General features: G+C 44.7%; 1 long non-coding RNA gene across 1 annotated transcript; it reads left to right on the forward strand.

Moving 5' to 3' along the window:
- Positions 1–3,624: 3,624 nt before the first annotated feature.
- Positions 3,625–84,041, forward strand: LOC137371718 (uncharacterized). Its single transcript, XR_010975278.1, has 5 exons — positions 3,625–3,795; positions 16,154–16,241; positions 63,903–64,027; positions 73,710–73,887; positions 83,481–84,041. It is a non-coding gene; the product is annotated as an uncharacterized lncRNA (long non-coding RNA).
- The last annotated feature ends 60,138 nt before the right edge of the window (positions 84,042–144,179 follow it).

Raw genomic sequence — 144,179 nt, forward strand, 5'->3', positions numbered from 1 at the left:
CTCCCAACCTTCCTTCAATCCTTCCATTCCTTGTTTCCTTCCTTCCCTTCCTCCATTCCGCCCTCCCTTCTGTTCCTCCCTTCCTTCCCTTCCTCCTACCCTTCATTCCTTCCCTTCCTCCTTCTCTGCATTCCATCCTTCCTCTCTTCCTTCCTTTCTCAGTTGCTCCTCCTTCCCTCCTTTCTTTCCTTCATTTCTTACTTTGTTCTCCTCCTTCCCTTCCTTCTCTTCCTTCCCTTCCTCCCTTCCTCTCTTCCTTCCCTTCCTCCTTCCTTCCTTCCATCCTTCCTTCCTCTCCTCCTTCTTTCCTTCCTTCCCCCTTCCTCCCTTCTTTCCGTCCTCCTTTCCTTCTTTCCTTCTTTTCTCCCCTCCTTCCTTCCTCCCCTTCCTCCCTCACTCCCATCCTTAACACTTCCCTTCCTTCCATCCTTCCTTTCCTCCTCCCTTCCTCCCCTCCTTTTTTCCTCTCTTCCTTCCCTCCTCCGTTGCTTCTTCATCTCCTCCCTTCCTTCTTTTCCTACTGTCCTTCCCTTCCTTCCTTCCTTCCTTCCCTTCCTCCTTCCTTCCATCCTCCCTTCCTTCGTTTCCTTCTGTCCTTCCTTCCTTCCTTCCTTCCCTCCCTCTCTTCCCTCCCTCTCTCTCTTCCTGTCTCCCCACCTCCCTCCCTCTCGTCCTTCCTTGCTTCCCTCCTCACTTCCTTCCCTTCTTCCTTCTGTCCTTCCCTCCTACCTCCCACCCTTCCTCCCTTTCTTCTTTCCTTCCTTCCTTCCCTCCTCCCTTTCTTCCCTCCTCCCTTTCTTCCTCTCCTCCTTCTCTCCTTCCTCCCTTTCTTCTTTCCCTCCTCCCTTTCTTCCTTCCTTTCCTCCCTCTTTTCCTGCCTTCCATCCTCCCTTATTTCCCTACTCCCTCCCCTTCTTCCTCTCCTCCCTTTTGTCCTTCCTACCGCCCTTCCTTTTTTCCTTCCCTCCTCCCTTCCTCTCTTCCTTCCTCCATTTCTTCCTCTCCTCCTTTTCTCCCTTCTTCTTTGCTTCCTCCATTCGTTCCCTTCCTCCCTCCTTCCTGTCCTTACCTCCTCCCTTCCTTCCTTCCTCACCTCCTCCCTTCCTCACCGCCTCCCTTTCTTCCTCCCTTCCTTTCCTTCCTTCCTTCCCTCCCTCTCTTCCTGCCTTCCCTCCTCCCTTCCTTCCCTTTGTAATGAGGTTTTTATGTCGTCTGATGCAACATAAATGTGATGCGTGGAGTTCATTTATTGAAGATCTCAAACAGGTTTATTAACAGCTAACTATTATGTACAAGAGCTAAATTTTTATAGGACCTGCCTCTTGCTGTTACAGTAGCTGAGTGTGACTGGCAAGTAGTCACATGACTGCATCCTGGTACTCAGCTCATTAGCATACTAAGATCTTAGAGGGACATCACTCTTAAAGGCAATCACACAACACCCTTCTCCCTTGCTTCCTTCCTTCTCTCCTCCCTCCCTCCCTTCTTCTTTACTTCCTTCCTTCCTCCTCCCTTCATTACTTCCTTCCTTCCTCCTCCCTTCCTTCCTCCCTCCTTTTCTTGCTTCCTTCCTTCCTCCCTTCCTTCCTTGTTTCAATCTGTTCCTTCCCTTGCTTCTCTTCCTTCATCCCTTTCCTTCCTCCCTCCCTTCCTTCCATCACTTCCCTTCTTTTCCTTCCTTTCCTCCCTCACTGCCTTCTGTTCCTCCCTCCCTTCTTTCTTTCCTGCCCTTCTCTTCCTTCCTCCCAGAGCAAGGTCCCATCTGATGGCCTCATCTAGTCTGCAAGAATGCCATGAAAGGGCTAAGGCAGTTGAAGAGGTTGATGAGGGGCCACCCCTCAGGGAGCACTGGCATCATCCCTTGCCTCCTTGGCCCCCCCAACTGAGGAACCATCCATGCTACAAGGCCCAATGTCAAGGACACAGGCGCAGCAGCCTGTGGAGGAGCCCCCATGGGCACAGTGAGGCCTGAGACTGCCTTGACATTCTTCCTCCAATACCTGGACACCAGGCTCCTCTGCAGCGCGCCCTTTGTCCTCTTCCTCTTCTTCCTCCTCCCCATCCTCTTCCGAGGAAGAGTGGCATTTCAGGTCCTCCTTGTCATTCAGGTCCAGTCTTCTTTGTATTGTCATGTTGTGCAGCATGCAGCAAGCAACCACAATACAAGATACAGCAGTTCTGGCAGCATTTGTGGAGAGAGAAACAGACTCAATGCTTCAGGCCTGTGACCTTTCATCAGAACTGGCAAAGGTTAGAAATGTAATAGGCTTTGATCATGTGAAAAGCGGGTGGGGGAGAGGAGAAGAACAAAAGGCAAGACCTGTGATAGTGGAGAGGGCAGGAGAAATTAAATGACAAAGATGGTCATGAAATAAAAGGAAAAGGGAGAAGTAATAGCCATAGTAAAAGACAAAGCATTTGTCCAGAGAGAATAATGCTCTCTCCGAAAGCAAAACAAGTGAAAAACAAGTTTAAGCCTGGCACATGATAAAAAGAAACAATCAGAATTGCAGTCATGGTCTGAAGTTGTTGAACTCAATGTTGGGTCCAGAGGGCTGTAGAGTGCCTAATCAGAAGATGAGGTGCTGTTCCTCGTTGTGCTGAGCTTGTGTGATGAGCTGCCAATTGCAAGATGCTACTCAGGTCTGCACTTGATCCTTGGAACAAAATTTCAGGGCAACGGTGACCTTGATGGCTGCAAGTAGGGGACTGCCATAGGGTCCGCTAGGCCTCAGGTCATTGTACACAACAGCACAAGTGTCTGAGACCAACTGCCTAGATAGGCGCAGTCTCCCACGGCACTGGCGCTCTGTCATTTCCAGGTAGCTAACTCTTGTGTAGTAGACCTGAAATCTTGGGTAGCATCTTCTTCCCCTTGCAGCCATTGTGCCAGGAGGAAAACTCTCAGAATCAGCCCTTTCCTGAGTTTAACCAATATGTTGTACATAGATAAATATGAGGTTTGTTATGTTGAGTAAAAACAATGGGTCAGAATTTACTGTAAAACAAATGGTATGGCTAGCAGTGCTCACCATTTATGTGAAGATCAGCCAGAAACTTCAGATGACCGCAGATGTATGGTTAAATGCATTAGATCTGCAAAAGTGGCATCTCACGGTCTGGCTCCCCATTCAAATGTATCAAATGCCATGAAGTTCTTGTACTTGCGTTATAGATGTGAACTTAACTCATCATGGAAAGTCAAGGCTTATCCTTCCAGTGTAAGTACCTTTATAGCAATGTGATCAGTCTTGATTACTACCAGACAACTTCTCTGGCACTAAAAATATACTTTTACAGGTGTGGAGTCTCATTTCTTCAGCTTTTAATTGTTGGAGATTTTAAACAAAATTAAAAATATTTCTTTCTACCTTTGAATCCAATCTTTCTTTCCTTACTTTGTTTCACTTTATTGTCCCTACTTGACATTGAATTAAATATTTAATTTACACCTACTGGTTAAGACTGCGCTGTTCATTAACAATTCTTCAATCTGATTGATTAAGGAGATCCACACCTGCTTCCCTGTTCTCACAGGTCTCAGATCCCCTGCAGAGGGTGCTGTGCCATTTTGATGTAACTCTTTCAACAACTTGCTGTGCAAAAGCTCATATAAATGAAATGGGCAAGGACTTATTCAATCATGGTGGGCCACTGTCATCCACAAGGGAGCTTCAGCAGGTTCAGCAATCCACAGCTGCTCTGTCTGATGTTCCCAGAGGACTTCAGGCTTTACAGAAAATAAGGAACAACATTTTTCAACTCGAAGGGGAGACTTCCTGCCTCTTGGAAAAGGTAACTGATTTCTTTCAACGCCACTTACTTAGTCTGGGTAAGGCCTTGGGCCTTTCTGAAGGCCTCAAAGGTTCTCATGCCAGCTCTCAGCTGTGAAGCATTATAAGGGTATAATGAGTGGAATTCACAAGTCAATCTGAAAATATCCCCTGACATGTTCCCTTGATGTAAGGGGCAAGTAGAAGATTTACCGTCTTCCTCAGAACTGGAAATTGCGGAACTTAAAGAAATTGGGGAAACGCGTTCTACACCGATTTGTGCCAATGGCAGGTGATCTCCCTGCTTTCTGCCCTTGACCCCGACCACAATTTTGGACCCCAGCGATGTTGAGGGAAGAGTCTTTGTTTTTCATAATATTCAGCTGTTGCATACTAGCCTTTGGAATCATGATTAGATTTATGACCTGAAAAATAGTAAACATGTTACAGACTGAAGCTAACGCTGGAATTCAGAAAACTCCACTGGCATGCAGATTATATAAATCAATACCAATCTAGCATCCTTGCTCAGAGTCAGTGGCAGCACAATAATGATCCGATACATAGCAAATCACCCTTTCAAGTTTACATATATTTATACTGTAAAATTTGGGACTGGTTGCTGTCTATCCTTTTCTCATGTTTGTCTTGTTCCACAGAGTTGACTTTTCTGTGGCACTTAGGTGACCACTAAATCTGATTACCTGTGGTTACTATTTGCTGATTAGCAGCAACCGATGAGTATAAGATACAGTATCTCAGCAGATCTGGCAGCATCTGTGGAGAGAGAAGCAGAGTTAACGTTTCAGGTCAATGACCCTTCTTCAGAACTAGCAAATATTAGAAATGTAAAAGGTTATAAGCAAGTAAAGTGGGGGTGAGGCAAGAGATAACAAAGGAGAAGGTGTAAATAGGACAAGGTCACAGAATAGCTGACCAGAGGTCGTGGAGCAAAGGCAAACAATATGTTAATGGTGTATTGAAAGACAAAGCATTAGTACAGATAGGATGTTAATGGACTGAAAATTGAACAACCGCAAGTACAAACATGAAAAAAACCAGTGGGTAAGCAAACTGAACAAACTAAGACAAAATAAAATAAAACAAACACAAAAAAAAAGGAAAAAGAAAAAATAACTAAAAATAAAAGTAAAATGGGGGACCCGTCATGCTCTGAAATTATTGAACTTAATGTTCAGTCCGGCAGGCTGTAGTGTGCCGAATTGGTAAATGAGATGCTGTTCCTCGAGCTTGTGTTGATGTTCACTGAAACACTGCAGCAATCCCAGGACAGAGATGTGAGCATGACAGCAAGGGGGAGTGTTGAAATGGCAAGCAACCAAAAGCTCGGGGTCCTGCTTGCGGACTGAGTGGAGGTGTTCCGCAAAGCAGTCACCCAGTCTGTGTTTGGTAACCCCAATGTAGAGGAGACCACATTGTGAGCAGTGAATACAGTATACTACATTAAAAGAAGTACAAGTAAATCGCTGCTTCACCTGAAAGGAGTGTTTGGGGCCTGGAATAGTGAGGAGAAAGGAGGTAAGTGGGCAGATATTACACCTCCTGCGATTGCAGGGGAAGGTGCCATGGGAAAGGGACGAGGTGGTGGTGGTAATGGAGGAGTGGACCAGGGTGTCACGGAGGGAACGATCCCTTCGGAATGCTGACAGGGGAAGGGAGGGGAAGATGCATTTGGCAGTGGCATCGCACTGGAGGTGGCGAAATGGTGGAGGAGGATCCTTTGGATATGGAGGCTGATGGGGTGCAAAGTGAGGACAAGGGGAACCCTGTCGCGGTTCTGGGAGGGAGGATAAGGGGTGAGGGTAGAGGTGCGGGAAATGGGCCGGACACGGTTGAGGGCCCTGTCAACCACAGTGGTGGGGAATCCTCGGTTGAGGAAAAAGGAAGACATATCAGAAGCGCTGTCATGGAAGGTAGCATCATCAGAGCAGATGTGTCGGAGATGGAGAAACGAGGAGAATGGAACGGAGTCCTTATGAGAGGCAGGGTGTGAAGAAGTGAAGTCGAGGTAGTTGTGGGAGTCAGTGGGCTTATAATGGATGTTAGTAGACAGCCTATCACCAGAGATGGAGATAGAGAAGTCGAGGAAGGGAAGGGATGTATCAGAGATGGACCATGTAAAGGTGAGAGAAGGGTGGAAATTAGAAGCAAAGTTGATAAAGTTTTCCAGTTCAGGGCAGGAGCAGGAAACGGCACCAATACAGTCATCAATGTACCGGAAAAAGAGTTGGGGGAGGGCGCCTGAGTAAGACTGGAACAAGGAATATTCGACATATCCCACAAAAAGACAGGCATAACTAGGACCCATGTGGGTACCCGCAGCAACACCTTTTACTTGAAGGAAGTGAGTGAAGTTGAAGGAGAAGTTGTTCAATGTGAGAACATGTTCAGCCAGACAGAGGAGGGTGGTGGTGGATGGGGACTGATTGGGCCTCTGTTCAAGGAAGAAGCGAAGCGCCCTCAAACCATCCTGGTGGGGGATGGAGGTGAGGAGAGATTGGACGTCCATAGTCACGAGGAGGCGGTTGGGGCCAGGAAAGTAGAAATTGTCAAAATGACGTAGGGCGTCAGAAGAGCCACGGATGTAGATGGGAAGAGACTGGACCAGCGGAGAAAAGATAGAGTCAAGATAGGAAGAAATAAGTTCAGTGGGGCAGGAGCAGGCTGACACAATGGGTCTGCTGGGACAGTCCTGTTTGTGGATTTTGGGAAGGAAGTAGAAGCGGGCTGTCCGGGGTTGTGGGACTATGAGGTTGGAAGCTGGAGAGGGAAGATCTCCAGAGGAGATGAGGTCAGTGACAGTCCTGTGGATAGGAGCTTGATGTTCGGTGGTGGGGGACATGGTCCAGAGAGAGGTAGGAAGAAGTGTCTGAGAGTTGGCGCTGAGCCTCTGCAAGGTTGAGGTCGGCACGCCATACAACAACAGCACCACCCTTGTCTGCAGGTTTGATGATCATGTCGGGGTTAGACCTGAGAGAATGGAGTGCCTCAAGTTCAGAGGGGGACAGGTTAGAGTGAGTGAGGGGGGCAGAGAAATTGAGATGACCAATGTCGTGCCAACAGTTTTCAATGAAATGATCAAGAGCGGGTAAGAGACCAGGGGGTGGGGTCCAGGTAGAAGGAAAATGCTGGAGGCAGATGAATGGGTCTACTGGTCGGGGGAAGGACTCCTGATCAAAGAAGTGAGCCTGGAGGCGGAGGCGATGGAAGAAGAGCTCAACGTCATGCTGAGTGCAAAATTCATTGAGGTGGGGGCGTAAGGGGATAAAACTGAGACCTTTGCTGAGTACAGAACGTTCAGCGTCAGAGAGGGGGAGGTTAGAGGGTATAGTGAATACACGGCAAGGGATCAGATCAGAAGGGGTGGGGTCAGAGGGAAGTGAAGAGGAAGAAGGATCTGGAGGGGCATTAGTCCCCATCAGCTGCTGGAGCTTGCGTTCCTTGACACCTGAAAGGAAGAAAAAAAGTTTTTTGTTAATGCGTTGGATGAGACGAAAGATGAAACTACAGAGTAGAACAGCTCTGAGATAAGGTGAGGCAGTGCTGCTGGAGAGAGAGGTTCAGTGTGTGCATGTGGCGGTGCATAGCACTGAGTGTGGATCCCAAGATGCGGCGAGAATAGCAGTCCGAGGAACGTTGTATTTCTCGGAGATACCTGTAATCCTGGGTGGATTCAAAATATGATGGGTGAAACTGCAGTTGGAATCCACATGGAATAAGTTGGAGCCGGAGACAGTCACTGAGGAAGGAGATGTGGCTGTGAAAACGAGTTTTGGTAGACACTTTATCAAACACCAGGAGGGAAATAGAAAGCAATGAAGGTGATCTCCTCTGGAGATCTTCCCTCTACAGCTTCACACCTCGTAGTCCCACAACCCTGGACAGCCCGCTTCACACCTCATAGTCCCACAACCCCGGACAGCCCGCTTCACACCTCATAGTCCCACAACCCCGGACAGCCCACTTCCAGCTCCTTCCCAAAATCCACAAACAGGACTGTCCCGGCAGACCCATTGTGTCAGCCTGCTCCTGCCCCACTGAACTTATTTCTTCCTATCTTGACTCTATCTTTTCTCCGCTGGTCCAGTCTCTTCCCACCTACATCTGTGACTCTTCTGATGCCCGACATCATTTTGACAATTTCCAGTTTCCTGGCCCCAACTGCCTCCTCTTCACTATGGATGTCCAATTTCTCTACACCTCCATCCCCCACCAGGATGGTTTGAGGGCTCTTCGCTTCTTCCTTGAACAGAGGCCCAACCAGTCCCCATCCACCACCACCCTCCTCTGCCTAGCTGAACTTGTTCTCACATTGAAAAACTTCTTCTTCAACTTCACTCACTTCCTTCAAGTAAAAGGTGTTGCAATGGGTATCCACATGGGTGCTAGTTATGCTAGTTATGTCTTTTTGTGGGATATGTCGAACATTCCTTGTTCGAGTCCTACTCAGGCCACCTCCCCCAACTCTTTTTCCGGTACATTGATGACTGTAACGGTGCCGTTTCCTGCTCCTGCCCTGAACTGGAAAACTTTATCAACTTTGCATCTAATTTCCACCCTTCACACAGTCCATCTCCGACACATCCCTTCCCTTCCTCGACTTCTCAATCTCTGGTGATAGGCTGCCTACTAATATCCATTACAAGTCCACTGACTCCCACAGCTACCTCGACTACACTTCTTCACCCTGCCTCTTGTAAGGACTCCATTCCATTCTCCTCGTTTCTCCATCTCTGACACATCTGCTCTGATGATGCTACCTTCCATGACAGCGCTTCTGATATGTCTTCCTTTTTCCTCAACCGAGGATTCCCCACCACTGTTGTTTACAGGGCCCTCAACCGTGTCCGGCCCATTTCCTGCACCTCTACCCTCACCCCTTCCCCTCCCTCCCAGAACTGGGACAGGGCTCCCCTTGTCTTCACTTTCCACCCCATCAGCCTCCATATCCAAAGGATCATCCTCCGCCATTTCCGCCATCTCCAGTGTGATGCCACTACCAAACGCATCTTCCCCTCTCTTCCCCTGTCAGCATTCCGAAAGGATCGTTCCCTCCGTGACACCGTGGTCCACTCCTTCTTTACCCCCACTACCTCGTCCCCTTCCCATGGCACCTTCCCCTGCAATCGCAGGAGGTGTAATATCTGCCCATTTACGTCCTCTCTCCTCACTATCCCAGGCCCCAAACACTCCTTTCAGGTGAAGCAGCGATTTACTTGTACTTCTTTCAATGTAGTATACTGTATTCGCTGCTCACAATGTGGTTTCCTCTACATTGGGGAGACCAAACGCAGACTGGGTGACTGCTTTACGGAACACCTCCACTCAGTCCGCAAGCAGGACCCCGAGCTTCCGGTTGCTTGCCATTTCAACACTCCCCCCTGCTGTCACGCTCACATCTCTGTCCTGGGATTGCTGCAGCGTTCCAGTGAACATCAACGCAAGCTCGAGGAACAGCATCTCATTTACCGATTAGGCACACTACAGCCTGCTGGACTGAACATTGAGTTCAATAATTTCAGAGCATGACGGGCCCCCCATTTTACTTTTATTTTTAGTTTTTTTTTTCTTTTTCCTTTTTAAAATTTTTTTTGGTGTTTATTTTATTTTATTTCATTTTAGTTTGTTCAGTTTGCTTACCCACTGTTTTTTTTCATGTTTGTACTTGCGGCTGTTCAATTTCAGTCCATTAACTCCCTATCTGTACGAATGCTTTGCCTTTCAATGCACCATTAACATATTGTTTGCCTTTGCTCCACAACCTTCTGGTCAGCTATTCTGTGACCTTGTCCTATTTACACCTTCTCCTTTGTTATCTCTTGCCCCACCCCCGCTTTACTTGCTTATAACCTTTTACATTTCTAATATTTGCTCGTTCTGAAGAAGGGTCACTGACCTGAAACGTTAACTCTGCTTCTCTCTCCACAGATGCTGCCAGACCTGCTGAGTATTTCCAGCATTTCTTGTTTTTATTTCAGATTTCCAGCATCCGCAGTATTTTGCTTTTATTAAGATACAGTATCTGTTGTCCATTTTACTTGCTGCTGTTCCACTCCTGGTTACATAGTTCTATCTGTCCCACTTTGCCCCTACTCAGGGCCCCAAGCTCCTGCTCACTCTCAGCGTTGGTGCCAGACCTCCCGCTCACTCCTGGGGCTTGATGCCAGAATTCCTGCTAACTTCTGGGTCTTCATGCCAAGCGTCTTGCTGTTCCAACCTTGGCACGAGGCTTGCCACTCATTCAGGCCTTGCCACTGGGCCTCCTGCTTGCACCGGGTCTCAGCACCAGACCTCCTGTTAGCTACAATGCTTCAGTGATAACTCCTGAGTCTTGGAACCAGGCCTCCCATTTGCCTTCCGGGGTTCTATACAACAACAGGCCTCCTGCTGTCAGCGTCACTGTGCCAAATCTTTACTCTACCAGCCTCGATCTGGATCTTCCATTTGTTGCCAGGTTTCCCACTCCCCCAGCCTCACTACTGAATCTGCCGCTCTCCAGGATCTAATACAGACTTAATATGGTAGACTGAAGGGAAAAGCAGGTCATGAACTGTTGAGTGAATCAATTTGTTTTAGTAAGCATAAATGTGGTTCACAAATAAATCACTGAACTGCAGATGCAGCTGAATGTAACTGAATTAACAGAATCTATGCTGTGTTTTTCTTTAAACAAATCTTGCTTTACATCCTCTGAGCTTTCATCTTTATATCCTCTGTATATCCGTGCAGGTAATTTAAAAATTAAAAAAATATTTTTCCATACTTCAAAATGAAAAATTTGTGTTATACATGTTTGATCACATTGGGTGACTGGCCCCCATTGTGTTCCTCCGGGATTTCCAGGTTTTCCACAGACGGATCGGTACAATAGGTATAGGCCCACCTCAAAATTAGGTGTGAAGGGCATTCAAATTCCTCCTCCTGTTTCCAAAAGGGCAGCCATTTCCAGCAGTAGTCAAGAAGCTGACAGTAGGCCTTACACTTGGTACTCCTCAGTCTGAAGGGCCTGATGTGGGCTAGGTCGCAAGGCAAAGCACTAGCAACAGGGTAATGACATTCCCTTTCTTGCATGCTTCTGAGGATTTCAGAACCTGTGTCTGGTAGCCAATGCTGCAGATGCAGCCTCTCAGGCCTGTAGCAGAGCTTTCTGGTGCAATGCCCTGCTGGGGTTACTGTAATAATGAGCCCATTAATGGTCCATTTGGATCGATCTTGTCCTGAACAGACAGAGTGCACTTCCAGTTCACTCCAGCCTTGAGACAAAGAGGGGACTTAGGAATTTTTCCTGGGATCTTATCAAGATTCATGATTGCTCATGAGGTGTCTGTCATGGCTCAGTGGGTAGCTCTCTCAACTCTAAGTCACAAGATTATGCATTTGAGACTCAACCCAGAGGCTTGAGCACAGAATCTAGGCTGACTCTTCAGTGCAGTAGTGAGGGAGTGCTGCACTGTTGGAGGTGCCATCTGTCAGACGAGACGTGAAACTCAGGCCCATCTGCCCTTTCAGGCAATGTAAAAGATTCCGTGGCACTATTTTGAAAAAGAACCCAGGAGTTCTCCCTGGTGGCCTGGCCAATATTTATTCCTCGACCAACATCAGTAAAAAAAATGATTATCTGGTCATCATCACATTGCTGTTTGTGGGATCTTGCGGTGTGCATATTGGCTGCCATGGTTCCTACAGCACAATAGAGAAGTTCTGTATGGTACCAAAAATACCTAATTGGCTGTAAAGTGCTTTGGGATATCCTGAGGCTGTGAAGAACACTATATAATTGCAAGTCTTTATTTGATGACTGCTCTCAAGCAATTAAAGTTCCATTGAGAACATACATAGGTGGGATTGCTGAGGTAGCCTGGAAACTGCTCCTTATCATGGTGGGAACAGGCAGCAGAATCACCTTCTCCACCCCTCACTCTGCAATTTAAAGGAGCAGTGTAAACAAGGCAGAATTCTGATGGAGTCAGGTTCCTGATCAGATTCCAGTGTTTTTCCGCCCCTCTGGCTGATTGTTTTTTCTTGGTTTAACAGTAATTACAATAGTTACAGCACAGAAACAGGCCATTCAGGCCAACAGGTTTATGATCCTATGAGCCTTCTCCCACCCCTCTTCATCCAACCTCATCAACTTATCTTTCTATTCCTTCACAAAAGCAAAATACTGCAGATCAGGAACACAGGAACATAGGAAATAGAAGCAGGAGTAGGCCATTTCGCCTCGCAAGCCTGCTCTGCCGTTCAAGTAGATCATGGCTGATCTTCTACCTCAATGCCATTTTCCTGCACTATCCCCATATCCCTTGATATCTTTAATCTCTAGAAATCTATCGTTCTCTGTCTTGAATATGCTCAATGACTGAGCTACCACAGCCCTCTGGGGTAGAGAATCCTAAAGATTCACCACCCTCTAAGTGAAGAAATTCCTCCTCATCTCAGTCCTAAATGGCCTGCCCCTTATACTGAGACTGTGTCCCCTGGATCTAGACCTCCAGCCAGGGAAACATCCTTCCTGCATCTACCCTGTCTAGTTCTGTAAGAATTTTGTATGCCTCAATGAGATCACCTCTCATTTTTCGAAACTCTAGAGAATATAGGCTCAGTCTCCTCAATCTCTCCTCAGAGGACAATCCTGCCATCCCAAGGATCAGTCTGGTGAATCTTCATTGCACTCCCTCTATGGCAACAATATCCTTCCTTAGGCAAGGAGACCAAAACTGTACACAATAATCCAGGTGCAGTCTCACCAAGGCCCTATGGAACTGCAGCAAGACTTCTTTACTCCTGTACTCAAATCCACTTGCAATAAAGGCCAACATACCACTTGACTTCCTAATTGCTTGCTGCACCTGCATGTTAGCTTTCAGTGACTTATGAACAAGCACACCCAGGTTCCTTTGTACATCTACACTTCCCAATCTCTCATCATTTAAGAAATACTCTGCATTTCTGTTTTTCCTACCAAAGTAGATAACATCACATTTTTCTCCATTATATTCCATCTGCCATGTTCCTGCACACTCATTTAGCCTGCCTAAATCCCCTTGAAGTCTTTTACTTCCTCCTTACAACTCCCACTCCCACCTAGTATTGTGTCATGAGAAAGCTTGGAAATATTACATTTGGTCCTCACATCCAAATCATTCATATAGATTGTGAATAGCTAGGGCCCAAGCACTGATCCTCCCGGTATGCCACTAGCCACAACCTGCCAACGTGAGAATGACCTGTTTATTCCTACTCACTGTTTTCTGTCCATTAACCAATTCTCAATCCATGCCAGTATATTACCTCCAATCTCATGTGCTCTAATTTGTTTCCTAACCTCCTGTGTGGGACCTTATCGAAAGGGTTCTGAAAATCCAAATACACCACATTCACTTCTTCCGCCTTATCAATTCTGCTAGTTACATCCTCAGAAAACACCAACAGGTTTGTCAAACACGATTTCACTTTCATAAATCCATGTTGACTCTGTCCAATCATACCATTATTTTCTAAGTGTCTAGTTATGACATCCTTTATAATAGAGTCTAGCATTTTCCCTACTGATGTCAGGTTAACAGGCCTGAAGTCCCCTGTTTTCTCTCTGGGGTTACATTTGGATTCTAGAAATCTAAAATCAAAATAGAAAATGCTGGAAATGCTGAGCAGGTCAGGCAGCATCTGTGGAAAGAGAAACAGATGTAATATGCAGAATTTTAATTGGCAAGGGTAGGTGGGTTCGGGTGCAGGCAGGGTTTTAAATCCCCCCAAAAAATGCTGGCATGTTGGAAACCTGACTTGATTTCACTCACTTCTGATTTTTACTGGGCCATGTTTGAAGGCATGCTGGAAATCCCCGTGAACAGTCAGATCTGTAATTTGCATATGTAAAGAGCCAATGAATGACGGGCAGGCATTACCAGTAGCCATCAACATCACCACAGCCCTGAATTTCTTTGTCCCCGGCTCCTTCCGGGGATCTGCTGATGACATCTGCAGGATTTCGTAATCAGCTGCCCAGAAGTGTATCTGCCAGGTGACCAATGTCCACTTTGCTACTGATGAGGATAGTCAGCACCAGAGGGCTCTCACATTTGTTGCAGTGGCTGGATACGAACGGATATAGTCATAAACTTAACACATGAGTTGACCAAGGTGCCCTCAAATTGTTCAACAAGTTTGAGGTTCTTTCAGCTTGTATGGATACAAGCGAGGCTGCAGGGTGGATGAGCAAACTGACCAGGGCACCGTGGTTCAGGAAGCCATTCAAGCAGGGGGAGTGAACAGAAATGTAGTGGTAGAAGGAGATAGTATAGTCAGAGGGATAGACACAATTCTCTACAGCCAAGAGTGAGAGTCCAGAAGGCTTTGTTGCCTGCCCAGTACCAGGGTTCGGGACATCTGATCAGGGCTGGAGAGGAACTTTCAGTGGGAGGGGGATGATCCAGTTGTTGTGATCCATGTGGGTACCAACGACATAGATAAGACTAGGAAAGAGGTTCTGCATTGGGAGTATGAACAGCTAGGGGCTAAATTAAAAAGCAGAACCTCAAAGGTAATAATCTTTATTATTACATGAGCCACGTGCAAATTGGTCTAGGGTAAATAAGATTGGAAAGTTAAACAAGTAGCTCAAAGATTGGTGTGGGAGAAATGGGTTTCGATTCATGGGGTACTGACACCAGTAATGGGGAAAGTGGGAGCTGTAACAGTGGGATAGTCTTCATCTGAATCATGCTGGGACCAGTGTTCTGGCAAGTCATATAACTAGGGCTACCTAGGACTTTAAACTAAATAGTGGGGGTGAGAGAAGATTTGTTAAAGAGAGAGGACAAGGCAAGAGAGCGAGGTAGCAATAAGGGAAATAATAATCAGAGAATGGCAGGATGGGACAGAAGGTACAAAATTAAAAGTGTGCAAGCAGCTAAAGCTAGAGGTTGCCTAAGTAGTAAAAAGACAGAACTGAAGGCTCTGTATTTGAACGCGCGTAGCATTCATAACAAAACAAATGAATTGGTAGTTCAAATATAAATAAATATGTATGATCTGATAGCCATTACAGAGACATAGCTGCAAGATGGCAAAGGCTGGGACCTGAATATTGAAGGGTACATGACATTTCGGAAGGACAGGAAACTAGGAGAAGGTGGAGGGGTAGCTCTGTTAATTAAGGATGACATTAGTATACTAGACAGAGGTTACCTGAGTTCTAAAAATCAAGATGTAAAATCAATTTGGGTAGAGATAAGTAATAGTAAAGGCAGGAAGTCACTTGTGGAAGTAGTTTATAAGCCCCCAGTAGTAACCATACTGTAGGATGGGGTATACAGGAAGAAATAATGGGGGCTTGTGAGAAAGGTACGGTGATAATCAAGGGTGATTTTAATCTACATATAGATTTGACAAATTAGATTGGCAAAGGTAGCCTGGATGATGAGTTCATAGAGTGTTTTCAGGACAGTTTCTTAGAGCAGCACGTTCTAGAGCCAACTAGAGAGCAGGCTATTCTAGATCTGGCAATGTGTAACGGGACAGGATTAATTAATGACTGCATAGTAAAGGTGCCCTTATGTAGCAGTGATCATAACATGATTGAATTTCGCATTCAGTTTGAGGGTGAGAAGAGTGAATCTATGACTAGTGTGTTAAAACTTAAATAAGGATAATTATGAGGGTTTGAAGACAGAGCTGGCGAAAGTAAACTGGGAAATTAGGTTAAGGAATAGGTTAGTAGAGATGCAATGTCAGACATTTAAGGAGATATTTCATAACACTCATCAAATCTACATTCCAGCGAGAAAGAAAGATTCCAAGGGAAGCACCATCTGTGGCTAACTAAGGAAGTTAAAGATTGTATCAAATTGAAAGAAAAAGCATACAATTCAGCAAAGATTAGTGGCAGGTCAGAAGATTGGACAGAATATAAAAAACAGCAAAGAATGACTAAAAGAATAATGAGAGAGAAATTACAGTACGAGAGAAAGCTAGCTAGAAATATAAAACTGGATAGTAAGGGTTTCCACAGGTATTTAAAAAGGAAAAGAGTAAATAAAGTAAGTGTTGGTCCTCTAGAGAGTGATCTGGGGAGTTAATAATGGAAAATAAGGAAATGGTGGAGGAATTGAACAGAGTTTTTGCATCTGTCTTCACTGCAGAGGATACAAATAACATCCCATAAATAATTGTGATTCAAGAGTTGGAAGGGAGGGAGAAAATTAAAACCATTACCATTACCAGGGAAAGGGTACTGAGAAAATTATTAGAACTAAAAGCTGACAAGTCCCCAGGTCCTGATGGACTTCACCCGAGGGTCTTAAAAGAAGTGGCTGCTGAGATAGTGGATACATTGTTTTTAATTTTCCAAAATTCCCTAGATTCTGGAAAGGTCTCATCAGATTGGAATATAGCAAATGTAACTCTGCTATTCAAGAAAGGAGGAAGACAGAAAGCAGGAAACTACAGGTCAGTTTTTTAAATTCCAGATTTATTAATTGAATTCATATTCCACCTTCTGCCATGGTGGGATTCAAACTCATGTCTCCAGAGCAATAGCCTGGGCTTCTGCATTATTAGTCTGGTGCTAATACCACTATGCCACTGCCTTTCCAATCAACCAACAGTCTTTCACAATCGGATGGGATTCTACTCCCTCAATGTTCACCTGTTGTGTGACCACTGAAGGTTTTCATGCGTGTCTATGCAAGATAGTGATTATTGCTGTTGATCAAAAAATTCACCAATTATAGAGAACGACATCAGGCATGTTTGGCATTGTAGGATACATGCCGCCTAACCCACACAAGTTTTTGTTCTCTCATGCAAGTCGGCGTTGCAGGTGACTCAGTCACATAGGGACATCTATTAACCTCTGAGGAGGAGGACCACTCAGGGGATTCACCATCCCATGACTCTCCTGCACCTTCTACCAGTGCAGATACTTTCACCTCGATGGGTAATCAATTGGCATTCGAATTATGGTCATGCATCAAGGCTCCTTAAACAGCACCTTCCAAACCCATGATCTCTCCCACCTAGAAGGACAAGGGCAGCAGTTGCATGGGAACACCACCACCTGCAAGTTCCCCTCCAAGCCACACACCATCCTGACTTGGAACTATATCGCCATTCCTTTAGTGTCGCTGTCCAAAATCCTGGAACTCCCTTCATATCAGCACTGTGGGTGTACCTACCCCACATGGACTGCAATGGTTCAAGAAGGCGGTTCACCACCACCTTCTCAAGGGCAATTAGGGATGGGCAATAAATGCTAGCCTAGCCAGCGATGCCCACATCCCATGAATGAATAAATACAAATTAGCTGGTGAGAGCATTGCACTTGCACCCGAGCAACTGGCTGAGGCTGAGACAGCCAAGGCCTGCAACAGTCGGAGGACTGTGGGTGGCCAGTCCTATGCTGCGCCCCAAGCTGATGACGAGCCTCTGTTGTCGCTAGCACAGGGATGCTTAAGCTGCAGGGAGAGGTAAGGCAACATCTGGCGGAGATGCCAGAGGCCATGCGCAACCATGAGCGGATGATGGAGGAGTCCATCCATGCCATGACTGCTGCTCTGTCCCAAGCATTCGAGTGCATGGCTTCCTCCTTTGAGAGGTTGGCAACCCTCTTGTAGTTCCAGATTCCACAGATATGCCAGGACCTGCAAACCCTCACCTTGGCCATGAGCTCAACTCAGCAGTGGCAAGGTGAGAGAAGCCTGGAGACCTCTCCTGCTCCTTTTCTTTCTCTGGTGAGGATGGAGGTTCCAGCAAGACTGGAACGGGAGGAGGAGAGGCTGCCATCCACATATGGGGGATCACCTCAGGGCGTTTTTACTGCAGACACCGGCTCCTCAACCCCTCTGTTAGTTAGCCTACCTCCAGCAACCATGCAGCCTGAGGAGAGTCCTGCTCCAATGCAGGAAACCCTCAGATAGCCAGGACCCTCCAGGCCTCAGGAACCCAGAGGACGGCTACCGTTTCATCACAGGGCAAGGGACGTCCTGATCAGCAGCCTACCTCCAGCACAGCTGCTAGCACAGTGGTCACACCATGTAGGAGCACCTGCAAACATATTAAGAAAATCCCTAGCCACACATGGGTATTCATTGTTGTTCCAAATATGTTCTTTGGAATTTAATTAAAAGTTCTTTTGTGCCAATCATTAGCCATCATTGTGTGAAACTCATGTTCCATTATGCCTTCATTGTGAGCTTCTGACTTCCACCCTACCCCTTAGTGCAGTGCCAATGTGACCATGGCCCTCAATATCATGACAATGTGACTGCATATCTCATTACCATATGTTCTCCCATGGGCACTAGCACACATTGCAGCTGGGTGGCATTCAGGGAACACAGAAGGGAAGGAGGTGGAAGACTACATGCATGATGGTGAGCCTTTATTGGATTCTCATTGAGTGGACATCAGGGTGGCTGAAAGCAGGTCATTATGAGGTTGTCTTTTGCCTCTTTTGCACTTCGCTCAACACGTCTGGCCTCCATCGCCGTGTTACAATCATTCATTCCTGGTTGCACCTGTCTCTCCTCTGCATCCTCCTCATTGGAGGATGGTTGTTACTTATGCATATCTTACTCCTGTAGGCCCCCCTCCGTTGAGTGTTTTAAGAGCAAATAAAAAATTAAAAAGAAACTTTTAAAAAAAAAAATGCTAGAAATACTCAGCAGGTCTCTCAGCATCTGTAGGGAGAGAGAGAAGCAGAGTTAATGTTTCAGGTCAGTGACCCTTCATCAGAACTCCAATACCAATTAGCAAATGAAGCATCACTAAAAATTACTTCATGTTCTTTGGGTCACCTAAGGATGGAAACTTCAGTACACCAGTTCTGATGAAGGATCACTGACCTGAAATGTTAACTTTCTTTCTACACAGATGCTGCCAGACTTGCTGAGTATTTCCAGCATTTCTTGTTATTTCAGATTTCCAGCATTTGCAGTACTTTTGCTTTCTTTTTAAAAAAAAAACTAAATCTGGAGAAATGTGTACTGAAGTTCCTGTCCTTCGGTAACCTAAAGAACATGAAGCTAATAATTTTGTGATGCTTCATATGCTAATCTTGCTGATGGGTATTTAAGTGTAGTTGGTTTCATAATATTTATGATGGGTGAAAATGGGAATTGCTTCCCTTTTAGCTTGGGAAGCTCAGAAAATACAATGGTTGTTGAAAGCATTCTAGCTGTGGAAAATGGGTCTTGTGGAGGCAGTGGATATGGGATTCTCTGTCAAGTATTTTAGGTGAAATTCTGAATAAGGGATATACTGAAGATAGGATACCCAATGAACGTTATGTGGATAATTGTTCTTTGTGGGACAATGTACATGCTCCAAAAAGTAAGTTAGAAAAGATTACGTATTGACCTCGCTGGATTGAAACATACGCTGGAGAGAAAGGAAATCTTCAAACTTAAATGGGTAGATGCAAATAATCAACCATCCGATTGTTTCACTAAAAGAAATGCTAGTGCAAATAAATTGTTAGGGGTGCTAGAGGGGTGTCTCAATGTAATACTTTGTATCCAATCTGGAATTTATTTTGAAGTGTTCTTTGAGCATATTAAGCCATGTTGGACTATAAAAGGAAGGGAATCTGTTAACTGTGTATCAGTTGTTTGATTATGTGCAGGTGGAGGGTGTTAATTGGGGAGTACTTATAAGCAGACAGTTACTGAGACTGGTGAAGGGTTTGAGTGAGGAGCTATATGTTTGTAATCCTTTTACACTGTACAATAAATGTGAAACTGAGTAAAAATAGGCTCCAGCATTATCCTTCCATAACGAGCTTTCTGGAGTTTAACAGACTCTCCACTGCTACCCCTGTTCACTTGCTATGTGACAATCTAGCTAACTCCCATGGAGTCTCCACTGAGGTGTCTATCTGAGCTGGTGAAGGTGTGCATGAGTCATGTGAACGTGTTTCATCAATGCATGACCCCCTGTGAGGACATCTTGGCCGCCCCCTGCTCCTGTGTCACGCTTGACGCACCAGTGAGTGATGAAAGACATGAAATAGAACTGATATGAGGTAAGGGTAAAGTATCGCCATTGTGGAGATTTCAGTTAGTGCTGACAGCAAAGTGACATTATGTGCCAAGTAGCAGTGTGATTCTAATTGTCACGAAGTAGCTGGGAGACCCCTATCTTTCCATTGCCACTGGCCATACAATTTGCCACTCTGCCAATCTCCAAGGCCTCCTCTGCAGCTGTCAGTGGCTGTCACTGGTGGACCACTCCCTGTTCTCTGCCTCTCCCTGGAGTTCTGTACTCACTTCTGCAAGGAGAGAAAGTTGAGAGTGAGAAATCGATTGTGTGGAGAGCAGGTAATGAAAACATTTATGGAGGGTGACAATGAGGCATAGGTGTGCAATGGCACTACAATGAGGGAGAGAGTCAGTGATGGCTGTTCAGATGGTGAGGTGAGGAGGTGCTTTTGAGAGAGGAATGAATGTAGCTTGAAAGTGTGTTGGTCTGAGGTGTGCTGTGCAGGAGAAAGTTGGGAAAGTTAGAGTCTGGGGGTTGGCACCTGAAAATGGGATGCCACTCACCCTTCTTGCCCTTATGAGGTCATGGAACCTCTTGGTGCACTGTATCCAGGTTTGGAAAACCATACTCCTGCTGCGCATTTCCTCGGCCAGTGTAATGATTCTTCATAACTTCCTTGCTTTTGTATTCCATACCTCTATTTATGAAGCTCAGGAACCCATATGCCTTTTTAACCACTTTATCAATCTGCCTGCCACCTTCAACAATTTGTGTACATATACCCCAGGTCTCTATGTTCCTGCACCTCCTTTTGAATTGTGCCCTTTTATTTTATATTACCTTTCCTCATTCTTCCTACTAAATGCATCACTTCAAGCTTCTCTGCACTAAATTGCATCTGTCATGTGTTCACCCATTGCACCAGCCTGCCTATGTCCTCTTGAAGTCTTATCACTTGTTCTCCTCATTGTTTGCTACTCTTCCAAATTTTGTCATCTGCAAATTTTGAAATTGTGCCTTGTACACCTAAATCTAGGTCATTAACATATAGGAAGAAAACCAGTGGTCCTTGCACCAAACCCTGGGGAACCCCAGTGTACACCTTCCTCCAGTCCGAAAACAACCGTTCACCACTACTTCCTGTAACTCGGAAGGCTCGGGTCATGTTTTTGGACTGAGTGAAGGTGTTCCATAAAGCGGTCACCCAATCTGCATTTGATCTCCCCAATGTGAGCAATGAGTACAGTATATTAAATTGAAAGAAGTAAATCGCTGTTTAACCTGAAAGGAGTATTTGGGGCCTTGGATGGTGAGGAAAGAGGAGGTAAAAAGATAGGTATTACACCACCTGCGATTGCACGGGAAGATCCCATAGGAAGGGGAAGAGGTGTCGGGGGTAATGGAGGAGTAGACCAGGGTGTCGCGGAGGGAGCGATCCCTATAGTATTCACTATACCCTGTGACCTTCCCTTCTCTGATGCTGAACGTTCTGTACTCAGCAAAGGACTCGGTTTTATCCCCTTACACCCCCACCTCAATAAATTTCGTGCATGGCATGATGTTGAGCTCTTCCATTGCCTTTGCCTCTGGGCTCCCTTCTTTCACCAGGAGTCCTCTCCCTGACCAGCCGACCCATTCACCCGCCTCCAGCATTCTCCCTCCAGCTGGACCCCTTCCTCTGGCCTCTTACCCGCTCTTGATCTTTTCATTGAAAACTGTCGGCGAGATATCGGCGATCTCAATTTGTCTGCTCCCCTCACTCACTCCAAACTGTCTCCCTCTGAACTTGTTGCACTCCGTTCTCTCAGGTCTAACCCCGACATTGTGATCAAACCTGCAGACAAGGGTGGTGCTGTTGTTGCCTGGCGTACCGACCTCTATCTTGCAGAGGCTCAGCGCCAACTCTCAGACACTTTTTCCTACCTCCCCCTGGACCATGACCCCACCACTGAACATCAAGCTACTGTCCACAGGACTGTCACTGACCTCATTTCCTCCGGAGATCTTCCCTCTACAGCTTCCAACCTCACAGTCCCGCAGCCTCGGACAGTCCGCTCCTATCTCCTTCCTAAAATCCGCAAACAGGATTGTCCTGGCAGACCCATTGTGTCAGCCTGCTCCTGCCCCACTGAACTTATTTCTTCCTATCTTGACTCCATCGTTTCTCTGCTGGTCCAGTCTCTTCCTAGCTAGATCCATGACTCTTCTGATGGTCTATGTCATTTTAACAATTTCCAGTTTCCTGGTCCTAACCGCCTCCTCTTCACTATGGGCGTCCAATCTCTCTACACCTCCATCCCCCACTACGATGATTTGAGGGCTCTCCGCTTCTTCCTTGAACAGAGGCCCAACCAGTCCCCATCCACTACCACCCTCCTCCGCCTGGCTGAATTTGTTCTCACATTGAACAACAACACTTCAACTCTACTCCTTTCAAGTAAAAGGTGTTGCTACGGGTATCGGCATGGGTCCTAGTTATGCTTGTCTTTTTGTGGGTTATGTCGAACATTCCTTGTTCCAGTCCTACTCAGGCCGCCTCCCCCAACTCTTTTTCCAATACATTGATGACTGTATCAGTGTCGTTTCTTGCTCCTGCCCCGAACTGGAAAACTTTATTAACTTTGCTTCCAATTTCCACCCTTCTCTCACCTTTACATGGTTCATCTCTGACACTTTCCTTCCCTTCCTTGACTTCTCTGTCTCCATCTCTGGGGATTCCTGAATTAATCCACACTTGTCCAAGTGACTGCTTATTATGTCTCAGATTATTGTTTCTAAAAGTTTTTTCACCACCTTTTGAATAAGGGGATAGACTGTCTACTATTATAAGCCCACCAACTCCCACAGCTACCTCGACTATATTTCTTCATATCCTGCCTCCTATAAGGACCCCATTCCATTCTCCCAGTTTCTCCGTCTCCGATGCATCTGCTTTGATGATGCAACCTTCCACAACAGCGCTTCTGATATGTCTTCCTTTTCCCTCAACCGAGGATTCCCCCCCCTTTGTGATTGACAGGGCCCTCAACCGTGTCCAGCCCATTTCCCACACCACTACCCTCACCCCTTCCCCTTCCAGAACCACAACAGAGTTCCCCTTGTCCTCACTTTCCACCCCACCAGACTCCACATCCAAAGGATCATCCTCCGCCATTTCGGCCACGTCCAGCGTGATGCCACTACCAAACGCATATTCCCCTCCCCTCCCCTGTCAGCATTCTGAAAGGATCGTTCCCTTCGCGGCTCCCTGGTCCACTCCTCCATTACTCCCGATACCTCGTCCCCTTCCCATGGCACCTTCCCATGCAATCGCAGGAGGTGTAATACCTGCCCTTTTACCTCCTCTTTCCTCACTATCCAGGGCCCGAAATACTCCTTTAAGGTGAAGCAGTGATTTACTTGTACTTCTTTCAATTTAGGATATTCTATTCGCTGCTCACAATGCGGTCTCCTTTACATTGGAGAGATCAGACGCAGATTGGGTGACCGCTTTGCGGAACACCTTCGCTCAGTCCGCAAGCAGGACCCTGAGCTTCCGGTTGCTTGCCATTTCAACACCCCCGCCTGCTTTCATGCCCACATTTCTATCCTGGGCTTACTGCACTGTTTCAGTGAACAACGCAAGCTCGAGGAACAGCATCTTATCTTACACGCCACAGCCTACCGGACTGAACATTGAGTTCAATAATTTCACAGCATGATTGGCCCCCCTTATTTTTAGTTTTAATTTTAATTTTTCATTTTTATTTTATTTTTTATCATTTCTTTACCAAATACCACTTTTTTTTTAATGTTTGTGCTTTTGGCCAGGGCTGTTCATTATTCTGTCATTTAACACCCTCTCTGCACTAACGCTTTGTCTTTCATCACACCGTTAACACACTCTTTGCCTTAGCTCCATTACCTTATGGTCAGTTATTCTCTGTGGCCTTCTGTCCTAGAACAAAGAACAGTACAGCACAGGAACAGGCCATTCGGCCCTTCAAGCCTGCGCCGATCTTGATGCCTGCCAAAACTAAAACCTTCTGCACTTCTGGGGTCTGTATCCCTCTATTCCCATCCTATTCATGTATTTGTCAAGATGCCTCTTAAACTTCTCTATGGTACCTGCTTCCACCACCTCCCCCGGCAACAAGTTCCAGGCACTCACCATCCTCTGTGTAAAGAACTTGCCTCGCACATCCCCTCTAAACTTTGCCTCTCTCACCTTAAACCTATGTCCCCTAGTAACTGACTCTTCCACCCTGGGAAAAAGCTTCTGACTATCCACTCTGTCCATGCCGCTCATAACTTTGTAAACCTCTATCATGTTGCCCCTCCACCTCCGTCGTTCCAGTGAAAACAATCCGAGTTTATCCAACCTCTCCTCATAGCTAATGCCCTCCAGACCAGGCAACATCCTGGTAAACCTCTTCTGTACCCTCTCCAAATACTGCACGTCCTTCTGGTAGTGTGGCGACCAGAATTGCACACAATATTCTAAGTGTGGCCTAACTAAAGTTCTGTCCGATCAACACCTTCCCTTTTTTTTATTCTTTGGCCCACCTCCACTTTATTTGCTTAAGACCTATTACATTTCTAACCTTTTGCCAGTTCCAATGAAAGGTTACTGACCTGAAACGTTAACTCTGCTTCTCTCTCCACAGATGCTGCCAGACCTGCTGAGTATTTCCAGCATTTTTGTTTTTATTTCAGATTTCCAGCATCTGCAGTATTTTGCTTTTATTTTTGTAATCATGCTGCCACTGCCCCTTTTATGCCATGGGCCTGAACTTTGCTGCCAAGCCTATTCTTTATTAAACTCCTTTTGGAAGTCCATGTACGCCCATAAACTGAATTACACTCATCAACCTTCTCTGTTACCTCAAAACTCAATCAAATTAGTTAAGCATGATTTGTCTTTAGCAAATCCATGCTGTCTTTCCTTAATTAATCCACACTTGTCCAAGTGACTGCTTATTATGTCTCAGATTATTGTTTATAAAAGTTTTTCCACCACCTTTTCAAATAAGGGTGTAACATTTGCAATTCTCTAGTCCTCTGGCATCACCCCCATATCTTAGGAGGATTGGAAGGTTATGGCTGGTGCTTCTGCAATTTCCACTCTTATTTCCTTCAGTCTCCTCAGATGCATCCTATCTGGTACTGGCGACTTATCAACTTTAAGTACAGCCAGCCTATCTAATGCCTCCCCTTTATCAATTTTCAGCCCATCCAGTATCCGACATACCTCCTCTTGCACTAGCTTTTTGGCTGCATTTTCTTCCTTGGTAAAGGCAGATTCAAAGTACTCATTTAGTACCTCAGCCATACCTTCTGCCTCCATGCATAAATTCCTTTTTGGTCCTTAATTAGCCCCACCCCTCCTCTTACTACCTTTTTACTATTTATATGCTTATCAAAGACTTTTGGATTCTCTTACATTAACTGCCAGTCTTTTGTCATACTCTTCCTATGCCTTACTTATTTCCTTTTTCACTTCCCCTCTGAACCTTCTATATTCAGCCTGGCTCTTACTTGTATTATCAACCTGACATCTGTCATATGCACCCTTTTTCTGCTTCATCTTATTCTCTATATCTATCATCAGCCGGGGAGTTCTGGCTTTGCTTGCCTTACCTTTCCCTCTCGTGGGATTGTACTTTGACTCTACCCAAGCCATCTCCTCTTTAAAGGCAGCCCATTATTCTCTTAAAGTTTTGCCTGCCATTCTTTGATTCCAGTTTGCCTGGGACAGATCTGTTCTTGCCCCACTGAAATTGGCCCGCCTCCAATTAAATATTTTTACTCTGATTTGCTCCTTGTCCTTTTACATAGCTATCCTAAACAATATGATACTATGATCACTGTCCCCTAAATGTTCCCCTGCTGACATTTGATCCACTTGACCTACCGCATTCCCCAGAACCAGATTCAGCAATGTTTCCTTCCTTGTCGGTCCAGAAACATAGCGCTCAAGAAAATATTACTTAAGGCACTTGAGAAACTTTTCTCCCTCTCTGTCCTTTACAGTATTACTATCCCAATCTATATAAGGATAATTAAAATACCTCCCCCCCCCGCCCCGATTATTAGTACTCTATAGTTTTTGTGCCTTTCTGTAATTTTCATGCCCATGTGTTTCTCTATATCTTCCCTATTAGTTGGTGGCCTACAAAATACACCTAATAGTGTAATGGTGCCTCTATTGTTTCTTAACTCTTCCCAAATAGATTCTGTTCTTGAACCCTCCAGGACAACCTCTCTCTCCAGCACTGTAATCTTCTTAATCAATACTGCCACCCTTGCTCTTTCTTTCCTTCCCTATCTTTCCTGAAACTTGTATCCAACTTAATTTTGATCTTACTGCACTCCTCCTCAGTCTGACCCCACCTAATACCTTACTATTTCTAACTCTAGTTCTGTCTGTTTCTCCGAATCCTTTGTGCACCTTGCTACTCCTTTCTAATGCTACATCCCAGTTCCCATCCCCCTACAAAGTTAGTTAAAATCCTCCACAACAGCACTAGCAAACTGTCCCATGAGGACATTGGTCTCAGCTCTGTTGAGGTGCAACCTGTCAAGCCTGTCTGCTGACTATTTCCAGCATTTTCTGTTTTTATTCCTTCTATTCGTTTTCCCTCATGTGCTTATCTGGTTTCCCCTTGAATGCATCTATGTTATTCATCTCAACTATTACCTGTGGTAGCGAGTTCCACATTCTAAACACTATCTGGGTAAAGACGTGTCTCCTGAATTCCCTATTGGATTTGTTCGTGACTTTCTTATATCTATGGTCCCTAGTACTGGTCTCGCCCACAAGCAGAAACAATTTCTCTCCATCTAACCTATCAAACCTTTCATCATCTTGAAGGCCTCTATCAGGTCATCCTGCAGGCCTCTCTTTTCAAGAGAAAAGAGCCTCACTCTATTCAATCTCTCCTGATGGGTATAACCTCTCAGTTCTTGTATTATTCTACACAATCCTTATGGCACCTTCTCCTTTATATGATATGGAAACCAGACTATTTACAGTACTTCAAATGTGGTCTAGCCAAGCTTCCATATTAATATAACTTCTCTGTTTTTCAATTTTATCCCTCTAGAAATGAAACCCAGTACTGTGTTTGCTTTTATTATTGCCTTGTTAACCTGTATTTCCATTTTGGTGAACTGTGTATCTGTAACCCCATTATGCATTTCATGTTCCAAATTATTTCAAAACAAGCTGCAACATAAACTTTAGAACTTTGCTGAATTAAATTTCACTGACAAACTATTTTCAGGTGGCAGTCTTTATTTAAAAGAGAGAAGCTCCAAGAGAGAAAGAGAGGAGAGAGAGATGGTCAGATAGAAGGGGTGATTAAAGCACCTGCCCTTTCTAATAATACTGTGAACACATTTGATTATCCAACTAGGCTATCCATTTTTTTTCTCCAGCCGCAGTTGATAAAGAAATTATTATTCATTATTTTCCAAGAATTAATCACTCATCTTTCCAAACTACACTTCAAATACTTTCACTGTTTGTGGTGTTTTCTCAGTTTGAAAGGGCACTTGGACAGTTGCATTTCTGTTAGTGACATTGGATCAACCCAGCGTTGCCCCTATTGGTTTCTATAAAATATGCACTTGAATTTTAAAACCAGTGTGCACCTGTACCAACATGGTAAATTAAAAATATTTACCTGGAATTTGCATAGATTGGTGGAACCCCCAGCAAAAAGCAGCCATTTACACTATTTATGTAGGCTTGCAGTGATTTTTCATTGAAGTTATAGTAGGAAATTGGGCAGTTCCCATGGAAATTCGGGCGAATAATATTCCAAATTTGTAATCAGGGGAACTGTGTGACAAAGAGATACCCACACGAGCCTTTCACCTGTGGGAACTGAGTTTGAATTCATCTGAGACTATTGGGACAATGACATCTTCTCTTTTGGCTGCAATAGTCGAATCTGAAATTCTACTCCCTTGCACATCTCAAATTTCCTTCACATCACCATTGGCAGCCGTGTCTTCAGCTGCCTAGGTTCCTTAGCTCTGGAATTCCCTCCCCTACACCTTTCCTCACTGCTACCTCTCTCTTGTCCTCTAATCCACTTCCTAAAACCTACATCTTTGACCAACCTGTTGGTCAGCTGTCCTAATATCTCTTTATGTGGCTTGGTGTTAAATTTTGGCTGATCATGCTTCTGTGAAGTACCTCAGGGCATTTTACTACGTTACAGGCACTCTATAAATGAAAGCTTTTGTTGCTGTTATTATCGAAATGAATTTCAATCCAGTTTCCAATGGGCCCAGGCTCACTGTACAAAAGTACCTTTTAATAATCTCTAAACTGACAATCCACCTCAGAAAAACCCAGGTTGGCAGGTGTATGAAATCAAAAAATTTCATAATCATGAACAGAAAGTGCTCTTCTGAAGTTGGGTTAAGCTTTACTGTACATGTAACAGTGTTATGTGCAACCTGGAAGTGTTTGATGCAGCCTAGCTATGCATTATTGAGTCTCTTACAACTTCACTCTGCCATGTCACATTAACATTAGTTGTATCCGATACTGCATGGTAAATATTTATGGATTCCAGAAGGGATTCTTGCCTGCCAGAGACAGTAGCTTTTCATTTCTTCAGTATAATGTGACAAATTTTTCATGGTTCCCTCTGAGAAATATAGTCCCATTTAAAATGTTTTTAAAATGCATAGCCAAGTGGTACAATACACTAGGAGTTTGACATGTTGTGTAATAGAGTAGTAGGACACAGGTTTCCCCTGTAATTCCCTTCACACTGACTTCCTTGACTCTTCCCATATAGAGAAAGACAAGCAGAGAGAAGCGAAAATTGGACAGAGATTCACAGCACTCTCACAGTATCCAGTGCCATACCTGACATAAGGGACAATTGTTAAACTCCATATTATGCTCTTCATTGTTGTTTACACCCATGAAGAATGAATGGGCTGTTAGTAAACAGTCTGTTCTTCACAGAAGTTTCTGCCAGAAGCTCATCAATAACAAAGGGAATTAAAATGATACTTAGTTTGTTGTATTGGTAACACTTCATTTTAAAGAGGGAGTCCCACTATCAACAACACTTTTACAAAGCAAACTGTTGTAAAGCCACTTTAGCATGGTTTATTTTTTTCTTTACTTTTTACATTGATTTGTTAAATTAGATTCATTTCAATGTTAAAGGCCTGTAATCTAATCAAAAAGCTGACTGGGTGGAGTTAACAGGACCAATTGTGCCATATTTTACACTCAGCTGTCTGGGGTCAACCAGATTCACAATTATTTACAGCACCCACCACAGATTCTGGGTGAGTGCAGGGAGCAGAAAATCCCATTTAGGTAAAGATTAAAAAGCTACAGATAATTAAAGAGAAGTAACGGAATAAAGGACAAAAAAAACTTACAACCTTCTGAAAGGCTCAGAAAGCATCTCAACCTATTGGCAGCATTTTCCAAGGTTGAAAGGGCAAAGAAATGACAAGCAAACAATGGAAGGACAGGAACTCCAATCTGCAGGCCAGCTGCTAAACCCCTAGTTCATGCACTAAAGTGTCAATGAATGAGATAGCTGCAATGGGGGTGGCGCTCATTGTCACTCTACAGCACCATTCCCAAGGGTCAGCATACAGCATGCCTGGAAGGAACTGAAGCAGGTTTGAGGCTGCAGCTGACTGGTGCTGTCACTTGATGTGCCAGCCCTATGCTGCATGTTAGCGGCAGCTGTCTTTGCAGTAACTGGCACAACTCTACAACTGGCTCTCTACTGACTCAGGCCCTGTGAAGATGGTTTCCCACAATCACTGCCAGGTAGATGCAATAATGCCTACAAATATGGTTGGTGGCACTTGACATGAGGTACTGATAGCTGTTGATCACCCTGGCACGGCTTCTTTTGTGCAGCAGCAGTTACTGTGATTTGGGTATTTCTGAAGAGCCATCCAACAGAAAGATTAGTCAGATATTCGTATATCATTTTTCTGCCATTGGATCTGCTGTCCCTGGCTCCCTTGGGAACAGTAGCTTCTGCAGTCATTGATTATCTGTCAAAGTGAAGAATGTGGCCTGCAGATGTGAATTTCTGTGAACCTCTGGGTGGGCACAGGCCACCTTTCATGTAACTGGACTTGCTTATCATATGCCTATTCATTTTCCTCTGCTTCCTTCAGAAAACTGAAATTGTGTACTATTGGAGCTGGAAGAGATTTGGAACAGCAAAGCCTAAGAGGAAGCAGAAAAAACAACAAAGAATAAAACAAATGATGCAAAAAAAGCTTATAACTGTTGCTTTAATCTTCCTCCTATCCAAATTAAATGAATATCTGCCTGAAGCTGATCCCTGAGAAACCTTGAACATTATTTAAATGTCTGATTGCTATCTGATGCTGCACCAGTATAATAGACACTAAAAAACTATCCTAATTTTTCATGAAGCTGCTGCCTTAAACCACAGCAGAAACTCATATGGGATGCTCATTTTGCAACTTTTTACATTGGATCTGGTGTGGGATGATCACCAAAGTCAGAGAATGAGGGAGATGATCTGCCTCTGCCTACCTCATTTCTTCATATTAGGTTCCTTTTTAAAAATTTGTTCTTGGGATATGAGCATCGCTGGCAAGGGCAGCATTTATTGCCCATCCCTAATTGCCCTTGGTTGAAACATGGATAAAAGAGCTGAATTTCAGAGGTGAGGTGAGAGTGACTACCATTGGTATCAAGGCCAGTGGGACAGAACGTACTGAGGAATGCTGATGGAGGATTCTCGGACATTGGCTGTAAGGTATAATTTGGGAAGTGTGACTATGTCAGGCTGTCACTTGACTAATCTGTGGGACAGCTCTCCCAATTATGGCACAAGTCCCAGATGTTAGTGAGGAAGATTTTGTAGGGTTGATTGGGCAGGGTTTGCCTTTGTCATTTCTGGTGCCTAAGTTGATGATGGGTGGTCTGCCCAGTTTCATTCATTCTTGACTTTTCTGTAGCGGTTTGGTATTGCTGAGTGGCTTGCTAGGCTATTTCAGAGGGCAGTTAAGAATCAACCAGATTGCTGCACATCTGGAGTCACATGTGGGCCAGACTGGAAAAGGACGGCAGATTTCTTCCCCAAAGGGCATTAGTGAACCAGATAAGTTTTTATGTAGTCTGGTAGTTTTGTGATCATTATTACTGAGACTAGCATTTTATTCCAGATTTATTAATGAATTGAAATACCACCAGCTACCATGGTGGGATTTGAACTCATATCTCTGGAGAATTAGTCTGGACCTGAGAATTACTAGTCCAGTAAAATTACCACCATGCTCTCATGGCTCTTTCTGAGCAACTAGTTATTTAATCTTCAAGGCTTCTCCCCCTTTACTGTTGGCTCCATTCTCTTCTAGTGCTGCACTCCCAACTTTGCCTTACTAGCAGTGACAGGCTTCTTCCATAAAGCAGAGATAACACTGAGAGCCTACCCTGTGTCTGATTGCAATCCTAGAACTGTGTAAGTGAGTAGGAGTCATGACAGAGTTGTAGCAGTGGACAGGAATATTGTTTTGGATCTGATCCATTTCTGCTAGTAAAAATGTAGCCTCTGGACTTAACAGTTTTTGGATCTAGTTTTCAAACAATCAAAGAACATATAGGTCAAATCTCCAAAATAAATTATAGGACCCAGGAGATATAGAAAATAAGGGAAATGCCACAAATTCAGGTCTGCCATTGATACTTTCTCACATTCACACACAAGCGGTGTGAGCATTTTACTTTTATGAGAGCTGACTGATGCTACCCTATATCTATTTATATGATAGCATTACCTAGGGACATAACAATAGTATCCTCCCCATGATCTGGGCTGGATATTCATGTATTTTGCACATTTGTTTCTTCAATCACTCTGAAGGCAGACCAAGCAAACACGACAAGACCTGATATAAATTGCTAAGCTGTTATATTTCAGTGAACATACAGAACAGCCATTATGATAAAATTCACTTAATTCAATCAATACAACTTATTTTCTCATAATAATACAAAGTAACATACAAACCATGCTACCCTACATTAGTGTGTTATCTTAACTGACTTAAACTGCCCTCTGATAATCATCCAGCATTTCTAAACTCTCCATCACCTGAGCAAAAACTCTCACAACTTTCTCTTTAACACACCTGACTGCCTTTGTAGCCTTCCTATTGCACAAAAGCTCCCTGCCTGTGTCCATCTCCCAGTTTTATCTTCTGCTGTTCACAGCCAGAAAGCTTGCTATGTGCCCCACAAAGCACCCAGGGCCAGCATCTCTCCAACACAAACGGTGGAATTTTTCCAGGCAAGGGAAGATGGATTTGAGTGTGTTAAAACCCCGAAAAGTGAAGTTGAATCGAGATCCCGATGTTATCCTGCCCTCTTCCAGGTTTCACCGGGTTAGGTTCAGAGGTCAGTAAGGAACCCAGAGGTCTGTCAGGAAACTAATTAAGTCAATTTAAAAGCCAAGGAAGAGCTTCTTTAACCCTGCATTCTGACTTTCCATGCCAGTGTGTGGATTCCACGCTGTTTCAATATCTCGTCAGGTTGGAGGAGGTGAGTTCACTGAAAGTGACCTGCTAGCAAAAGTTCCGAAGAAGGGTCACTGACCCAAAACGTTAACTCTGCTTCTCTTTCCATAGATGCTGCCAGACCTGCTGAGTATTTCCAGCATTTCTTGTTTTTATTTCTGAAATCAGCAAATTTGTGGTTCTCCACTGTGAAAGGCGCATGCTGACAGGAGTAGTTCCTTTACCCTAAGTTCACTACTTTCTTTGGGAATTGTAACTTTGTGCAGTAACTTTCAAGTGCCTTGGATTTGACTAAGCTGAATCTCAACTTCTACCTGTGAGATTTCCCTGCAGCATGGGAGCTACATATGCTGCAGTAGCTTGCAGCTCTGAGAAGGAGCAGCAGCTTGAACCAGCCCAGCAGCCAGTGACATAGAATCATAGAAATTTACAGTTGGAAGGAGGTCATTCGGCCCATTGTGTCCACACTGGCCGACAAAGACCCATCCAGCCTAATCTCACTTTCCAGCTCTCGGCCCATAGCTTTGTGGGCTATAGATTTCAAGTGCATATCCATGTACTTTGAAATGTAGTGAGGGTTTCTGTCTCTACCACCCTTTCAGGCAGTGAGTTCCAGATCCCCACCACCCTCCTGAAAAAAGTTCCCCTCCAATCCCCTCTAAACCTCCTACCTCTTAGCGTAAATCTAAGCCCCTGGTTATGGACCCCTTAAACAAGGGGAATAGGGCTTTCCTATCCTATCTCGACCCCTCAAAATTTTATACACTTTTTTTTTAGAACATTACAGCGCAGTACAGGCCCTTCGGCCCTCGATGTTGCGCCGACCTGTGAAACCATCTGACCTACACTATTCCATTTTCATCCATATGTCTATCCAATGACCACTTAAATGCCCTTAAAGTTGGCGAGTCTACTACTGTTGCAGGCAGGGCGTTCCACGCCCCTACTACTCTCTGAGTAAAGAAACTACCTCTGACATCAGTCCTATATCTATCACCCCTCAACTTAAAGCTATGTCCCCTCGTGTTTGCCATCACCATCGGAGGAAAAAGAGTCTCACTATCCACCCTATCTAACCCTCTGATTATCTTATATGTCTCTATTAAGTCACCTCTCCTCCTCCTTCTCTCCAACGAAAACAACCTCAAGTCCCTCAGCCTTTCCTCGTAAGACCTTCCCTCCATACCAGGCAACATCCTAGTAAATCTCCTCTGCACCCTTTCCAAAGCTTCCACATCCTTCCGATAATGCGGTGACCAGAACTGCACGCAATACTCCAGGTGCGGTCTCACCAGAGTTTTGTACAGTTGCAGCATGACCTCGTGGCTCCGAAACTCGATCCCCCTACTAATAAAAGCTAACACACCATATGCCTTCTTAACAGCCCTATTAACCTGGGTAGCAACCTTCAGGGATTTATGCACCTGGACACCAAGATCTCTCTGTTCATCTACACTACCAAGAATCTTCCCATTAGCCCAGTACTCTGCATTCCTGTTACTCCTTCCAAAGTGAATCACCTCGCACTTTTCCGCATTAAACTCCATTTGCCATCTCTCAGCCCAGCTCTGCAGCCTATCTATGTCCCTCTGTACCCTACAACATCCTTCGGCACTATCCACAACTCCACCGACCTTCGTGTCATCCGCAAATTTACTAACCCACCCTTCTACACCCTCTTCCAGGTCATTTATAAAAATGACAAACAGCAGTGGCCCCAAAACAGATCCTTGCGGTACACCACTAGTAACTAAACTCCAGGATGAACATTTGCCATCAACCACCACCCTCTGTCTTCTTTCAGCTAGCCAATTTCTGATCCAAAGCTCTAAATCACCTTCAACCCCATACTTCCGTATTTTCTGCAATAGCCTACCATGGGGAACCTTATCAAACGCCTTACTGAAATCCATATACACCACATCCACTGCTTTACCCTCATCCACCTGTTTGGTCACCTTCTCGAAAAACTCAATAAGGTTTGTGAGGCACGACCTACCCATCACAAAACCGTGCTGACTATCGCTAATGAACTTATTCTTTTCAAGATGATTATAAATCCTGTCTCTTATAACCTTTTCCAACATTTTACCCACAACCGAAGTAAGGCTCACAGGTCTATAATTACCAGGGCTGTCTCTACTCCCCTTCTTGAACAAGGGGACAACATTTGCTATCCTCCAGTCTTCCGGCACTATTCCTGTCGACAATGATGACATAAAGATCAAGGACAAAGGCTCTGCAATCTCCTCCCTAGCTTCCCAGAGAATCCTAGGATAAATCCCATCTGGCCCAGGGGACTTATCTATTTTCACACTTTCCAAAATTGATAACACCTCCTCCTTGTGAACCTCAATCCCATCTAGCCTAGTAGCCTGAATCTCAGTATTCTCCTCGACAACATTTTCTTTCTCTACTGTAAATACTGACGCAAAATATTCATTTAACACTTCCCCTACCTCCTCTGATTCCACACACAACTTCCCACTACTATCCTTGATTGGCCCTAATCTAACTCTAGTCATTCTTTTATTCCTGATATACCTATAGAAAGCCTTAGGGTTTTCCCTGATCCTATCCGCCAATGACTTCTCGTGTCCTCTCCTTGCTCTTCTTAGCTCTCCCTTTAGATCCTTCCTGGCTAGCTTGTAACTCTCAAGCGCCCTAACTGAGCCTTCACGTCTCATCCTAACATAAGCCTTCTTCTTCCTCTTGACAAGCGCTTCAACATCTTTAGTAAACCACGGCTCCCTCGCTCGACAACTTCCTCCCTGCCTCACAGGTACATACTTATCAAGGACACGCAGTAGCTGCTCCTTGAATAAGCTCCACATTTCGATTGTTCCCATCCCCTGCAGTTTCCTTCCCCATCCTACGCATCCTAAATCTTGCCTAATCGCATCAATTAAGACTCCCCTCAGTCTCCTCGTTTCCAAAGAAAACAACCCTAGCCTATTCAATCTTCCCTCATAACTAAAATTCTCCAGTCCAGGCAACATCCTCGTAAATCTTCTCTGTATCCTCTCTAGTGCGGTGACCAGAACTGCACACAGTACTCTAGCTGTGGCATAACTAGTGTTTTATAAAGTTCCAGCATAACCTCCCACTCTTTTATATTCTATGTCTCGGCTAATAAGGGCAAGTATCCAATCTGCCTTATGACTGCGACAGCAACTGTAGCAGAAGGAGCAGCTGCCTTCTCCACAGCCATATGTAGTTCCACGAGACAGGGGTGTTGGATACAGGGCTGCATCGCCAAGGGGGCAATGCCCCCAGCAGAAGGTCTGTAGAGCAAGGATCAGTTAGAGTCATAGAGTCATACAGCACAGAAACAGGTCCTTCAGCCCATCGTGTCTGTGCCGGCCATCAAGCACCAAACTATTCTAATCCCATTTTCCAGCACTTGGCCCGTAGCCTTGTTTGCTATGGCTTTTCAAGTGCTCATCTAAATACTTCTTAAATGTTGTGAGGGTTCCTGCCTCTTTCGCTCCTTCAGGTAGTGTGTTCCAGATTTCAACCACCCTCTGGGTGAAAAATATTTTCCTCAAATCCTCTCTAAACCTCCTGCCTCTTACCTTAGATCTAAGTCCCCTGGTTATTGATCCCTCTGCTAAGGGAGAAAGTTTCTTCCAATCTATCCTATCAATGCCCCTCATAATTTTGTATACCTCAATCAGGTCCCTCATCAGCCTTCTCTGCTCTAAGGAAAACAACCCTAGCCTATCCAGTCTGTCTTCATAGTTGAAATGTTCCAGCCCAGGCAACATCCTGGTGAGTCTCCTCTGCACCCTCTCCAGTGCAATCACATCCTTCCTATAGTGTGGTGACCAGAACTGTACACAGTACTCCAGCTGTGGCCTAACTAGCGTTTTATACAGCTCCATCATAACCTCCCTGCTCATATTCTATGCCTCAGCTAATAAGTATCTCATATGCCTTCCTAGCCACCTTATCTACCTGTGCTGCTGCCTTCAGTGATCTGTGGACAAGTACACCAAGGTCCCTCTGACCCTTTGTACTTCCTAGGGTCCTACCATCCATTGTGTATTCGCTTGCCTTGTTAGTCCTCCCAAAATGCATCACCTCACACTTCTCAGGATTAAATTCCATTTGCCACTGCTCCACCCATCTTACCAGCCCATCTACATCATCCTGTAATCTAAGGCTTTCCTCCTCACTATTTGCGACACCACCAATTTTCATGTCATCTGCGAACTTACTTGTCAAACCTCCTATATTCACGTCTAAATCATTAATGTACACTACAAACAGCAAGGGTCCCAGCACCGATCCTTGTGGCACACGACTGGTCACAGGCTTCCACTCGCAAAAACAACCCTCGTCCATCACACTCTGCCTCCTGCCACTAAGCTAATTTTGAATCCAATTTGCCAAATTGCCCTGGATCTCATGGGCTCTTAACTTCTTAACCAATCTCCCATGCAGGACCTTATCAAAAGCCTTACTGAAGTCCATGTAGACTACATCAACTGCTTTACCCTCATCTACACATCTAGTCACTGCCTCGAAAAATTCAATCAAGTTTGTTAGACACGATCTCCCCCTGACAAAGCCATGCTGACTATCCCTGAATAATCCCTGCCTCTCCAAGTGGAGATTAATCCTGTTCCTCAGAATTTTTTCCAATAGTTTTGCGACCATTGAAGTTAGACTCACTAGCCTGTAATTACCTGGGTTATCCCTGCTACCCTTCTTGAATAATGGTACCACATTTGCTATCCTCCAGTCCTCTGGTACCTCTTCTGTGGCCAGAGAGGATTTGAAAATTTGTGTCAGAGCTACTGCTATCTCCTCCCTTGCCTCACATAACAGCCTAGGATACATCACATCTGGGCCTGGGGATTTATCCACTTTTAAGCCTGCTAAACAGCTAATGCTTCCTCCCTTTCAATGCTAATTTGTTCAAGTATATCACAATCCCCTCCCTGATCTCTACACCTACATCGTCCTTCTCCATAGTAAACAGAGATGAAAAGTAATCATTTAAAGCCTCACCTATGTCCTCCGGTTCCACACACAGATTGCCACTTTGGTTCCTAATGGACCCTACTCTTTCCCTGGTTATTCTCTTGCCCTTAATGTTTTCACAAAACACCTTGGGATTTTCCTTTATCTTGCCCAACAGTGTTTTTTCATGTCCCCTCTTTGCTCTCCTAATTATTTTTTTAAGTATCCCCTACAATTTCTATACTCCTCTAGGGCCTCCGCTGTTTTCAGCGCTTTGAATCTGCCATAAGCCTCCTTTTTTTTGCTTATCCAATCCTCTATATCCCTTGACATCCAGGGTTCCCTGGACTTGTTGATCCTACCCTTCACCTTTACAGGACCATGTTGGTCCTGAACTCTCACTATTTCTTTTTTGAATGACTCCCACTGGTCTGATGTAGACTTTCTTACAAGTAACCGTTCCCTTTGGCCAGATCCTGTTTTATCATATTGAAATCGGCCTTCCCCCAATTCAGTACTTTTATTTCCATTCCCTCTTTGTCCTTTTCCATAACTACCTTAAATCTTACGGAGTTACGGTCACTATCCCTGAAATGCTCCCCCACTGACACTTCTACCACTTGTCCGGCTTCGTTCCCTAGGATTAGGTCCAGTACCGCCCCTTCTCTTGAAGGACTTTCTACGTGCTGGCTCAAAAAGCTTTCCTGTATGCATTTCAAGAATTCCCCCCCTTTAATCCTTTAGCACTAAGAATATCCCAGTTGGTATTGGGGAAGTTGAAATCCCCTGCTATTATTACCCTATTATTTTTACACATCTCTGAGATTTGCCTACATATCTGCTCCTCTATCTCTCCCTGACTGTTTGGAAGCCTGTAGTTTCCTTGACATGTCCAAACAACAGTGCCTCAGAGTACTCAGGCTCTCATGGCTGGTCGACATGGACATCTACAGCTTCTAGAAGCAAACCTCTGCTCAAGAGGAGCAAGTGGTCACAAATTGCCCGTGGCTGTCAAGGTGACCACAGCTCTCAAGCACTTCAGGTGCATCTCCTTCCAGCGATCACCTGTGACATCTGCAGAATTTCACAATCTGCAGCCCACAACTGCATCCCCCAAGTCACTGATGCCTCGTTTTCCAAGGCCTCAAACTATACACTTTGACATGGATGAGACGGGTCAAACCCAGTACGCTGTCAGCTTTGCTTCACTTGCAGGGTTTCCACAGGCTCAGGGGGTGATTGATTGTACTCATGTGGCAATCAAGGCACCATCAGATCAGCCAGGCATCTTCATTAAACAGAAGGACTTCCACTCCTTCAATGTGCAGCTGGTCTGTGACCACCGCAAGACCTGTCTGTGTCAGATATCCAGGGAGTTACAATGACTCCTTCATCCTTCGGCAGCCTCATGTACTGCAGGTGTTCTCTCTACCAAACAGTTTCAGTGGCTGGCTCCTGGGAGACAAGAGCTATTCACTGAAGACCTGGCTGTTGATCCCAGTGAGGAACCCTACCACTGAGCCACAGGAGCTATAGGACAGGAACCAGATGATCATTGGGGCAACAATACAACAAGCCATTGGCTTGCTCAAGATAAGATTCCGGTCCCTTGACAGATCTGGAGGTGCCCTTCAATATGCCCCAGCAAGGGTCTCCAGGACTGGTGTGGTCTGCTGTTCCCTTTACAACATGGCACTGCAGAGAGTACTGGAGCTGGCGCAAGAGGAAGGTAGGGAGCACCCGACATCCTCGGAGGAGGAGAAGAGGCTGATGTGCCTTTGGTGCCTTCAGCAGCACACCTGACTGCCAGAGAAGCCTGTGACAGACTCATTCAGAAACACTTCACTTGAAAAGTGTGCTTGCAGCATGTGAGCTTTCCATAAAGATCCCTGTGCAACTAACCATGCACCCCCCCACCCACACCTGCTTCCTATAGTCACCCAGACAACCATCACAGTCACACCCTTTCCTTCTCATCAAGGCTGATCATTCCATTCAGTGGAAGGAAACTGAGCAGGATGAATGGGAGATTTATCAAAGTAGAGGCTATGAGAATGAGAAGTTCACATAAATTTAAGTAACAATGTTATAAGCCCTTTGTGCAACTAAAACATTTTCCTCTTCCGTTTCCTATTACTCCTACGTGGTACTACCCCTGTGACTTCAGCAGAGCTGCTCGTTTCCCTGCTCTGATACATGAGATGGCTGTAGTGTAGATCCTCTGGGCTTTGAAGACCATGAAGGCCCCACCAAAGACTGCCCCACCTGCACTTGTGCAAGTGAAAACTTGATCATCGGAGCAGAAGCCAGCTTGTGAGGCTCTATCTGAGAGGGTGCAAAAGCCAAGAAATGGGGTTGCCTTGAGAAAATCCCCACTGCCATCAACCCTTTCTTCATATTTCCTCTCATGGTCCACCTGCACTTCCCTGCTAACCAAGAATGGGAGAGCACTTGGTTGTATGTAAGGCATTAAGCCTCTATAAACTGGCAGCCAGAGTGTGCAGGCCATTGGTCAGAGCCAGCAGGCACTCGGTGGCCTGCCATGTCATATTCTCCATGAGGTTGGCCACTCTTTCTACGGAGATGATCATCAACGCAAATGCCTGAGACTACATGGCACTTATGCTGCAGATGGACTCCTCCAATCTCTCTCTCCAAGGATGTGCTATGACTCTAGAAATGCTGACAGCAGCATTGACATTTTCTATCACTGCTCCACAAGTTCCCTTTTCATTGATGTCCCTCGAGGCTCAGCATTTGCATCCAGCTGAACAGAGCTTGGGGAGTGTCCAATGCCTTCCGACAGGAACTTTGCACTGCTTTCCCTGTCTCCTGCACCTGCTCCTGCTCATATATGATGTGCGCCTCACCTCATGTATCATTATGTCTATCTGTACTGCTGAATTCGCTAAGGTGTGTGTATCAGCGCTAGTGGAGGGTGTGCAGGAGTCATGTTATGGTGCAAACTCAGAGTGCTCATCTTCCTCTGAGACTCCCCCCTCGTCTCCTCTATAGGGACCTGCGATGGACCTGTGAGGGATGGAAGATGTGAGTTAGTGCTGAAAGTAGTTGAAATCGGGGACTAACTTTTCATATTGTAGATCATGATATTGGTGACATTAATTCAACATGAGTGACTGTTAAGTGCTAAGTGGAAGTGTTTCATCTAATACTGTCACCAAGCCTCTGGGCCACCCCCATCTCTCCATTGCCAGTGCCCAGTACTTGTGCCACTCTGCCAATCTCCAGGGCTTCCTCCTCCAGCGCGGTCAGGGTGGCAATGGCTGCAGCTCCACCCCCGGTTCTCTGCCTCTCCCTATAGTTGTGTGCTCTCTTCTTCCGCAATGAGAAAAAGCAGAAAGTTAGGAGTGTGAGAAATAAAATGAGTGCTGATCACGGATGAAGAACATTTGAGGAGGGTGATTGTGAGGGATGCATGTAAGAAGGCAATAGGATGAGTGTGAGTGTTGCCTGTTGAGATGGAGATTTAAGAAGGAGGCTGGAGGAAAAGGAATAAAAACAAGAAATGCTGGAACCACTCAGCAGGTCTGGCAGCATCTGTGGAAAGAGAAGCAGAGTTAACGTTTCGGGTCAGTGACCCTTCTTCGGAACTGCTTTTATTATATGGAGGAAAAGGAATGTGTGTGACAGCAAGGTGTGTTGGCAGAGGAGTGCTGTGCAGGAGAATGCAAGGGAGGTGAGAGAGTGATGGCTGCCAGTTGAGGGTTGTATGATACTCACCATGCCTGACTTTATGAGGTCATTAAGTCTTTTGCAGCACTGAATCCAGGTCCTGTGCACCAGACTTTTGTTGTTCACTGTCTCTGCTACTTGGAGCTATGCCTGCTTAGTCAGGCTGGCTTTTTAAAAATTTGTTCATGGGATGCTAGCATTGCTAGCAAGGTCTGCATTTGTTGCCCATCCCTAATTGCCCTGAGAAGGCTGGCCTCCTCCTCCCATTCACAGGAAAGAGGACTTCTCTTCTGACCCTGACTTCATTCATCATAGCCTCCATGGACAAATCTGAGAAATGGAGGGTAGCCTTCCCACATCTTGCTTCGATCCAGCTGCAGTTTCCTCCTTCCCAATGGTATATTCAATGCTTCACTCACTACTGCCATTGTGAACCCTGCTGGAGTCCCTTTAAATATTGATCCTTCACTGCATGATTAGAAGCGTCATTCCGTCCACCCTCCTAGATTGGTTGGACAACCCAGAGGAGGGATGATAATGCTGTGGTTCAGTGAAACAGCCTCAGCAAAGCCCACCAATTACTCAAATGGGTTCCCGACCACTAATGGTCTGCTGGGACTAAGTCCAGAAAATTCCACCCATTACTGAAACCAACTAATGAATTGTTTATATAATATAAAAAACACCAAAATGTGCTGGAAAATACTCAGCAGGTCTGGCAGCATCTGTGGAGAGAGAAGCAAAGTTAACGTTTCAGGTCATGAAAGCTAACTCATTCGCATCTTAATTAGAAAGTAAAATACTGCAGTACTGGTGCAGACCGGTGACACACTTTAAGGCTGAGGTTAACGTGCCTGCCATCCTATGTACGGTGCCAGACATGTTGACATCCAGAGTCTGTATGACCATGGTCATGGCCTGCATGGCCTCACTTGATGGCCGCGATTGAAGTTTCACCCACTCGTGCTTGACGTGGACTCCTCCATTCTCTCTGCAATCCTAGACAAAGTGTGAGGAATGCCTGTCAATATGTCACAGATTTTCTGCTGTTCCTCAATAATTACTCTTTTCATTGATGGCCCTAAGGGTACAGCATCTGTGTCCAGCTGAGCAGAGCTTGGAGAGGGCCGTGCCCTCCGATGCAGACTCTCCACAGCTGTCCCTGACACCACCATCTGCTCTTGTTCTCTTGAGAAATGTAAGTCGCCTGGTGAAAACCCAACTATATATCTAATTCGACCCACTGAAGTGCGAGTATCTGCGCTGGTGCATGGTAAAAGTAAATCCTGTGATGGTTAGACCCAGAAGAAACTTGTTTTTCTGAGGGTTCTTCATCTGTGAGGTTCACCAACTGCTGTTGCATGAGTGGAGGCTTTGGCAGAGAGAAAAGACATGAATTAGTACTGACAAGGTAAGAATGTTGCAACTAAGCATTATGAAGATGATCATATTTCATTCGCTACTGAAATCAAGTCAATATGACTGAGTGTTGTATGACATGTGGGTCATTGACATTTAATTCTGTCGCCAAGTAGCTGGGAGCTCCCCATTTCCAATAGCCAGGGATGGCGAGATTCCACTAATCTCCAGTGCCTCCTTCTCTGCAGCTGTCAACTGGAAAATCGATGGAAGGTCACCTCCAGGCCTCTCCTTTTTCTATGTGTTTTGCACTGTCTCTTCCTGCAATACAGGAGAGAACAGACCTACGAGTAACTGTAATGGCATACATTAATCCAATGGAGTGGATGAGGTTGACTATCAGGCAGAGGTGTCAAATTGTTTAAGGGTGAGTGGCTGTGGTGGATGGATAAATGGAGATGTCAGAAAGTGCATAGAATGAGTCCAATGAGTGTGCTTGCAAGGCAAGTGTCTGTGAGGAATGATGTGATGGAGTAGACTTAACAAGACAGGGGGAGGGGTGATGTGCACAACAGGATGTAGGTGAATATGCAATGGTACTAACCCTTCCTGATCTGGTTATCTCATTGAAGTGCTTCCTGCACTGGATCCATGCGTATGACACAATGCTCCTGCTGCTAACCTTGACCACCTCCAGGCACGCTGTGTGAGCAGCAGCGTACTTGCTCCCATTACTGGGCAAGACTATCTGTCTCCGACTCCTCACTGCTGCCAGCAGTACATCAAGGGAGGCGTTTTTAAAGTGGCCCCCAGCCTTTGAGCATCCTAAGTCCACCTTGTAGGATTGTTGTCTCTGTTCCAAAACCTCCAACTCTGCCAAATTGCATCCTTGAAGTGGCCCTTTAAATACTCCAGTTGAGATTATGTCAAGTTGGTCTGCCACACATTCAACACAAAACCTGATGTAAAATTATCAAGAGGTGCCTGCATTAAAATATCACAGATAGATGTGCTGAAATGCCACCTGACGTTGGAGTCCCGCCGCTCTCAATATGTCTTGCAGGTAACATCCGTCCTCAGTGTTTGAGCTGAAAAGCCAGGCATTCACTGGCTGCACTAGCAGTTGAGGGGTTAATATTCATTTATGTAATATTACTGAAGTAATTACAACTATTCCAAGAAACCTGTAATAAACCACAATGTATTCATGTTTGTTAGATTGTTATTAATTTGTAATGTTTGCTGGTAATGAAATGTTGAAAGAATTTTTAGTTATACATTTGATTTCACAGCCTAGAGTTATTGGGGGTGATTTTTGTCTGCTTGTTGCCCATTTACAATGGAAATTAGGACAATAGTAGATGATTTTTGTAAAATACCCTACTCCCTACTGGCCACCCAATGTCCGTGCGACTTAATGTTTGAGCATGCTTCAAAATGGGTCACCTACACCAGGTATAGGAACTTGATGCGATTTCAGTTATCAATGGGTGGAGTGTGCTGTTCCCATTGGTGCAGGATGAAGAGAATCCAAACAAGTGGTCCTTAAAGAGGCTGTTACAAAAATACTTCAAAATAATCTGTGACACTGCACCTCCTGAATCCACAAAGGTCTTTTGGCTGCTGCTGGGGACTCCCATGCCCTTCCACAGGATTGCTCCCTCTGCAAAGTGACAACTTCCAACTTGGCTCCACAGAGAAGCCATGGTTTTCCCTTTCCCGATTGGTGAAATCCTTGTCAGCATTAATTGTGCACTGGCAGCTCGCTAACTAACATGACAACGATTCGAGCCACTCACTAGTGCTATTGGGTCAGTAGTGCATTTGCTCGACCTACTGCCCGTCCGATCCATGCTACATCTGAAAATTAGCTCCAGTCTTTTTTGACCTTTATCTGTTTATAATCAATTTTGATGTATCTGTTTGAAAAATTAAACATTAAAATATGACTTACCACACTGTAGCAATATCAACTTAGAATCATTCCAAAAGGACAATTCTTCATTTTAAGTGCCGAACACATAATTACAATCAGTCTATAACTTGTTAAATCGTAACGTATAACATAAAAAACAAAGGGTTTGCAATAATGTATAGGGTACCAAAAGAAATAACAACACATTGGTAAGTGATTCCTAATCAGTATTTATTACTTACAGGATAATAAATGGTTGACAGTAATTGAATTGAGCAATTCTGATGACATCATCAGCATTCAAAAGCGTCAGTAGAAGCCTGAAACTGAATTATCACCTTTAGCTCATTGCCAGCAATTTAGTTTTTTTTGCAAGCTATGTTGAATGGCTCAGCCAATTTTTAAATGATGTTTTCAATCTTTCTTATCATTATGCAGCAAGCAAAGTAAGTGTGTTAGGATGATATGACACGTGATAAGATGGCAATGACAATAGGCATCCAGTTTTATTTGACTAAGAAATAAGCTACAGATTAGATAGCAAATCCTAAAATCATAGGCTGCGAAATTCCGGCCACTGGGGTTGCTGGGGAGTGGTTGCATTACCCATCAGTGAATGCTGGTTCCACTGAGAGTCCAACCAATTTAGCAAGCACTGACACCGAGTGCCAACTCTCTCACTCCACAGTACTGAGATCTCTAGGGTCATCCTCTTAAAAAAAAAATGAAGCTGAATAAGCATCACACACACATGAAGGTACTAATGACCATCTTGCAGAACCAAATGCCAGGTCACAGAAAAGCCCAATGCCATCTGAGAAGGGTTCAACATGAAGCAACACAGCCTGGAATGAGTGGTGGTACCAGGAATATCTATTTCCATTTCCCCGACAGAGAGGCCTTCACACCATTCAGCGCATCCCTAGTGGATGCTTCGATCACTGACCATCAGGCCTTTGGAACCATTTCTGAGATTTTTGGGGTGAGGTCCTTCAGGGTCTGCAGGATTTTGCTGATTTCCATGTCAAATGCTGAACAATGGACATTCAACTACAGGACCAGGCATAAATTATGTGGCCAGAATCTGCCTTCATGATTATGTCCTTGTCCTTGATGACTTTGTGACGTTTTCAGTTAGTCCCTTAGATGCATGTAGCTGTCATGATAAAGGGGCAGGATACCCACGTGATGCAGTCTGTGGAGGGTCCTCCTCAGACTCAAAAGATCTATAATGAAGGCCAACTTTGCCCAAGGGAGTTCAATAAATCACAGCATAGCCAAGCACAACTGGAAATACCTCAAGATGATTAAGGATGATATCATGTGAAGGATGTGTCTCATCCCGGAAATCATCAGTATGTCTGGTAGCATCTGTGGAGAGAGAAACAGAGTTAACGGAAATGCTAACTCTGTTTCTCTCTCCACAGATGCTGCCAGACCTGCTGAGCATTACCATCATTTTCTGTTTTTATTTCAGATTTCCAGCAGCCGCAGTGTTTTGTTTATATATCTCATTCTGTTGTTTTTGCAGCAAGCTGAAAATGACCCTTTTTAAATCACAGAAGTAACCATTTTGAATGGCTGATAAAAATTCATTGGCACCGCATCCATTTTCAGGTGCTAAATGGGCAGCTAAGCCTCCAATATGGCAAGCAGGAAACAAACACTCTGTACCAAAAAGGTCAGTTTTTAAAAATACTGATGCAAAAGTGTTCCTCCTGGCTTCACTGCTGTTCTGCAGACTGGTCACTGCCCCTCCTGATCACTTTCTTCCCAATCACCCCCCATTCCAGTTACCCCCCCACTCCTGATTACCTTCCTGTCCCATGAAGTACTAGGCTGAGGCTGCTGCCAGTGATGCAGCAACCGATATTCAAAGCATCTTTGTTGTCGAGTTGCCTGAAGGTATCCAGCAGGTGTTTGCAGTTCACTGGTCTCAGTTAAATGAGGCCCGAGGCCCAATATTGGATGTGCTTCTGGCTTACCCATTCAGGCGCTGGGATAATTTTCTGTACCCAGTTCACGCTGGCACCTATTTTTTAGGCCTACATCTTTGCTTATGTCAAGATGAGGAAATCTTATTGGATGTGTTTATTACTTGATATTTCCTGGCAAGATTGCAATTAAGTTCTTTTAGAATATATATTCACAATTTGGCCAAAGAGAACACATTTATATGAACATATTTATAAAATCACCACATCTGGAAACCTGAAGAATTCTCCTCTGACCCTTCTGAATTTACAACGTTGGCAAGAATTCTCACCAGTTGGAAACATATATTGGAAATTTTGGACCTACATTGTACATGATTTGCTGACCATTTGCACACATGAATGTCTGCTATTTGTTGCTTGCGGACAAGGCCCCTGCTATCTGTTTAGTCAGAACATACCCCACAATGTCATCTTATACAATAAACTAAACACAATAGGAAGACTGTTAAGAAAGGAGATGCAAATTATTTATTACCTATACATGTCAATAATAAACATTTTCAACATGATTAGTGATCATCATTCATAAACCAGAATTAAATATTAACAATAGCTTGAAAAGTTGGTTGTACTTTGGATAGAAGAATTGCCTCCCATAACTCTTTTGCTATCCTTTTATGTAGAGATGGTCACTCTCTGCAAGGAAACTGAACTGAAACTATAAGTGACCAATCTGTTGATATTTTATATGTAGGACAAAATATACCACTTTTGATCTCTATGATTCTGTAAATGAAAATACCTGTCACCGATCTCTGTCTGACTCAACCAAAGCTGCATACCAAGGTTTTGTACATTGTACCTTATACTGTGAGACATGTTAACATAAGCTCCAATTCAGAGATAACCACAGGTTTTCCAGAGAAAACCATTTAACATTAAAGTCATGCTGTTATAACCCTTTGAACACTGAATTTTCTTGACAGTATTAAAAACTGCATATTTCATCATTTAATATCAATATAACATAGTTCTCAAATATTTTAAGATTGAATTAAAAGAATGAAAAGAGGAAAATAAATTATCAGTGGTGCTCCCCAAAATAAGCATTGTAGCATTGTCATATTTTCATTCTAATGTAAAATGCTACCACAGACGCCAAAGGGTTAATGGTTATATTGCTTCCCTGCTACACGATTTCTGAAATAGAAGGCTACATTTTCAATTTTAAAAACATGCTGTTATGATGAAACATAGTGCTATCACATTTGCTGGACTGCACAGTAACTTTTTAGTCCTTGCTGTGCAAGTTTCACTATGTATAAGAAAATTTTATTTTGGGATGAGAAAGGTGGCTTGTAATTTGCTGTAGATTTTTTTTTTATTCTTTCATGGGATGTCGGTGTCACTGGCAAGGTCAGCATTTGTTGCCCATCTATAATTGCCCTTGAGAAGGTGGTGGTGAGCTGCTGCCTTGAACTGCTGCAGTGCATGAGGTGTAGGTACACCCACAGTGCTGTTAGGGAGTTCCAGCTTTTTGACCTTTGCTGTTTGTAGTATATATAAATGATTTGGAGGAAAATGTAGCTGGTCTGATTAGTAAGTTTGCGGACGACACAAAGGTTTGTGGATAATGATGAGGATTGTCAGAGGATACAGCAGGATATAGATCGGTTGGAGACTTGGGCGGAGAAATGGCAGATGGAGTTTAATCCGGACAAATGTGAGGTATTGCATTTTGGAAGGTCTAATGCAGGTGGGAGGTATACAGTAAATGGCAGAACCCTTAGGAGTATTGACAGGCAGAGAGATCTGGGCGTACAGGTCCACAGGTGACTGAAAGTGGCAACGCAGGTGGATAAGGTAGTCAAGAAGGCATACGGCATGCTTGCCTTCATCAGTCGGGGCAAAGAGTATAAAAATTGGCAAGTCATGTTGCAGCTGTACAGAACCTTAGTTAGGCCACACTTAGAATATTGCGTGCAATTCTGGTCGCCACACTACCAGAAGGACGTGGAGGCTTTGGAGAGGGTACAGAGGAGGTTTACCAGGGTGTTGCCTAGTCTGGAGGGCATTAGCTATGAGGAGAGGTTGGAAAAACTCGGATTGTTTTCACTGGAACGACGGAGGTGGTGGGGCGACATGATAGAGGTTTACAAAGTTATGAGCGGCATGGACAGAGTGGATAGTCAGAAGCTTTTTCCCAGGGTGGAAGAGTCAGTTACTAGGGGACATAGGTTTAAGGTGCGAGGGGCAAAGTTTAGAGGGGATGTGCAAGGCAAGTTTTTTACACAGAGGGTGGTGAGTGCCTGGAACTTGCTGCCAGGGGAGGTGGTGGAAGCAGATACGATAGCGACGTTTAAGAGACATCTTGACAAATACATGAATAGGAAGGGAATAGAGGGATATGGGCCCCGGAAGTGCAGAAGGTGTTAGTTTAGGCAAGCATCAAGATCGGCGCAGGCTTGGAGGGCCGAATGGCCTGTTCCTGTGCTGTACTGTTCTTTGTTCTTTGTTCTTTGACTCAGTGACAGTGAAGGAACGGTGATATAATTCCAAGTCAGGATAGTGGATAGTGTGTGGCTTTGAGGGGAACTAGCAGGTGCTACCTTTGACCTTCTACTAGGTAGAGGTCATGAGTTTGGAAGGTGCTGTCAAAGGTGGCTTGCAATTTGCTGCAGTGCATCTTGTCGATGGTACACACTGGCTTCCACAGTGCATCAGTGGCGAGGTGACTAAATGTTTAAGGTGGTGTATGGGGTGCCAATCAAGAGGGCTGCTTTGTGCTGGATGGTGTTGAGCTTCTTGAATGTTGTTGGAGCTGCACTCATCCAGATAAATGGAGAGTATTCCATTACATACCTGACTTATGCCTTGTAGATGGTGGACAGGCCTTGGGGAGTCAGGAGGTTAGTTACTCGCTGCAGAATTCCCAGCGTCTGACCTGCTCTTTCCACCACAGTACTTATATGGCTGGTCCAGTTCAGTTTCTGGTCAGTGGTAACCCCCAAGATGTTGATGGTGGGGTATTCAGCGATGGAATGCCATTGAAAGTCAAGGGGGAATGGTTAGATTCTCTCTTGTTGGAGATGGCCATTGCCTGGCACTTGCATGGTGTGAATGTTACTTGTCACTTATCAATTCAAGCTTGAATTTTGTCCAGGTCTGCTGCATGCAGGCACATATTTCTTCACTATCTGAGGAGTTGCAAAAGGTACTGAACACAGTGCAATCACCAGTGAACATCCCCACTTCTGAATTTATGATGGAGGGAAGTTCATTGATGAAGCAGCTTAAGATGGTTGTGGCTAGGACAGTACCCTGAAGAACTGCTGCAGTGATGTCCTGGGACTGAGATTATTGGCCTACAACACCGAAACAATCTTCCTTTGTGTGGGTATGACTCCAACCAGTGGAGAGTTTTCCCCCTGATTTCCATTGACTTCAATTTTGCTAGAGCTCCTTGATGCCACACTCAGTCAAATGCTGCCTTGATGTCAAAGGCAGTCAGTCTGACCTCGCCTCTGGAATTCAGTTCTTTTGTCCATATTTGGAGCAAGGTTATTATGAGGTCTGGAGCTGACTGGCCCTGCAGAACCCAAACTGAGCATCGATGAGCAGGTTATTGCTGTGTAAGTGCCACCTGATAGCACTGTCGACAACACTTTCCATTACGTTGCTAATGATTGAGAATGGGTTGATGGGGCAATAATTGGCCAGATTACATTTATCCTGCTTTTGTGAACAGTACATACCTGGGCAATTTTTCAGATTGTTAGGTAGATGCCAGTTTTGTCGCTGTACTGGAACAGCTTGGCTCGGGGTGTGGCCAGTCTGGAGCACAAGTCTTCAGTACTACAGTTGGGATGTTGTCAGGGCCCATAGCCTTTGCAGTATCCAGTGTCTTCAGCCGTTTCTTGATATCACATGGAGTGAATCGAATTGTCTGAAGACTGGCATCTGTGATGCTGGGAACCTCAGGAGGTGTCTGAGATGTGGAGCCTCCTCCTCTGTTTCATTGTTTAATTGTCCACCACTATTCGCGATTGGAATTGGCAGGACTGCAGAACTTTGATCTGATCCATTGGTTGTGGGCCCACTTAGCCCTGTCTATTGCTGCTTTTGTTGTTTAGCATTCATGTAGTCCTGAGTTGTAACTTTACCAGGTTGGCACCTCATTTTTAGGTATGTCTGATACTGCTCCTGGCATGCCTTCCTGCACTTCTCATTGAACCAGGGTTGATCCACTGGCTTGGTGGTAATGGTAGAGTGAGGAATATGCCAGGCCATGAGGTTTACAGATTGTGGTTGAATATAATTCTGCTGCTGATGATGGCCCACAGCGCCTTATGATGCCCAGTTTTGAGCTGCCAGATCTGTTCTGAATCTATTTCATTTAGCACAGTGGTGTGAAGATGGGACTTCGTCTCCACAAGGCCAGTGTGGTGGTCACTCCCACCAATATTGTCATGGATAGAGGCATCTTTGAGAGGTGGATTGGTGAGAACGAGGTCAAGTAAGTTTTCCCTTCTTGTTGGTTCTCTCACCACCTGACGCAGGCCAAGTCTGGCAGACATGTCCTTCAGCACTCGGTCAGCTTGGCCAGCAGTAGTGCTCCTGAGCCATTCTTGGTGATGGACATTGAAATTCCTGATGGACAATGCTGCAGTTTGAACTCTCCTTTCCTCTGTTTAATACAAACAGAGGTGATCAAAAAAACATATTCATTAACTTGATTAAGTTAGGCTTCATAATTCTACTAAATAGGACAATGTTGATAAACATGTGTTACCCGATAGAGGAGCTATGCCTGCTGGCCTCTCATATTGAAAAATAGGAGCTGCATTGCTCACAATTTGCCAATATTTGATACTGGTGGACGGGGTTCCCACAAGTAGGATGTATTTATCTTTTCTATCTCAATGGGTGGAATTTTACCGACCCTTGGGTGGTAGGAACGGAGAGGGGGGTAGTTGGTAATAAGCCCAGGAGCTGCATCGGAATGGAATGGCAGTCCCTTGGCTGCCCGCCAAATGGAGATAGGCTGCCAATTTGAATGATTAATGGCCCAATTAAGAGCAATTATCCTGGGCCGCTGGCATTTTACCAGCAGCAGAATGGCCTCCTGCTGCATGGGGAGGTCGCCAGCTTCATGGAGGTGGCCTCCCAGTGACTTTCTAAGGGGTCCATCGGAGCTGGAGGCTCCATGACATAGGCAGGGGGCCACTGGCAGCAAATGATGCCCCCACATCCCCAACGCTGCTGCTGGAGGGGTTTCCCCTCCATTCTCCAGGCCTTGCCTGCTTGGCCCACGTAAAAATGTATTTAATGCTCACCCTTTCGAGGGCGCCTCAAAATGGAAGTACTCTCGCATTCTCCTTGCTGCTTCAGCAGCAGCCACCTCTCTCAGTAGCGATGCCGAAGCTCCTGAGCTGCTGGCATTCGGATTGGGTCAGCAGCGTGAAAGGCCCGCTCACCATCCTTAACTGGTCACCTCCCCCATCTGTCGGCTCTTAATTCCCTCCTCCTAGCCATGTTGTCGGGGAAGTCCCATCTCCCATCCAAGCGGCCAGCCACCCAACAACTACCCCAATGAATGGACCTTCTCCACTTCGGCAAAATCTCTCCCATTATTGTGCAGCTATTTGGAGCATAGGAAGACAGCTGTGACATCATTTGGCATTTTTCTAACAACTTATCTCATACTTTTTGCCTGATGACCATTTCTATAAAGGGATCAAAACATTGTGAGCTAAATCCTGCATCTTTCTTCCCTGCCATACAAGGGGTGGCATAAATAATAACTAATCCTAAATTGAAGGCTAGATAAAATAAGAGATGACCACCATATTCTCCTGCAACTTCAAAAGTGGCTTATCCTATACTACTAAAATAATATACAGAAACAGATAGATTGGCAAGATGCTACACAGTATAAGAATCAAACTCACATCATATGCAAACTGGGCTGATCGTTAAATAAAACTGTAGGCTCAATTCTGCAGTAAGGCACTTAGGGTAAGGCCACATGTTGGCTGTGTTCATATCCTATGGAATCAGGTTGGTAGGCACTGAATTCTTGAATCAATGGGAGCAAGCATTTGAGATAGCACTGTGGGGTAGATCTTTCCTGTTCACAATTTGCCTCGTCCCTCATTATGAAAGCTCTCTATCATGGTTATGTGAAGGAAAACATTATGGAAGCACCAAAAGCTTACATTACTCCATTCTTGGGAAAAATTGTGCTGTCACTCTACAATTGAGAAGTACAGGATTAAATCGTCTCTGGCTCCAAGTAGAATCACTAATCGTCACGTGATTTCTAGATACCACAGCCATTTTAGTTGCCTTCAGACAATCAAGATAATTTTGCATCCGTTTGTCCCCATTGTCTGGAAGACTGGAAGATTTAGGCCAAATGATGGGAGTTTATGTAGTTATATTCTCCAGGTAATTTAAATAAGAGAGAGCAATATTTTTCTATGTCCAAAAAAAAGGGTAAAAGATAGCAATACCCAGGACACATGGACTGTATAAAAGTACAGCTACTGACCTGAAATACTTGGGGATGAAGACCTGAGGTGGTTTGGAATTACTGCCAGGCCAGTGCAGTAGACCCTGACCCTGTTAGAAATCCTGGGGTCAGGGTAATTTAACTGTCAAGAACGAGCATCAATACTGTTTCTGGTGCAACTGTGGCACTTGCTTGACTGGTGGGGGAGGAGGAACGTCACTGTAGCAACTTTCAGTTAAGTACATGGCTCTGCAGAGCATCCGAAGGATGGGAAAAATTAAAGAAAAATTATTTTTGTTTCTTCTGCCACTCAACATCAATTGAATAGAAAAGTCAAAGAGAGTATCGAACTTAAAGCAAAAGCATATAGTTGCTCAAAGATGGGTGACAGGTCAGAAGATTGGACTGAAAATTAAAAAACAGCAAAGAGTGACGAAAAGATTGATAAGAAGGAACATTCCTCATCTTATCCTTTATCTTCAAGTATTAGCAATAACTTGGCCAAAGTATTTTTTTAAGTTGATCTCCACAGAGCCATTTTTTTCATTTTCTTTATTCCAGAAATAGCTGTAAATCAGAAAATGGAAGGGAGAGAGGAACTCAAGAAAATTACATTCGTAAGGGAAGTGGTACTGAGTAAATTGTTGGAGCTGTGGGCTGACAAGTCCTTGGGTCCTGATGGACCTCATTCTAGGGTCTTAAAAGAAGTGGTTAGTATGATATTTAATGTGCTGGTGTTAGGACTAAGTGAGAAAGGTGAATACCAGACTTCACCTGGTCTTACCGTAACAGGGTTTAATTTTAAAAACACAATGTTTTTAGCTCCCCCTTGGTGAATCCTTGCTAACTGCTTTCCAATTATAAGGCAAAGAAACCAGCACAAACAGGTTTTCTTAGGTTTAATGAAGAAAAGTTGAAATTTATTAAACTTGAACTTAAACTCTAATTCGGTCGATGCCTATAGATACACAACGCTCCCATACTGGCATGCATATGCAATACATACATGCAAATAGAGACAGAAAAAGCAGAAGAACAAAAATAAAGTGGAAAAGTTTGAGGCAATATCTGAAGAGGTTTTGTTTAGGTTCTTCAAGCTCACTGTAGAGTCCTTTATTGCAGGTAGATCTTACTTTTCATTAGGGCCCAGTATTCTTCTTAAACCTTGTTCGCTGTAGGAGACTTTTCTCTCTTGGGGTTCATGTTCTTCAGTGGATTCAGAGCCTTGTGAGAAAGAGATGGGAGCAGACAGGAGAGATCTTCTCAGTCCAGGAGCAAACAGTCTTTTTCCAGTTCAAACTATACAATTCATAAAACCCAGGTTGTCAAGCAGCTAGTCACGTGACCAGCAGGTCTGACCATGACTGTTTGTCGATTCGGCTATCCCAGGAGTCATTCTGAAATTTGAGCTCCCTCACCTTCAATACCTGGTTATCAAAGTCCATTGTGGGTTAAATTGGATAAGGGAAGTAACCTCTCTTGTCCCTATTGGTATGCAAATGTCCTCCATCCAAGTCTGGCAGTCGTTGTAACAGGCCTTCTCTTCTTTCCAGCAACAATTTGAAATTTAATGTCCAAATTGCAAAATTACTACGCCTCATTCTTGGCAGGTGGGGGCCCAGCATTACACCTCCACACCCAGCGGAATGAAATGCGATTTTAGAAAAGGCGCATTTCATTAAAAGGGCCGAGATAAAATATAAGATACAGAAAAAAAACATGCATTTCTCTCATTCATTCCCATTCATTCATAAATCCTCAAACTTATTACAGCCTGTCTTTTCTTGGTGCCAGTGCTGCTATAATTGTCCTTTTTTGGCATCCCAAAAAACATGTGGTTCTTTGGGGAAGTTTTTCTTCAGTTTGCCCATTTCCATGGCTGCCTAGGGTCTTTGAGATGGTTAGGTTTAATTAGCCCTGAGTTGGAATTTTTTTTTCTGGAGAGTCAGTAGTGGGCGGGTCTATCCTGAATTCTCTTTCAGTGCTTTGCTGAGTCATGCAAAGGCATTTGACTTTAGTCGGGTGGTGGTTTTCTTTTTTCTGACTCTGGGGCAGGATTCTTTGCTAATCTTCCCTTTGTCCTCTGGGACACTCCTGCCTGCAGGTATTTGTGCAAACTCTACTGCACTCCCCTGTGGCACTTCGACTAGGTGAGGCATCACTCTCAAGGATTCTGTGCCCCCTAGAAGTCTTTCTTTGTCTCTGCACTTTCCTGTAAATGTTGTTGGCAACTCTGGTGGGATACCTCTAGTGTCTGCATTTACACAGGAGGATGTGGAGTCTAACCTGCCACATTTTTTGGGTTTGGCTCACTGGACAGTAGGGGTTTTCATCTGGGATTCCTCCCGGACTTCCTTTAACCGGCCCTCATGGTCACTCTTTCCCCTTCTCTTTCTAACCTTTTGCCAGCCTTGTGCCTGTCTGTCCCCTTTTGTTGCAGGCGGGGGTCCCCTACAGTTCACCAGCCCTCTGCTGGAGGGTCCTCCTCACACCGGTACAGGACTTAGGGGTGCAGGTTTCACTGCAGGTTGGGGTTTTCCCTCAACCTGGCACACGTGGCAACTCCTGCAGTACTCCACCACATCTTTGTGGAATTTTTGCCAGCCAAACTGCTATCTTATGCAGGCTTTGGTCTTCCGTATACCGACATGTACAGCCACTGCAGTCTCATAGGCCCTTCTTAATATTTCTCTCTGGTACCTCTGCGGCATCACTGACTGGTGAACTATTGTCCACTCCTTGCTCTCAGATTTGCGAGGAGAACTCCATTTCCCCATCAGTACCTCATTCTTTAAATAGTAGCAATCAGACACTCCCACTGCTTCACTTTCAGACTGGGCAGCCTGTGCTAACTCTCGCAATACTGGGTCGGCTCACTGAGCCTCAGCAAGGGAAAATCCATTTAATTCATTCCCTGGTTCTTCTAGTTTTCCAAAGAAAGTCTCAGACAGACTGACCTCATGGTCATCTGCTTGCAGTGCCAAAGCAGTCTCCTCTGGGGGAGCTGGTTTGATCATGGTCTCACTCATTACACATTCAGGGAAACTATAGGGAACCGTCTCCTGCCACTGCCCTGTCTCTCTGACCTCCTGCGGTCTCTCTTTTTTTACTGTGGGTGGTGGGGGGGGAGGTGGGGGGTGGTGGGTAACCACCTTCACTCCCACCAGATCATTACCCAGGAGCAGGTCAACCCTGTCCACAGGCAAACTAGGGACAATCCCTATGGTCACCGGTCCTGAAACTAGGTCCCACTCCAGGTGCACCTGGTGTACAGGTACAGGCATACACTGCCCTCCAATACCATTCGCCACCATTCTACTGTTCACTGCACTCTCTGGGGGAAAGGTCAGGCCTTTTCCCAGTAAAAGTGATCTGGTAGCCCCTGTGTCCTTGAGAATTACTATGGGTTTGCTTGCCCCACTTGAAGGGTATGGGGTTACTTTCCCTTCAGACACAAAACCTTGATAACCTTCAGCAATCCTATTAAATTTTCCTCAACTTGCAGCCATAAGCTTCCTGGGTCTCACTCTTACTGCAGTTAAAGCCACAGCTTGTTCTGCTGTGCTTTCCATCAGGTCCCCCTCTTCACTGAGCGGGTGTGCCCTGATTAACCCTACAGATTTTCCCTTTAGTTTCCAGAAGTCAGCTTTTAAAGGCCCTGCTTTATTACAATGGAAACACACAGGTCTCTGGGTCTCACTCTTACTCACAGCACCTTCCTTTTTGTCTAGAGGAGGGTCCCCTATGTCTCCTGCTTTCCTTTCTCTCTCAGGACAGCTTAGGCTCCTATCACCTTCCCACCCTTTGTCCCTTTCGGATTTGTGGGGGTGACTAGGAAAGGTTGTCCCCTGGGAAACCGACATAAATTAAAGCAAACTCATTGGCCAGAATGGTCACTTGGCAGGCTCTCTGAACCCACTGCTCCTCTACGTGGGTCTTTATGGAGAGTGGGAGAGAGTGTTTAAATTCCTCTAACAGAATTACTTCCCTGAAATTCTCATAGCTGAGCTGTACTTTAAGAGCCTTCAGCTACTGGTCAAAAGCCAGCTGCTTACTTCTTTCAAACTCCAGATAAGTTTGATTAGCTTGCTTCTTGAGGGTTCTAAACTTTTGGTGATAGGCTTCGGGTACTAATTCATATGCCCTGAGGATAGCATTTTTTGTCAGTTCATAATTTGATGAACTCTCATCTGGCTTGGAGAGCTATTAGCTTCAGTTGCAGACATGTTAGTATTCAATCACACACAACCACAAGAAAACCTGTATTGAAATTTTGCTCTTTTTGACTGAGGATAATTTGGCTTCCCACTTCCAATTTCTCTCGTTTGTCTGTGGGTAAAATCCAGGATGGTAGCCCCCAAATTTCTGTTAGGACCAAGTGAGAAAGGTGTCTAAGGGTCCCTCTCAGCCTTCTCCTGGTCTTATACTAACAGAGTTTAATGTTAAACACAGCGTGTTTTTAGCTCCCCTTGGTGAATCCTTGTTCACCGCTTTCCAATTATAAGGCCAATAAACCAGCATAAACAGGTTTTCTTAGGTTTAAAGAAGAAAAGTTGTAATTTATTAAACTTAAACTTAATCTCTAATTCGGTTGACGCCTACGGATACACAACGCGCCCATGCTAGCTTGCATACGTGATATACACATGCAAATAGAGATAGTAAAGAGCAGAAGAAAAAAAATGAAGTGGAAAAGTTTTAGGCAATATCTGAAGAGGTTATGTTATGGTTCTTGGAGCTCAACACACACCGCAGACTGTATATTCCTTTTTATTAATCTTGACTCTATCCCAACTACTATTCTTCTCTATTCTGTAATCTAATGGTGTGTGTGATTCTTGTGTGAATGAAAGTGTAGCGTAATTTTATTATTTTAGTTAGATCGGGTTTTTGGTTAAGTATAATTAACTCACCTCTTGTTTAAAATCAAGAACACCTGTCTCATTGGTTCTTTTGCTATCAGGGCAAAGGTCAAAGGTAAAACACTCACTGAAGTGGTAAGCACAGCCACTGTTAAAAGAAGAATAAAATATGTTGTGGTCAAACAAGAGGAATGACAAGAGGGGAGCCTTGAGACCTCTCCTCACCTGATCGTAACATCTGTCAGATGGAAAATATTAGAAGCTATGATTAAAGATGTTATAGTAGGGTACTTTGACAAATTCAAGGTCATCAGGCAGAGTCAACATGGCTTTGTGAAAAGGAAATCATGTTTAAGCAATTTATTGGAGTTCTTTGAAGAAACATAGAAACATAGAAAATAGGAGCAGGAGTAGGCCATTCGGCCCTTCGAGCCTGCTCCGCCATTCATTATGATCATGGCTGATCATCCAACTCAGTAACTTGTTCCCGCTTTTGCCTCATACACTTTGATCCCTTTAGATCCAAGAGCTATATCTAACTCCTTCTTGAAAACATACAATGTTTTGGCCTCAACTGCTTTCTGTGGTAGCGAATTCCACAGGCTCACCACTCTCTGGGTGAAGAAATTTCTCCTCATCTCAGTCCTGAAAGGTTTACCCCATATCCTGAGACTATGACCCATGGTTCTGGACTCCCCCACCATCGGGAACATCCTTCCTGCATCTACCCTCTCAAGTCCTGTTAGAATTGTATAGGTTTCTATGAGATCCCCCCTTACTCTTCTGAACTCCAGCGAATATAATCCTAACCGACTCAATCTCTCCTCATACGTCAGTCCTGCCATCCCAGGAATCAGTCTGGTAAACCTTCGCTGCACTCTCTCTATAGCAAAAACAACCTTCCTCAGATAAGGAGACCAAAACTGCACACAATATTCCAGGTGTGGCCTCACCAAGGCCCTGTATAATTGCAGCAAGACATCCCTGCTCCTGTTGTTGAATCCTCTTGCTATGAAGGCCAACATACCATTTGCCTTTTTTACTGCCTGTTGGACCTGCATGCTTACCTTCAGTGACTGGTGTACGAGAACATCCAGGTTTCGCTGCATATTCCCCTCTCTCAGTTTATAGCCATTCAGATAATAATCTGTCTTCCTGTTTTTGCTACCAAAGTGGATAACCTCACATTTATCCACATTATACTGCATCTGCCATGCATTAGTCCATTCACTCAACTTGTCCAAATCACCCTGAAGCCTCTCTGCATCCTCCGCACAACTCACCCTCCCACCCAGTTTTGTGTCATAAAGATGTAACATGTGCTGTGGATAAAGGGAAACTGGTGGATGTACTGTACTTAGATTTCCAGAATGCATCTGATAAGGTGCCACATTAAAGGTTATTGTGGAAAATAAAAGCTCATGGTATAGGGACTAACATATTGGCATGGATAGAAGATTGGCTAGCTAACAGGAAACAGAGAGTAGGCATAAATGGGTCATTTTCTGGTTGGCAAGATGTAATGAGTGGTGTGACACAGGGATCAGTGCTGGGGCCTCAACTTTTTACAATTAATATAAATGACTTGGATGAAGGGACTGAAGGTATGGTTGCTAATTTTGCTGATGACACAAAGATAAATAGGAAAGTAAGTTGTGAAGAGGATGTAAGGAGGCTACCAAGGGATATAGATAGGTTAACTGCATGGGCAAAGATCTGGCAAATGGAGTATAATGTGGGAAAATGTGAAATTGTCCATTTTGGCAGGAAGAATAAAAAAGAAGCATATTATCTAAATGGTGAGAAATTGCAGAGCTCTGAGATGCAGAGGGATCTGGGTGTCCTGGTGAATGAATCGCACAAAGTTAGTATGCATGTACAGTAAGTAATTAGGAAAGCTAATAGAATTTTATCATTTATATCGAGGGGAATTAAATATAAAAGTAGGGAGGTTATGCTTCAGTTAATACTGGACTAATACCTGGAATAGGCATTGGTGAGACCACATCTGGAATACTGTGTACAGTATTGGTCTCCTTATTTAAGGAAGGATGTAAATGCATTGGAAGCAGTTCAGGGAAGGTTTACTAGACTAATACCTGGAATGGGCGGGTTGTCGTATGAGGAAAGGTTGGACAGGCTACAGCATGGATACACGATCTGAACCCGACGAGACCTAACGACACGTGTGAGGGTCGGGTCAGGTCGGGTCGCTCTTCTGGGTCTGGCATTTGGGCTCGGGTCAGGTTGGTCCAGGTCGGACACAGTGACAGCCAGGACATCAAGGCGGGAAAAACTCCGCATTAGTCTGCAGTGAGTGATTCCATCCAAGGTAGAGCACAACCTCTTTAATATGATCAGCTTTATTCCGGTGGTCAGGTCGGGTTGGGTCGGGTCGGGCGTGACAAAAAATGAAAGGACTCAGGCTGGGTTGGGCTCGGGTCAGATGTGGTTCTGTTGGGCTCGGGTCTGGTTTCATTTGTAGACCCGAGCAGGCATTTAGGACAGGCTAGCCTTATATTCACTGGAGTTTAGAAGAGTAAGAGGTGATGTGATTGAAACATATAACATTCTGATGGGTCTTGACAGGGTGGATGTGGAAAGGATGTTTTCCCTTGTGGGAGAATCTAGAACTAGGGGTCATTATTTAAAAATAAGGGGCCACCCATTTAAGACAGAGATGAGGAAATTTTTTTTCTCTCAGAGGGTTATGAGTCTTTGGAACTCTCTTCCTCAAAAGGCAGTGAAAGAAGAGTCTTTGAATATTTTTAAGGCAGAGGTAGATAGATTCTTGATAAGCAAGTGGGTGAAAGGTTATCAGGGGTAGGCAGGAATGTGCAGTTGAGGTTACAATCAGATCAGCCATGATCTTGTTGAATGGCGGAGCAGGCTCGAGGGGTTGAGTAGCCTACTCCTGCTCATAATTCATATGTTTCTATGTATGTTCGTATGCATAAGAAAAACTGGTCTGCCAATTTTTTTTTTATTCACCTACCCTTACCGCAGTCCTCGTATTCCTAGCTTCCAGCATTGCTAAAGGCATAAATGGGTAAAATATATCATATTGAAGTATTTTCCTTATTTGCATCATATTATAACGCAATGCACCTGTTCATTCGTGACCAGGCATTTGATGGACTCATTGCCAAAAGTACTGGGATTTGCAGATTCACGTTTAGCTCCATTCCCACCACCCCTTCCTGTCTGCAGGAATGTAAGTGCTACCATGCCTTTGCCATTCTTTCTGCTCATTAATTTTATTCCTAACATTTTCTTCAACTTGATGGATCTGTCTCTGATAGATACTGATACACCGTAGGTCGAAAATAGAATGAGAATTCTGCCTGTAATACTGCTAATAAGACAGATGTTTAGCAATTGCCAGCACAACCCAGTCCTAGCCCTCTGCACAATAATTTATCTCCTGCATCTCTTAGCCTAGTTTCAATACTTTCAGTAATTAGTTCTTCCTATGTGCCTTAACAGCCCTGATAATTGTGATATACACAGTTGTGGTCAGCTATGGGTATGATTTACTAACTGTGTTGTATCTGTAATTGTGGCTGAGATTCAATCTCACAACAGCAATGCTTAAGTTGATGAGTTAAACAGCAAATAAGGCCAGCTGACTTGGTGCATGGGTCCAGGTGACACAGAATATCAGTGCTGTGCCCGAAACCAGTAGAACCATCAAAGAGGTGCAGAAGGTATTTGGTTACATCAAGAAAGCTACCAAAGTAGATGATTGCGATGGAAACAGTGCCACACAATTAGTTTAGTCAATAATCAAAGAATCACAGAATTGTTACAGCACAGAAGGAGGTCATTCAGCCCATCGTGTCTGCACTGGCTCTCTGAGTGAGCAATTCGCTTAGTCCCATTCCCCCACCTTCTCCCCATAACCCTGCACATTCTTCCTTTTCAGATAACTATCTAATTCCTTTTTGAAGGCCTTGATTGAATTTGCCTGCACCACACTCTGTGGCAGTGCATTCCAGATCCTAACCACTCATTGCGTAAAAAAGTTTTTTCTCATGTCGCCATTGCCTCTTTTGCCAATTACCTTAAATCTGTGCCCTTTCATTCTTGATCCTTTCAGAAGTGAGAAATTTGTGTTGCTATTGCCACAGCAACACACTTCCTTTAAGAAAAGGAAAATGAGTGAAGCTGTCATGTCATAGGCATATCACACAGAGAGATGGGCTCAGTATTTACAAACGAATGAGCCACTAAATTCTGGACATCTTCAGCAATTGAAATCATTGTGCATTTGACACATACATGGAGAAACAAGGTGATGACAAAATTAAGTAGCTATTCTTTTTATTCCTGTGGCAAAGAGCAACCATGTGAACAATGGCAGGATAATTAGCCTATGTAGCACACATTACAAAATATATGCAAAATGAAACCTGAGTGCTATTATTATCATTATAGGAACTTGTTGTCATTTTGCTTATTGCAGGTGAATGTTATGCACAATTCAAGGTAGGAACTAGTACTAACTATTACCATGCAAAACCTTGGCATCTTCAGAAGGGCACATGCTTGATTTTTAAAGCCATACTACTCACTGGAGTTGATCTGCCAGAAGTGGGGCATTTGCCACCACGAAGAGGTCTGTACTTTTGTAGCAATGCGTAATATGTAGGTCTAATCAGCCTTCAGTAACATGCAGCACCACTACACCACCCTTGCATCTACGTAAGTGGTTTGTTGTGACATCAAGTACACTGCATGATTATATTTTCCCTTGTGCTGCTGACAGATGAAGGCTGTTCTCAGATGACCTGGAGTGAACCAGTGGGCACATCTACACATCCACAGTTGCCCACACTATCAGTTTCAAAGAGCACTTCCCATAATCTTAGAAGTACTAGCACAGGAATCTGCAACCTGCAGCTCTGGTGCCGCATACGGCTCATTAAGGACACGTGTGCAGGTCCCGACCTTGATCGATCGAACTTATTTTGATAGTAATTAAATGGCTTTTTAAAAAAACTTTTATTAACATTATACTTGTGAGAAAGTATTATTCAATTAACAACTTTTTTTGTAAAAACCTTTAAAATGTTGTTGAAATATGTCTCCATTTTGTTTTTCATTATTATTGGAGTTTCAGTAACAGCATTGTGGCTTTTAAGATATTGTATTTTTGACTAAATTTAAAAAGTGACTATTCTTGTTATTAAGGTTGCCGATCCTTGCAGTAGCACCTCACCATCTCAGCAAGAGAAGACTTAATCTGCTATCAGGGAGATCCCAGAGCAGCCTATGAAAAGGGCAGTAAGCCCTTAAAGTGTCCCCTAAGGATGAAGACTGATGTTCAGAATGGAGTACACTGTAACATAAGCATGGATATGTATTTGGCTCCCTCGAGCACAGCGTAAATGCAATTCAAGAGTGTGTGCTCCAGAGGTCCACCTACATAGAGCAACTGATGCCAGTTGATATTTTAAATGTTGCATCTGCCACCTCTGAGGCCAGAGCTGCAGTGCTGGCAAACTTAATGCTTACGTGCAAGCACTCTGGCTGCTTTGGATATGAGAGAACAAGAAGTTGTCAAAGTAAGCCTTTACTCTTTGGGTGAAGGAATGCCCACAGGTAGCATGATGTAATTGGTACTCCTAGTATAGTTCTATGTGATTGTCTAGTTTACACAGTTGTAAAAGGAGGGCAAACAATGTTTCTGGCCAGTCCTGCAATTGGTTGTTTGGAATTAGCAGAACTTAATCAGCCAGCAAATATGGCAGTGCCTGCAAATACAACCTTAGAAAGTTTGGACCCAGATTGCACAGATCACAAGATAATTACGATGAATGATTTCATTTGGCCTATTTTAATTCAACCATCCAGAAACACCCTACAATCCCCATCACTGTAGCATTCAATTGTATGTCGAATGATTCCAAAATGTCATCTCCACAACTCTATCCAGGAGTGCGTTTCATGTACTGATCACTTTTTGTGTGAAGAGGTGAAGAGCAAATTTCTGATATTAATATTTAATTTGCTTTATAAATTTTGAAATTTGGTCCTTATCTTTCTTTCACAATTTACTTTAAAGTAATGCATCTGGAATTTCCGTGGAGGTTCCTCTAATCATTTGCCATATCTTTGGTGGAAGATTGGTGGAAATCTTGGAGAAACAGTATAAACAGCCACTTATGCTGAGGTATCACCAAAGTTACAGCTCATGATTGGAAGAATGCCAATTTCTACCTCCATATTCTGAATTTACCTTTTTCATACATTTAACTGTCTTCGATATTAGTATAAGATTGCCTCTCAATCCCAGATGTGTCTTTTCCAGACTGAAGAGCCCAAATTTCTACAATTTTTCCTCAGACCCTGAACACTGAGAATCAGCCACATTCCACTGCATCTGGTGCTTGGCTATCTTCCTTATGTTTCGGCACCCAGAGCTGGACATAGCATTCAAAGTGCACTGTACAATCTTAACTTCATATGAGGTACAATCATTTATTTTGGCTTTATAGTTCAACATTGGTTTTGTTAATCGCTGTTCTGCATTTGTTGGTCATGTTTAGTATTAAGTCGACTAAAATTCCTCATTCTTTTTCAATTTTATCCATAACTATTTCAATACCACTTATTGACTGCATGTGTTAACTATCTTTCCTTTTATGTCTAATACCTTGGGGTCATCTGCATTAAATTCCATCTTCTATTGGTCAGTGCACGCACTTATTTCATTCAACTCAGAGTAATTTCTGAGCTCCTTCCTCTAATTCTACTGCCCATCCCAATTTCGTATCATCAGAAAATTTGACCACTTTGCATTGATTTTCTGAGTCAAGCTCATTTATGTAAATGAGAAGCAGTATTGATCCAACAATGAGTCCTGATGCATCTCACTCAATATTTTCCTTACCTGACACACCTCACCGAACAAACACTCATCGTTTTCTTTCAGCCAATTTATTATCCAATTCTAGGGTTTACCCTGAATCTGCAAATTTATGAGTTTGACGAACAGGTTTTCACGTAAAACTTTTATCAAATGGCTTTTGGAAGTATAGGTATACAATGTTAAAGAGCTTTCCACAGTTCATTTGGCTGGTCATTTCCTTAAAGAGGTCAAGAACGTTGGTCAGGTATGTTCTTCTCCATATAATTCCACATTAACTGTGGTTTACTAAGTTGTTATATTATAGGGACACTCAATTCTATTATTTGACATTAAATGGCAGTAAGGCTAATGAGTCTGTAGTTGCTTGTGTCTGTTTTATACCATGTTTTGTATATGGGCACACATTGCCTGTTTTAAACCTACTGATATCACCTCAGTATCAGTGTCTCACTCATAATTGACAGTACTTCAAAATCTCCTTCATCTCTTTCAGCTATCTGGGATAAATACTATCTATCCCTGAATAGTTGTTTGTTTGTGCCCATTTAGCCTGTCTAGGACTTGCACCTAATTTATTTAATTGACTTTACTTTGGTTATCAATGTTTGCAGAGGGCTTATTACTCATGTTTTCCCTTGTGAATATTTGAATGAAATAATCCTTTAGAATATTTGGCCAGATTTTGTGGACAGTGGCAAAGCAAGGGCACTCGCCGCTGCCCACAAATTAAGTTTTGCTGAGGGATCTAGCGATCTCTATGGCGAGGATCTCACCTCTATTGCCATGTAGTGATACTGCAATTGATTGCAGTGTTCTTAATCTGGGCATCCCCAGCATGGAGCTGGAGTGATGTCATCAGGCTCTCCAAGCAGCCAATCACATCAAAGGATTTTCACAGACACCCAACCAAGAAACAAATATTCGTAAAATAAAATCACTTGTAAAATTGTTTAGAGCAAATTAAAGATTGGTACATACACATGGGTGAAGGTAGAAAAAAATGGAAAAAATTACCTGAAAAGAGCTACTGATTAATCATTTAACTGCACTGCATGATTATAAAATTATTTTTTCAGGACCAGTTCCGTTGTTCATTGAATTTTATTAATCAAATCGTGTTTAAAAACCCTGTTACACCTGATTGAACAAGGCAGGAAAGTTGAATTTCTCGTCGATTTCAGTGATAGTCGGCTCTGGGGGAATCCACCGCACAGCACTATCTTGTGCTCATCCTCTCTTTTGATGTTTGCATGTTTTATGTTTTTCACCTCTTCTCTAACTGCTCTCTTACTGTTGTAGGACAGAAACATATCTTTTTGCATGGCAAGAGGGCATTAGCGTTGTTGAACACATTACCAGCAGGAGTAGAGGAACAGAACGGCTTGGCAGGTTTTAACATGGAACTGGATGAATTCCTGTTAGGAAAGGGGAGGGAGTGCTATTTGTTCCTGAGTCAAGGCCAGGGGCCGGATTTTTAAAGGCCTTTGGGGGCGGGAGCAGGCGAGCGTGATTTGAAGATCGCATTCTTGGAGATCGGCACTGGGTTCCGCTGCCACCACTCAGAGTGGTGGTGCATTTGGCTCTCCAAGAGGTTGCCTAATTTCGCAATGGAGGAGTTTAGCGATCGAATCCCTGAGGCACAACAGTGCACATACATTGCATGGACTCCTCCATTGCTTGCCCATGGCTCCTCAAGGCCTCAGGGAACTCCTTTGCCTCTGCTTCTCGAGGAAGGCCCTCCTTGTCTGTAACACACAAGGCCCACCATCTTCGCCCAGCGAAGCATCACTGTGTCTGTCCTCCGTCCTATGAGGCGTCTGCCCACAGCTGACTGTGCCTAACCCACCTCCTCCTGCTCAGGCTAGTCTGGGACCCAACCGAGGTGAGTGTCTCTGCGTTGGTGGAAGTTGCTGCGGTATAATGTGACAGTGCGTGTTCTGTTGAGTCTCCCCCGCCAAGGATGCGGTACCAATTAGTCAGGTCCACTTTGCTCCCACTCTTCAATTAGCCCTGTGGAAAATACCAGAAAATGGAAATTAGGACTCATCCTACTCAACAAGTCCCTCAACACAATCATCCCCTCAGATAACATTGGTCTTAGATCCATAGCACACATTGGGCATGCCCTTCACCTCAAGAAAGAGCTAACCAATGACCCTGTTGCATATAGCCTCTCGATTTGCCAACTCCCACCAAATGCCTCGATGGCACCTTGGCCATCTCCAGCGCTGACACCTCCACTGCTATCAGAATGTGAAGCTGGGCCACTCCACCTCCCATTCTGGCCATGTCCCATACACTATGGGCGCTCTTCTGCAGGATGAGAGGAGAATGATTCAACAGTAGGTTACCCTCCCTCATCTCTTATAGCATGAAATACACGTGGGATGATGTTCTCCCCATTGATATCCCCATCTGAATATCACCCAATATGTGAGGGTGGCTGCATCTCAGTGTTGCGACTGTACACCTGATCTGACAATGTTAAGGAGAACTATGGACATTCTGTGAGGTCAGCTCATTTGCATTCTGGTGCTTAGAGGATTAGCGCCCAGTAAACCAGGTGCTGCTGGCCACTCACCTTACTGGACTCCGAGGTCATTGAACCATTTTCTACACCGGACCCAGGTCCTTCTCGTGGATCTCCAGCTGCTGGCCTCCGTAGCCACCTCCATTCAAGCCCTCTTTGTCTCGCTGGATAGATTTCCCCTTCCTGAGGTCAGGAAGAACAGCGCTCTCCTTTGTGTAACTGCATCAATGAGCGTCTCGAGGTAGGCATCAGAGAAATGGGGTGCCACCCAGGGACCCATGCCCATGCCCACAGAGGTCCTCTGATCTCCCCGATGCTGCATTTCTGAAGGCAATGGCAAGCCCAAGCATAGCTGCCACTTGCCTTTTAAAATTGCCCTCCGTGACCTGTTCCCACCTCCAGGATGCTTCTGACACCTCTAATTGGGCGCCAGACTCTCTCCCAGGCCAGTTAACATCTTTCAATTTGAAAATGGCGTTGCATGAGCGATGTTGACGCAACATGGGGTCATGATCTGGCTGTCGGGTTTCCGACCTGTAATGAGAATTCCAGCCGAGGAAACCATTGAATAGTTTAGAAAGGTAGTCTAAGTTGACCAATGGTCTTCTCCTAACAGAAACATTGCTATTAATAATATGTTATTACTATGATGTGAGCATAAAACAAGAAACTGCGCAGTGCATGCCACATTGTTGGCAATATTTGTCATTGTACATTTTTGACCGGAAATGAGGACTAGTACAACATCCAGGCAGATGCATCAGGTAGATAGTTCATGTGTTCTGCACTGGTCTTCAGGGCATGTAGAAAATACCTCAGTTTACTTAACAAAGTCTATTGCAATCTTCTGTACAATATTGAGATGCTTACAACATAATGCTTTGCTATCACACTGGGCTGAATTTTCGGAGACCCCCAAAGTCAGGAACGGAGGTGGGCTTGGCCCGAAAATACCGGCGCAGGGTGGCGTGTCAATTTCAAGATGCTGTTCCCGGCGTCAACAATAATCACCAGGGCGGAGGGAGGGCAGGACAGGAATCCCGCCCACCTCCCAATTGAGGCCAATTAAAACTGTTTACAAGCTCATTAAGAACTTGTCAAGGTTTGAAGCTAATTTTTTTAAAGGGGCATCTGGGTTACATGTGCCTTCAGAAACAGATCAGCTGAAGGGAGGTGGGTAAAGAGTGTGGAGCCATAAGAGGGTCAACAGAGCAAAGGGGGACTCAACACTTGGTAATGGGGTGCTGTTGGCACTGCACAGGTAGCAGGGATTATGGGTACTCAGCAGCCAGGCTTTGAATGGGGTCGGCACCCCCCTGACATTAGAGGGGCAGAAGAGCAGGGGGCAAGGCTTCCAAGGACAATTGGGTAGCCACCTTCTCAGAGGAAAGGCTCCAGCTGGCAATGGGGGCACGAATGTCAGATTTTGGGCCCAATGGTGATGAGGACAACACCCTCTGCAGGAAGGGCAGAACCTTGGGCATTGAAGAGGAAAGAGGGGCAGGAAGGCTTCAGAGGCCATACCCTCAACATAGGATCTACTGCCAAAGATGGAGCTACCTGGAGATGACAGACAACTGGTGTTGCAGGAGACTGCGACTCTGCAGGCAGATGGTCACAGACATCTGTACCCTCTTTGCCAAACACTTTGCACCTCGCAGCACTGGTCGCCATGCCCTGACAGTAGCCATTAAAGCCACTGTGGCCTTGAACTTCTTCGCTTCTGGCTCTTTCCAAGGATCAACTGCCCACCCTAGTGGCATCTCAAAAATGGCTGTATGCCATTGCATCTTGCTGGTCACTGATAGCTTCTTTGCCAGAGCTGGACAGCACAGTCATTTAATGACAGACATGGCCTCATAGGTGCAGAGGGCATTGGGTTTCGCCTCCATCACTGGATTCCCCTAGGTGTAGGACATCATCAATTGCACTCATGTGGCCATCAAGGCACCCGGTGACCGGCAAGGGAGATCCATCAACAGGAAGGGCATCCACTCCCTCAATGTCCATGTGTCTGTGACCACAACAAAATCTTCCTCCATGTGTGCGCTCACTTTCCTGGCAGCTGCCATGACTCCATCATCAGGGTGCTTCAGATCTTCACTCCAAACTCCAAAGTGTGTGGATAGATCCTCAGGGACAAGGGATTTCCCTTCAAGAGATAGCTGCTGACCCCTCTGTGAAAACCCCAGACTGAGGGACGGAGGCGATCCAACCAATGTCACCTGCTCTGTGGGACAACCATTGAGCAGCCATTGGGCTTCTGAAGATGCGATTTCAGTACCTGGACTAGTCAGGTGGTGCCCTCCAATACCCTTCTGCAAGGGCTTTGATCATTGCGGTGGTCTGCTGCGCTCTCCATAACATGGCCCTCCACAGAGGTGTGAACCTTGAGGACAATGAGGCCCTGGAAGGAGACAACTCATCAGGGAGGAGCAGGAGATGAGAGAGGAGGAAGGATGAGGAACTGGTGGGAGATGATACTGAACAGTGGTATCTCTGCTGCACGATGAGGTGGCCTCCTCCTGTCACCCTCCTCCCTCCTCTCCCTCACAGCCCCGAGCATTAGATACAGGTCGCCATTGATGACGCGAGAAGCTGCCTTGCCCCGAGTGCCAGGCCTCCGGCTCTCCTGTGACATCTCACTTCCCTCTGGTGCAGTGGAAGGCTTTGGCACAAACTGCAGATCTCTCCCTCAGGACAACCAGCAGCCTCAGTGATGGCTGCCATGGGGAGTCTAAATCAGTCTCACACTTCATCTGACCTGCCTCTGTTCCTGCCCCAACTGCCTCTAAGTGAACAGGAAACTCGTCTCCATACCAATAAAGGGTTTCCCCATGCAAAAATCTTAATCTGTTTCCCACCTCAGTGGCAAAATTCATTCCACTGTATTCTTTTATAATTTTTTTCTGTTTTTGTCTTTTTATTGGTTAAGTCTTTGATGTTTGTGAAAGACGTCACTATTTAAAAACATTTCTTTCTTGCATTTTTAATATTGGGCAATTTTCTGTATATAAAATTAAATATTTTTTGTTGTTAGCATCCTGCCATTTACAATGATATGGCTTAAGTTATAGGTTTCTGTACTATAGCCACAGGTTTTCTAGGAGACTATTTGGTGTATTCCCCTCCTCACTACCTCCCCGCAACAACCCCCACCCCATCCCCCTAGTTTGAATTTGACACCAAAAGCTGCAGTAGGTGTCACAGCCTTGATCTTATTACAAAGTGCTTTGAAATTTTAGTAACAAAGCATTTTCCTTGGATTTCAGCTATTTTGTTTAAACAACCATCTAACTTTCATAGGGAAAACCATAAAACTCAATGCAGAGAGAAATGTCATTAAAGAGTGAAAGGACTTGACAAGCTGCTGCTTTTATCTTGTTTGTTTATTTCAAAATAACACTACATGACTAGGCTTTGACAGACTCATTCTTCCACTTTCATTTTTACTACAAGACACCCTGAAACTGAAGTGTGCCTCAAGAAATTACCAACACGCAGAGTTTGCATTGTCCTCGATGCAAGATTCTTTATCCTGTCAGATTAGGACTCATGATATGACAGGGAGGGAAGCCTTCCCTTTATATGCCAGCTAGGAGAACAAAAGCTGTCTTTGATGGTGTAATGTGCTGTGTATTATCACTCTGACAGATCCAAAGGCCCAGAGACTGTCATCTTTTTAGACTGTACAAGTCAACACAAATAAAACCGAGAAGGCAAATAATAATGGCTGAGATAGATCCAGGCTCATTTTGCACAGTGCTTCTTATTCAAACCTTGGAAATGACATGATGTGAGAAATGAGCCTGTGTCTACTTCAGTGCCCATTAGTGTGTGAGCACATTATCTTCCACTTTTCACACTGAATCTTGCTGTACACTATGTGGCAGCTGTTCCTATACAGCCACTTAGCTTTTACAGGCATTTGACCATCATCTTCTTTCAAACAAAAGCAGATAATATCCTGATATAATTTGTGAATGTTCTTACTTATGTTTGGTGGATAGATGCCATCAGCAGTCTTTCTGGTGCACAGGAGTCAAAAGTTCTGTTTCCTTAGGGCATATGTTCACAGTGGAAGAAACTTACAACTGAATCCAGATTACAGACTTGTGCAGTGCTGTGAAATCCATGCTCATTACTCCAGAAGGGGTCAAGAAACTAACAAACATATGAAAGACAGATAGAACCACTTCTCTGTCAGCAATCAGCATCATCACTTTGTCTGCATTCCATAAAATAAACATTTTTGTTGCCTGCTGATGTGGGAAAATCAATTAATTCCTCATATCACTCCTTCAGCACTGAACTATTTTGGCCAGGGTCGGTGACTCAAGCTGCGAAGATTTGCCTTTCAACAGCTCTCTCTGATACAAAAGCTGACAGAGCTCAAGCAGAACATTTCCTGCCTTCAGAAAGAATTTAAAATAAAATCATGTTCAGGGAATGAGACAGTACCTCAGGAGGTTTTAACACTGTCAGTAACACTGCCATTTTTCCTACAAGAATCCCTGTAACTGTCCTTTATAACCTTTAATTCAAAGCCCCAAAATATCTTTCAATTACCTCTTGGGCAGAATTATGCATATTTTAAAATGCTCTCAGGGATAAAACACTAAAAGCTGGGGTGTTATGGTTCAGTGGTTTAAATTACTATGTACTTAATTAAACAATATAAAGCACTGCAACCGTTTCCTAAAATTTCAAGTGCTTTCATGTTGTGCTTCATCATAGCTGCACAAAGTGATCTGAGAATGAATATCTGATATTTACAGTGCACGAGGACTAGAGGACTAACTGGTTAATTGGTAGCTAAACTTTGCATCAATGAAGACAAATTTTTACTTTCACCACAAGTCTATGACATTTAATTATTGGTAAGAGATGGGAATTAGAATAGCAAAACTAAAAGCAACGTATAAAGTGAGCAATCTAAACATTGCAGTTCTGATTAAAGGTCATCATCCTGAAACGTTAACTCTGTTTCTCTCTCCACAAATGCTGCCTGACCTACTGAGTATTTCCAGCATTTTCTAGTTCTAATTTTAATCTAAATATTAGTCATGTTTCACACTAAAATCTGCTTCCATGAATCTAAATGTAAGATTATGGTTTAAGTGGATTGTTGTACTTCATCCAAATTGCGGAGTCATTGTAGACGGTATCACTTCTCCCCAACGTGTATTAGTTCTTGGTGGGAAACATTTACCTTCAATCTTATGAGTGAGTTTTTTTTCTTTGGAACAGAGGAGGCTGAGATGAGATTTAATTGAGTTGTATAAAATTAAGAGGCACCTAGATAGAGTGAACAAGAAGGACCTATTTCCATTAGCAGAGAGCAGGGAGCATAGATTTAAGGTAATTGGTGGAAGGATGAGAAGGAAGGAGTAAATTTTTCACCCAGAGTGGGTGAGGGCCTGAAACTCATTGCCTGAAAGGGTGGTAGAAGCAGAACCCCTGATTGTACTTAAAAATCTCTTGGATATGCACTTGAGGTGTTGTAACCCACAGGGCAATGGACTGAGAGTTGAAAGATGGGATTAGATTAGAAAGCTTTTCTCAGCCAGCATGGACACAACAGGCTGAATGGCCTCCTTCTGTGCCATAACTCTTTCTATGTTTCTATGAGATGTAAAAGAATTAAAGTTACTTCTGCATTGATTTACAGAGTTGCTCTAAACTTTCTAAACAAATTCAATGGCTGAAATTCTTTTGTTTGGTGAGCGGCCCCGCCCACCAACCCAAAGGTCGGTGGTGAGCCTGCCTCTGCTGGGCCTGGGGTGCCAGGCCAGATTATTTTGCTTCCCAGGCCCTTAATTGATCTTGGGTGGGACTTCCACCTTAAGGAGGCAGTACATCCAGCCTAATGGAGCTGCCGGACAATCAGTGGGTCAGCAGCTCTTAGTCCCAGCAGCGCCACTGGGAGAAGTGGCCACTGCTGGGACTACACCTAGCCATCACAAGCAAGGTGAAGGATGGCCCCGGAAGACAGGTATGTTTTTAGGGCCTCGCTGGGGACAATTGGCTGGGCCCCGACAAGGCAGATAGGGGGTCAGTTAAGGGCAGTTGGGGTTTCAGGGGCGGCCCTCCATGGGGCAAAAGGTGCCTGATCAGGAGGGCTCCACCCCCTCACCCCAGCCCGCAAGAAGGCCGCCTGCCTTCACCAGGCATGGTTCTTGAGGCTTTTGCCGTGCGGCCGCTGAGGGTAAAATACCCACAGAGGCAAAAGGAAGCCGTTAAGTGCCAGTTAATTGGCCACTTAAGGGCCTTGATTGGCCTGGGGCTGGCGGGCCGTTTCATGCCACCACTGCCCTGTGTAGAATTGCAGCGGGGGTGGGAGGGGGTCAGGAATGCACCTCCCACCCCCACTGCCTCCCACTCAATTTTACACCCCTCCCGCCACCAGCCCGCTCATTTGGGGGCCGTAAAATCCTGACCAATGTGCATCTCAGAAAAATACAAAACCAAATCTCAAATGCTTGTAGATGTGCCACTCCACAGTTGCTGTAATGTAACTTATGGGCAAATTATGTGAATGGTCACTTTGTCAACATTGTTTAGTCCCCACCAGGAAATAGGATTTAACTTACTCAGTAAAAGTAACCATAAAATTAAGTTAAAACTCTAAAGTCTAAAACTGAACTTAGTGACATAGGAATAAAGTACAGAATAAAGAATGGACAAAATACTTGGAGAATTTAAAGCTGTAATGTGAACATACCTGAACAGGCGTTTTTATTTTTTACAGGAATCATAATGCTCCTACAAATTACCAGGACAAAAGAAAATCACCTCAGTGGTGCAAATGATAAAGGATTCAGCTCAAGCTTTATTACATCTCATTTATACTGACTCCAAAGTATGGATGTATCTAGGGCAATTCTGATTTTATCCTGAAGTGGATACTGAAAACCACCAAGTCACAGGTATGCTATTATCCACTGTAGTTTTTTTTTTTAACTGGCAACCCACTAATGTCTTTAAAAGTGCTTCCAAACTGGTTTATATGGAAAAATTAGAATACTGCAGTTTGCAATTGCCAGAGAGACTGGGCCTGAGGGGAAGCAGTGCCGGAGACCAACTGTTAAAGATGGTGGCAGGGAGTCAGTGGGAGTTAGAGTGAGCGAGCCTGAGGGAGAGAACGGTGCTCAAACCCACAGTTAAAAGCATCAATGGGGAGTAAACGGGAGACAGATTGAGCACGTTCGAGAAAAGAGAAAAAAAAAAATCAAAGTGTGACATCACAGGAAAGTAGGTAAGTGATTGGTTGTTGATATTTCTCCTTTACTTTCTCTAAACTAAGGCATTCGTTGAAACTAGGGGCTGGGAAATTAAAATTTCAATCAGGATAAGTGTAACAGTAAGTGGATTAGTAAGAGTAGTAGCACAGAACAGGTTTAGAGGCATTAATTAAATTTAATAATTTAAACAAGAGATTAACTAGATTCTTAGTAAGGAGGATAGAGATGTTTACTTAGGCCATGGATGGGCAGCAGAGACCTGTTGCTTGCAATTCCTGCACCATGTGGGAACTTCAGGACATTTCATGTGTCTTCAAATGCCTCCAGCTGCTTGAGCTCGAGCTCAGGATTTTCCGAGCTTGAGGGGCAGCTGGAGTCAATACGGAATATCAGGGAGGGTGAGAGTTTTCTGGATCGTATGCTCCAGGAGGTGGTCACCCCACAGGCAGTGAGAGTTGAGGATAGTAAATGGGTGGCCATCTGGAACAGTAGGAAGAGGCAGGAAGTGCAGGAGTGTTCGGGGTATGTACCACTTTCAAACCGGTACTCAGCATTGGAGACTGCTGGGAGTGACAGCATCTTAAAGAAGTTCAGTTCAGACCGTGGCATCAATGGGCAAGGAACTGCACAGGAGACAACAGCAAAGAGTAGAAATGCAGCTGTTGTGGGAAATTCCATAGTTAGGGAGACAGACATGCATTTCTGTAATCATTATCGTGCGTCCTGCATGGTGTGTTCCCTTCTTGGTGCCAGGGTAAAGGATATCACGGAGGCAGTGCAGAATATTCTGCAGGGGGAAGGGAGTGAGCCAGAAGTTGTGGTACAAGGCGGTGCCAACAACATAGAAATGGCATGTCTTGTGGTCCTACAGTCAGACTTTCAGGAGCTAGGGAGGAAGTTAAAAAGTAGGACCTTGAAAGTAGTAATCTCTGGATTACTCCCAGTGGCACGTACTAGAGAGAGTAACAATATGAAGGTAGGGAGGATCAATGTGTGGCTTGAGGCATGGTGCGGGAGGGAGGGCTTCAGATTCTTAGGCCATTGGGACCAGTTCTGGGGTAGAAGGCACATATTCAAAAGGGATGTGTTGCAGCTCAACAGGACTGGGACCAATGGCCGCGAGGGGAAGTACACTAGTTTGGTTGGGGAGGGTTTAAACTAAATTGGCAGGGGGATAGGCACCAGCATATAGAAGTAGCAAAGAGGAGTAAGGTGCATATAGGAGTGTGAGTGTTGGATAGCACTAGAGAAGGGAGCAGCACCATATTAGATAGGAGCAGATTAAGAAGGAATATAAGGACATGTTTAGAATGCATGTATGTAAAAGCACAAAGTGTGGTGAGTAAGGTTGGTGAGCTACAAGCACAAATAGCTGTGTGGGAAAATTATGTAGTGGCAATAATGGAATTGTGATTTTAAAATGGTGAGGACTGGGCATTTAATATTCAGGGATACAAAGTGTTCAGAAAAGATAGGGAAGGAAAAAAGGGAGGTGGGGTGGCAGTACTGATTAGGGAAAACATTGTAGTTTTAGAAAGTGAGAATGTCCTGAGGGGGCAAAGACAGAATCCATTTGGTTAGAGTTGAAAAGCAAAAAGGAGATGATTGCGCTACTGGGGGTATTCCATAGGCCTCTAAGTAGTGAGACCAAACCTGCAGGGAAATCACAGAGATGCACATGATCTACAGAGTGGTGATATAGGGAGACTGTCCTGGCCTCCATGCTTTTCTAAATTGGGCTGTTACATCTCCACTTGCTCAAGCCCCAGTGGACTGTGTAAATGACCCACATAAAATAAAATTCATCATCCTAAATTTAAAACCTAATCAGCATCTTGTTGATTACCTTGTAAGACATCTACATGCATAAAAATTATGAGACATTATAGAGGCAATTTTAATTGGCAGGATCAGAAAAAGAGCTGTTAAAATGGAACAACTCCATTATCTATTTTTTCTTCCTCCTCTGTGAAGTGCCTTGGGATGTTTTCTATATTTGGGGCGGCACAGTGGCGCAGTGGTTAGCACCGCAGCCTCACAGCTCCAGCGACCCGGGTTCAATTCTGGGTACTGCCTGTGTGGAGTTTGCAAGTTCTCCCTGTGTCTGTGTGGGTTTTCGCCGGGTGCTCCGGTTTCCTCCCACCACCAAAGACTTGCAGGTTGATAGGTAAATTGGCCATTATAAATTGTCCCTAGTATAGGTAGGTGGTAGGGAAAGATAGGGACAGGTGGGGATGTGATAGGAATATGGAATTCGTGTAGGATTAGTATATGGTGGTTGATGGTCGGCACAGTCTCGGTGGGCCGAAGGGCCTGTTTCAGTGCTGTATCTCTAAACTAAACTAAACATATTAAAGGTACTATTCGTGGTGTATGATGTCACATTAAATGTTAGAAGGCTATTTAATGGTATTTGGCATCACAATAGAGCCCTAACTTGTTCTTACAAATGTCCCCAAATGCAAGTTTGCAGCTGAGGTCAAAGTTTCTTCATCATGATTGGAATCCCTGGCTGATATTTCCTCTCCACCAATTTTAGCACCTGGATTGACACCCAGATCATATTTTATGACAATTAACATTATTATTTTGTAACTAAGGACCAAGTCTGGCACTGTGTTAGTCTTTAAGAACATAGGAACAGGAGTAAACCATTCAGCTCCTTGAGCCTACTCCGCTAGTCAATTAGATTATGGATGATCTGCAGCTCAACTCCATTTACCCACCTTAGCCCCATATCTTTTGATACCCTTACCGAACAAAGCATCTTCAAAGCTCTAATTGTCCCAGCATCCACAACCTTTTAGGGGGTAAGAACTTGTGTGAAAAAGTGCTTCCTGATTTCCATTCGAAATGTCCCAGTTCTAATTTTAAGATTATGTCTCCTCACTCTTGATTCCTCCACCAGAGGAAAATGCTTCGCGGTATTTACCCTATTGAATTCTTTTAATATTTTAAACACTTGAAGCTCAGCTTCTCACTTGCTTAACCAGCTGAGATGTGGAGGTAGGGGCTGAGGTTGGGGGTGGGGGGCACATGACTGTTGATCTGTTTAGGCAAATGGTCATTTTCTAATATAAATAATGATTTGATTTTTCTTATTTTGATGTATATAGATGGTACTTCTTTGAGCTCAACAAGGCGAGATAAAGCGTGTGATGTTAGCACTAGCCAGCACTTTTGATTGCAAACCTTCAGTGTCAGCATCAGGTACCCGTAGGATCAATATAGCACAGCTAGAAGCAAAGTAGAGCTCTCCCTACTTTGTCTCAACAGTGTGCTTCAGCTCCAACATCAAAACAGCAACCATTACTACACAAGAATGGTGTTTTCTTCCATTTCCCACAAGAAGGTAACGTTGGAATATTTTGGTTGCCACATGATAATCACTGATGAGGAAAACCATTTGGTCAATTTAATTCATCCAAAATTCCAGCCATTACAGCATCTAATTGTTCCTCAAATGATTCCATAGCTTTCATCTCCGCTATACTATCCATGAGTCCGTTCCGTGTGTTGATCACTGTTTGTGTGAAGGCAAACTTCCTGATATCAGTTTTACATTAGTCTTTTACTAGTTTAAACCTATGCTCCTTATTCTACTCTTGAAATTAAAAATAATATTAGATTTTAACTCATTCAAAATCCATCCAGTTACAGAGTTAAAATCGGTCGCACATTATTACAGATTTACCTTTTCTATACTATTAAATCTTTTGAAGGTGAAGGGAGATGATGGCGTAGTGGTAATGTCACTAGAATAGTAATCCAGAGACCCAGGCTGATACTCTGGGGAAATGGGTTCAAATCCCACCATGGCAGCTGGTGGAATTTAAATTCAATTAACTAATTAAAATCTGGAATTGAAAGTTATACAGTAATGGTGACCATGAAACTATCATCAATTGTCATAAAAACCCATCTGGTTCACTAATGTCCTCCAGGGAAGGAAATCTGCTGTGCTTACCTGGTCTTGCCTACATGTGACTCCAGACCCACAGCAATGTGCTTGACTCTTAACTGCCCTCTGAAATAGCCTAGCAAACCACTCAGTTGTACAAAACTGTGACACAAAAGTTGAAAAGGAATAAAACTGGACGGAACACCCGGCATTGACCTAGGCACTGGAAACAGCAACAACAAACCCAGTCCTGTCAACCCTGCACAATCTTCCTTACTAACATCTGGGGCTTTGTGCCAAAATTGGGAGAGTTGTCCCACAGACTAGTGAAGCAACAGCCTGACATAGTCATACTCACGGAAACATACCCAACATTCAATGTGCCAGACACCACCATCACCATTCCTGGATATGTCCTAACACACCGGCAGGACAGACTCATCAGAGGTGGCAGCACAGAGGGATTTGTCCTGGGAGTCCTCAACATTGATTCCGGACCCCATGAAATCTCATGGCATCAGGTCAAACATGGGCAAGGAAACCTCCTGCTGATTACTATCTACTGCCCTCCCTCAGCTGATGTTGAACACCACTTGGAAGAAGCATTGAGGGTGGCAAGGGCACAGAATGTACTCTGGGTGGAGGACTTGGGTACCACTACTGACTGAACTGACTGCATTCTGAAGGACATACCGGCCAGACTGGGCCTGCAGTAGTGATGAGGGGACCAACAAGAGGGAAAAAACTACTAGACCTTGTCCTCACCAATCTACCTGTCGCGGATGCATCTGCCCATGACAGTATTGATAGGAGTGACCACCTTGTGAAAACGAAGTCCCATCTTCACACTGAGGATACACATTGTGTTGTATGGCACTACCACCGTGTTAAATGGGATAGATTAAGAACAGATCTAGCAGCTCACAACTGGGCATCCATGAGGTGCTGTGGACTAGAGGCCTGCTCAGGTTGGGAAAAAAGAACCCAACCCGAACCCGACTGAACCACAGCGGACCCATGCCCGACCCGGCCCGAGTCCCTCTGATTTTGCCCCGAGCCCGACCCGACACGAACCCGCCCCGACTCGACCCGTCCCGAGTCTGACCTGACCATCCCTTCACTTACCTTCCAACTGGGAAGGTCCACGAAGCCGCAGCGCATGCGCGATGAAGTCATAGTGACGTCACACGCTCACTGCACAGACTCAGTTTCACCTCGGACTCCCAGCTCAGGTAAGTTTTTTAATTTCGATACTTACCAGCAGAGCACTTACCATGTGTGTTCCGCCTGACCCGACCCGACTCGTCCTGGACTCGACCTGACCCGATCCGAGTCTGAAAGCCGTACCCTGAAGATGGGCCCGACCCGACCCGATCCCGACACAAGTCATTGGGTCCCGTCAGGTTCGGGTTGGGTAGCAGGCCTCTACTGTGGGCCATCAGCAACAGCGGAATTATATTCAAACACAATCTGTAACCTCATGGCCCAGCAAATCCCTCACACTACCATTACCATCAAGCCGGGGGACCAACCCTGGTTCAGTGAAGAGTGCAGGAGGGCATGCCAGGAGCAGCACCAGACATACCTAAAAATGAGGTGTCAATCCAGTGAAGCTACAACCCAGGACTATTTGCATGCCAAACAACAAAAGCAGCTTGTGATAGATCTGAGTAATCCAACAAACAATGGATCAGATCAAAGCTCTGCAGTCCTGCCGCATCCAGTCATGAATGGTGGTGGACAATTAAACAACTAACAGGAGGAGGAGGCTCCACAAATATCCCCATCCTCAATAATGGGGGAGCCTAGCACATCAGTGCAAAAGAAAAGGATGATGCATTCACAACCATTTTCAGTCAAAAGTGCTGAGTGGATGATCGATCTCGGTCTCCTCCTGAGGTCCCCAGCATCACAGATGCTGGTCTTCAGCCAATCCAATTCACTCCATGTGATATCAAGAAATGGCTGAAGACACTGGATACAGCAAAGGCTATGGGCCCTGACAGCATCCTGGCTGTAGTACTAAAGACTTGTGCTGCAGAACTAGCTGTGCCCCAAACCAAGCTGTTTCAGTACAGCTGCAGCATTGGCTTCTACCCAGCAATGTGGAAAATTGCCCAGGTATGTCCTGTACACAAAAAGCAGGACAGATGAGCTGCCAGAGGAGGTGGTGGAGGCAGGAAAAGTAGCAACATTTAAGAGGCATCTGGACAGGTACTTGAATGAGCAAGGCATAGAGGGATATGGAATTAATGCAGGCAGGTGGGATTAGTATGGATGGGCATTATGGTCGGCATGGACACGGTGGGCCGAAGGGCCTGTTTCTATGCTGTACAATTCTATGACTCTATGACTCTATCAATCCAATCCAGCTCATTACTGCCCCATCAGCCAACCCACGATCATCAGCAAAGTGATAGAAGATGTCGTCAACAGTGCTATTAAGCTGCACTTACTCAGCAATAACCTGCTCACTGATGCTCAGTTTGGTTTCCACCAGGGCCACTCAGCTTCATACCTCATTACAGCCTTGGTCCAAACATGGACAAAAGAGCTGAACTCAAGAGGTGAGGTGAGAGTGATTGCCCTGGATATTAAGGCAGCATTTGACCAAGTGTGGAATAAAGAAGCTCTAGCCAAACTGAAGTCAATGGGAATCAAGGGGAAAACTCTCCACTGGTTGGTGTCATACCTAGCACAAAGGAAGATGGTTGTGGTCATCTCAGCCCCAGGACGTTGCTGCAGGGGTTCCTCAGTGTAGTGTCCTAGGCCCAACCATCTTCAGCTGCTTTATCAATGGTCTTCACTCCATTATAAGGTCAGAAGTGGGAATGTTTGCTGATGATTGTATGATGTTCAGTACCATTTGCAACTCCTCAGATACTGAAGCAGTGGGTGTCCAGATGCAGCATATCCTGGACAACATTCAAGCTTGGGCTGATAAGTGGCAAGTTACATTCGCGCCACACAAGTGCCAAGCAATGACGATCTCCAGTAAGAGAAAATCTAACCATCTCTCCTTGACATTCAATGGCATTACCATCGCTGAATCCCCCACTATCAGCATCCTGGAGGTTACCATTGAATGGAAACTGAACTGGAGCAGCCACATACATACTTGGCTACAACATCAGGTCAGAGGCTGGGAATTCTGCAGCAACTAACTCACCTCCTGACTCCCCAAAACCTGTCCACCATCTACAAGGCACAAGTCAGGGGTGTGATGGAATAATTTCCACTTGCCTGGATGAGTGCAGCTCCAACAACACTCAGGAAACTCGACACCATTCAGGAAAAAGCAGTTCACTTGATTGGCACCCCATCCACCACCTTAAACATTCACTGTCTCCACCACCAATGCCCAGTGGCAGCAGTGTGTACCATCTACAAGATGCACTGCAGCAACTCACCACACCTCCTTCGACAGCACCTTCCAAACTCGCGACCTCTTCCACGTAGAAGGACAAGGACAGTAGACGCATGGGAACACCACCGTCTGCAAGTTCCCCTCCAAGTCACACACCATTCTGACTTGGAAATATATCCCCGTTCCTTCTCTGTCACTGGATCAAAATCCTGGAATTCCCTCCCTAACAGCACTGTGGATGTACCCATACTAGATGAACTGCACTGGTTCAAGAAGGCAGCTCACCACCACCTTCTCAAGGGCAATTAAGGACAGGCAATAAATGCTGGCATTGCCAGCCATGCCCACATCCCATGCAAGAATAAAAAAAATAAAGACCATCTTTGTCAGACACCTCCTTTATTTGCTGTTTGTGGGAGTTTGCTGTCTGCATACAGGCTGCCACATTTCCTGCATTACAACAGTGAATACATTGGCTGTGAAGTACCTTGAGACATCCGGTCATTGTAAAAAGCACTATATAAATGCAAGTCTTTCTTTCTTTTTTTCCTTTGTTCTTTCATTCTTTCTTTCTCCTTTGCGACTATGGATCAGCCTTGTATTTCATCTTTGTGCTGTCTCCAGCTTTTGAATGTTTCTCACAGCTGGGCACATTAGTCAAGATGCTGTCCGTCCAGTGCATTGTACAGTTTGACCATAACTTTCTCCAACCTGTACAAATACAATAGCAGCATTTAGGTTCATAATTCCAAATCAACAGACTAAATTAGAATGTTCTGAAAAGTTGCCATCAGTCACAATATGGAAAGGAATGCTGGCCTTCTTTCATTTCCACACAAACGTGTCAATACCACTGTACAAACCTTAGAAAGGGAGATTCTGGCAGTAACAAAGGGGAAATAGTCACACATTATACTTTTTATTACATTCAAGTACAACAATATTGGTTTATCTCAACTTATTTCAACATTGGTTGCACAAACCTACCACTGAGTAAACATTACAAACTTTAATAATATGAACATTTTAAGTTGCACTTGAGCAATTTGAGAAACTTGCTAAGAATTTACCGAATAGTACATCTTATTAGTTGCAGCATTATAGTCCTTAAAAAAAACCTAAAATCAGCACAGCTCCACAGAAACCCTGGAACATTTTACTTCTTATAATTTAGGATTAAAAAGTTACGAATAGAAAATCGAGTGGATGTAAAAGAGGCTGCAGATTTGTTCTCGCCTGTTTGGCAGTGCCGCGCAAAACTAATTCCACCTGAGATTTTTTTTCATAGACTATTGCTATCTTCTTTATTATGACTTGCAATAGAGCCACAGTCTATGAAAACGCAAGTTTTTTGATATATAAGGGAAGACTGCAGCACGAATAACCTGAATATTGAATTTGGATAGAACTTAAAAATAGTTTAGAATTTCTATTTTTCAAATAGTTTGCTTTGTTTTATTTAATTTTATACAATGTTGTGCTAATTTCCCAAGGTGATTTGTGGACTGTTGACTAAATCAAGAGAAATAAATGAATTGCACTTTGGAACTTTTATTACCATTTGGAGACTATGCTTGCAAAAAATAGAACTTCATATATTGAGATAATCAATCCACAAGGGGTAATAAGATAATCAGTGACATTGGAACACCACAACTACATTTTTTTAACTTTGTTTTATTTGAGATTTCAGTTTTAAAAAGACAAGAAAACCAAAGTAATATGCTGCATGATGCTTAGTGATTCCCAATAGGAGTGTTATAGAGAAGTGGACATTTTTTGTACATGCGTTTCTCTGTTAGAATGGGAAATATATATCCTATACTGCTGATAACGAGGCTACATCATTTCTAATGAAATGTCCGAAAATTTCTCTCTTGATATCAAATGTTTATATATAATCCAAACGTAAATTGTGTGCATCATTTATTTAAACTATGTCAACCAAGTTGGCATGTGAGCTTAGAGGGAAAACAGTGGCCCGTCTGTCAATTGCTATTTTCTTCTTAGAAGGACCTCTGCACGGTAATGGGAAGGGCTACCCTGCTGGGCTGAACTAGAGCAGAAAAGAGCTAGTTCAGTCACTTCCCGTGAACTAGCTGAATGTTACTGTGTGCCAGAACTGTGCTAGCCCATGTGACTGTCGAAGACAAGGGGACAGACATTTTTACTAGGCTGAATGCATTCGCACCTTGACATGTAAACTAAGAAGCTCTGACTGTGAAATGAGCAGGGAGTACAGGATGAGATGTTTAAGTGTGGCTTCTGAATTGCAAACAAAAGCTGTCCTACTTGATCAATGATATGATGCTTTTTGTCTTATTTTAATATTATGGGGTATCTTTCAACAGCACCAGTCTGTAAAAGCAGAAGCTTGTCTTGTAAATGCAAGTTGATGTCCATATTTAATTGGTATATTACAGATGTCTGCCAAGAACAGAGCTATCCATGGAGATAATTTGACTTTATTAGTTAATCAACTGTCTCTCTTGTTTTTTGCTTTTATGTATTTTGATTTCAAAATTACACACAGATCATATGTATAAAATAGAGTGAACAAAACGAAATAGAATGAAGCAAAGTTTTAAGCGCATTAGCCTAAAACCTGAGATAAGAAAAGAGTAAAATAAGATTCAGATATAAACTTCACAAGGTAATTCTTACTATGAGAAAAAATTCTGGATTTGCATATTCATCTATGAATAAAGATTTTTTCGACTGTCTTATAATTAATAAAACAGGCATTGAGCATTATTACTTTGTACTTCTATGATAGAGTTCAATAGTTTATGAATAATATCTCGCTGAGTGTCCAGTTCTTTTAATTATGTTCATGGAGTGTGTGTGTGTGTATTTGTATTTGGTGGGGGTGCGGGCGAGGTGGATGGGTGTTGAATTCTTACAACATACTCTTTCCAAACTTGTAAGCATCTTTCCAAGAGTTCCTGGGGAAGAATTTCTTCTGGCCATAGGTGATATTTCATAAGACAGAATTTACACCAACTCCATGCCTATGTCCCTCATCCTACACAATCTCTTGGGGTCAGGGTCTTAATATCAATGGTTTATCAGTGGAGTGCCTCTCATCATTGGGTTGGTTGCTTTGGGTTGTGGAGGGAACTGGCTGATTTTTTTTATTCATTCATGGGATATGGGCATCGCTGGTTAGGACAGCATTTATTGCCCATCTCTAATTGCCCTTGAGAAGGTGGTGGTGAGCCACTTTCTTGAACTGCTGCAGTCGATGTGGGGCAGATACACCCACAGTACTGTTAGGAAGGGAGTTCTAGGATTTTGATCCAGCGACAGTGAAGGAACACTGATATGGTTCCACATCAGGGTGGTGTGTGGCTTGCAGGGGAACTTGCAGGTGGTGGTGTTTCCATGCATCTGCTGTTCTTGTCCTTCTAAGTAGTAGAGGTCGTGGATTTGGAGGGTGCTGTCTAAGGATACTTGGTGCGTTGCTGCAGTGGAGCTTGTAGATGGTACACACTGCTGCCACTGTGCGTCGCTAGTGGAGGGGGTGTATGTTTGTAGATGGGGTGTCAATCAAGCGGGCTGCTTTATCCTGAATGGTGTCGAGCTTCTTGAGTGTTGTTGGAGCTGCATCCATCCAGGCAAGTGGAGAGTATTCCATCATACTACTGACTTGTGCCTAGTAGATGGTGGACAGGTTTTGGGGAGTCAGGAGGTGAGTTACTCACTGCACGATTCCTCACCTCTGACCTGCTTTGTAGCCATGGTATTTATGTGCCTACTCCAGTTCGGCTTCTGGTCAATGATAATCCCCAGGATGTTGATGGTGGGGGATTCAGCGATTGTAATACCATTGAATGTCAGGGGGAGATGGTTAGATTCTCTCTTGTTTGAGATAATAATTGCCTGGCACTTCTGTGGCGCGAATGTTACTTGCCACTTATCAGCCCAAGCCTGGATATTGTCCAGGTCATGCTGCATTTCTACATGGACTGCTTCAGTATCTGAGGAGTCACGAATGGCACTGAACATTGTGCAATCATCAGCAAACATCCCCACTTCTGACCTTATGATTGAAGGAAGATCATTGATGAAGCAGCTGAAGATGGTTGTGCCTAGAACACTACCCTGGGGAAATCCTGCAGTGATGTCCTGGAGCTGAGATGATTGACCTCCAACAACCACAACCATCTTCCTTTGCACTAGGTACAACTCCAGCTAATGGAGAGTTTTCCCCTCTGATTCCCATTGACTCCAGTTTTGCTAGGGCTCCTTGATGCCATACTCAGTAAAATGCTGCCTTGATGTCAAGGGCAGTCACTCTCACCTCACCTCTTGAGTTCAGCTCTTTTGTCCATGTTTGAACCAAGGCTGCAATGAGGACAGTAGCTGAGTGGCCCTGGCAGAACCCAAACTGAGCGTCACTGAGCAGGTTATTGCTGAGCAAGTGCTGCATTGTTGATGACACCTTTCATCACTTTACTGATGATCGAGAGTAGACTGATGGGGTGGTAACTGGCCGGGTTGGATTTGTCCTGCTTTTTGTGTACAGGACATATGTGGGCAATTTACCACATTGTTGGGTAGATGCCAGTGTTGTAGCTGTACTGGAACAGCTTGGCTAGGGGTGTGGGCTAGTTCTGGAGCACAGGTCTTCAGTACTATTGCTGTAAGTTGTCAGAGCCCATAGCCTTTGCAGTATCCAGTGTCTTCAGTCATTTCTTGATATCACGTGAACTGAATTGGATTGGCTGAAGACTGGCATCTGTGATGCTGGGTACTTCAGGAGGAGTCCGAGATGGATCATCCATTTGGCACTTCTGGCTGAAGATTGCTGCAAATTCCTTATCTTTCGCACTGATGTGCTGGGTTCCCCCATCATTGAGGATGGGGATATTTGTGGAGTCACCTCCTTCAGTTAGTTGTTTAATTGTCCACCACCATTCACAACTGGATATGGCAGGATGCAGAGCTTAGATCTGATCCGTTGGCTGTGGGATTGCTTAATTCTGTCTATTGCATGCTGTTTATGCTGTTTGGCTGTGGCACCTGCTGCAGGATAATGCTAACACCAGTTCAGCAGAAGGCCCAAAAATTAAAAATTTAAATAATATTTCCCACTTTGCCTAGTGCCTTGTGTACCATTACAATATGGCCAGCCACATTTTGGATGGCCTGATATAGGCCTAAGTGGTATCAGGTAGCAGGAAGCCAGTGAAACACACCCCACCCAATGTTTCTGCACCCCTCCCCCTTATTATGGTTATAGAAAAATATGTCCTCCTGATTATATTTTTTGTAAACCTTCAAATTTGGGACAGAAACATTTTAAATTGCCTTTAACTGTAAAACGGAAACAAGTATTGGGTCTGCTCCTTCAGTTCATGATGTGACGGAGAAGTGCCACTTAAAAACAAAATCTTTTTGATTTTCATATCTGTACCTGGCTGATAACAGTTTATTTTAATCAAAAATAACCTAAGTTAACTCTTAAATCGGATGCAATTAGTCTGGTTAACTGTTGGATTATTACACCTGAATGCTTAAAGATTTAATTATTTTTCATTGAAATAGGCAATTTGTAATATCAGGCTGCATTTACACTGCAGCTACTGGTCTGAGACCAGTATCTACAGATCGGGTTCCAGCCAGGCAGAATCTTGTTTACAGCAACAACAATGGGCGGCACAGTGGCGCAGTGGTTAGCACTGCAGCCTCACAGCTTCAGCAACCCGGGTTCAATTCTGGGTACTGCCTGTGTGGAGTTTGCAAGTTCTCCCTGTGTCTGCGTGGGTTTCCTCTGGGTGCTCCGGTTTCCTCCCACAAGCCAAAAGACTTGCAGGTTGGTAGGTAAATTGGCCATTATAAATTGCCCCTAGTATAGGTAGGTGGTAGGGAAATATAGGGACAGGTGGGGATGTGGTAGGAATATGGGATTAGTGCAGGATTAGTATAAATGGGTGGTTGATGGTCGGCACAGACTCGGTGGGCCAAAGGGCCTGTTTCAGTGCTGTATCTCTGAACACAAACTAAACAACAATCAGACGGCAGTGCATCATGCATCAAACTACTGTTTGCTGGAGCAAACAAGTGCATCATTTTCCTATTGGACACCGAGAAGCAGCAGACATGTGCAGGTTTCTATCATAGAATTTCCTTAAAAATGGGGTGTTGTATATATCCCTATACCTGCAGAGAGGTGTATGCCATACATGAACCTCAAAGGATTCCCTTCCATTAATGTTCAGACTATGTGTGACTATCTGAACCAGATGCCGCAGGCGTATACCCAATCCCCTGACTGCTGCCTTCATTTTATGCCAGTTCACCAGTATTTGATAAGCTTGCAATTCAAGAGTTGAATCCTTGCAGAACACGGACATTCATTGCTGCGTTGGATTATGATGTTTCTGTGGCATTCCCACACACCACACAGATATAATGAGCCTCATGCTCCCATCAAATGCCATATTAAACATACCATAGACATGCTGGAGTAGTGCTTCTTGTGCTTTGATAACTCTGAGGCATCTGACAGTATATATATATATATACCATTTTCCACAACATCATATCTGCTGTATTCTCCATAACATCACAACTTAAAAAGATACCCACATGGAATAGCTGCATCAAGAGCTCTCAGAAAAGGAGCGGTTGTGTGAGGTTGAAAATCTTGAGGAACCAGAGCAAATAGTTCTTGGCAGCTACAACATTCATTTCAGACTTTAATATGGGATCACCCAGCATGCTGTCCTCAAACAGAGGCTGCAAAATTGGATCCCAAAGGAATAAAATGGCAACGGCCATACTGCTGGCCATTTCTGGCTCATATCATGCAGTAGGTTGGAGGCTGTAGAGGGATCCAACCTCATGGTCCTGAACAGCCCACTTCTAGCTCCTTCCCAAAATCCACAAACAGGACTGTCCTGGTAGACCCATCATTTCAGCCTGATCCTGCCCCACTGAACATATTTCTTCCAATCTTGATTCTACTTTTTCTCCCCTTGTCCAGTCTCTGCCCACCTACATCTGTGACTCTTCTGACGCCCTACGTGATTTCAACAATTTCTAGTTCCTGGCCTTAACCGCCTCCTCTTCACTATGGATGTCCAATCTCTCCACACCACCATCCTCCACCAGGATGGTCTGAGAGCTCTGCGCTTCTGTAATGAGAAGCTTTTTATGTTGTCTGATGCAACATAAATGAGATGCGTGGAGTTCAATTGATTGAAGATCTCAAACAGGTTTTTTAACAGCTAACAAGTATATACAGTGCAGAGCTATCTGTTTGCAGGACCTGCCTCTTGGTGTTACAGTAACAGAGTGAGACTGGCATGTAGTCACATGACTACATCCTGGCACTTAGCTCATTAGCATCTTAAAGGGACTTCACTCTTTAAGGCAATCACACAACATCCCCCTTCTTTCCAAAGATATCTCTTGTATGCTGAAAGCAAAAACATATAAAATTTGATAACATCAAAATTATTTACTTAAGTATGGAGATTATGAACTTTACAAGTACAGAAGCTCAAAAGTCCATATATCGTCTTGCTGGTTTGACAGCTCTTGTTTGGGAAGTTTGTGTCTCATCTTTTGCTGTTCTTTCTGAAGTTTCTTCCTCTCTGCATTCAGTTTCTGTTGTTCTGCCTTCAGCCTGCTAACATACTCTGTTGCTTTTCTCAAGATGACCACTTTTGGGGCCTTGTCATTCTTGGAAAGTTCGAGCACCTCATCTCAAAGAGCCAATAGACAATGCTTCAACTCATTTCTCCTCTACCTCTTCAGGACATTGCATGTCCTTCACCTCTCTTCATCCTCCGTGTCTGAAGGCTTGGCACTCAAGGTCAAGGGCTTTGTTGGGGGAGGAGGACTTGGTCTGATGGAGATACCTGTCCATTCTGGCTCTTTCTGGTGCTGGCAGTTCTCTACAGAGCAGAAGTGAAAGCGTGGCATAGTTATGGTGTTGCTGGATTTCCAGACTGCACCATTTGATGCTGTTCAGAGCCTGTGTGCTGGTTCCGATCCTTGAAGATTTTTCCTTGGCAATGCAATTGTGGATAGTTATGATATAGAAGTCCTTACACGCTGGATGTCCTGCCACTTCTGGTCTGCTCGTGTCTACTAGGTAGAAAGTTTTTGGTTTCCATACTGACTTGCCAGAGCTGCATTGCATTGTTAGTGTGCCACTGCAAGGTATGGGTAACCCGTTATATGCAGATAGCTTGGCAGTTGATCGCCAATGACTCCGGTACATATCTTTGAGGGTTCATACTGGTGGGATATTTGTACTAGCGCTGGTGTCAGTCTTGACCTTGAGTGTATGTTTGCCAGCTTTCTTTAGGCACATCATGTTAATAGTGGCAAAAGATTTCAATTGTTGGTCTTCATCAATGTGATGTGTGAGGTTCACAATGTGGAATCCCTATTCATCTTCTGTCTGAGAACTACTGCTCTCTGAGACTTGTCTCAGGTCTGTTTTGCTGAGAATATCATATATCGGCTTGCGTTTATGCAGTTCTCTGGTGCTTTCCTTGTTGCTGTTGCCGTGTTTCTGTGCCTGTCTTCTGTTCGTTTGCACCTGACTGTGAATTCTGGCTGCATCTTTGGAGCCACAATTCCTGCATAGGCGGGCCCAGTGTCCTTTTACATCACATCTTGCACAGGTCTCGAAGTGCAGGGCAATTTCATCATGAGTGGAACAGACCACACTTACCACACAGCTTGCTTGCTCTTTTCGACCTGGTTATGGCGCCGATACTGTTGGTTGCACCTAGTGCTTATAGGTGCTATTTTCCAGCTACAATGGCTTCGTATTTCCTGCCATCTTCCAACAGCGCATCAATGCTTTGACTTTTTTCCCAAGAGGTCCTTCTGAAATGCTTTGGTGGGAGTTGATACAATCACCAGCTGCACTATTAGGTCTGACAGCTCAGTTTCCGAGAAATCGCATTCGTTGCTCTTACTTCGGCATCTACTGACAAACTGGTCGATTGATTCCTGTGGCTGTTGCCTGTAGGACATCAATTGAAGGTGGTGAATTCTAAAATTCACTCTTAATCTGAGTTGGTCTTCCAGCATTTCCCATATCTTTGCAGGATCTTTCTGGTCCTCTTCAGACAAGCCTGTGGTATTGATCCTGTTTTCATACCTCATTTCCAATCACTATCATTATTTTTACAGCCTTTTTTTGGTTCTACAATTACTTGGACTGTAAAGCATAACTGTATTCTTTATTGGAACAGTTTGAACTCGAACTCGGATAGGATGTCCAAGCTTTCCAGTTCATGCAAGGAAAATTGATATCCATGATCCTGTTGTTCTTTTGCTTTTAAACTTGCTTTAATACCTGGTTCTGTGACTCTGTACTGCTTTCCCTTTAAAACACATTCTCTTCTTTAGTCTGGCTGGTTTGATTGACAGGAGCAGCTTGTCTGTTAATCTAGCTTCCATCACTCTGGTCTGTTTGTTTATACAGTTGTGCAATAGGCATTGCAAGTGCTGTTTTTTTACTAGGGGTTGTTTATACAGCTGTTAAAGAGGTAATTCTTCACACTTGACTGGTTTTACAAGTTTTTTAAAAACTGGGGCTGACTGAGTGAAAGCTCTTCAGTGTTCGAGTGATTTAATGATTTCTTTTTATAGCTCTAGCTGTGAGCTGCCTGAATGGAGGATTCCCACACTTTTTGCTGTCAGATGCCTCCTGTAATGGTGCCAACCTGATCAGCATGGTGGAGCTTTTGAAAACAATCAATTAGCCTGAGTTAGGGATTGAGTTTTCTCTGTTTTGTTCCTTTTCCTGAGCCTTTAAAGAAATTAAACATTGTAAGCACCTCAAAGCTTTTTATTTCACTGGGGATCTTGTATCGATGGCACACTGACTCACCGATCGCAGTGATTGATTTGCAGCCTGTCATTCAGCGCTCTGTCTTCTACAGCTGGAGGTGAGTTTTTTTTTTACACTGTTTGGGCCAATGTTTCTTTTAACTTTCTCCCTTTTAGCTGGAGGTAGTTTTTATAGCTGTTTTCCCATGGTCTTCAATCTTGGATTCTGTCTTCTCACCACAGCTGCCACCATGTAATGAAATGCTTTTTATGTTGGTCTGATGCACACTCCCACAGCTACCTCAATTACACTTGCTCACACCCTGCCATCTGTACGGACTCCATTCCATGCTACCAGTTTCTCCGTCTCCAATGCATCTGCTCTGATGATGCAACTTTCCACAACATTGTTGTACAATGTCTTCCTTTTACCTCAACCAAGGATTCCCACCCAGCCCCCACCCCTACAATGGTTGACAGGGCTCTTGACCATGTCCAACACATTTCCCACACTTCTGCCCTCACCCCACCCCTTGCCCTCCCTTCCAGAACCACGACAGGGTTGCCTTTGTCCTCACATTCCACACCACCAGCCTCCACATCTAAAGGATCATCCTCCACTATTTCCACCACCTCCAGCATGATGGCACCACCAAATACATCTTCCCCTCCCCGTCAGCATTCCGGAGGGACCAGTCCCTCTGCAACACCTGGTCCACTCCTCCATCATCTTCAACACCTCATCCCCTTCCCCCGGCACCTTCCCATGCAATCACAGGAGGTGTAACACCTGCCCTTTTACCTACTCTCTCCTCACTATCCAGGGCAACAAACACTCCTTCCAGGTAAAACAGTGATTTACTTGTTATAAAAACAAGAAATGCTGGAAATACTCAGCAGGTCTGGCAGCATCTGTGGAGAGAGAAGCAGAGTTAACGTTTCAGGTCAGTGACCCTTCTTCAGAGCTGACAAATATTAGAAATGTAAAAGATTTTAAGCAAGTAAAGTGGGGGGTGGGGCAAGAGATAACAAAAGAAAAGGTGTTGATAGGACAAGGTTAGTCTTACTTCGGTGGTAGGCAAGTTGATGGAAAAGGTGCTGAGGGATAGGATTTCTGAGCATCTGGAAAGACACTGCTTGATTCGGGACAGTCAGCACGGTTTTGTGAGGGGTAGGTCTTGCCTCACAAGCCTGATTGAATTCTTTGAGCAGGTGACCAAGCAAGTGGATGAGGGTAAACCAGTGGATGTGGTGTACATGGATTTTAGTAAGGCATTTGATAAGGTCCCCCATGGTAGACTTATGGAGAAAGTCAGGAGGCATGGGATAGTGGGGAATGTGGCCAGTTGGATTAAGAATTGGCTAACTGATAGAAGGCAGAGAGTGGTCTTAGATGGTAAATACTCAGCCTGGAGCCCAGTTACCAGTGGCGTGCCGCAGGGATCAGTTCTGGGTCCTCTCCTGTTTGTGATTTTTATTAACGACTTGGATGAGGAAGTCGAAGGGTGGGTCAGTAAATTTGCAGATGATACAAAGGTTGGTGGAGTTGTGGATACCGAGGAGGGCTATTGTCGTCTGCAAAGGGACTTGGATAGGTTGCAGTGCTGGGCTGAAAAGTGGCAGATGGAGTTTAACCCTGAAAAGTGTGAGGTCGTCCATTTTGGAAGGACAAACATGAATGCAAAATACTGGGTTAACGGTAGGGTTCTTGGGCATGTGGAGGAGCAGAGAGACCTTGGGGTCTATGTGCATAGATCATTGAAAGTTGCAACTCAAGTGGATAGGGCTGTGAAGAAGGCATATGGGGTGTTAGCGTTCATTAGCAGAGGGATTGAATTTAAGAGCCGTGAGGTGATGATGCAGCTGTACAGGACCTTGGTAAGGCCTCATTTGGAGTACTGTGTGCAGTTCTGGTCGCCTCATTTTAGGAAGGATGTGGAAGCCTTGGAGAGGGTGCAGAGGAGATTTACCAGGATGTTGCCTGGAATGGAGAATAAGTCTTACGAGGAAAGGCTGAACATTCTAGGCCTCTTCTCATTAGAAAGGAGAAGGATGAGGGGTGACATGATAGAGGTTTATAAGATGATCAGGGGAATAGATAGGGTAGACAGTCAGAAACTTTTTCCCCGGGTGGAGCAAAGCGTTACAAGGGGTCATAAATTTAAGGTGAAGGGTGGGAGATATAAGGGGGATGTCAGGGGAAGGTTCTTTACCCAGAGAGTGGTCGAGGCATGGAATGCCTTGCCCGGGGAAGTTGTTGAGTCAGAAACTTTAGGGACTTTCAAAAGGCTTTTGGATAGGTATATGGATAAAGGAGAATGATGGGGTATAGATTAAATTGTCCTTGACAGAGGACAAAGGATCGGCACAACATTGTGGGCCGAAGGGCCTGTTCTGTGCTGTATGTTCTATGTTCTATGTTCTATGTTCTAAGGTCACAGAGAATAACAGACCAGAAGGTCACGGAGCAAAGGCAAACGATATGTTAATGGTGTGCTGAAAGACAAAGCGTTAGTACAGAGAGGGTGTGAATAGACTGTAAAACACAAAGCACTCCAAGCACAAGCATTAATTTAAAAAAAAACAGAAACAGTGGGTAGGCACAGTAGAAATATGGGCGGCACAGTGGCGCAGTGGTTAGCACCGCAGCCTCACAGCTCCAGAGACCCGGGTTCAATTCTGGGTACTGCCTGTGTGGAGTTTGCAAGTTCTCCCTGTGTCTGCGTGGGTTTTCGCCAGGTACTCCGGTTTCCTCCCACCACCAAAGACTTGCAGGTTGATAGGTAAATTGGCCATTATAAATTGTCCCTAGTATAGGTAGGTGGTAGGGGAATATAGGGACAGGTGGGGATGTGGTAGGAATATGGGATTAGTGTAGGATTAGTATAAATGGGTGGTTGATGGTCGGCACAGACTTGGTGGGCCGAAGGGCCTGTTTCAGTGCTGTATCTCTAAAAAAAAAACTAAACACACTAAAAAACCTAAAATAAAATAACCAAATAAAAAAGACCTAAATTAAAATAGCCAAATTAAAAGGAAGAAAAGAAAGAATAACTAAACATAAAAAGTGTGGGGGGGTGCCGTCAGGCTCTGAAATTATTGAATTCAATGTTCAGTTCGGCAGGCTGTAGCATGCCTAATCGGTAAATGAGATACTGTTCCTTGAGCTTGCGTTGATGTTCGCTGGAACACTGCAGCAATCCCACGACAGAGATGTGAGCATGAGAGCAGGTGGCGGGTGTTGAAATGGCCAGCAACCAGGAGCTTGGGGTCATGATTTACTTGTGCTGTATGATTGTTTTAAGAGTGATGTCCCTTGAAGAACTGAGTATGCTAATCATCTAAGTACCAGGATGTAGTCATGTGACTAGAAGCCATGTGCAGTCTGCACTGTAACATTCTGGATAAAGGTTCTGTATGTACTTTTCTCTGTATTGTATATATTAGTTCAGCAGTTTATAATCCCTTCAGAGATCTTCAAGGAACTGGAATCCATGTACCTCAATGTGCTGCTTAAGATAACACAAGGAATCTCATGATATGGTGCCCAGCGGTGGTGAAAAGACAAGATATAAGCTTGAAGACCATGGGTAAAACAACAAACAAAGTTTAAGACAATACAGAAAAGAGAAGAGAAAATTTGAAGCAACAAGTGAAGAAACTTTAAAACAAGTACCTGAACAGAGTGCAAGAAACCTTAGAAGATTGAGAAAGGCTCCATTGAATGGAAGCCTTGCTGAAAAGCATTGTAATTGTACTGATAATTGAGAAATCCCAGTACAAAAAGCCTTCGAAGAGTTTTTAAAAATCACTTTCTCAAGGCTCCATGTGAACAAGAGAAAAAGTGGAAAACCCTGAAAAGCGTGCAAACTAAAAACGAAGCAGAGTCCGATAGTGAAGTGGAAAAAAAATGCCAGAAACCCCGAACACAGCAGAGTCTCCATTAACGCAGCCAAAGCTGAGAGAGAGAAAAAAAAAACATTAAACCAGTCAAGCATGCACAAGGTAAATAAACTCTTGCAAAAAAGGCACAACCAAAACTATTGAACAGCTCTGTGAATTCCAATAAGCAGCTGTGTAAACATTTCAGCAAAGTACTGAAAGAGAAATAAACAGTCAAGCACCTGTACCACACCATTAAATCAAGCTAGCCTAAAAAAAATAATTTCTTAAAGGGGGAACAGCACAGAGTTAATAGAACAAGCCGCAAATAGAAAAGTCATAATAAATACAGTGCTGAAGATACACACAGGTCTGAACAAAGTTAAATATTGAGCAGAAAGCAAAAGAACAGTGTAAGGATGTATGTCAAATTTCCCAGAATGTACTGGAAAGCCATTGATATCCTATCTGAGTTCAAACTTTTTAAACAAAGAATGCAGTTATGCTTCATAGACCAAGTGGTTGGAGAACCAGAGAAGCAGGCTGTGAACATACTGATAGCAGTTGGAAATGAGGGGTTATAGAGAATCTATACCTCTGGCTTATGTGAAGAGGACCAGAACGATCCCACAAAGATATGGAAAGTGCTGGAAGATCAGCTTAGGTTAAGAGTGAATTTTAGAATTTATCACCTGGAATTGACATCCTACAGGCAACAGCCACAGGAGTACAGCAATTCATCAGTAGATGCTGTAGTAAGGGCAACAAATGTGATTTTTCAGAAACTGAGCTGTCGGAGCTGGTGATTGTCTCAACACCTGTTGAAGAATTTCAAAAGGACCTATTGGGAAAAAGAAAGATCACAGCATTGATGTGCTGCTGGAAGATGGCAGGAAATACAAAGCTATTGTAGCTGGACAACAGCACCTGCAGCACTAACTGCAGCCGACAATATCGGCACAATAACCAGGTCACAAAAAGTAAGTAAGCTGTGTGGTAAGTGTGGTTTGTCCCACTCATCACGAGGTAGTCTTGCATTTCAAGATCTATGCAAGGTGTACGGTGTAAAAGAACACTGGGCCCGCCTATGCAGGAAATCTGGTTCCAAAGACGCAGCCAGAAGTCACAATAGGATACAAACAAACAAAAGACAGGCGCAGCAACATGACAACAGCAGCAAGGAGAGCACCAGAGACCTGCGTAAATGCAAGCTGATACATGAAGTCCACAGCGAAATAGACCTGAGACAAGACTCAGGGTGGAGCGATTCTCAGCTAGAAGACAAGCAGGCATTTCACATTGTGAAGCTGACACATTGTGTTGATGAAGTCAAACAACTGGAAGTTTTTGCTACTATTAATATCATGTGCCCAAGGAAAGTTGGCAAGCACACACTCAGGACTAAGATTGACATGGGAGCTAGAGCAAATATCCTACCGGTCTGAATCCTGAAGGTTATGTACCAGAGTTGTTGGAAATTAATGATACAACCGAGAACTGCAAAGTTACAGCGGGTCACCCATCCCTTGCACACTAACAATGCAATGCAGCTATGTCAATTCGGCATGAAAGCCACAAATATTTTACCTGGTAGCTACAAGTGGACCAGCAGTGGCAGGACTACCAGCGTGTAAGGACCTCAACATTGTGACTATCCACGAGATCACCAAGGTATCCATTACAGCTGAAGATACCAAGGGTACCCACATTGAGTCAGTCCAGGACTTAGAACAAACGTACCCGGACAGGTTCAATGCCACAGGAGATTTCAAAGGCGATGCCGTACTGCACTTCAGAGAGGATGCAATTCCGTCAATTGACCTTCCCAGAAAGTATAGCGTGCACATAGAAGAAAAGCTTAATCACAAGTTGGATGACATGGAACACAATGGCATCATCTGTCATGTGCATTATCACGCAGACTGATGCAGCTCAATTACGAGCGTATTAATGAAGGATGGAGCAATCAGAGTATGCCTAGATCCGAGGCATCTAAATCTCTCCCGAAAGAGATGCCCCCACAAGATTCCAACACTAGCGGAATTAAGTCCCAAGTTCAATCCCAAGGAGCCAAATTCTTCTCCAAGTTGGATGCTAAAGATGAATATTGGTCGGTACAACTGGCTAAGGAATCTCAGGAAGTCACCACCTTCAGAACACTATTTGTAAGATATTGCTTCCAGAGACTACCTTTGGCTTATCTGCCAGACAAGATCTGTTTCAACAGCATATGGACAGAATTATAGAAAACATGCCTGGCATTGCAGATGATATTGCAGTAATGGGAAAAACCAAAGAAGAGCATGATCGAAATCTTCACTCATTGATGGCAGTAACTCATGCGAAGGGCTCCATTTTAACAGCAAGAAGTGCCAGATGAATGTAAGTCAGATCAATTATTTTGGCTCCATCTATTCAGGTTGCGGAATCCGTCCTGACCCAGGCAAAGTTGAAGGTGTAAGGCGTATGCCTACACCATAAGACAAAGAAGATCTACAGAGATGCCTTGGATTTTTCAACTTCTTAGCACCATACATTCCAAATTTTTCTGACAAAGCATCATCACTGAAAGAGCCCTTAAAGAAAGACATCCCATATGCATGGCAGGAGGACCATCAGTATATGTTTGAGCACCTCAAACAAGCATTGTCAGCAGAAACCTGTACCCTGCAGTACTATGATCCAAGAAAGAAGACTATCCTGGAAGATGATGCCTCGCAGAAAGTGCGAGGAGTGTGCATCCTGCAGGATGGCAAACCAGTTGCATTAGGATCCAAACATTTATCCTCAGCACAATCCAATTACTCAAACATAGAGTGTGAAATACTTGCCCTGGTGTTTGGGATCACAAGGTTCCACACCTACCTGTTCAGTAAGCAGTTCACCAAGCAAAACTGACCACAAACCACTGGAGATGATCTGACTCAAACCATTGACAAGCGTATCACCTCAACTACAGCAACATTTTATGAAAGTACAGGGGTACGACTTCAACATCTGCTACAATCTGGGTACCAAAATGGTCACCTTGAATATGCTGAGCAGATTGCCAAACCCAAACAATGATGAAGAAGTTCCACTGGATCTGCAAGTAGACAGTATCATGCTAGACCCCCACCTATCAAGAATGAGGCATATTAATTTTGCCATACGGACATTAAATTTCAAATTGTTGCTGGGAAGAAGAGAAGGCCTGTTACAAGGGCTGCCAGACACTTGGCTGGAGTACATTTGCATACCAATAGGGACAAGAGAGGTTACTTTCCTTATCCACTTATCCTAAAATGGACTTTGATCACCAGGTATTGTGTGTAAGAGGAGACATTCCAGGGTCTGCTAGGACAAGAGAATTCACAAATACAGAAGTGGTTACACCGTGACTAACCTGCTGGCCAACTTGGGAGTTTTTTGAATTATACAGACAGTTTGAACGGAGGGAGATTGTTTGCTCCTGGACTGAGAAGACCTCTCTTGTCTGCTCCCATCTCTTTCTCACAAGCCTCTGGACCCACTGAAGACACGAGAACCTCAAGAGAGAAAAGTCTCCGACATCGAACAAGGTTTAAGAAGAATACTGGCCCCAATGAAAAGCAAGACCTACCTACAATCAAGGGCTCTACAACGAGCTCAAAGCAAAGTAACCAAAACCATCTTCAGATACTGCCTCAAACTTTTCCACTTTATTTCTTCTGTCGTTTTCTGTCTCTATCTGCATGTGTGTATCGCATATGCATGCTTGCATGGGCATGTCCTGTATCCGTAGGCGTGAACCAAATTAGAGTTTAAGTTTCATAAAGTTCAACCTTTATTCTTTAAACCTAAGAAAACCTGTTTGGCTGGTTTCTATGCCTTATAATTGGAAAGCAGTGAACAAGGATTCACCAAAGGGGAGCTAAAAACACGGTGTGTTACAATTAAACCCTGTTTCAGTAAGACCAGGTGAAGGCTGAGAGGGAATCCCTAGACCCCTTTCTCACCTGGTCGTAACAACAGCATGGACATTGGGGGGGAAGATGTGCTCAAAATTGAATTACTGCATTTTGGTCAGCACAAATGTGACCAACTGCAATCAGAAACAGCCAATGAACCACAATCAAAGGCACAGTGGAGAGTCATCATAGAAGGTTGGCCTGATATGATAAAAGAGGTGCCAGAAACCCTCAGATGCTTTTGGCCTTATAGAGATGAACTCAGTATCTCGAGAGGCGTTAGTTTCAAGGGAAAACAAGTGATTGTGGCCAAAGATCTCCGACAGGACATCTTATCACAACTTCATCAAGGCCATATGGGCATGGAGCGAATGAGACAACTGGCACAAAACACTGTTTATTGGCCAGGGATCGATGGTGACATCGGAAAGTTAGTGAGGATGTGCAAGGCATGCCAGAGCCACCAGCCACACCAGCGTAAAGAATCTCTATACCCTCACGAGATTCCATCAGGTCCTTGGTCCAAAATTGCCATTGATCTATTTACCATGAATGGAGATGACTTTATCTTAGTCACCGAATAGTTTTCCAAGTTTCCAATTGTCAAACAAGTAAAAGACACTTCAAGCGCGGTTGTCGCAGACACACTGAGTGCCATATTCAGCCTGTTTGGTGCACCTGAAGAAATTATTTCGGACAATGGGCCACAGTATATGGGCAGACCTGTCAGGCGTATGTGTGCCAAATGGGGCGTAAACCATGTGACGTCCTCACCACACTACCCTAGACCTAACAGTCTTGCCGAGCAAATGGTTGGCACAGTTAAATCACTTATCCTGAAGTGTAGGACAACAAAACAAGATTTTGGTGTTGCCATATTACACGTCATAGTTACACCTAAGGATATGGGCTTACTGTCACCAGCAGAGCTCATGTTTGGCAAGTGAGAACGATTCTGCCAAGCCATTATCTGTCCAAATTCTCTGAGATGCAGGAGACACTGCTCAAAAAACAAGGGAGAATGAAGATGGTGCATGACTGACATGCAGGGGTGGAACTACCTCAGCTACACGTAAGACAACAGGTCAGGGTTATACACCCCACAATGAGGACATGGCTACCCACAGAAGTAACCAAAGTATGCAGTGAGTCTAGGTCTTACGAGGTTACAACACCTAATGGAGCAGTGTTGAGGAGGAACCAAAAAGAAGTGTGCAACACTTCAATTCTGCACAGTGGACTCGAAAGCGCACACTCTAATGATGAGGGTGTGACAGTACAACAGGACAACAAACAACACATTGACAACACGTATGCAAGCCAAAAACAGCCAAAGGTGAAATCCACATCCCCAGAAGATTATACCATAACAAGATCTGGAAGAGTTTTCAAACCCGGAAACAATATATGGACTCTTAAGCTTTTGCACTTGTAAATTTCACAATTCCGACCTTCATACTTGTAAATTTTATAATTACTCTCCCTGTATAACTAATTTTGATATTATCCAATTTTATGTGTTTTTATTTGACCTTTGGAAAGAAAGGGGATGTTGTATGATCGCTTTAAGAGTTTAAGAACTCAGTATGCTAATGAGCTAAGTACCAGGATATGGTCATGTGTCTAGAAGCCATGTACACTTTGGACTGTAACACTCTGAACAAAGGTTCTGTATATAGTTTGCTCTGTATTGTATATACTAGTTTAGCTGTTAATAAACCCTCTAGAGATCTTCAACGAACTGGAATCCATGTAGCTCATTGTGTTGCTTAAGATAACACAAAGAATCTCATGACAACTTGTACTTCTTTAAATTGAGTATATTATGTTCACTGCTCACAATGTGGTCTCCTGTATATTGGGGAGACCAAACACAGACTGGGTGACTGTTTTGTGGAACAACTTCACTCAGTCCATAAACAAGGCCCCGAACGTCTGGTTGCTTTCAATTTTAATCCACCACCTTGCTCTCATGCACACATTTCTGTCTTCCGCCTGCTGCAGTGTTCCAATGAAGCTCAACGCAAGCTCGAGGAACAGCACTTCAACTTCCGATTAGGCACTTTACAGCCTTCTGGACTCAACAGTGAGTTCACAATTTCAGAGCATGACCCCCATTTTGAATGTTTTTTTTACCATGTGCTGGTCTTAAACTTGTTTTTCATGCTTTTGCTTTCAGACAGCTGTTCATTATTCTGCCATTAACACTGTCTCTGACAAATGCTTTGTCTTTTTCTACAACTATTACCACTCCCTTTGTCTTTTGGTCCATGACATCTTTGTCATTTCATCTCTCCTGCCCTCTACCCTATCATAGACCTTCGTTTTTGTTCTTCTTCTCCCTCCCCCCTTTTGATGGCAGAAAATCCATCACATTTCTACCTTCCTTTGATTCTGAGGAAGTCATATCCGACTCGAAACATTAACTCTGCTTTTCTCTCCGCAGATGCTGCCAGACCTGCTGAATATTTCCAGCACTTTCTATTTTTATTTCTGATTTCCAGCATCTGCAGTATTTTGCTTTTGTATCAGTGGTAGTATGCCTGGTGCAACCCTTATATTATTTAAGGATAAGTATTTTGATGTTCCCAGTTAATTCTATAGCTCAATTTCCTGATTAATTTATCAACTCTCAAATCAAGTAACAATGCCATTATTGTACAACTATAACCAAATATCCAGCACTACTTTTGCCTTTGATCATTAAATAAATTTCACTGGTCACTTTAACCATCATGGTCTGTTTCTCAGTCACCAAGACAAGAAAGAATGCAGATAAGCAATATCCTTTGTTGGTCTCCTTTCCTGAGTAAAAAGGGTCCTAGAACATTCCATTTGAGAAGACTATTGCAAATAATTTCCAAATAGTTCGAATGAAACACAATTGTCTGAATCAAACTGAGCCAAGTGTGTTAAAAGACATTTCCATGTCATTTTGAAAGTCTCCTCAGTAGCTGGTAATATAACTGCTTCAGAGCAGGCCTCTCTCTCAATGGCCAGAAATTTATGTGGAGGCAGTGGCCCCGTCCATCAGCTGGAAAGCCGGGGATGGGCCCGCCTCCAACATGCCAGGAAGTCACGCTGCTATTTTCCGTGCCTAAGGCCTTTAATTGGCTGCAGTCAGGACTTCCACCTCACTGAGGCAGGAAGTCCCACCTCCAAGAGCTGCCAGCCAATCAGAGGGCCAGCAGCTCTTCAGTTCCAGCAGCTCCACTGGAGGAGGCCCTGGAATGGAAGTACGTGCGTGGGGCCTCACCGGGGGCAATCATCTAGGCCCTGATGCGGGCGGGGGGTGTTGAAGTGTAGGGCAGTGTTGTTTCAGCAGGGGCGGCCTGTGCTGCTGGGGAGACCTTCTGTGGGACACAGGGTGCCTGATCAGGAGGGCCCCCACCCCGCAAGGAGGCTGTTCTGTATTAATAACCAGTCTCCTCAGGTGCTGAAGTGCCAGTCTGCCACTGGTAAAATAGCCTATGCGTCAGCTAGGTTTAAGTCAAGGTCTTGAGCAAGGCAGACACTTCAATGTTTTGGTAAAGGAATGCGATATTGCTGAAGGTGCTAAATTTCAGATGAAATCTTGAATCAAGACAACATCTGTTCGTTCCTGTGATTTAGATCTCATGGAACTATTTGGAGAAGAGAAAGGAATTCTTCTGGTGTCTGATCACCATACTTCCCTCAACTAACACCAGCCAACAGATTATGATCATTTATCTCATTGCTCAGATCTTGCTGTCCATAAATTGGTTTCAACGTTTGCTTGCATAACAACAGTTACTGCACTTCAAAATAATTCCTTGTCTATGAAGCACTTTGGACATTTCTGAGAATTCTTCTTCTTTGGCCTCCTTATCTCGAGAGACAATGGGTAAGCGCCTGGAGGTGGTCAGTGCTGTGTGGAGCAGCGCCTGGAGTGGCTATAAAGGCCAATTCTAGAGTGACAGGTTCTTCCACAGGTGCTGCAGAAAAATTTGTTTGTCGGGGCTGTTACACAGTTGGCTCTCCCCTTGCGCTTCTGTCTTTTTTCCTGCCAACTGCTAAGTCTCTTCGACTCGCCACACTTTAGCCCCGCCTTTATGGCTGCCCGCCAGCTCTGGCGAACGCTGGCAACTGACTCCCACGACTTGTGATCAATGTTACAGGACTTCATGTCGCGTTTGCAGACGTCTTTAAAGCGGAGACATGGTCGGCCTGTGGGTCTGATACCAGTGGCGAGCTCGCTGTACAAAGTGTCTTTGGGGTTTCCTGCCATCTTCCATTCAGTTCACATGGCCAAGCCATCTCAAGCGCCGCTGACTCAGTAGTGTGTATAAGCTGGGGGTGTTGGCAGCCTCGAGGACTTCTGTGTTGGAGATACGGTCCTGCCCCCTGATGCCAAGTATTCTCCGGAGGCAGCGAAGATGGAATGAATTGAGACGTCGCTCTTGGCTGACATACATTGTCCAGGCCTCGCTGCCATAGAGCAAGGTACTGAGGACACAGGCTTGATACACTCGGACTTTTGTATTCCGTGTCAGTGCGTCATTTTCCCACACTCTCTTGGCCAGACTGGACATAGCAGTGGAAGCCTTTCCCATGCGCTTGTTGATTTCTGCATCTAGAGACAGGTTACTGGTGATAGTTGAGCCTAGGTAGGTGAACTCTTGAACCACTTACAGAGCGCGGTCGCCAATATTGATGGATGGAGGATTTCTGACGTCCTGTCCCATAATGTTCATTTTCTTGAGGCTGATGGTTAGGCCAAATTCATTGCAGGCAGCTGCAAACCTGTCGATGAGACTCTGCAGACACTCTTCAGTGTGAGATGTTGAAGCAGCATCGTCAGCAAAGAGGAGTTCCCTGATGAGGACTTTCTGTACTTTGGACTTCGCTCTTAGATGGGCAAGGTTGAACAACCTGCCCCCAGATCTTGTGTGGAGGAAAATATCTTCTTCTGAAGACTTGAACGCATGTGAGAGCAGCAGGGAGAAGAAAATCCCCAAAAGTGTGGGTGCGAGAACACAGCCCTGTTTCACGCCACTCAAGATGGGAAAGGGGTCTGATGAGGTGCCGCTATGTTGAATTGTGCCTTTCATATAGTCATGGAATGAGGTGATGATACTTAGTAGCTTTGGTGGACATCCAATCTTATCTAGTAGTCTGAAGAGACCACGTCTGCTGACGAGGTCAAAGGCTTTGGTGAGATCAATGAAAGCATTGTAGAGGGGCATCTGTTGTTCGCGGCATTTCTCCTGTATCTGACGAAGGGAGAACAGCATGTCAATGGTCGATCTCTCTGCACGAAAGCCACACTGTGCCTCAGGGTAGACGCGCTCGGCCAGCTTCTGGAGCCTGTTTAAAGCGACTCGAGCAAAGACTTTCTCCACTATGCTGAGCAGGGAGATTCCACGGTAGTTGTTGCAGTCACCGCGGTCACCTTTGCTTTTATAGAGGGTGATGATATTGGCATTGCGCATGTCCTGAGGTACTGCTCCCTCGTCCCAGCACAGGCAAAGCAGTTCATGTAGTGCTGAGAGTATTGCAGGCTTGGTACTCTTGATTATTTCAGGGGTAATGCTGTCCTTCCCAGGGGCTTTTCCACTGGCTAGAGAATCAATGGCATCACTGAGTTCCGATTTTGTTGGCTGTACGTCCAGCTCATCCATGACTGGTAGAGGCTGGGCTGCATTGAGGGCAGTCTCAGTGACAACATTCTCCCTGGAGTCCAGTTCTAGGTAGTGCTCAACCCAGCGGTCCATTTGCTTGCGTTGGTCAGTGATTATGTCCCCTGATTTAGATTTGAGGGGAGGTGATCTTCTTGATGGTTGGCCCAAAAGCTCTCTTAATGCCATCATACATTCCTCTGATGTGTCCGGTGCCGGAGGCCAGCTGAATATGACTGCATAGGTGTTGCCAGTAGTCATTTGCGCAGCGCCTGGCTGTTCTTTGTGCAGTGCTTCTGGCTGCTTTAAGTGCTACGGATGTTAACTCGCTGGGGGCTTTTTTGTAGTTCAACAGTGTAATGCGCTTAGCAGCTATGACAGGTTCCAGCTCTTCAATATGACATTGAAACCAGTCTGCATTCCTCTTCGCACGTTTGCCGTAGGTGGTCAAAGCTGACTCATAGATGGCGTCTCTGATGTGGGCCCACGTGGTCTCAGCATCCGCTGTGGGAGTGTTTTGAAGGGCTGTTACAAGTGAATTTAGAAATTTTTGTAACAGCTGTGGATGAGAAATTCTGCTCGTGTTGATGCGCGGGTGGCCCTTCTGCTTGGAATCTTACAACTTCTTTGGTCTGAGTCTAACCTTGCTGCACACCAGGGAGTGGTCGGTGTCGCAGTCCGCACTGTGGAAGCTGCGTGTGATTTGAACACTGTTTAAGGAGGCTCGCCTTATGACGATGAGGTCTAGCTGGTGCCAACGACGCGATCTTGGGTGCATCCATGAAACCTGCTAACAGGGTTTAGTGTGAAAGAACGAGTTGGTGATGCAGAGGTTATGATAGGTACACAACTCAAGCAGTCTCTGTCCATTCTCATTCATCCTTCCAACGCCATAGCGCCCAAGGCAGGAGGGCCATGAGTCATGGTCGGTCCCAACCGTGGCATTAAAGTCCCCCAGCAGGAACAGGTGTTCGGTGTTGGGGATGCTACTAATGATATTATGGAGTTCCTCGTAGAACTGATCTTTAGCTTCAGGTGGGGAGCAGAGTGTTGGAGCATAGATGCTGAGTAGATGTACTGGACCAGAGGTGGTGAGCAGTCGGATGGACAGTATGCGTTCCGAGCCATTTGAGGGAGGCTCTATCATGCTGAGCAAGGTGTTTCTTATGGCGAAGCCCATTCCATGCTGTCTTGGTTCTTCAGGATCCCTACCCTGCCAGAAGAAGGTGTAGTCTTGCTCTGCTCGAGATCCACTCGCGGGGAGGCGTGTCTCCTGAAGTGCTGCAATGTCTACATTGAGTCTACTGAGCTCGTTGTTAATGATGGTGGTCTTCCGAGAATCGTTGATTTGTGTAAGGTCTTCTGACAGGCCAGGACACATAGTTCTGATGTTCCAGCTTGCAAAGCGAAGGGCTGGTACCTTTCCTTTTTTCATGTTGTTTGGTGCGGTGTTGCAGTCCACTTTTCGGGCAATGACCCTGAGCTCCAAGCACCCATTGAAGCAGGTGGACTGTAGCGGGACAGAACCTTATTGACCGGGGGCTGCCCGGTTTGAGGCGGGCGGTAGCTGTCCAGTGAGGTGCAATGACCTCTCCCACCGACAAAGGCAACCCGTGGCACCCAATCTCTACGCCAATTGAGCTGGACTTATAACCCGTAACTGCTGCCTTCCGTGTTGTTTCAGTCGTTGTGAGGCGACTATGGAGTGACCTCTCCATGGCGCATGCCTGGGCGAATGTATGGAGGTTGAGAGTTGCCCAAGCGTCAAAAACCCCCTCTCGGCCTTTCTGGTGGGGTCCAAAGGAGTGCAGAGCACGACGTTTGGCACCGGTATGGCTGCAGGAACTGCCGGAAACATGCCAAAGGTGACACATGACTGCCTATGGGGTTCCACTCCAGATTTTCTGTTAGAGTTTACTCCCTTTGCCTTAGTCTCTCTTGAGACGCCCTTCCTGATTCAAGATGGCTCCTGGGCTGTAAGCTCCCTAGGAAGCTCCCTTGCTGTTCAATTCTATCCATGGCCATCTGCTCCCATTCTTAGTGTTTTCTGGAAAGCTCATCCGCGTCCTTCGGGAGGTGATCGACATCCTCAGGTGCCGGTACCAGCATTGCCGACATTGCGCTGCAGATGTTCTCCGAGCCATCTCCCGCGGGTGCTTTGAAGTTGCGGCCGAGGAGCCGTTCGTGGCTTTTTGCGTGTTCAGGGCACCTTTACGCAAGGCTTCCCCTCTGTGGTAAACTTATTTCCCTAGGGTCCCGCTGCTCCTTCTTCTCTACAATGGACTTACCGCACGCCGTGGCTGCGGACACTCTGGACGGTGTAGACAGCAGGATCGGAGATCAAAGTATCACCAGCTGTACTTTACAATTTCGTCCGGATTTCGTTCAATTTCATTGAGAAAACAAAGAGCAGGTATGGCTGGGGGAGGGCAGTGGGCCCAGGTAACAAAACACTAAGAATGAGAATTATAAGGTGTTATGTAAATACTTTGTTTTTCCTTTCTAAGGTAGTGCGATCATTAAGAGATAAGATAAGCTTTCAACTCATCTTATTCCCTCTGGTATTATAAGCAACAGACAGAGATAGAGGCGTGTTGGTCTGGGTGCACACTCCTCCCCTTCTTACCACCACTGGTGGACTAACACACCTGCATAATCACAGTTAAGTATGCAGAAGTTGCAAGTTGTGTAAAGGTTGAGAGATTAAGTAACTTTGATGACTACTTCCAACACAGTGGTAATAACAAAATGATAAATGATAGCAGATCATAATATGGTTCAGTCAGGACTTAACACTGGTTGAAAATGTTCTAAGGATATAGAAATTAAAAAAAACATTATTCAGTTCAACTTGCTTGACTTACTGTTTTGGTCTCTAAATAGAAAGTGCTTAAACTTGATAGCTAAATCTGATATCTTTCCTTTTTCATCTATGAATGCTTCAGTTTAATTCCGATTCACCCTGGAGTAGGTAGCATATGGTTCTAAAAGTTAACAACTTGAAGCAGTAATTACTTACTTTTTAAGGTACATTTAAATGGTGGTTTCCTCAGTTGACAATCATGGGCCACTGCAAAGACATCTCTATATTAATATTCTCTTCCTGTTTCAAAAAACTCTCTTAAAAGTTTCCTGAATCATTTTTGCCAGTGAGAAATGATTTTTGTCCTTCAACTTCTCTTTATTGTTCATTGATTAAAGTCGAGGTAATACTCTATTGTCTTTCTCTGAGCAATTGTTAATGTCTGTGTCTCTTTGTGTAACATATTTTCTGTTTACACTTTATTTGATGATGCATACTTAACTGTACAATAGTATTTTGGCACTGCAGAATGACAATGCAGTTGCTGCACAACACAAGATCAAAAGTGTTTGCAACTGTGAGCATACTTTGAACATTGTGAAGACCTTGTAGCGTGTGAGCGATTTTGTTTGTTGACACTCTCTCAATCATGTCTTTCCAGTTTTGTGATTTCATAGCTATCATACATATCTGCAATGCTTCATCTTTTTTGTTACCACTTTGATGTCTGTTAATTTTAGCGAATTTGGAACCACATCTATGCTCACATAGTTAAGATATTGTTTGGCAGTCTGTTCTTCATGACTAGTAGGACAAATTACCGGCAATGGATGGCGCGAAAGGTAGTCCGCTGGGTTAAGTTTGGCTGGCTGATACTCAATATGGAACTCGTACTCTTGTAGTTTGAGTATCCAAATCTCTATTTGAGTAGGTGGTTTCCTGTGTGGATTGTTGGACAGGCTCATAAGTGGCCTATGATCAGTTATCACTTTAAACTCGCTTCCATACAAAGTAGAGATGAAAGTGTGGATGCTCCATATGATTGAGAGTGCTTCTCTCTCTGTTTGCGAATATCGTTGTTCTACTGGCGTTAATGATCTGCTTGCCATCAAGATGGTTGATAGGTGACCTGCTTTATCTTTCTGCATGAGAAATGCACCTAAGCCAACCCGGCTCGCATCCATGACTAGCTGGGTGGTTTTCTTGGGGTTGAAGTAGGCATTTGTGCAACTTGCTGACAACCATTGTTTGATATGGTGTACCGCCTGTTTGTGCGATTTAGTCCACTCCCACTTGGTGGTCTCTTTTGTCAAATTGCATAGGGTGGCAGACAGTGTAGTGAGGTTAGGAATGAAATGACTACAGTGTGATGAACCCAAGCAGACTCTGGACTTTATGCATGTTCATAGGATCTGCAGTATCAGTAATGGCTTCGATTTTCTGTGGGCCTGGTGAAACTCCTTCACCACTGAATACATGACCGAAGAATTCAATTCTGCTTTCGGTGAACAGGTGCTTGTCTTTGTTCAGGGTGCGATTGCATTTTCCAAGATGTTATAGGCATGCATGCAGGCGTGTTATGTGTTCATTTTCAGTGCGATTGTAGATGAGAACGTCATTGCTAATATTCAGCATGCCCTCAAGTCCTTGGAGTGCAGACTGAATCATGTGCTGAAATAGCTCAGCTGCTGAGTTGACCCCAAAGTTGAGCCTCGTGTATCAAAAGAGCTCAATGTGAGTTAAAAACACTGTAAGATACCTCAATTCTTCTGCAAACTCGATTTGATGGTAAGTCTGCATTGAGGTCACGTTTAGCAAAATGTTTGGCACCATTCACTTTCTCTATGATATCGTTAATTGCCAGTGTCAAATGTCTTTTTTGTTGTATTGCTTGTTTTGGTGGCTGCATATCAATGCAGATTCTGCTCTCGTTTTCGCTCTTTGGTTTCTAGACAACTTGTAAGACCCAAGGGGTAGGTTCATCCCTAACATTCTCAGTGATGTTGAGGTTAAACAAATGCTGAAGTTCCTTCTCTGTCTGCTTTCTGACATGGTACAATACTCGTCTATGTTGACGCATGGCTGGATGCACATTGGGATCTACATGCAGCTTGCATGTAGCACCCTTCAGTTTGCCAATACCCGTGAAGCAGTCAACATACAGTTCAAGAACATTGTTGGTATGTGTAGGAACAGCATATGTGACTGCAATTACGCGCAATTCTGTTGATGTGTAGAAACTGATGAGCGTGTCACTTTCTTCAGATATGACAAAGATTATAGCATTCATTCTGGTATCTTTGAATGTGACTGGCATTTCAAAAGTTTCAAGAATTTTCAGTGGGTTGTTACTGTTGTAGGGGAAGATTTTTGTATTCCTGTTTGACCTCACCAAAGTCACATTTGGTTGTCAGTTGTCTCAATATTGATCAATTGTCTCATTTGCTTCTTGCTTTATTCATCGGAAAATAATTGTTTCGTATATTGCATTCTTCTTGGGCATGAAATAAGTTGTTAATGCATTTTTTGCTGAGTCATGGTTGTCTTGCACAGGTGTAAGTGTTTCAAAACTATTTTCTAATTCTTCACCTCCTTGGTAGAGAAGTAAGGCCTTTTTTCTCTCATCTTTAGCCCACCATTGCGCCCTCGAATCACTGCAGCCAATTCTGCCAATGTGGCAACACAGATGAGGGCTCAGAGTGCACATCAAAATGTGATAGGTTGGGCATAGCCGTCGCCATCTTGATCATCACTGCAGTGAATGTAAGTGTTCAAGGATCCAGGATAGCGTTCCACAGGCACAATCACACAGACATCGTCAAAAGTAATAATGGCAGGCAGAAGAAACAAATGCATATTTTGTGGAGTGCTACAATCCTGCAATAAGTTCTTCTCTAAGGTTTAAGCAGAGCAAACTGCCCTTGCATTAGTGTATGAGACAAAATGGCTGTCCTGCATTAGCTGCACAAAGATATGAAGACTGCTGTGAACAAACCCCAATATTGGACAATCTGCATTACCTGGAGTTCACGACTGAAAACACAGCAAATTGTACATGGCTATAAAGTAAATGCAGATTCCGCCCTTGTCGCCATTGTAAAATCTCAGACTGTAGATCTGCTACTGTAAATCTCTGAAAGAAACACACGGCACTGCCATCTGGATTGCTGTTGGAAACTGAACCTTTATTATCGACTAAAACAGAAAATGCTAGAAATATTCCTGAAAGGTCATCAACCTGAAATGTTAACTCTGCTTTTGTCCCCACAGATGCTGCCTGACCTGCTGAGTATTTCCAGCAGTTTCTGTTTCAGATTTCCAGCATCTGCAGTATTTTGCTTTTGCTTTATTATGGACTCCTTGTAGTGGCACACTACACATGCTACACCAAGCATGTATGGTGGCCTCAAATGAACATTACGCTATGTATCAAATGAACAATAAATGAACAATACATTACATGTCGATAAACGTTGTGCAGTGAGTATTGCCTTCTGCGAGCTGCCCCTCTGTGCACATCCCCTCTGCCCTGTATAGCAGAAGATCAGTGAGGAGATGGCTGCTGCTGCTGCTCCTACTGGTGCTGCTCCTGCTGCTGCTGCTGCTCATTTTGGTCTCAGCTAAGGTCCAAGGTAAAGTTGCATAAACAGCACCCATGGCGATCTGATGCTTGAGAGATGGGAAGTGTAAATCAGATCCACAAAACTCTAAGGTAGTAGAAATGACATCCAAAGTATTGGAAATCATCTCCAAAGCATTGAAAGCACACTCTCAGAGCATGTCATGAGAGGAAAGCCTTTCATTTAGACAAGGAAGCAGCTGGGATGTCTGAGTACTTGTAGGATTTTTTGCCCAACATTTGCTCAGCCCCAACAAATCCCGGTGTCCTCTCGCCTTGCTTTCACAGGTGAGTTCCAGGAGGCCCAGGAAAACCATGCACTCGCAGTTAAGTTCAAAAAGCTAACTTAAAAAAGCTGCTAATTGCCTTTTAAAAAATTTAAATTGGCAACCCACTTCTCCAGCAAGGAGAAGTGCAGCCGAATGAAAAGTCAGCGGTTTGCAGCCAACTTCCCGATGTGCTGGCAATTTCAACCCTTTTAACCAGCTGTCTGCGCTGAAACCAGCCACTTTTTTTGGTTAAATTTCTCCCCATGATCATTTTATTGTAAGGTTAATTTGTCCACTAATGGTCAAACAAGTTAGATTCATAGGTCACTTTGTGAAGAATGGCAGGAAGTGTTAAAGTACGCTCAGCACTTTTAATGATTCTCAGTTAAAATGGCATGTAAAATAATAAAGTAATAAAACTATGATTAGTACCATAATTCATGTATATAAACAGTATATGCCATATAAATATTGAAATTTGTGCTAAATCTCACTTGTGAGAAAAGCCACAATACACAGTGCAGCAATGGTACGTTTGAGGTATTTATAGAAACAATTTGCATTTAAAATCCTCAGGCTATCCCAATACACTTCACAGGTAATGAACTGCTTTTTTGTGTGTAGCACTGGTGTATTTGTAGCCAAATATTGCAGCCAGTTTGCACACAGCAACGTCCTACAAACACCAATAAGATAAATGACCAGTTATTCTGTTTTGTCGGTATTGGTTGAAGGACAAATGCTGCCCAGGACAACTCTCTTCTTTTTCATATTGTGTCATAGGATCCTTCCATCTAAACAGGCAGACACAGACTCAGTTTAAAATCTCATCTGAAAGATGGCACCTCCATCAACGTACATCTCTCCCTACTACTACACTGCTGTGTCAGCTTAGTTTAGATGCTGAAGTTCCTGGAGTGGGGCTTACATGCATTGCCTTTGAGGCAAGAGTGCTACCTCTGGGTTACGATTCCAAGATGACACTTGTACCACAATTAACCTGCAGACTTATCATTGATGTGATGTTGTCTTTTGATGTGCTTGTGGCAAATGTTAAGGATAACCCTACCGATATAGCAAGTGATGTGAATTATGGCACTGATAGAAAACTACCTGGAAAAGGTGGTCTCACATCACTAACACTGCAAATAAGCAAGTAAGCCCACTAAAGAACAGTAGCCTGCTGAACTTATATTCACTTTCTAATAATTGAAATGAGCTGGCTATGTGCCGAATTCTTTTCAATCATTACACATTTCACTGGCAGCTGGAGATGAGTAAGCAGTGCTCTGTGCATATGTTTGACGATGTCTGCATGGTGCAATGCCTTCCCCCAATCTACAGGGATGTATGTTAGCAATATAACCAATGCTCCTTGCACTCACTGCTGTTAAGAATGCTGTCAGACCTCAAGCAGTTGATGTGGTATAGCAATGGCATTCGTCCCCATCCTTCCTCTTTCTGGAATATATTCTGTGTGAACATCTAACCTGCTATTTACTTCAAATTCATGCCATAGTTAAACATTGGTATCTTCTCATATTTAGTTAATTTTGGTCGAATATGAATGAATTCCTGTTTGCATTTGAAGGGTGCATAACCTATGAGTTTGCCTTGCAATTTGATATCTGTCCTTTGATGCATGCTCTTGTTCAAGTTAAGGTAGTGTAAATAGCAGATTCAATGTGACTTGGTGTGTTCTAGGTTTAATTAATGGTTAGTGTACTGGTTCAATTGTTTATTTTCATTACTTTAATATAGAATTAATCCATCTCCTCTACTTCTCATGCAGTGCTTCGAAATAGGTTGATTAGCTTCACCCAGGTGCACTTCCAATATTATGTGATGTAGTTCAGTAACGTTCATAATGAACTCCAGAAGCTATAAATTGAAGCTCTTGAAAATATCTGTTTCTATGAGACCAGATTTTGAGCTCAGTTTAAATACAGCTGTCAGTTTGAATAATCACTGCCCCAGTGTAATCCTTCAACCTCAAATCAGGAAAACAACACCCTTTGTTCCACCAACATGACATTTCCATTTTCCTGCTCCTTTCAACTGCAAGTGATAAATTAATTGCTGAATTTGGCCACAAAATACAGGTTTCTATAACAAAATTTGCTGCTAATGGCTAATGACCATCAGTAAAAATATTTTTACTTGCATCTCCTGCTGAAGGGGTAGCTTTCAGAATGTGTTTTAGCTCACTGTCAACTAACCCCTACACCCATGTCAGGTTCCAGCTTTTTATCAGATTTGTAAATGAATAGATTAATTACATGCTTATGCTCATCTAGGTAAATTTATGTAATTTTAAAAAATGAAGTCATGGTTCATCTTTTGAATCAAAAGAATGAAATTCTTGAAAGGATTTAAGTGATCCTATATGAGGTTTTAATAGGAGCTTGCTGCTCAAACATAGGCTCACAAACATGCAAAGACAAATGCACACATAGACACAGAAATACACATTCCCTCAAATAGACCTGTACTCTTTGAATTTACTGTGTGGGTGAAATCAAAGCACAGAACAAACAGCGTTTTGATATGGCTTTGAAGATGATAACAGCTTCTGACAGAGAAAAAGGATGGCTTTGGGTCTGTGAGAAAACATCGCCTCTGATTGACATGACACCCGGCCCAAGGAAAGTTTACCTTTTAATGAGAGCTCTGTAAGACCCTCTCAAAGACCTCAGTGAGTTTTCAGTCGGGCAGAAGTAGTCCACTTGTAGCAGATTTCAATCGTTCTCTGCAGCTGTTCCCATCTACTCCCTGCCTTTAAGCAGCAAACGCTGAGGAAGAGGCTTTTGAAGAAAATGAGAATATTTTGGATCAAGTACCTTTGCAGGAATGATTTTAGTTTGTTTGAAGATTATGCTTTGCTTATCCATAGTAAAACGATTTACTGTAAATTCCTATAATACTTTCACCAGGTGGTTGGTGTTCTGATCTAAATGAGAAGAAATGAAAAAAAAATGCATGAAAAACAAGTTGAAGATTTCTATCGCTTTAATATTTACACTGCTGGAAGTAAAAGCTACTCGTCTATACTTAAACAGTAAGTATGAAATGGCCACAGAATTTTCTGACCTCAGGGGTAAAAACGTGCTTCCTCACTTTATTCGACCGTGGGGGTCGTGATTCACAATCTCCTCGTGGCCGGTCCTGTTGAGGCAGGCAGCACGCATACTTCGTGCTGCCTTCTCATTTCCATTATTGTAGCACTTGAGCCAAGCAGGACCCATGCTGCTTGCTCTCTGAGCACTGCAGCAGACAAGGCTAGCATGTGTTCCAGCTCACCTCCAGCTCTTAAAGGCAGTCTGTCCCTCTTAAAGGGGAGCTGCACTGACTGAAAGGAGACTGCTTCTGACTGGCAGTGCTGCCAGTCTCTGCAATTGAAAACAAAGGAAATGGAGGACCAGGAAAGAGAGAGGGTTCATCTACTTGGCACTGGATGCCTTAGTCATGGAGGTGCACGTGAGGAGACATGCCATGTTTCTACGGAAGGCCAGGAGGCCTTTGAGGAATGCCCTCAAAAGTGAATGGAAACATGTGACCAGGGAGGCCAATGCCTGGAGTTTGGCTCCAAGGACCTGGCAGCAGTGCTGGAAGAAATTTAATGACCTCAGGCAGGTCGTCAAGGTCAGTGAATACATCTTCAAAGGACATTTCTTGCCTACCGCACCACCAACCTCTCACGCTGATCAATGCACCACATCCCCATCACTCAACCAGCAGCAGCCCCTAGCATTCAGAACTTACATCTAACATTTAGATACTATCTTCATTCTCACACACATTCCAATGATGCCAGCCTCACCCATCTCTCACAACTTTCACATACCTCCATCTATTCAGCTATGGCAGACATATCAATAAAATACTGTGAAACACATCACTGGCATTCTTCCCTTCCTCTTGAAGGACAAGATGGCTCACAATAGAAGGGAGTCCAGGCATGCCTTCATCTCCTAATCCCTACTGAGGAGATGGCTCCCCACATCATGGAGCCGGCTGTGACACAGCCTATAGCATCTGGCATTACTAAGAACATTCAGGATGATGGTATGTTTCTGCCTTATGTCCCTTCTCAACTCCCACTTCACCCTCATCCTGCTATCTGGCATGAAGTACAAACCACAGAGGTGAATCCATGGCTCCTGTTCTACTCCAGTTAGTGGAGTGATGGTTAGGGAGTCATCAGCCATATGTAGAGGGGGTATCCCTTGTCTCTGAGCAGCCACCCAATGGTTCTTCTTGGAGGCCGAAGATGGCAGGAGTGGCATACTGCCTCAGAATGAAAGCATCATGGACATACATCAACATGATGGTCACGCATCAACTGCATATTGATGGAATGGTAGCTCTTATGGTTCCTATAGCTCTACCCCTTTGCATGAGGAGATTTGCAGAGCCATGTGCATGCACCATTGTACCATTGGGAATCCTGCTATCCCTGGCAAAGCCACTTGCCCACTCATCCTGCTTCTCCTAGGTTAGAGAGGTCTCCTGGATGCATCGATGGATGGCTTTCTGGGAAATATTGGATACATCACCCGCTCCTGCCTGGAAAGATCCAGGAGTTTAATACCACTGTGATGGCAGTACATTCCTTGCCCTAATGTGAATGGCAGGACCTGCTGAAGGAGGTGGCACAGCACTGCTCTTTGGTAAAGATGAGTTTCATCAGGCATTCCTCCTGGCTTAAATGGAGGTATGAGAAGTGCTCTCTGAAAACTTGTGGTGAGTAGGCCCTTCTGCGGAGAGCTGTCCTCCTCCTCCCTTTTTGTAACCTCTTCTTTTATTTGTAGTTCATGTTGCAGAACCAGAGGCGACTACAGGCCAATACCTCACAGACTTGGGTGACTGATTGAATGCCCCAGCTTACAAACAGACCTCTAAAAACACTCCACAGTACTTACACGCACATTGCAATAGCAGAAATAAGTCAAAAGCACCTCACCTGTAAGTTGGATGCCTGGCCCTTTAAATAAGGTTAATGGGGGATTCCTTGTGCAGCTGAATGTGCATTGGTATGAGAATGATTTGCACAGGTATTCAGTAGACTTGCGCGGTCGAAATTCTCATAACGTGCATCAAACCAACCAGAAAAGCTATTTGAAGTCATGATCCTGACACCTCCGGTGCATGCATAGCACGGTCGCACTAGCATCCTTCCTAACATGGGTCACTGCATGGGCCTAACTAGAAGGGCCAGAAGCATGACCCACACCATTTTATACCTTTGGGGCTTCCAAAGCACTGGCACTAGTGGTGTTACGGAGCCCAAATTTGCAGCCTAAATGATTATCCATTTAAACTAAAAATATATAGTTAATAAAAATGCAGAATAGATATGGTTACATTGTTGTATACACCAGAAGCTTCTAGGAAATCCAAGTATGCAATTATTAGATGATATCAAGATAAGGTTGGGAAGGCTGACACTAGATTTCCTATATCCCTTCACTTTCACTTTACCTGTGACAGTCCTTTGTGCTGTTTCTAAAAGTGGCACAACATAAATAGCCAGACCTAAACTAGAAATACATCAGCAGGTTAATACTGATCCAAATAGCCACTTAAGCTGATGTTTCTGAACTATATCAACTCAAGCAAGGTAAATTAGACAATATCAACACTGAGCAATCTACATTTAAACAGTGCTACAGAAGTTTTATTCTGGATCTACTATGAATAGATCATTATTCCTGTGACATTCAGGTGCCCGGATCTACAGTTATTCTTCATAGGCAGCAGTTACCATAGCAATCATCAACAACGCACCTTTGTTGAATCAACGTGGAGCTTGCTTACATACACAAGTTCTACATGTAATATAACAATAACCGTACTCTTTTGCTAGACAGGCTTTGTTGCAAATCCAGCAGAGAAACAATAACTAGTTTGGCAGAAGGAAAACCACCAGCCTGAGTGGAACAGTAAAAAGTCGAAAGACTTACATTACATGACGAATATAAAAGCAAAATACTGCGGATGCTGGAAATCTGAAACATGTTGTATTACATGACGAACTTGTGTCAGCCTTAACAATCCTGGAGTCAAGGTGGTGCACTGGTGAGTGTTTTTTGCCAAATCTTTGTGAGCAGCTTGTGATCAGTCTCGCCAATAAAATGTTTGCTGAATAGGTACGTATGAAATCTGGTGATACTGAACAGTAATGCCAATGTTTCTTGTCAAAAGTTCGAATATTTCACTGGAGCAGGTGACAAACTTTTAGAACTGAACGTAATTGGTGTACCTTGCTCCTACTGATGTGCTCTGAGACCCTTTTGTGAAGCATCTACTTCAAATGTAGTTTCCTTCATTGGATTGTAGTATTGTAAACATGCTTCAGCAGAAAGTGACAGTTTTAATGAATCGAGTGTGAGCTGATGATCTTCATGCTACAAGAATGGCGTATCTTTCTTTAGAGGTTCAGACAGTGATGATGCTTTCTCAGGATAATTCGAGATATATGGTGCTAAGAAGTTAAACAGGCTCAAACACCTCTGTAAATCTTCTTTTTCTTGAGGAGTAGACATTGATTGTACATTCTCAACTTTAGTGGGATCTAGTCGTGTTCCAGTGTCAGAATAGATTGAACCGAAGAAATTAATATGGCTCACATTGAAAGCACATTTTCTGCTATTAAACATGAGACCTTCTCTTCTAGCCATCTCCACTAGAATGTCAAGATTCTTGTCATGCTCTTCCTTGGTGCTTCCCATGACCTCTATGTCATCCACAATGTAAACACATCCAGGAATGCTTTCGGTAATGTGATCTATATGCTGTTGGAACAGGTCTTGACTTATTGACAGACTGAATGGTAACTGTAGAAAGCAATACCTCCCAAATGGTGTTCTAAATGTTGTTAATTCCTGTGACTTCGCAGAAAGGTGGACTGACAAATACCCATGTTTCAAATCCAACTTTGAGAAGAACTTGGCTCTAGCAAACCTTGAGTTGAGCTCCTCCAGAGCAGAAATCTTGTGAGTATACTTCTTGTGTGCTCGATTTAATCTTCTGGGATCCAAGTGTACTCTAATGGGAGAAAAGACTGGACAGTCTATTCACGATCTGCAACAGAAATGCCCGAAAAGACTGTCCAGCATTGGTGGTTTACCGGTCTCATGAATCATCACGATCTGGAGATCACTGCATGCTGCACCAGAACATTGGTGTCCACAACATAGAAGACTTGTGGCAACTATGCAGAACTTCCATATCTGCACTTCACCATCAATGCTCCCATGCAGTAGATTAGTGAATCATATGCAGTGAGGTTTAGCTCGTGTTGGCTGTAACATAGACTTCCACGTCACGAGGTACATGTCTTTGAGTATCTGAAGTAATAAAATGTTGTCGCTTGTACCAGTAGCTATCTCAGTCACAGCTTGTGCTTGCCACTTTTTTTAGGACATATAATTTCAACTGTGGTGAAAGCTTCCAGTTGTGTGATTGCATCCATATGCTGTGTGACTGTCTGTTATGACCGAATGCTCCAGTCAAAGCCCCCAATCAAAATATACGATTCTGATTGTGGTAGGAGAAATGCACTGTTAATTCAATCCTGTCACTCCATAGATTGCCTAACATATCATTTAAAATTTTCCAAATTAAAGAAAGACCCAGCCAAATTGTACCATTGCCAAATGAGGCTAACCAAACCAGGTGTCTTTAAATCAACAAATTAACTGTTTAATTAGAAAAACTAAATTCTTAAACACTATGAAAATATAAACAACATTTAAAATAGAAAAAATTAGAGGCCTAGCATATTTGCAGTCCAATGTTGCTTGAAGTCCTCACAGCAGTCCAATGGGGATAAAAGGTTCTTCCACAGTAGAACAGTCCAGATTCTAACTCCAGCAGTAAGTGATGCTTTCTTCTTCAGCGAATCTCAACAATTAACAACTTGCGAACACTTTCAATAGAATTAATCTGACTTCAGAGTTTTTGAGGGATGAAAGATTGTCACAGTCTAACTTCCCGTCCTTCAATTCAAATTATGAGAGAGATCCCTTTTGGCTTGACTTTTTTTTTAGAATTTTGAGAGATAATAATAATTAAATAGACTAAAATTCTCTTCCTTCATTTAAATGGCTAAGAGCTCTTTTTTCAGGTGCTAACACCACAGCCATCTGTCTGTCTGTGTTCTGTTAGAACAAACTGTCTTCAACTAAAAAGCCAGTTCAAAATTGAATTGTAACAAATGTATCGCTTGATACTCATTCCAATTGGCTATATCCATGGTAACGAGAATGCACCCTTTGAATTGCAGTCTGCAAATGGTTGTATCCAAGGCAACAGAAATGCATTTTCTCTAACTCCTGAGGCTTGCTGGTTCTTAAAGCAGTACTGATCCTTTGCAAGCCTTAAAGGCAAACCGCATATTCCTGGAGAAAAAAACTACAGGACCATGACACTGTCACTGTATGGAAAATTTGTTCACATTCTAGCTTGAGTTTGCCTCTTTTGGTGCTTTCTTTGCTGTCCAGGTCTCTGCCTACCACATGGATGTGCCTGTGCTTGAAATGGCACTTGGTGAACTCTTTTTTATTCTTGCCACTAAGTGGCGACTGTTTTTTGTTGAGCTGTCGCTTCTGACTGCTTCTTCACTGGCAGATTTTCTACACAGACTCAGTTCAAGGGTAATTAGGGATGGGTAATAAATGCTGGCCTCATCAGTGACACCCACATCCCACAAACGAATAAACAAAAACTTGCCCAGTGTCTCTTTAGACCTTGCAGGTATCTTTGAATGCAGGACAGTTACATAGCTGATGCATTAGACCACACTTACTGCACCACTTGCCCTGTTGAGGTGCCTTGGCCAGCTCACCTATGGTTATTGCTGCTCCAAGCGCTTGTATATATTGCCTGCTCGCAGGTATGGCTTCGTATTTTCTGCCATCTTTCAGTAGACTGTCAACGTTGTATCCTTTTGTCTTATTAGGCAAATCCTTTGGAGTGCCTGTATTGGAGTCGATGCAATTATCAGCTCCATTATTCTCTCGGAGAGCTCTGCATCTGAGAAATGGCAATCTTTGTCTTTTTCTTGACATCTACTGACAAACTGGGCAAAAGTTTCTTTGGGCTGTTGTTTATAGACCATCAGTTCAAGCCAATGGACTCTGAAGTTGTCCTTGACTCTTAACTGGTTCTCCATCATTGTCCAGAGTTTAGATGGGTCTTCCTTGTTTGCTTTTGACAGTCCAGAGGTATTGATGAGGTGGAGACCTTCATTGCCAATTGCTATCTTTATTTTTATTGCTTGCTTGTTGGTTCTGTGACTCCAAGGTCTAAAAAACATAACTCCATATACTGTCGAAGCAGTTGGATTTCATGAAGAATGTCTGAAACCTTCCAATTCATAGCTGGATATTTCATTGGCATGGCATCAAAATTTCTTGCTTTACAAAAATTCTTTTGTCAGGGCTTTCCCCTTAACCTACTTTTCCTTCACTGGCTTTACTTTGAGATAAAAACCATGCAGGTCTACTGTGTCTGCAGCACTAGACCTCTGCCATGCCCTGAACTCTGTGGCTGCAATGTGGGCTTTTAGACTGTGCACGGGGAGACTCTGCCCATGGAGCTTTTTGTCGGCGAAAAAACCCACGATGCTTAATGGCGGTGCAGTCTCGCAGCCCCGATTCGGATTGACTTTTTTTAAGCCCGATTCCGCCAGAACGCTGCTTTCCTGGTCGACTATCATTCCGATAAAATTCCTCTTTTGATTACTAACCCGTTCTGCTCTTCTACCTCCTGTTATGTGCCATCTTGCTCTGCAAGCAAGAGGGAAGAATGTCAGTGATTGTATTGCAATATGTTTGGATGATGTCCTGTCATAGCTGAACAGCTAGAGGCATGTCTAAGCAGCAAGAAGTGGATGTGAGGCTGACGCATTGCTCAGTGTGTGAGGGTGAGGTGAAGCATCTGATGTTAGATATGAGTCCTGATGGCTGCTTAGTAATGATTGGGATTATGGTGCATTGTGCGGTATGAAAGGTTGGTGATGCAGTGGGTAGGAGTTCTGAAGATGCACTCAATGATCTTGACCACCTGAGTGAGAACATTGAACTTCATATGGCACTCCTCGGGGCCAGACTCCTGGAGTTGACCACCCTGACCACCTGTTCCCACTCCCTTCTCAGGGTGCGCCTTGAGGGCCTCCTGCGGAAACATTGCTTTACTACTCCTCCTTTCCAACTGCTATACCAACGCTTCCAGTGCCACATCAGAAAACCTGGGAACCCTCTCTCTTCTTGCCTGCTGCTCCTTTTGTTGTGCTTTTCCTTCTATGCAAGTCTTCCACAGACAATCTGCAGCGGTTTTTATACAATGAATGCAGCTCCACTTTAAGAGCGGCAGGCTGAGTTTAAGATGTGGGCCATAATTTTACTGGGTCATTTAGAGCGAGTTTGTGGCAGGGGGAGGCATAAAATGGGAGCTGAGCATGGTTGGCCAGAAGTCCGACGTCTGGCGGGAACCCTGGAGAGCGGACTACTGACATCAAGACAACGGGACACCTATTAAGGTACTTGAAAGGCTTGTTACGACCAAGCTGCAAGTAATGCACTGCCAGTTCAGACCCAACACTCCACAGGTCGTAGGATATTATTAAAGTTTTCCCATCTACTGGAAAATTAGCCAAATTAAACACTTTAGTAAGCCCCCAGAATAAAACAGACCAAACCAGGTATCTTTAGACAACAACAAATTAACTATTTATTAATAAAATAAATCTTAAACACTATTAAGGTAAACCTATGTCTGAAGACCTTTTAACTTCTTATTTAACCTAAGTCTTCCCATGCACACACACGTACATTTAAAACTATCAATGGTTAACCGTTTTAAAAAAATAGTATTTCAAAGTAATAAAATAAGTAGCTGGGTTGTAATCCTGTGAGTTACATTCCTGGTTGGTGAGGGTGTCCCAGATTAGAACAATCAGATGCCACTCAAAGTCTCCAGGCGAACTCGACAAAACCGCCTTTTAATAGATAGGCATTTGAAGCATTTGGGTTGCAGCAGGTGTCACACAATTCTTTTAACAAGGAGTATAACCATAGTTCTATTTGGATTCTAAAACTGGTGGTTTTTCCGTAGAAACATTGTTGAGCATTCCAGCAAACACAAACAAATGACAGAGAGTCACTCTTGAAGGCTAATGCTCATTTCCAGGGTTTTTTTAATGTTCTTAGGCAATACCACAGCCTGTAACTCAATGTAGTTTTTCTACTAAGAGAAATAGACAGCTTCTTCCTTCAGAGCACACTTCGCTGGACTCTAGTTCAAACTGGTTGAAGCCAGTCTTTATCCACAGTTAAAAGTTACAGTACACCATGTGACCTTCTCTCTCTCTCCTGCTGTGGCCTAGGAAACAGGTGCAACTGCTGGCACACTGTGCTCAGTCTTAAAGGCACACTTTTTTAAACAGAGGAGAAAAAAAACAATTCCGTGACAAGCTAATTAACTCCAATTTTACAGTGCATTTCTAATTTTATCAATGGTGTACAGGGTTTCAGAGCACCGCCTGGTGAAACAAGGCAGCAAGGAAGGGGGGATAAGTGCTGGCTGTTTCAGGAAGGCATCGGGAGAGCCAGCGTGCAGTGGCAGGAAGGGTGGTGCACAAAGGGCACTTTGAGACATTCGCAGAAGTGGTGGGGGGGAGGTGTCATGGGGCAGTGGCACTTACTTTGAGGAAAGGACTCGGGGACGTTTGAGGGGGTGGCGGGGGCCATCTGCATAGAAGGCCTATGAATACGAAAGAGGACACCTGCCAAGGGTCTCATCCACCCAGGCCTCGGGGCCCCCTTTGAGGAGGAAGGGCAGCTCAGAGTGAGGGAGGTGCAGGCACCAGGGGAGGGGGGGTGGCACATCACCAACCTCAGGACCAGCAAGAGGGTCAGCGTCAGGGTGGGTATGCGAAGAAGGGTGCAGAGGGGTCCGCCAACAGGCACCTGCGCACTAAAGAAGCTATCCCCAGGAGAGAGTGCACCATCTGAGCGGCAGTGTCAGCAAAGATCGCAGCTCTTGAGGAAGGCCATCGCTGATCTCTGTGCCATGCTGCAGGACGAACTGAAACCAATGGGGGCTGGTTAACATCCAATGCCAATGGTACTGAAGATCACCGTGGCTCTGAACTTCTATGCCTCTGGATCTTTCCAGGGATCTACTGGGGATATGTGTGGGATCTTCCAGTCTGCAAACCAGTGGTGCATCAAGGAGGTGAGCAATGCCTTGTTCAAGAGGGTCGGTGACTACGTGGGATACTACGCTGCTCTGGAAAGTCAGACGGAGAGGACCATTGTGTCCGGAACTATCACAGGATTCCCCCAGGCGCTGAACAGACTCAATTTAGTCCATTGCTTGAAACCCATTGAGGGAGCAAGGCTGTAGATGACATCTCACAGGGCAGCAAGAATTTGTACCAGAAGCATCAACAGTGAGTGAAAGATTTATGGATGTGTACTAGAGAAACAAGACTTAACATTTACATATTGTGATCATCCATGAACCCCGAGTACAGCTAAATGCTCTGCTTAACTCTCTTAAGAGTGCTCCTATAAGGTGCTACCCTTGCACCTGCAGCTGCTGCTGATCGCACCGCCCCATGGCCTGGGATGACCTTGACAGTTGTCCTCTGACTGCCTTAGGCCTGGAGGGCCCTGACTGGCTGAGGGACCCCTGTACAGGTACTGGATCTTCCTCAGTCATCATTTCTTCTCGAGGTGATGGTGTCCTGACAGAGGGGCTGAAGAGCGGCTGTCCATACCAGGAGCACCCTGGGAGGAAACCCCAGCACAGAAGTTAGATGCTCTTCCTCCCTTGCAGGACATACTTGTACCTCTCTACTCACCTGAGAATGATAAGGACCTGATGGAGACTCCAGGCGCCTTGTCCCCCTCTCACCTGCCACTGCTGAATAGAACTCATGTTCGAGGTGATGACATACAGGTTTGCGTGCATCTCTGGCGTTAGGCTGTCCATGAGGGTTGTCAATCGCCAGAGACATGGCAGCACTTACGGCCTGAATAGACTCCTCCATTGTCCACGCATGGATGTGCATAGCCTCTGGAAGCTCTGCCAGATATTCCCTCTCGCTGCAGCTACAGTAAATGCCGTGTCGTCGTCAACTCCAGAGGTACATCACCAGCCTGGGCCTTAGCCTGGTCCTGACCTCCCACAGTCCTTCAACTGTGTGGCCTCGGCTGTCACAGCCTCCGTCAGCTGCTCTGGCACGTCTACGATGTGCTCACCAACTTATGACCCTGAATCTAATCACAAACGCTTACCCAAAGATATAGAATATCTGTACTGGTGCAGGGTGCAGGGGAATGATGTGACGCTGCACCCTCTGAGGAACTCTCCTCCTCTTCAGAGGTGGCCGGCTGGCCCCCCCAGTCTCTTGACTTCTTGCCTCGGCTTGACCCTAACCCTCATGAGAGAACATATACATTTATGGATTAAGGGCTTTCCATCGTCTCATCCCAACCATGCTTTCTGTGGAGCTCCATGCGTCCCGTGTTAGTGAGCATTATGCCTTGTGTGTGCCAGATGCACCCTTGTGAATCTGCACCCATCCTCTCACCATCTTGGATTGGCACACCCGTTATGCTATCAGCAATTGCATGACCGCCCTGGTGGCCTACCACCTCCAAGGCGTCTTCCTCCATGGAGGGTGAGAATGTAGAGATATGGCAACCTTCCACCAGTCTTGGCCTTCTTTTTGTTGTTCTGTGTCATCTTCTCCTACAAGCACAAAAAGGAAGACTATTAGTTTCCCAACAGAGCCAAGCACAAACCCTATGCTAAACAGGAGTAATGCATTACTTTGTTACGGCACTCAGTTCTTGGTCCTCATTTGTCTTCAGACCATTTCTGAATGCAGATTTTATTTGGGAGAAAAGGGAAAAGGAGATAGAAATAACTTTTTATTGTGTTTTGATTTTTTTTTAACAAAATTGATAGCCCAACTTTTTTCTGAATTTTTCTTCAGGGTCTTGCTATGATCCAATCAGATCTGTGTGTGAGGTTTTTCAGGCTTATATGAGTGAAGCTTTGGGACTAGAACCCAATTTGATTTACATGGATCAAGCATAAAATACTAGCTCTGTGATAAAGTCCTAGGCATACAGTATGACAAAATAATGTATAAAGTCCAATGGCAATGCCTGCTTTATCTCTGTTAAACGGTAATTATAATGTTCCTGGCACAGAATGTACTTTGGGCAGGGGAGTTCAATGTCCATCGCTAAGAGTGGCTCGGTAGCACCACTACTGACCAAGCTGCTAAGTCTTGAAGGACATATTTGCCAGACTGGTCCTGCGGCAGGTGGTGAGGGAACCAATGAGGAGAAAAAACCTACTTGACCACATCCTCACCAATCTACCTATTGCAGATGCATCTGTACGTGACAGTATTGGTAGGAGTGACCACTGCACATTCCTTGTGGAGACAAAGTCCTGCCTTCACACTGAGGATGCTGTCCATCATGTTGTGTGGCACTACCAGCATGCAAAATGGGGTAGATTCAGAATAAATCTAGCAGCTCAAACATGGGAATCCACGAGGTACTGTGGACCATCAGTAGTAGCAGCAGAATTGTATTCAACCGCAATCTGTAATCACATGACTGGCATACCCCTCACTCTACCATTACATCTGGCCAGGGGACAACCCTGATTCAAGGAGAACAGTAGGAGAGCAAGCCAGGAGCAGCATTGGCATATCTCAAAATGAGATGCCAAATGGTGAAGCTACAACAGAAGACTACATGATTGCTAAACAGCGAAAGCAGCATATTATAGACGGAGCTGAGCTATTCCACAACCACCGGATCAGATCAAAGCTCTGCATTTGTGCCACGTTCAGTCATGCCTGGTAGTTGACAATTAAACAAGGAACCAAAGGAGGAAACTCTACAAATATCTCCATCCTCAATGATGGGGGAGCCCACACATCAGTGCAAAAGAAAAGCATGAAGCATTTGCAACTATTTTCTCCAGACGTGCCGAGTGGACGATCCATCTCGGCCTCCTCCTGAGGTCTTCAACATCACAGATGCCAGTTTTCAGTCAATTTGGTTCACTCCACATGATATCGAGAAATGGCTGAAGAGACTGGACACAGCAAAGGCTATGGGCCCTGACAACATCCCGGCTGTAGTACTGAAGACTTGTACTCTATAACTAGCTGCGTCCCTAGTCAAGCTGTTCCAGTACAGCTACAACACCAATATCTACTCAACATATGAACTAGGAGCAGGAGTAGGCTATTTGGCCCCTCGAGCTTGCTCTTTCATTCTATAAGATCATGGATGATCTGTTTGTGGACTCAACTCCACTTTCCTGCCTACCCCCGATACCCTTTGACTCCGTTGTGTCAAGAATCTGTCTACCTCTGCCTTAAAAACATTCGATGAGCCTGCCTCCACCACTCTCCGGAGAAGAGAGTTCACAGACTCATAACCCTCTGAGAAAAACATTTCTCCTCATCTCTGTCTTAAATGGGAGACTCCTTATTTTTAAACTGTGCCCCCTAGTTTTAGTCTCTCCCACAAGGGGAAAAATCCTTTCAACATCCATCCTGTCAAATCCCCTCAAGATCTTATATGTTTCAATAAGATCACCTCTCATCCTTCTAAACTCCAATGAAAACAGACCCAACCTGTCCAGCCTTTCCTCATAAGATAACCCACTCATCCCAGGAATCAGTTCCGTGAACTTTCTCTGAACTGCTTTCAATGCAATTATATCCTTTCTTAAGTAAGGAGACCAAAACTGTACACAATATTCTCCATGTGGTCTCACCAATGCCCTGTAAAACTGTGGCAAAACATCTCTACTTTTATATTCCATTCCCCTTGCAATAAATGACAACATTGCATTTACCTTATTAATCACTTGCTGTAACTGCAGACTAACTTTGTGTGTTTTGTGTACTAGGACACCCAGATCCCTCTGCATCTCAGAGTTCTGCAATCTTTCTCCATTTAAATAATATGTTGCTTTCCTATTCTTCCAGCCAAAGTGGACAAGATCACACTTTCCCACATTATACTCCATGTGCCAATTTTTTGCCCACTCACTTAACCTACCTATATCACTTTGCAGACTCCTTATGTCTTCTTCACAACTTATTCTACTACCTATCTTTGTGTCATCAGCAAATTTAGTAACCATGCATTCTGTCCCTTCATCCAAGTCATTGATATAGTTTGAAAATATTTGAGGCCCCAGCACTGATCCCAGCACTAGTGGCATTCCACTAGTTAAAGCTTGCCAACCTGAAAATGACCCATTTATGCCTACTCTCTGTTCCCTGTAAGCAACCAATCCTCTATCCATGCTAATATGTTACCCCCTGTATCATGGGGTCTTATTTTGTTTAGTAATCTTTGATGTGGCATCTTGTCAAATGCCTTCTGGAAATCCAAGTACACCACATCCACAGATTCCCCTTTATCCAGGTTGTTTGTTACTTCCTCAAAGAACTCTAATAAATTAGTCAAACACAATTTCCCTTTCACAAAGCCATGTTGACTCTGCCTGATTGCATTGAGATTTTCTAAATGATCTGCTATAACCACTTTAATAATAGATTCCAGCATTTTCCCTGGGTTGCGTTTGCTGACAATGCAACCACTAGGTGGCACAGTAGTAGCACATGCATCTGCGACATTCAGGCAGCTGCCTGGATGAAAAATGGCGCTGTTAAATTTATCACAGAAAATGCAGCTACTCAATTTATCACCCCGCTTTCTGGCCGCTCGCTCCCCACTTCTCGGCCTGCAACCCCCGCCAACCGGCCTCTTGCTCCCAACTTCCCACCCTCCTCAACCCCGCTTTCCGGCCACTTGCTCCCCGCTTCCAGCCTCCACCCCCGCACCCCACAACCCTGCTCTCTGGCTGCTAGCTCCCTGTTTCCTGCACCACCCCTGACCCGCCCCCCCTTTCGCCCCACCGCCTACTCACTCTCTGGCCCCTCGCTCCCCACTCTCCAGACTCTCGGTCCCCGCTTCCTGCCCCGCCCACCCCGCCACCCCGCTCTCTGGCCTCTCACTTCCCGGCCAGAGAGCGGCCAGTGGGGCGGGAGCAGGTGGCGGGGATCAAGCTCCAGCCGCTCCGTCCAGGCTCAGAGTCTCCCATTCAGTGCTCCCTCCAGCCTCAGAGACCCTCATGCAGCCGCTCGCTCCCGTACTTCTCAACTGTAAGTCAGATATTCCAGGTGTCTAGTCCCTGCCTTTTGCAAACCGCCCTTCAAGCAGTTCTGATTTTAACTACCCCCCCCTAAGGACTACAGTTGAAATATCTGAAGTACAGTTGAAAAGTAGGGAACATCAACAAAGTAACCTCAACAATTCCGAGTTTAATTATTGAGCAACTTTATTAAGTACATGAGGCATTAGAGGCACTGCTCTGCATGGAAACATGGCCGGAATTTTTCGCTTACCGGTGGCCCCGGGGCCGATCCGCCTGAAGCGGATCAGGCCCCTGATCCGCTCCACGTCGCCTGGCCGCCGGCATCACGCGCTGATCAGCTAATCAGCGGGTCCGCGGCTTAACTCCGAAAAGAAATAGCGCGCGCGGGCAGGAACTTCAGCATCATTGGGGGCGGGGCCACATACGCAGAAAGCTGATTGTAAGCCCTACGTAAAGGATTACTGACTTGATGCAGCCGAGGCATTGTGAGGCATACATGGATGCAGTGCCGCAAGCGCCTCAATGACCTGCTTCGCTCTGCCCGGGTAAGGGGCATTCCTCATTCATCTAATCTGTTATGTGCCAAGGGAGGTTTTTTTTGTGTACCCATGATGCAATGTGGAAGCCCTGTATGATCAATGCCTGGCTGCTGCCTTGCAATGGGACGCATGATGGGCAAGTCTGAGATGATCGCTGATGCTGTGGTGTTAAAGTTGCGCCCAACACTGTCACAGCAGTGAAATGCAACACCAACCCTTTGGGTGACAGCCTCATATGCCATTGACTATGTATAAAATAAGTATCTTTGTTTATTCAGGAAAAGAGGGCATACAATGCCCAGGAGAGGTCACGTACTGGTGGCGGCGTAGCCACCCAGGCATTCCTCACCAGGATGGAGGAGGATGCCTTAACTATAGCAGGGGAGGAAGGAGGACACACTGTGGCAGATGGCGAGGCTGGTGGACCTGGCCATGAGAGTGAGTGTTCCAGAATGTGGTGTAACACTTCATTATGGGGGATGGGGGGTGTGGTGGTGGTGAAGCTGCGCTACTGTGCCAATGATTTGGTGAATGTCAAATGCATTGAATGTTGCCCTCAATTGTAACATCACCCAAATGTAACCATGCTGGAGGCACAAACTTGTGATTAACTCTGGATTGATGATGAAACTGATCACAATGCTTTTCTCAACAGGTGAAACCCAGTATGTGCCAGGAAGCATTACCGTTGCCCGACCATCCACCTCTGAGGTGGAGGAGGGCGCCTCAGAAGGTGCACCATCACATCACCGTGACGCACCAAGTACCACAGCAGATACTGACACTTCGGTTGGGGTGACTGTGTCTGGGGAACCAATGTCACATACTGGTGTGCGCACAGCACAGTTGCTGGGCCAGACACCAGAGGCAGAATCGGCCGATGCATCACACACTCGGAGGAGAGTGGGATGCCAGGCCAGTGCAGAGCCGCAAGCTGATAACGTGCCTCTGAGATTATCCTTTTGTCGGGCGATGTTGCAGGTGCAGAATGCGATCCATGGAAATCTGGCGGAGTTGCCTGAGATGTTGCGCGCTATGACTCATACTCTGGAGACATCCATCCAGAGTATGAGTTCAGCAAACTCACAGGCATTTGAACATCTGGCTTCCTCCATTGATAGACTGGCGGCTGCAGTGGAGGGACCAGTTCTTCATGCAATTCGGGACCTCAGAGCGACTGTGGCCTCCCTGGACCAGAGCATCAGAGAGCATAATCTGATGCAACTGCGCCAGGTTGAGGACACTCAGAGCTCTGATGCCACCATTGAGGACCACCAGAGCCTCACGAGGGCACAGGGGCAGCAGATCGCATCCTGCAGCTCCTTGCTCCCTCCGCCAAGGACATGTGAATAGCTAAATCCCGTGGTGATAGAGGGTGCTCATGATATTTGGCACGAGAACCCTAAGGTGCCAGGGCCCTCATGGCCGCGAGCATGCAGAGGACGTCTGCCCAAATCATCAAAAGCAGGGCGGCGACAAGATCAGCCACCTATCTCTGGTAAGTCTGGTGACGAGGGATCATGCACACGAATGAGCACGCGTAAACGGATTAAGAAAACATTTTAATTTGACGACTGGTGCACTGGGTGACTTGAAGTACATTTATTTGATTTGTAAAACAATTGTGTTTGATTAAATTGGAGATTTTATCATTGGACATGTTATTCCTGAAGTCAGATATTACATAGTTAGTCAACTCAAATTGTCTCAAATGTGAGGCCACACACTTGGGTCGCATCCCTCATGATGTGATGGATTGGTTATTCGCTTTATCTCACCCCCTAAAGGTTAGAGATTTTGCACTGTCAGATCCTTACAATGATTAATGTCATAAAGCAGATTGAAGTATGTGAAGATTTATATCATTTCAACTCAAACGTGTTCAAAGAACAAAGAACAAAGAACAAAGAAAATTACAGAACAGGAACAGGCCCTTCGGCCCTCCAAGCCTGCGCCGATCCAGATCCTCTATCTAAACATGACGCCTATTTTCTAAGGGTCTGTATCTCTTTACTTCCTGCCCATTCATGTATCTGTCTAGATACATCTTAAAAGACGCTATCGTGCCCGCGTCTACCACCTCCGCTGGCAACGCGTTCCAGGCACCCACCACCCTCTGCGTAAAGAACTTTCCACGCATATCCCCCCTAAACTTTTCCCCTCTCACTTTGAACTCGTGACCCCTAGTAATTGAATCCCCCACTCTGGGAAAAATCTTCTTGCTATCCAACCTATCTATACCTCTCATGATTTTGTACACCTCAATCAGGTCCCCCCTCAACCTCCGTCTTTCTAATGAAAATAATCCTAATCTACTCAACCTCTCTTCATAGCTAGTGCCCTCCATACCAGGCACCATCCTGGTGAACCTCCTCTGCACCCTCTCCAAAGCATTTACATCCTTTTGGTAATGTGGCGACCAGAACTGCACACAGTATTCCAAATGTGGCCGAACCAAAGTCCTATACACCTGTAACATGACCTGCCAACTCTTGTACTCAATACCCCGTCCGATGAAGGAAAGCATGCCGTATGCCTTCTTGACCACTCTATTGACCTGCGTTGCCACCTTCAGGGAACAATGGACCTGAACACCCAAATCTCTCTGTACATCAATTTTCCCCAGGACTTTTCCATTTATTGTATAGTTCACTCTTGAATTGGATCTTCCAAAATGCATCACCTCGCATTTGCCCTGATTGAACTCCATATGCCATTTCTCTGCCCAACTCGCCAGTCTATCTATATTCTGCTGTATTCTCTGACAGTCCCCTTCACTATCTGCTACTCCACCAATCTTAGTGTCGTCTGCAAACTTGCTAATCAGACCACCTATACTTTTCTCCAAATCATTTATGTATATCACAAACAACAGTGGTCCCAGCACGGATCCCTGTGGAACACCACTGGTCACACGTCTCCATTTTGAGAAACTCCCTTCCACTGCTACTCTCTGTCTCCTGTTGCCCAGCCAGTTCTTTATCCATCTAGCTAGTACACCTTGGACCCCATGTGCCTTCACTTTCTCCATCAGCCTACCATGAGGAACCTTATCAAATGCCTTACTGAAGTCCATGTATATGACATCTACAGCCCTTCCCTCATTTATCAACTTTGTCACTTCCTCAAAGAATTCTATTAAGTTGGTAAGACATGACCTTCCCTGCACAAAACCATGTTGCCTATCACTGATAAGCCCATTTTCTTCCAAATGGGAATTGATCCTATCCCTCAGTAACTTCTCCAGCAGCTTCCCTACCACTGACGTCAGGCTCACCGGTCTATAATTACTTGGATTATCCCTGCTACCCTTCTTAAACAAGGGGACAACATTGGCAATTCTCCAGTCCTCTGGGACCTCACCCGTGTTTAAGGATGCTGCAAAGATATCTGTTAAGGCCCCAGCTATTTCCTCTCTCGCTTCCCACAGTAACCTGGGATAGATCCCATCCGGACCTGGGGACTTGTCCACCTTAATGCCTTTTCTTCAGGCGGGGAGTCCCTCCTTATGCCGACTTGACCTAGAGTAATCAAACATCTGTTCCTAACCACAACATCCTTCATGTCCCTCTCCTCGGTGAATACCGATGCAAAGTACTCGTTTAGAATCTCACCCATTTTCTCTGACTCCACGCATAACTTTCCTCCTTTGTCCTTGAGTGGGCCAATCCTTTCTCTAGTTACCCTCTTGCTCCTTATATATGAATAAAAGGCTTTGGGATTTTCCTTAACCCTGTTTGCTAAAGATATTTCATGACCCCTTTTAGCACTCTTAATTCCTCGTTTCAGATTGGTCCTACATTCCCGATATTCTTTCAAAGCTTCGTCTTTCTTCAGCCACCTAGACCTTATGTATGCTTCCTTTTTCCTCTTAGCTAGTCTCACAATTTCACCTGTCATCCATGGTTCCCTAATCTTGCCATTTCTATCCCTCATTTTCACAGGAACATGTCTCTCCTGCACGCGAATCAACCTCTCTTTAAAAGCCTCCCACATATCACATGTGGATTTACCTTCAAACAGCTGCTCCCAATCTACATTCCCCAGCTCCTGCCGAATTTTGGTATAGTTGGCCTTCCCCCAATTTAGCACTCTTCCTTTAGGACCACTCTCGTCTTTGTCCATGAGTATTTTAAAGCTTACGGAATTGTGATCACGATTCCCAAAGTAGTCCCCTACTGAAACTTCAACCACCTGGCCGGGCTCATTCCCCAACACCAGGTCCAGTATGGTCCCTTCCCGAGTTGGACTATTTACATACTGCTCTAGAAAACCCTCCTGGATGCTCCTGACAAATTCTGCTCCATCTAGACCTCTAACACTAAGTGAATCCCAGTCAATGTTGGGAAAATTAAAATTTCCTATCACCACCACCCTGTTGCTCCTACATCTTTCCATAATCTGTATACATATTTGTACCTCTATCTCACGCTCGCTGTTGAGAGGCCTGTAGTACAGCCCCAACATTGTTACCGCACCCTTCCTATTTCTGAGTTCTGCCCATATTGCCTCACTGCTCGAGTCCTCCATAGTGCCCTCCTTCAGCACAGCTGTGATATCCTCTTTGACCAGTAATGCAACTCCTCCACCCCTTTTACCTCCCTCTCTATCCCGCCTGAAGCATCGATATCCTGGGATATTTAGTTGCCAATCATGCCCTTCCCTCAACCAAGTCTCAGTAATAGCAATAACATCATACTCCCAGGTACTAATCCAAGCCCTAAGTTCATCTGCCTTACCTACTACACTTCTTGCATTAAAACAAATGCACCTCAGACCACCACTCCCTTTGCGTTCATCATCTGCTCCCTGCCTACTCTTCCCCTTAGTCACGCTGAAGTCATTATCTAGTTCCTTACAGGCTTTTGTTACTACCTCCTTACTGTCCACTGACCTCCTCATTTGGTTCCCATCCCCCTGCCACATTAGTTTAAACCCCCCCCAACAGCGTTAGCAAAAGCACTCCCAAGGACATTGGTTCCAGTCCGGCCCAGGTGTAGACCGTCCAATTTGTAATAGTCCCACCTCCCCCAGAACCAGTCCCAATGTCCCAAAAATCTGAACCCCTCCTTCCTGCACCATCTCTCAAGCCACGCATTCATCCTGACTATTCTTTCATTTCTACTCTGACTATCACGTGGCACTGGTAGCAATCCTGAGATTACTACCTCTGAGGTCCTACTTTTTAACTTGGCTCCTAACTCCCTAAATTCTGCTTGTAGGACCTCATCCCGTTTTTTACCTATCTCATTGGTGCCTATGTGCACAATGACAACTGGCTGTTCACCCTCCCCCTTCAGAATGTTCTGCAGCCGATCTGAGACATCCCTGACCCGTGCACCTGGGAGGCAACATACCATTCGGGAGTCTCGTTTTCGACCACAGAACCGCCTATCTACTCCCCTTACAATTGACTCCCCGATGACTATAGCCCTTCCACTCTTTTTCCCGCCCTTCCGAACAGCAGAGCCAGCCACGGTGCCATGAACCTGGCTACTGCTGCCTTCCCCTGGTGAGCCATCTCCCTCAACAGTATCGAAAATGATATACTTGTTTTGGAGGGAGATGACCGCAGGGGACTCCTGCGCTGCCTTCCTGCTCTTTCTCTGCCTTTTGATCACCCATTCCCTTTCTCCCTCAGCAATCCTAATCTGTGGTGTGACCAATTCGCTAAACGTGCTATCCACAACCTCCTCAGCATCGCGCATGCTCCAAAGTGAGTCCATCCACAGCTCCAGAGCCGTCATGCGGTCTAACAAGAGCTGCAGCTGGACACACTTCCTGCACGTGAAGGAGTCAGGGACATCAGCCGTGTCCCTGAGCTCCCACATTGAGCAAGAGGAGCACGACACGGGTCTGAGATCTCCTGCCATTTTTAATCTTCAGCTTAACTTACTTAAATGAAAAAGGAACGAAAAGTTTTTACCAATCAGACGATAAAAAAAAAGAGAAATAGAAAAAGCCTTACCTTATCTACACACCACCGAGTCCTTTTTTTTGGTTAGAGGAGGAGGGCGGGTGGGAGACACTACCCGTGTAGTGTCTCGGGTTCAGAAACGGCCCAAATATATAGGGTTTTACTTACCCAGCAGCCCCCTGGTCTCCGCCGAAAACAAAAGGAAATTAAGTTTACTTTGAAACTGACCTTCCCAGCTGATCACTCACTCGTACTCTCTGCTCCCGAATAAGCTGCTGCAATGAAAGGCAATTTATTTTAAACAGCCCTTACTACTGGGTAGGTATGTCTCCTGACATCTGGTCGCTCCTGGGCGACTCTGCAAACTACTGTCCCTCCAACAGCACGAGGCTGCACTGGTGCAACTTGCTGTACGTTCCCCTGACCATTTGTACTTCTGTCACTCATTGAATCACTGTCTTCCTCATCTGATGATCCACCTCCAGAGTGAACAATTCCCATTGTTGAACAGCAGAATAAATGCTTTGACCACAGGTAATAGCTCCAGCTTTTGTGACTGGCTCACTTCAGGTACTTCCTTCAGGCAATAACTAATATTACATGGGTCCCTATCAGCAGTGCATAACATTCAGATTAAACCTTTGCCCAACCTACAAGTTACAACCCTTGTTAGGACACACAAATAACACCAGCATGAATAAAGTTCAATAAATTCATTTTTACCTCCAACTCCCTCATGAATCAATGCCTGCTGCCCTTTTGAACCTGTCGGGTTCCCGACACACCCCACGACCCGATTAATGGCCATAGAATCAGATACGTAGCGTAAAATCTCTGTCAATTGGATTCTGAATTACCTTAAGTACTTCTCAACTGATGTTAGTTGGGCGGCGAGCGCAAGCTCGATCGCGCCTGACTTCCCACGCTGGTTAAATTGCATTAGCGCGTAATGACACCGGGGACCCGACCCGACGTCTTTGCGTGCATTTTTCCCTCCGCACGACCCCGATGGGACCCAATTCTTAACGGTAAAATTCCATCCCATGAGTTTTGTGTCACCAACATTCCTGCGAAACAGACAGGCCGAGTCTCTGCTATGCAGTACTGAAGAGATTGTTCCTGGAGAACTTTGCGGTGAATGAAAGTTTGACTCTCTATTCCACTACTGTATTGTCCAGGTGAAAAAGGCAAAGTCAGTGTAAAGCCACCAGTCTGGGCTTCAGGTGATACATCCCAATGTCCTCTTCATGCATAAATGCAAGGTTCCTTTCCAAATCGTGACAAGCTCCACAGCATGAAACGGTTGCTCAGCACATCCTTGTGTCTTCTCCTGCACTGCCTCCATTGCTTGAATGCCGTCCTTAAGTCTCAAAAATTGTGTTCTCAAAGGCATGTTTCATCTGACAAGAAAGAAAAAACATCAGTGTCAGAGCTTCCCTCCCTCCAATGAAATTACAGTTGAGCATGCTTTTTTAAGTTCTGCAGTAAAGGCATGTACTGATAACATCGCCAATGAAACACTTATTACCCACCTTAGCTGTAGGAGTCAGGATGATGTTACTGCCCGTATCCCATGGTGGTTCAATGCTGCTGTCAGTGCCAACAGGAATGAATTAAGGATGCTGGATAGGTTTGTCCCGATGAGGCAAGGAAGAGATGTTGGGTGAAGGAACCTTGGATGACAAGAGATGTGGAACAGCTAGTGAAGAGGAAGAAGGAAGCTTACTTAAGGTTGAGGAAGCAAGGATCAGACAGGGCTCTAGAGGGTTACAAGGTAGCCAGGAAGGAACTGAAGAATGAACTTAGGAGAGCTAGAAGGGGACATGAAAAAGTCTTGGCGGGTAGGATTAAGGAAAATCCAAAGGTGTTCTACACTTATGTGAGGAACAAGAGGATGGCCAGAGTGAGGGTAGGGCCGATCAGGGATAGTGGAGGGAACTTGTGCCTGGAGTCGGAGGAGGTAGGGGAGGTCCTAAATGAATACTTTGCTTCAGTATTCACTAGTGAGAGGGACCTGGTCATTTTTGAGGACAGCGTGAAACAGGCTGATATGCTCGATATGCTTAACAGGTTGATGTTAAGAGGGAGGATGTGCTAGAAATTTTGAAAGACATGAGGACAGATAAGTCCCTGGGGCCAGACGGGATATAACCAAGGATATTACGGGAAGCGAGGGAAGAGATTGCCGCGCCTTTGGCGATGATCTTTGCGTCCTCACTGTCCACTGGAGTAGTACCAGATGATTGGAGGGTGGCAAATGTTATTCCCTTGTTCAAGAAAGGGAATAGGAATAACCCTGGGAATTATAGACCAGTCAGTCTTACGTCGGTAGTGGGCAAATTATTGGAGAGGATTCTGAGAGACAGGATTTATAATTATTTGGAAAAGCATAGTTTGATTAGAGACAGTCAGCATGGCTTTGTGAGGGGCAGGTCATGCCTCACAAGCCTTATTGAATTCTTTGAAGATGTGACAAAACACGTTGATGAAGAAAGAGCAGTGGATGTGGTGTATATGGATTTTAGCAAGGCTTTTGATAAGGTTCCCCATGGTAGGCTCATTCAGAAAGTAAGGAGGCATGGGATACAGGGAAAGTTGGCTGTCTGGATACAGAATTGGCTGACCCATAGAAGACAGAGGGTGGTAGTAGATGGAAAGTATTCAGCACGGAGCTCGGTGACCAGTGGTGTTCCGCAGGGATCTGTTCTGGGACCTCTGCTCTTTGTGATTTTTATAAATGACTTGAGTGAGGAAGTGGAAGGCTGGGTTAGCAAGTTTGCCGATGACACGAAGGTTGCTGGAGTTGTGGATAGTGTGGAAGGCTATTGTAGGTTGCAACAGGACATTGACAGGATGCAGAGCTGGGCTGAGAAGTGGCAGATGGAGTTCAACCTGGAAAAGTGTGAAGTGATTCATTTTGGAAGGTCGAATTTGAATTCAGAATACAGGCTTAAAGACGGGATTCTTGGTAGTGTGGAGGAACAGAGGGACCTTGGGGTCCATGTCCATAGATCGCTCAAAGTTGCCACCCAAGTTGATAGGGTTGTTAAGAAAGCGTATGGTATGTTGGCTTTCATTAACAGGGGGATTGAGTTTAAGAGCCGCGAGGTTATGCTGCAGCTCTATAAAGCCCTGGTTAGACCACACTTGGAATATTGTGTTCAGTTCTGGTCACCTCATTATAGGAAGGATTTGGAAGCTTTAGAGAGGATGCAGAGGAGATTTACCAGGATGCTGCCTGGACTGGAGGGCATGTCTTATGAAGAAAGGTTGAGGGAGCTAGGGCTTTTATTAGAATTAGAATTAGAATATTACAGCGCAGTACAGGCCCTTCGGCCCTCGATGTTGCGCCGATCATCTGACCTACACTATTCCATTTACATCCATATGTCTATCCAATGACCACTTAAATGCCCTTAAAGTTGGCGAGTCTACTACTGTTGCAGGCAGGGCGTTCCACGCCCCTACTACTCTCTGCGTAAAGAAACTACCTCTGACATCTGTCCTATATCTTTCACCCCTCAACTTAAAGCTATGTCCCCTCGTGTTTGCCATCCTCATCCGAGGAAAAAGACTCTCACTATCCACCCTATCTAACCCTCTGATTATCTTGTATGTCTCTATTAAGTCACCTCTCCTCCTCCTTCTCTCTAACGAAAACAACCCCAAGTCCCTCAGCCTTTCCTCGTAAGACCTTCCTTCCATACCAGGCAACATCCTAGTAAATCTCCTCTGCACCCTTTCCAAAGCTTCGACATCCTTCCTATAATGCGGTGACCAGAACTGCACGCAATACTCCAGGTGCGGCCTCACCAGAGTTTTGTACAGCTGCATCATGACCCCGTGGCTCTGAAACTCGATCCCCCTACTAATAAAGGCTAACACACCATATGCCTTCTTAACAGCCCTATTAACCTGGGTAGCAACTTTCAGGGATTTATGTACCTGGATACCAAGATCTCTCTGCTCATCTACACTACCAAGAATCTTCCCATTAGCCCAGTACTCTGCATTGCTGTTACTCCTTCCAAAGTGAATCACCTCACACTTCTCCGCATTAAACTCCATTTGCCATCTCTCAGCCCAGCTCTGCAGCCTATCTATGTCCCTCTGTACCCTACAACACCCTTCGACACTATCCACAACTCCACCGACCTTCGTGTCATCCGCAAATTTACTAACCCACCCTTCTACACCCTCATCCAGGTCGTTTATAAAAATGACAAACAGCAGTGGCCCCAAAACAGAACCTTGCGGTACACCACTAGTAACTAAACTCCAGGATGAACATTTGCCATCAACCACCACCCTCTGTCTTCTTTCAGCTAGCCAATTTCTGATCCAAAGCTCTAAATCACCTTCAACCCCATACTTGCGTATTTTCTGCAATAGCCTACCGTGGGGAACCTTATCAAACGCCTTACTGAAATCCATATACACCACATCCACGGCTTTACCCTCATCCACCTGTTTGGTCACCTTCTCGAAAAACTCAATAAGGTTTGTGAGGCACGACCTACCTTTCACAAAACCGTGCTGACTATCGCAAATGAACTTATTCTTTTCAAGATGATTATAAATCCTGTCTCTTATAACCTTTTCCAACATTTTACCCACAACCGAAGTAAGGCTCACAGGTCTATAATTACCAGGGCTGTCTCTACTCCCCTTCTTGAACAAGGGGACAACATTTGCTATCCTCCAGTCCTCCGGCACTACTCCTGTCGACAATGACGACTTAAAGATCAACAACAACGGCTCTGCAATCTCCTCCCTGGCTTCCCAGAGAATCCTAGGATAAATCCCATCTGGCCCAGGGGACTTATCTATTTTCACTCTTTCCAAAATTGCTAACACCTCCTCCTTGTGAATCTCAATCCCATCTAGCCTAGTAGGCTGTATCTCAGTAATCTCCTCGGCAACATTTTCTTTCTCTACTGTAAATACTGACGAAAAATATTCATTTAACGCTTCCCCTATCTCCTCTGATTCCGCACACAACTTCCCACTACTATCCTTGATTGGCCCTGTTCTAACTCTTATCATTCGTTTATTCCTGATATACCTATAGAAAGCCTTAGGGTTTTCTTTGATCCTATCCGCCAATGACTTCTCGTGTCCTCTCCTTGCTCTTCTTAGCCCTCCCTTTAGATCCTTCCTGGCTAGCTTGTAACTCTCAAGCGCCCTAACTGAGCCTTCACGTCTCATCCTAACATAAGCCGCCCTCTTCCTCTTGACAAGCGCTTCAACTTCTTGAGTAAACCACGGCTCCCTTGCTCGACAACTTCCTCCCTGCCTGACAGGTACATACTTATCAAGGACACGCATTAGCTGCTCCTTGAATAAGCTCCACATTTCGTTTGTGCCCATCCCCTGCAGTTTCCTTCCCCATCCTACACATCCTAAATCTTGCCTAATCGCGTCATAATTTCCTTTCCCCCAGCTATAATTCTTGCCCTGCGGTATATACCTGTCCCTGCCCATCGCTAAGGTAAACCTAACCGAATTGTGATCACTATCGCCAAAGTGCTCACCTACATCTAAATCAAACACCTGGCCGGGTTCATTACCCAGTACCAAATCCAATGTGGCATCGCCCCTGGTTGGCCTGTCCACATACTGTGTCAGAAAACCCTCCTGCACACACTGGACAAAAACAGACCCATCTAAAGTACTCGAACTATAGTATTTCCAGTCAATATTTGGAAAGTTAAAGTCCCCCATAACCACTACCCTGTTACTCTCGCTCCTGTCGAGAATCATCTTCGCTATCCTTTCCTCTACATCTCTGGAACTATTCGGAGGTCTATAGAAAACTCCCAACAGGGTGACCTCTCCTCTCCTGTTTCTAACCTCGGCCCAGACTACCTCAGTAGACGAGTCCTCAAACGTCCTTTCTGCCGCTGTAATACTTTCCTTGATTAACAATGCCACACCCCCCCCTCTTTTACCCTCTTCTCTGTTCTTTCTGAAACATCTAAATCCCGGAACCTGCAACATCCATTCCTGCCCCTGCTCTACCCATGTCTCCGAAATGGAGCGAAGAAGGATGAGAGGCGACTTGATAGAGGGGTACAAGATGATGAGAGGCATAGATAGAGTGGATAGCCAGAGACTTTTTCCCAGGGCCGAAAGGGCTATCACCAGGGGGCATAATTTTAAGGTGATTGGAGGAAGGTTTCGGGGAGATGTCAGAGGTAGGTTCTTTACACAGAGAGTGGTGGGTGCGTGGAATGCACTGCCAGCGGTGGTAGTAGAAGCAGATACATTAGGGACATTTAAGCGACTCTTGGATAGGTACATGGATGATAGTAGTATGAAGGGTATGTAGGTAGTTTGATCCTAGAGTAGGTTAAAAGTTCGGCACAACATCGTGGGCCGAAGGGCCTGTACTGTGCTGTACTGTTCTATGTTCTGTGCGGGAAAAAGAAGCACATTTCTTTTTGACTTTGAACATAAAGCAGGCCATTTAGCCTAGCTGTTCCATGCTGATGGTCATGCTCCTCATGCACCTTTCCATCTGCTCTCACCTAATACAGCCTAACACTATCAGCGTTGCCTTCTATTGCTTTCACTCTTATCTACCTTTTCCTTAAAGTCATCTAAGCTGTTCCACATTCTAGCCAACATTGGAGATGGGGAATGGAGTGGCTGCACTCGTACTTCAGCAGTTGTGTAATCAACAAGAGCATTCACATTCATGCGACCACTGAACACGGCATGCTTGTTTCTTTTAGTGCTCAGTCTCTTCTTGCTGAATGTTCTCCAAGTGCTTGACCCCTTTGGGCGCCCTTTCTGTTTGATAGGCAGCAGCTGGCAATTGCGGAGTCTCACAAGGCTCTGCATGGTTGTTTCAAGGGCGGTTGGGGAAACAGATGATAGTGTGTCCATGTGCACTGCTGTGATGGGTGTAGAAGCAGGTGATTGTATGTCTGTGTCCATTGGTAAGATGATTGGCTCTGCCAATGTGACTGGACAGCAAGGAAAATGTTCCGCAGATGGGGGAAGTGGGGCTGTAAACAGGCAAGTATTAGGATGGTCCATCAGCTCATTAGGCCAGGGGGTGGGAGGTTCAGCATCCATGGATTGTGGCACGTGGCTGATGTCCACCTTGGGACCACCTCCATCCGAAGGTGCCTCCGGGCAATTGTTGGGCATAGAACTTGGCTCAGCACCTTCATCAAGATCCAGCTCATCGTATAGTCCTTGCTGCCAGCAGAGAGTCTGTCGCTGCAGCCAGTCCAGTTTCCACATGAAAGACACCATTCCACTCTGCAGAATTACCTGTTGTAGCTGATACTATTGGTCTGAAAGCAAACGGTATTTCTCATTGTAGCTAAGGGGCCTTAGCTGTTCCTCTGTAATTGCAATGGCAGCAGCCATGTCTGTCCTCGTGCGTGTCTGAGATGCACGCCAGCGGCTGTTGGGGGTGAGTCTCTCCAAAGACAGAACGAGATGCCTCTGCACGACAATAGCATGTTTGCAGGGCAACAAAATCTGAACGGAGAAGATGCGGCTACAGGTAGCTCAGCCATCATGTGTCTGTCGTGTGTACTCTTTGGCTCCAGAATTCACAGTCACTGTGCCCTCGTTCTGCTGCTTGACATTTACTCAATGAAGGTGGCTGTGATCCTGATGCATTATCTTCACAGCGTGACTGGTGAACCCAGTGTAGAATGATTGTAGATCTGCTGGTGCCTTTGCAATGTGCTTGAAAGAGGCTCCCTACAGGAATGTGGAATAGGAGTGCTCCCGATCCAGGATATCATTGTGGAAGATCAGCGCTGAGATGAATTCCTTTATGGATGAGGAGGAGTGGAGCAGATGCTTTATCTTGCTATTCTGTGACTCAAAGCTATTGTTGGTTTTCTTCTCAAATGGTAGAATGTTACCGTGTGAACATGATGCCACATCTCCTTCTGTGGAATCCAGTTCGTTAGCAGGTAGTCCTGCAGGGGTGGGTAGAGGAGTCCAATGCTTTCTACGCAACTTGTGATCTTGTCCTCCAAAGATTCATGAACCATTTCCTTGCAGGTCATAAACAACTCAACCCTCAGTTCACCGTTCAATGGGTAACTGCCGATCTTCCTTCGCATGCTCTGCATGACGTGGAACTGACAGAGGAGAACCATGGCAACTGGGAGATGCTTTCTGACCGCATTGATGTCCTTATCCACAATGGATGTCCTCACGCGGCTGGCGCTGGATCCCATGAAATCGACAAAAACACTCACAATCTCGTCTGGCATCTCAGCCATCTCATTCCTCACTATGGCATAGAACACAGCCCTGCCCCTGCCAACATTGTTCTGCAGCATCACCTGGTACAGGGAGTAGCCACATTTGCTAACTTTTCATGTTCCATCCATGAACAGCAGTTCAGCAAAGGCCTGCAGGTGGGCCTTCATGGCTGGTGTCATGAAGGCAATATAGAGGATAATGTTTCCCTGCAGGCCAACACGCACTGTGGCCCTATCCTGCTGAATCTTCTCCAGCAAATCACAGAGTGCAGCAATGTTGTCATCCCCTGTTTTTAGCCGGGTCTTTACATTTCTGATGTCACTAAGAGTCACGGTCTTGTTGAATGAACGCTCGATATAATCCTTCAGCTGTTTGTTCCCAGCCTGCAGCGTGACCAACTTTTCTACCTTCTGCCTTTCATCCTGGTTCAGGTGCCGTCTCCTTGCAAAGGAGCGTAAACATTCTGGATCCAAAACATGACCGGTATCTACAAGATGGTAGGAGCTGACACACAGTTTGTTCTTGATCGCATCGAATTTCACAGTGATGAAGGTCTCACAGCCCAGGGCGAGATACCTGAAAAGTTATGCAGACATTCAATGAGCATGCCCAAGTTCCTCGAGCCCTCAGCAAAACCTCAGCCACCCCCAGGTATGTTGATGGCAGCAGTTTACATGCACACCATGACAAGGTTCCAAAAGCTTGTGCGTGCCTGGTTTGCAGTGCAGAGGTGGTTGCGCAGAGTTGGTTGACCATCCATTGCTCCATCCAGGAGGGAACAAAGAAGGCACTCCGTGGAAACGAGAGAAATTAAATTCACCCTAGGAGGGGGCAGCATACACATGGCTTT

The sequence above is a fragment of the Heterodontus francisci genome, chromosome 7, assembly GCF_036365525.1.
Source record: "Heterodontus francisci isolate sHetFra1 chromosome 7, sHetFra1.hap1, whole genome shotgun sequence".
Lineage (NCBI taxonomy): Eukaryota > Metazoa > Chordata > Chondrichthyes > Heterodontiformes > Heterodontidae > Heterodontus > Heterodontus francisci.